Genomic DNA, 143,161 nt, shown 5'->3' with positions numbered 1-143,161 from the left:
ATCCTAGAGACATATTTGTCATCCAAAGGCACTATGCAGAGACCTGAAATCAGACTGGTCGTTTAGTACCCAGGGAGGCATCTCTTGGGTGGTTTCTTCACCCCAGAGGTCACCCTATGCAATGTGCTCTTAAGGGACAAAGGAGATGGGCTGGATTAGCCAAGCAGGGCTGGAGCAGTGTGGTCTCCAGTCATATTTACAAGTAGCTTTATGAGAGTCCCAGCTAACAAGACCAAAGGAGCTGAAACATGAGTAGGAGCTGAAAGTTTGGAGCTTTTTTTTCTGGCATGGCAGATTTGCTGCACGGCTTTAGCCAAATTTCTCCCAGCTTCAGTCTCTTGGCATTTAAAATAGAGGAAATACTTTACTCCCATGATGACTGCAAAACTCATTGAGGAGCCATCAGCGGAGAGTTCCTTAGATCAGCACATGGAAGGGTTTGTGTGGTATTCATTATTTGCATCGCAGACCTCCCTTTTTGTCCAATCAAGGTTTTTTTTTTTTTTTGCCTGGGTGTCTTGTTGGAACTGCCACCGGCAGCCTAGTTCTGGGCATGCAGCGCACATTTTACCTGCTCTCTGAACATTGATCAAAGCTGCTGGGAGGAGAAGCCAGCAACATACTAAATACATGTCAGTTCAGTTGTTTTCACACGCAGAGCTTTGCTTAGCCTGCTAAAGCTCATTGTCTGCAAGCCAAGTAATTGAAGGAGTTGAGGCCCTGTTTAACCTTTCGGGAAGAGCAGATGATCTGACATCCACAAAGAACTTCTTTGTTTGAGGAGTTAAAGGATCCTCGCAAGGTTAGGCTCAGACACTACAGCCCTGCACATGGTCACTAGCTGTAGTAGGTAAGGTGGTGGCTGGGGCTGGGATGTGGGAGACCTTGGGGTTGACAGAGTCCTCTGCCGAGGGAATTTGAAACTGCACCTCCCACCCATGAGGACGTTGCCCAAGCCACCAGCTCTGAATTAGTGTGCTTGTAAGGGAGACAGAGAAAGACACTACAAGCACCCTCAACCCTCATATTGGAATTTCTGCTTTCTCTATGGTAACTTGAATCATGATTAATCCACAGGAGAAAAAAAACAACAGCAAACAAAACAAAACACAATTCTGGCCCTTGACTGACTAGGAGACAGGGAAATTTGGGCTCTGGTTCCTGCTCCTGTGAATATGAGAGAGACTGCATTTACACTATGGTACCTTAGAGTTTGTTTTGTGATGGCAGTCCCCCAGTTATAAGCTCTGTGATGAATGAGGCAGAATGGATTTGATCTGGGAATGTCTTATTGACAAGAGTCAGAGCAATGTGAATTTCACCCCACAGCCACCCAACATTCAGTGCAGCTATTGATTTATATGCCATTTTGCATTCTGCTGTGAAAATGTCTATAATGAATTCACCAGTGGTGCCTTTTTCTTTCTTTCACTTGTCACTCATACTGTTTTCTGTGTTTCTGCCTGTACTGGAAGAGAATTTGGACCAACACGCTGAAGAACTGTCATTCCTTATCTAGTAACAATCATACTCAGCAACTCTTTTCAAAGCAACATAGGTAATAGGAGGAAAATTTAATTGCACCATCGTTATTCTGTTTTCTTTATTTCCTTTGGGATTGATACCTTGGCATGTGCAGTTGCAGATGCCCTCTTTTAACCCGTGTCACCCTCTGATTGATCACCGTCGTTCTGCACCCTGGAAAAGCACGGCTCTGCCTCACCGCAAGCTGGAGCAGGCACCACGTGAGGCATTTCTCCAGTGTCATGCCTGGTATTAGCTAGCTATGTGCAAGCTACTTTGGCATCTTCACCCCTATAAATCTGTCCAGTGTAATGAGGCTCGTGGGTCATTTGAGGTGGAGAGCCGTTGGCTGGAGTGCCAAAGACCTGTCTTTCATCCACATCCTCGTGTAAGCAATTCCACATGTTTGCTGTCCGTGAGGGTGCCACAAGAAGAGAGGAATCTTGAGAGAGCAATTAATTACCTTACATTACCTCAGAAACCCGTTCGATTTGCCAAATTCTGCAACAGTTTAAATTTAAAATGAGCAACGGACTCATCCAGGTCCCACATAGTGTAATGAATATCTTGATTGCAGTTAATTAATAACATGCTCCCTTTTATTCCAGAACATGCCCAGAAAGCCAAGTGTATCATTAGCACCTACTGAGGGAGTAACAATTAATTAGGTTTACTGTTTATGTCCAGAAGAAAACCAATAACTGTTTTGGGATGTGGAGGGACCTTAATGTATCCTCACACTCTTATAGCTTTTTTTTTTTTTTTTAATTTTTATTTATTTATTTATTCATTTTGTGCTGAGAGGGGTGATTCTTGCTCTTCAAGACCTGGAATAAGCCATGCAAGTCTAAAAACAGCTGGGCCAGTGCTTTTCAATTGTACTTAACTCATCCCCTGTTGGTGCCTTGGCAATGAGCCTAGTGTGATGTGAGGCACTACCTCGTGACCCTGCAATCCATAGACTGAGAATACTTAAAAGACTCTGGTCAACAACTGAAGAAATATTTTCAGGAGCAGACTTCCCTAAAATCCAATTACTAGAAGTAACTGCACTTTTCCTGCAGGGCCTTTAGACTTGCACTTATTCCTGCTTGTCCCAGAAGAGCACTTGGTGGAAGATCCCTTCACAAGCATTTTAGAGTGGGCTATTATCTTTTGAACCCACAAAGAGGCACCTTCATCTTTCTCCAAAGCCTACATATCCACAAACCAAAGTGCTTGGCACATCAGAAAACCCTCCACTAGACACCTGAGCCTGGCTCTTTGAGGATAGAGTTTGTGGGTTTTTTGTTTGTTTATTTGTTTATTTATTTTCCTGAAGATCTTAGTCTGAGGGAATTTCGGTCTTTTTTAGATTGATATGACATGGAGAAGCTCTCCTGCCACCATCCAAACCAACCTCTAAGTGGAAGTCAAGCCATGGCAGTCTTGACTGAATATTTTTGACAAATATTTTTGTGACAAAATTCTTGACAATTCTTGACAAATATTCTTGACAAAATACCCTTGACTGACTATCTTGACAAAATATTCCAGCACAGTATGCTGGAGCTTTCTGCAGCTGCATAGCTTTGGCTGCACCTGGTCTTTAATCGATCCACATGAAGCAGGAACAAAAATCACTCATGCTTGATGTGAAAGGCTGTGTGGAAATGCCCCACGTACTGTCTGACATGAAACAGGAAGGCTCAGAAACACATTCTCTTCCTCAAAGGGCCAGATGAAATAGCCTTTGAAGAATGGGACTATTAAACAAGCCGTCGCAAGTCCTGGGACATCTACTAGGAGTAAGCTTTTAGTTCTTGTGCCACATAATTTCCTGGCCTTTTTTTCTGGTTGCACTTCTTTCTCTGGTGCCCCTTGTTTGCAGGGTGGTTGTGGCTATGGCAGAGCTAAAAGTGCAAGCTATCAGGGAGCTCAGCTCCAAACTTCCACCTTCCCCCTGTCTGGCATCTTGCCTCTCTGGGGTGGATGATGCAGCCCCGAAAATCATTCCGTGACACATCATGCAGACGTAGGCAAGCGGTGCAAACTGTGGCAATCAGATGATAATCCCCTATGAAGGAGCACAAATTAGAGAGGAAATGCTCATTTTCAGTAAATGGTTTTCAAATAAAACAACCATGACAGGACAGTTTAAAAAGCTTTTTAATTAGTCAATTTTCCTACCACCGCTTAGTACCTTATGACGGGTAAGCTTTTTATTGCTTTACATTTCTGTGCCAGCTTGTATGGTAACTCAGTAGCCTACATCAGGCTCCGGTAGCAACAGAAGTTGCACCAAAAGCAGCTGACAGATTGTTGAAAGCAGCCTTAGGCTTTATGGCCCAAAGGTGCAATGACTTCTGACAAAAGGATAATCGGGTAGAGCATCATTTCTTTTCCCGTCCTCTCTTTTGCCAACCACAGCAAGAGGAATGGCGAGGCAGGCTCCATCTCAGGAAGGCAGTGCTGGAGGAGCACGGTGCTAAAGCCCAGTCCTACACAGCTGTGCTGCTCATGGGAACGACCTCATTTTATTCTGCATTATGCAAGTGAAGGGGAGATGACTTCCCTGGGTCCCTCTGTGGCTTCTGCTGCCCGTGGCTGTGTTATGGTGAGGGCTGCAGCTCTTGGCGCTGCACATTTCCCTGAGGTGCACTAGGCCGCTCGCAGGGCTGTTATTTATGTGCAGGGGCTGAGGGTGTCCAACTCATTGTTCAGTTCTAATTAGTCTTCCCTAGGGACTCTCACACTGATGCTGTAGGCACTACTCTGTCCTTCTGAGCTGTGTTTGGTTGGGAGCGATGCAGCAAGCAGGAGGGCTTAGGTGGAGGCCACCCGGAGCCAGCCACAGTGAAGCCCTGGGTGCAGGAGCATTTGGGCCTCTCTTTGAGTGTAGGCACTGACACGGGACTGGGTGTCATTTCATCTCCTGGTGACACGGGACTGGGTGTCATTTCATTTCATCTCCTGGGGTTTCTCAAAAAGCTCTTTTGGGCAGAAAGTCTTCAGGCCTGTGTGTTTGGATGCACCGTGGTGGACCTTTCTTCTCTTCCATTTCCCTTCTTCCAAGAAGGCTGTGACACAATCCTTTTCTTCCCCCACTTAACACCCCTGTTAAGCACCAGATTTCTTACTCCCTCCAACCTTTTCCTAGAAGTGGGACTAGCTCCTCTGGGCCTGTAACAGCCCCAGTCCCGGAGTTAGATTTCACATGCTCAGGGACAAGTGAAAAAGCCATAATGGATGTTGTAAACACCGTAAGAAGACAATCAGTGTTTAATGAGCTAGCATGGAAAAATCAGTCAGAACATGTGTGTGTGTGTGTGCCCACGTGTGGCTCCATGTTCAGTTTCTCCTTGGATATTCACTGGGTGAAGGGCAGTGTCCCCTGCCTCACAAAATCCTTCTTCTAGGACAGACTGCATTGATGTAGCTGGTCTGCTGCTGCGATATTGTGACCTGCCCCTGCTGGGCCTCCCTGCTCCTTCTGAGGTCTCCTGCACCCTCCTGAGACCTGCAGATTTTAAAAAGCAGAACTAATCCAATTGCTTTGTCCTTCTCTGTTGGGATTGCTTGCCAACCCTCGTTCTTCTGTAGAAATATCAGGAAGAAAACTTTTGATCTATCATTTTATTTTTATTTAGATATGTGTTTTTTTTTTTTTCAAAAATAATATTTAATTTTGGCTTTAATTTTTAAAGATTCCCTTCAGTCTAGGTGACACAGCCGTGTCATGGATGCTAAGACACCCAGTGATACTGCAGTTTCATGTTACCAGCCTGAGTTCATGACTTGTACATGGAGAGATCCCCTGTGTAATCCCAGCAAGTCCACCAGGTCACAATTTATAATGTTGGACTATTTATAGGTACCACTCTCAGATAGATATGCTTTTGTCCAAAGCTTGGTTTCAGTTCAGTGTCCTCTCATAAAAATCGTGGAGTAGACAAAATATTCTGGACAGAAATCTGCTGAGCAGGAGAAATCTTTAGTTGGAAAGTACCCTTTCTGCAATCTCACCCAACCCAAAACACTGGCTTACAAGTTAGAAGTTGTATCACTTTTTAATTAAGTACGGACTGATGTTACCTTTAGAATCACGGGCTGGAGACACCGGCTTCTAATGATTAAATATCTTGATCCCTATTCCATAATCCTAATGTTCTGCCAGTTAGCTATCAAAGTATGTCCGGAGCAGAGCAAGCATTTGGCAATTTAGCAGCCTTCAGTGATTTAAGAACAACCCCAAATGACTCTGTAGTATATACTCCTATTTTAATCTATAAGTGATATCTACAGCTGCTGAAGAAATACTTTTCAGCATTTTCTGTGTCTTCATAAGCTTTGAGGAACACTCATAATGAACTCTTTTCCCCAGCTATGAAGTGCTTGGTAGTTTAATAACTAACTGTACTTTGGACAGGAAGGCCAATTCTTCTCCAGGGAGTGACTTTAGGATTCAACACAATAAAAAGGCCTTCGTCACAGCCTTGTGTACATGGCTGCAAATGCACACTCATAATAGCATTGTCTTTGAGGGATGTTGTTGAGTGGGCACAGCTGGAAAATCCTTTGCCACGGTCCATCTCCTTCGATGATAGATTGCTTAAGAATTTGTCTTGAATTCTGTCCTGTAGCTTCCTGAGCTTGTTTGCTTGTGTGGTATTTAAATTCATTCAGAAGTCTGCGAAGTATTTGGATAAAAAACTGAGCCGTGTTTCTCAGAGGAAGTTACCTGGTATTGCCACAGTGCCAAATCTGGCCAGAGGGCAGTCACACAGCCAGCAGATGACATCAAGGCAGTCCCTCCTCTGACAGACAAGTTTTTATGGCATCATAACTAGCAAAACAAAACTGGGCAGGGTAGGTGGTCCTCCCTAGCAGGAGCTCATCCACCTCTGGCTGAATGTGCTGTGAGATTGAGCAAACTGAAGATGGGAGTCCACCTGTAGGGGTGGCTTCATTTTTTGTGCTGAATCCCTCTTTTGTAGGTTTTCCAGAGGTGGATAACCTCTCCACTTACTTCAGTGGCTGGTGTTTCTACCTCTCTCTTTCCTTCGGTTTGGTTTAAGAAGGCTACCACCCCTGATGCAGCTATTCTCATTATTTGATTTTGGCTTAATCGTAGATACTTTAAGTGTTGCTTTTACCAACTACAGACTCTTTCTGAATATCCTACAGTAGGGTGGCCAAAGTTTCCAAAAAGGATTCATTAATTGCCTGAATTTAGCTCACTTTTCAAGCAAATGTAACACAGAATCACTGGATCACAGAGCAGTTGAAGTTGGCAGGGAGCTCTGGAAGCATCTGCTCCATCCCCAGCTCAATCAGGGCCACCCAGAGCAGGGTGCCCAGCACCACGTCCAGGCGGCTTTTGGATATCTCCAAGGAGACCCCACCGCCTCTCTGGGCAGCTTCTTCTGTTGCTCCAGCACTTTCTGAAATGGGAATCTGTTTAAGATGCCACAGATAGCATACAAGAAGAAGAGGCTACTCCAGCTGCTAGTCTTTTTTTGAGAACTTGGTCATAACCCTGTTACAGGTGTGCTGTAACTTATATCTATTTCACTCCGTCCGACCCACTAAATATATTTTGCTTGGGCTATTTCTTCCTGAAGTTTTTTGAGCTGGGGGTGAGGTCAAAGCATGATGTCTCTGTCCTGTGACCGTTTCCCTTTGGTGGCTAAAGGGACTCTCCCACAGCGATGCTGAATCCTCCCATCATCTTCTTGCCCGGGTTTTTCAAGTCCCTTTGGGTTGTCCCCATATCTCTTGGGAGGGAGGAGAAAGTTAATCAACTCCAAGGAGTGAAACTCAGTGATGTTCACAGTTCTGAAAAGTGAAAACTGGTTCATGCTGAAAACTGTGTGAAAAACAAGTTTTTCCACATGATTTCATTTGCTTCATTTGCCAATATATATATATATAAATCAGTGAGAAAATGTCCATTTCACTTTGGAGGTCGAGTCTTATTGCTGTTATCACACTGAGGCTGGCGCTGGCAATCACACCCCAGCTATTAATGAGGTACTTAACATGCATCTCATTACTGAACCAACATTTCTGCTCTGGTGTTTCCCAGGCACCATTATCTGATCTTCTAATTATCACAACTTAATTCTTGTGTGGGTAATTAGCAGATGTATCAGGGTTCTCTGTGTGAGATGCTGTGCTTGTCATTAACCTCAGAGCTTATTTAAGACTGCGTATAGAAGGTCCTGTGACAGTGACCGTGACTGCCTGGTTTGAGGTTTGGTGGTGGCTGAGCTGGTGACTGGCATGATTTGTGGGGTGCTTCGGGAGGCTGCTGCCCTCCGTTGGCCGCAGGTCACCATCCTCAGCCACATTTTATGGAGCAGGGATTGATGCCAGCTTAAATCTAAGGTACCTGGCTGCAAGCTCTGTTGGTTGAAGACTCAATGTGCTTTGGCTGGAGTAGCAAGGAACAGTAACGTCTGGTAGGAAATAGCAGATGGCATGAATTTCCTGTATTAGCCCATCAGAGCTCAAGAAACATTTGGATAATGCTCTCAGACACATGGTGTGATTTTTTTGGGTGGTCCTTTAGGGACCAAGGAGTTGGACTCAATGATCCTTGTGGGTCCCTACAAACTTGGGATATTTTGTGATTTGTGGGAGCACCCACCCTCATTTCTTCTATGTTTTCTATAAGCCATCTCCATACCAGAATCTAGTGAGCCTGCATTACCACTAGCCCAAAACAGGAGAAGCAATGACCTCCTCCATCAGTGAGGGCAGCGCGAGGGGAGGAGGTGCCCAGGCAGCAGGCAGAGCAGGGGGACAGAGCAGTCAGCTGGAACAGCAATCCTGGATTCCTCACCAAGTCTGGAGCCCTTTTGGCTGGATTTTTAGGGCCAAACCTCCAAAAAATTTCTACATGATGGCATTGCACTGCCTTGAAGAGAGTGTGTCTCTGTAGAAGCAGAAAATGGAGCAGAAATTTAATATCGGGGAAGGGATTGTAAGTGTAAAGTGCAAGATCAACTATGGAGGGGACAGCAAAGTGCTCTGGTATCATCATACCAAACTGGGGAGAGTGCAGGAGAGACTAAAATGAGATCGTATAAATGGGGAAAGCTGTAAACCAAAGCCTGTGCATGACTCTGTGTGTGTTACACCATACAGGCTGTGGTCCTCAGTAGGCAGCATGCCTTACAGGGAACAATTGTGCTGTCCTGTGAGGGCACAGGGGTTGTCCCGCTCTCCTTGGCTGGCTCAAAGGATCTTGAAAGGAGTCAGTGGGGAGGGGTGGTGGTTCCAGCAGTGCTTCTGCTCCCTGGAATACAGCCACGAGGGCCTAGGGACATCCACATCTCTGTGTCCCCCAGAAACAGCCTCTGAAAACCCTCAGTGATGATGGTCCTGTCCCCATGTCCACATCCTCTGCACCCTCGATGCTGCCCCTGGGCACTGAAACAATGTGCATTTTGCAAACCCCTGCAAGCATTCATTCCTCTTCTGTTATATTAATTTCTATAGGAAAGAAAAAAATGCATCTCTGTCCATTGAGCCTCTACCCATCACCTCTTCCAGCATCCTAGGCAGTGACACTCATTTTCCCCCTCCGTGCTGTCAACAAGCACCCCTGCTGTTTCCATTTGTAGGCCGTGGCTTTGCCATTGCTGGTCCCAGAGCAGCTCATCTCCTTGAGAGGAGCTGCAGATCCCTGGATGGCTTGTGGAGCTCATCCTGCCCGGTCCCATGGTGCGGGACTCACCATCGGGGCTGTCTCGGTCTGCGTCACTCCTCCGCTGAGCACTTCCCCATGCGGGCTGCACCTCCCCGGCCGTGACACTAGAAAGCAGATGTTTGTGACTTCTCTCCCAAAAAAAAGCTGCAGTCGAATCCTGGAACGTGTTTACATTCCCAGTAGATATGCAATGTGGAAATGTCGTGAAATAGGAAATAGTGTCCCAGCTGAATGAGTAAAAGGCATGGGATGTAAAAAAAGAAAACACCGCTATCATCATTTCCGAGAGACTTGCCAAATTCTTCATTTCTGTGCTGATTTGCACATCCTGCAGATGTGTCTGCTCAAATTTCCCTTCTGGTATTTCCCGCTGACATGGTACGTCAAGCACAGGCACACATTTACCTGGATGAAGAGCGAGTGCAGCTCATGGTAAGTGAAATAACTATTGGCCGTGGAACAGCGTGAGGAAGGGGATGTGACTCTGTGCGCCCACGTACGCCGCAGACCGCATGCCATGTGTTGTTCCTCGCTTTCTAAGCAACTGCAAATGGTTCCCTGCTGCGAGCCCAGAGCTTTTGCAAGGGAGAAATGGTATTCACGCAGCCCCGAGAGCTGCTGCATGTCTCCTGACAGCTCCTCACATTTGTGCCTGATGTTAGAACAGAGCCTGCTGAGACACGGGGACCAGCCTGCAGAAGATTTCCGAGTTGATTTCCAAATCTTGTTTAAACAGAAATCGCTCTTTTTGTTGGTCTTTCCAAGGGTACCAGCTGCATGTTGAGTTGCAGGTACTGTTGGGAAACATTGCACGGGAAGTGAGGCTAGGAGGGCTCAGGCGTTGCATAAATATTGACTGGTTTAAAGGTTTTGATGATTACTTTTTTGTAATAACCTAGGCCCCAGAGATGTTGTTGTGAGCTTCTATTATGGCAGCTTCTACAAAACACAACTTCTACCTCCACCAGGCCAGAGTCTGACCCAAGTCAGATGTGACTCCCAATTGTCTCCTCTGCTTTACCCAGGTTGAGGTCAGAGCAGGGGAGAGCTCAGCGCTCACCTCGAGCAACACCCCAACCTCATTTTTATACATCCAGAGCCATCTGCCTAATCAAAAGATTAAAGGGATAGAGCTGTGAAGGCTCAGCTCTCAGGTGAAGGCTGGCTCAGGGGTGTGAGCTCCTGGTACGCAGAGGATGAAGAGGATCTGGCCAGAGTGAACATCTGTAGGGACACTAACACAGTCCTTGCATGGCATGGCTGGGACCTTCTCATTTGTGCACAATATGACGTGCACAAGCAGTTGAAGTGGATGACCGCAAAGGACAGAGCTGCCCAAGGCGGCAGGACCACCCTGGGGCCACCTTCACACCAGCAGGCCTTGCTGGGCAGCACAGCATCGGTGACCGTAACAGGCCCGATGGTGAGTGGGATTCCCCACATTTCTCTTAAAATTGTACTTTCAGGGCCCCTCAAATAGAGGAGATACAATCTGACAGAGCGGCGGTGTGATGTGGTGTACTGAGTGCCGGGATGCTGGAGAAGGGGGATCTTCGTCAAAACCACCGTAGGTATAACGACAAACAAATCACTGAGCAGCACGGGGGAGATAATATCAAGGGAAGAAGATAAATTAAGGAGATGCGTTTTGAATGTTAAATTTGAGTCTTGCAGGCTGGAAATGTCGAAACAGAGGTAGCCTCAGGGGACTGGAGCGCCAGTCCTGTGCCAAGCACAAGTGGAAATGAATTTGCGGGGTAGTTTTCTGCTCGTCCCTAGGAATCCTTGTACCTGACTGTGATTAGTGCTCAGGGCTGCCAGGAGGCCCGGGCCAGGAGGAACAATAGCGAGGAGAGATGAAACGCAGAGATTATGGTCTTGTCTATACAAGAAGGGTTGTATCGCTTTATCTAGGTGGATTTGGAGTGATGTAGTTAAACTGGAGAGAAACCTCAAGCGCAGGGGCACTCCAGCTCCCGCTGCAGTGGGTTTAACCCGAGCTGCAGCACGGCACCGCCTCGGCACCTTTGAAGGGCTGGGGCCAGATGCCTATCTCGACGTCTAAGTGCTCCCGAAAATACCTTCGCCTCCGTGCTGCGGAGCGGGACAGCGGCGGTCAGAGGTGGTGTGAGGACAGGCAGCGGTGCAACCTGGTCTGGTGGCTCCAGGCCTACCCTGGTGTGGGGACATGTGGGGACAGGGGGATCTTTGGGGTGTTTGCAGGACATCCACCTCCAGCTGGAGGATGTTGGGGCACGTGGTGAAGCACGGCCAGTGTGGGCAGCAGTGCTGGGACATGGGGGAATACCACAGCAAGTGCTCCCATGCCACCCAGGCTGGCTGCCAGGCCGTGTCCTCCTCCTGTGGCCATGGAGGAAAAAGCCACCAGAACAGGCTCTGCACCTTCCTCGAGCTGAGATTGCCCTGCTCAGCAAAGCTTCTTCACATCTGTGCAGGCCTTGCTTCTTGCCCTGTGTGGCTAATCCACCAAAGATGATTAGGATTTTATTTTGTTTTCCAGGCTACCTAACGAATGGGTTATCCTCTTAAATTCTGTCAAACGGAGAAGTAATTTTTCCTTCTGAAAATCATGCACCAGCCATAAATTCCCAGCAGTCGAGTCCAGATGTGCAGTTATATTGTCTACATGCAATGTGAAATCTGCTGCAGAAAAAGAGGGTAGCACCAGCCACTGCTCCCTCATGATAGCTGTATGAAAGCAAATAGCGATTTTTCTCAGTATGTTATATATTTATTTATTTATTTATTTATTTATTTATTTTTACTATTTTTGATGGGCTTGATCCTGTCAGACACTGAGCACACGTTTGTCTGCACCTCTGCTGACATTAACACGAATGTGATATTGGTGAGAAAGGTGTTTTGTTGGTAAATCACCAAGCTTTGCTGGTAAATCACCAAGCAGCAGTTGGCTCTGTGCAGAACCCAGCACCCTCTCCCCTTACATGCACATACAGAGCTTGCATAACTCCTTCACAGTGAAAGCAAATGCTATTATTAGTTTATAAAGCAAGTTTTTTGTTGAATTTGGCAGACAGCGTGCATGTGTAAATTCCCCCAAATTAATTAAAACGTTTAGAGCGATGGTGGAGATAGCAGTGCTGCTCATCTAATAGATAGTTTTAACAGGTTCACAAATGCTTTTATGTAATTAATTAATGCTTGGCTACCTCAGGTGAAATAATCTGGGCATGCATGTTTCCTTAAATCAGAGCAAAGGTAGAGGGGCAAATTCATGCTCTGTTTAAGCAGCTTCCATCTAGGTTGGTCTGAAGCCCATTGCGGGTTCTAATTTATCTCTGGAAGACAAAATGTGATCTGAACTGACTGTATGAGCAGAAGAAAGAAAATGCATGAAATAATAAATAAGGCCCTGGCGCTTGCCAGGAACCGCTGCCAGAATATTCTTCCTGCCCGAATTAGCTTCTCTCCTTTTGTAGTCATGGAGCAAAACCAGACTTGGACCTGGCGAACGGTGGCTTGTGCCGACCCCGTCACTCTGGCAGTGGCAATGCCATTTGGACAGTGTGGCAGGGCGCCAGCCACCTTGCCTGGCTTGCCTCCTGCAAGGAAAAGCAGGGATGGCTTGGTGAGTGAGCTAACAGCACTAATTTGCCTGAATTTAACGGGATATATTAAGGGTGCTTCAGCCAAGCAGGGACAGCTGATGGTATTACTGTGAGTGTGTTTGGGAACACTTCAAAAACGATGTGTCTCAAATGTAGCTCCTCTGCCTCCTACCAAGTTCCCAGGCTCAGGACTTTAAATCTGGGCTCAGTCCTCCCCCTGCCTGGTGCACGGGGCCACAGGTACACACAGAGCTTGAAATGCTGCACAGCTACAAATGAAAACCTTGCGGAGAAAGCCCACAGCTGGAGCTGAAGCAGATTTTCTGAAATGACCAGGCAATCCCAGTGTGACTGCAAAAGTGGCTGAGGAATATAGTCATTTCTTAAAATCAGACCCCATGTGTGCTGAGGCTGCTATCCGCTGATCGCCGCAGCATATAAATACACACTTAGTCACTCTCTGTTAATGTTCACCAAGGAGGATTGCCCGTGTTTTCATGGGTAGAAAGCTGTATTTTAGCTCTTTACTGCATCATCTGAGTAATTCTTTGATAAATGGCTGTCTGTTTTCCCTGGGCAAAATCAGGCAGAATTAATGACTACAGTGTAAAACAACCAACCTGGCTCCCAGATTAAGGTGAGGGAGAACCTCTTCCTCATCTTCCTTTGCAAGCTGGGCATATCTGATCTGAGTCACAGAGGGAATCAGCTTAGAGACCTACCGTCCCACTTTCACCTCCTTGCTTTTCAGAACAGCATCACACTTTGAAACTCTGCCTAACACTCAGCCCATGCAGGTACCTGAAATGCAAAGCTGTGCTACCTGCAGACAGGACGGAGGCACCCGGCTGGTTCATATTCAGCTCCATCCTGTAAGCCTGGACACAGCTCAGAAGCACATCCAGCTTTCTATAAAATGTGTTTCCAAGTCAGTGTGATCAGTCTCTGGACACAGCTCGGTCTGTCTCAGTCCCCTGATGACAAGGCTGCTTCTCACCTGGTCACCTTCTGACATGATAAATCTTGCAGTCCAGGCTGCACATAGCCTTGCTTTGAGTAGGATTTTCTTGAGCACACCTGCCAACTCAGACCCATAATACATTTTAGGGGATTCTAGTGCCTAAATCTGAGACCGTTTCAGTCTTTTCCACATCTGTGTCCAGACCAGGACATTTAGAGCATCCTCTTAGGAATTTCCAAGTTATCACTTACATTCCTAGTGAATGGTCTGCAGGACTGTGTGCCACTGCAGAGCAGCTTCAGAAGGTTCTGCATTTTACCCTGATTAGTTTGTTATGAACATTAAGGAGACCCCTGCAGGGAGGTTGATAGCATTTTCACTGGATGGTTGTAGCTGGAGCTCATCTAGTTTTCATGCAGGTAGTCACCTAGGGATATCTGCTCCAGTGAACTTTGGTGTGGAATGGACATTAAATTAGAAAGCCAGCATTGTTGCTTCCTGCATCACGTTCAGTAGTTTCTTTCCATGACTCTGATGCCTAACAAGTGAGCTCCCACCCTGGAAAAAAAAGGCTTGTAAAGTAGATATCCTGCACAGCTGTATGCGAGGGTATTTCCTATTTATTGTTTAAAGAAAATCTCTGGAGTAAATTGTGGAAGAAAAACACGGGAATAAATGTGGGTTAGGTTACTCCCTTGTAAAAGACACAGCACTTCAAAGAGTGTGAGGCAGAGTGCTCACATTCCTCCTTTGTTTCTTCCTTGCTTCCTTTGACAGATTCCTCTTCTTGGAAACACAAATCCTAATCCATCGCGCAGCAGATTTTATCTCTGCCACAGGTACAATTCTGGAGTAACTCTACTGGCTCCAACAAAGTTGTTCCAGATCTAGGGCTGAGCAAGAGAGAGCAACAGCAGTCAAGTCTCTGCTCTCCAGGACCACTTCTGGGTGCTGCTGTAACACCTTGCAGATTTACACCTACGTCAGGGCCCTGCAGTGTACAGTGCTGCTCCCTCCTCCGACGAGGGAGCATCCTGGTCACACGGGATGTATGATCCAAGACAGGTTTACAACTTCAGCTACTCCATGGCTTTGCTGTCTGTCTCATAACGTTCTTTCTTTTGCCTCTTTCTTGATTTCCCCTATGTTATTTTCCTTCTTTTATTTTGTTTATTTATACAGGTAAGCGTGTTTGTGCATACATACGTATGTGCACACATGGAGGTACACTCTTTCTGGCCTCTCATGAACAAACCTCATTCTAGACAAACACGTATGCATGTATATACTATTATAAATATATGTCTATTCATATAAATGTATACGTAAATATTTTCACAACACCATTCTGGCCATGGAAACTGGATCTCTGACGTGTGTTGGCATTGGTTGACTTGCATTTCAAGACTTCAGTCAAGAAACAAGTAAACACCATCTCAGTGTGAATGAACTGAATGCAGCCTTGCAACGATCCTCTAAACATGCTCATGAGGATCCACCTGTTCTCACCCTGAAGGCACCTTCATCTGTAGACACAATCTCTGCTGCTGGCCATCTGTTCAGCAGAGTTCAGAGGGCCTCAGCACTTCCTTCCCCAGGGAGAAGGGCAGGTCTGGGACATTCAGCGTGGTGGAGCATCGTGCAGTGGAAAGGTCTGACCATGAGCTCAATGGCTACGCACCATCAGTAAGCCAAGGTGACCAGAGCTACCAAGTGGGTTTATTGAGTTTTGGTGGCTGGGTGTCACTTGTGCCACAGCTGGGAATTGTCGGCTGATGGCCAAGCCTGGTATGTTTGCTACTCAAAACCCACCAGTCTGGCTGTATGTAGAGGGATGCAAATTGCACCATCTTTTTATAGAGACATCGGAATGAAAGAGATGTTTTTAAAGGTCTTTTTAAAATTCCTCATCCTCATCTGCGGTTTTGGTCTTTGTCATTCAAAAAGTCACTCTCAGAACAGCCCGTGTTTCCTTAATGGGCTAAGGAAAGAGCCTGTGCTACTTTTGGATTCTCTTCTCTGCAACAACAATTGAATTTGGCCTGGAAGTACGGTAGTCTGCAATTAATGGAGGAAGCAGATCGTCAGGTTTCTTTTTCTTGGCTTTATGAATGGGCCTGAACAGTGTCGCTCAGACACCGATACCATCCAGGCAAGGTGAACACTACACAAAAGGCTGATTTTTAACCAGTCTGGAGAAGCAGCTATTTTACTGTTCACCAAAAGCCTTTCAGAAAAGAGACCGTGGCCGTGTCCTGGAGGGAGACCTTACTTTTGTTCTTTCTTGTTGTGTTCCTTCGTATAAACATATCCAAGACTGAAAGTATTTGGCTGTTCTTCCCGTCTGGAAACATAACAAGAGTCATGATGATTAGGTAAGTTAGCTGTGGGGGTGATGCATCTCGCTTTGTCTTAGCCACATGGCAATTAGGCGTCTTGGCTCCGCGAGGCACCTTGGCTCCGGGAGCTGGTGGAGGGGAAAGAGGCACCTTTGTGGGCAGTTCAGCCCCTGCCTTCAGCACCTGTCTTGGGACGGGATGGCTGGCTCCCCAGAGGTGTTTGTCTCTGCCATACCTGTTGAGGAAACATGTGCAATTAGATCAGATCACGTTTGGCACTGAGAAGAGTGAAGCCATCCCTCTATTCCTAGTCTTAGCCTCCTGCATCTACTCTTTATTTGTCTTTTCTTTCTTTCTTCTCACAGCCGGCCAGCGAGTCTCCGAATTTCCACTGTCGTGCCTCGGTGCTGTGTCCCTGCTGTCCTGTGAACGCTGCTGTTCCATGTAAAAATTCAGACTTTCTGGTTTCCAAAAGGCTGCTAAAATGAAATGTCTAAACTAACAGGGACACACTTTTCAGGCAAAACTTCCTCACCTCCTAGACTGCACAGACTTGTGTGTCTCTCTCTCTCTTTTTAAAAAGCAATAAGAATTCTTTATGCAAGGAGTCTAAAAAGACATCAAACAAGTGAGAAGATCACTTTGAGCTGTGTCCTCATGTCTCTGTGTCAAACCATGCCCATATGCAGTTTTATCAGCTGTTTCAGAGCTGTTATTTTATATCTAACGTTGTTATGCTTTGGGACAAAGATACTGTGATGCCTCCTGGATGAGTCTTTTTCTGCTATGAAAAACAGACCCCCTTTCTCCTTCCCTAAAAAGCAGCTCCATTAGAAGTCTCTTTAAAAAAAAAAAAACAGATAATTTGCTGTCTACTTCTGGTTAATGCTTGATTTACACTGTTGTTACTGGGCCCTATAGAAAAGGGCTGCTCCTATCACAACATTTCTAGATACATAAACAGTCAAGACCAGCCATTTGAAAGTTCCCTCTTCTCTAACCCAATATTATTTAGCTTTTGCTTTGATCTCACGCCTGGAAAAAATCTTTTCCTTGAAACACTGCAAGTTTTCACAGTTCTAATAACGCATCAAAGCCGATACCGTATGCAGTCCAGCTAGTCTCCAGCATTAGCTCACTTTGTGAACCCAAATACGTCTCTTTCTCCCTTCTTTCAGTTTTAATTTTATGCTTTCTTTGCAGAGGTTCTGGGGAGTAGCGTGCTGCCAGTGCGTGGGGAAGCGAGAGGGTGAGGGTGCTGGCTACGGCCAGGCACAGCGCCGTCAGATGCTTCCTCCCAAAGGACTGCCAATGCCCTGAGCACCTCTAGACGTCTCGTGAGCACAGACTGCTGCTCCTGCCAAATTGCATGGCGGTTTTGGGGATGGAGACGAATATCCATTGAGTATTTACTTGATGCTATCAAACTCGTTTGTCTCGTAACCAAACTCTGAGTCCCTAGAGGTGAAATTCAGTGCATCAATCCGCCGCTCCATCTACCCATCTTTAAAAGGAACATCATTAACATGCCTTGCACATGAACAAATGTGGCTTTGTTCCATGTTACTTCATTACTGCATTATTTGGGGCTGATAGGTCTGAAAGCCAGGAGGCACCTTTATGATCACCTAGTCTGATCTCATGAGTACCACGAGCTAGTAATCTAGGCAGTAACCTGTGGTTGATCTGTATCACGTATTTTAGAAAAATAGCCAGTTTCCCATGGCAGTTTGGACCGATCTCCCTAGATGTGCTGATTTCCAGCAAGTTGTATGCCAAAGGGGGGAGCGGAGAGCACAATAGCAGAGCTGGTATTTGCTGTGCAGATCTGGAAGAGGAGTTTCACCCTAGGAAGCCAGACAGGCCCAAATACAAACAAAGATGGAAAGAGCACCACTCTGTAGATCTGAATTTAGATCTAACCTCTGGCTGAGGGCCTGTTTCCCATTTTAAGTCAAAGTGGGAAGCAGTCTGCTAAAGGAAGAGAATTTGCTACCGGGATACCATGGATGAGCTCTGAAAAAAATACATCCATCTGGACTTGGTGTGGGGTGAAGAGACCTGTTCTGGAGGGATAGAAACACCCTTAGAAAAGTTCATAGTTTTATGTTTTCCTTTTCAATTGAGAAGTCCGTTCTTGGTGTTGACTGCATGGTCAGAAAAGACTGACCTGTGGAAATGTGTTAGCTTTGGTGAAGGACTGATGAAACAGACTCTAGCCCAGGAACCTGCCCAAGATTTTTTTTTGCCTGCTCACTTTGTGGGCTTTCAAGATCCAGTCAAGGTAACTAGCCAGGTTCCCTTCTACAGAACCAGTATAGGACTAGTGCTTTAATGAGGTATCAGCTCCAAACCTTTGGTCCCAGGAACCCCTCACTCTCAGGATCTCCCTGAAATGAGATTAGCTTTGCCCTACAGATTTATTCCTGAGTGTGTCACCTTGGGCCAAGAGGAACAGCTGCTAAACCCAGAGGATTTGGCCATCCAGGGAAACCAAGCACCCCATGGATGTGGACCCCCTTACAAGTTTGCTGCATCAGAGAAGCAGCAGCTGTCAACACATTCTCCATAAATTAGAGGAAAATGGGAAAGAGGAAGGACAAAGTTATCTTGGGCATGCTTCGAAACCTATGCTCTATGATTTCACCCTCGGAGCTGGACATCGGAGCACATCATCCACCTGGTCACAGCTCTGGCCTTGCAAACCCGCCTGGGGGACAGAGACGAGCTGACTGCTATGCAAGTGGGCTTTAAATGTGAAATGCTGGGGTAGGGGCTGAGCAGCAGCACCCTACAAAGGGGTGCTCTGTCTAATCTGCGTCCGAGAGCAACGCAGCCACTACACATCCCATCAACGCTCCAGGCAAGCGCTGGAACAAAAGGCAGAGGCAGTAAGGGGGGCTGTGGTGATTAAGTTCTGGGAAGATTATTGATTTATTGAACGAAGGTCAAAACTACTCAGCAAAAAGGCAGGAAATCTTAGCACAAAGAGGCTCAATGTGGAAACAAGGAGCCTTAGCGTCGAGCAGGAAAAAACAGCGCACACGAGTGTAAATGAAGCATTTAGGAAAGCTAAATAAGGAAGGTCAAGGCCTTTCCATGACACAGATCGGTGGGTGCAGCGCAGCAACAAGCAAACAGATCTCAGCAGGCATGACTGGCAGCGTTGGCCCCTGTGTGATGGATGGATGGCCGGCAGAAGCAGAGTGATGGGTGATGAATTAGCTCCAGGGCCAAGGGAGGATGGAGCTCCTAAGCCAAATCTCCTCAAAAAACACTAAAAAGGCCAAGGCCTGGCCTCTACCAGTGGATCTGGCTGGCATGGCCCTACCACAGCCTCCCTGCTAGGTTCCCTTTAGCTTCCAAACCACAGTGGCCACATCCTAACCACCTGTCAGGAAGGATCTCAATGCAAACTCCTAGACCATGCCCAAGAAGAGCTTGGGAAAACGCTGTCTGGCCTTTGTCAAAACACACCAGGGATTTCGTGGATGGCTCTGACTGGTTCTTAATCTAGACACAGGGGACACGGGAATCTGGTGTAGCCTTTCTGTCTGAAGCATCATTGGAGGCATCACCAGAACTGCTGCTCTCCTACATAACTCATGAAATTTTCCTTATTGCCCGGTGTGGTTGTGTGGTTTGTAAACCAGGAGGGCGAATCCACTGAGGAGCCAGCCAGGAGAGCATGAAGCGGATTCCCCAGCCCTCAGTGCTTACAACCAGCAGAAGCTGCAGGTGCCCAAACCCTCATGCCTCCTTCCTCCCTCCATCAGACCTCAGTTTCCCCAGCTGTGGCTTTTCCAAGGCGAAGGTGTGGGGCTGCTGTGGGAAAGAGGCTGCTGAGGGTGGCGCGGGAGGGCAGCAGCAAGGGCTGGGTTAGGTGAGAGCAGGCAGCCTGCCGCAGTGTTTTGGCACGCGTCTCCCCGCTCACGTCTCCTCTCTTCTCCGGGAGCAAAGGCAGACGGTGTTAAAACCTCCGTGGCTGCTCCCCCGAGCAGTTCTTGAGACGGGAGCTCACGGCTCCTGCCGTCTCCCTGCGGCGTGTAGGCTTCTGCTCCACCCCACCCTGCCTTCCCCTGGGCTGTCTGATTATGAGTGTGGCTTACCTGGCCACGAGCGTGTCTGTGTATATGCAATCACTCATTTGTTTGTGTACGCTCGCGAAAAGACAACAAAGAAGCCAGTGCTGGCAAACACGGCTCCTGCTGGCTTCGGAGAAAAGCTGTGTGCATTTATTTGCTTGCGAACAAAGTCATACCAGTGGGGCTGAGCTGAGCGTGGAGCAGCTCACCTGAAGATCCCTGCTGCAAGACAAGAAGGAGCAAAGCTCTAGAGGAATTTTTCTTTGCAGGGCTTTTTACTGGAGCTAGCATTCATTAAAACGGTGCTTTGTGGAGAGCAAAGCACCTCATAGGAAAGTACAAACTGCCTTTGGCTGTCAGGCCTGAGAGCTACATGCGACTGCTCAGGTAAGGAGTTTAGGGTCAGGAGCACGTATATGGGACATCTCAGTTACTAGTCAGTGGCTTAGGGACTGCTCGGGTGTCTGAGACGATTGACCCAGTAGAATAGGTGGATCCATCCCCCATGAATTTGTCTCAGCCACTTAGGAACTGCAAATTTTAAATCCCTGCTTTGAACCTTTGGGCTCCCCAGTAGCGTGTGGCAATGGATTCCACAACTCCTCGTACAAGTCACTTGGGGTTGGATGATTTTTCACCAAATCTCTCGGCGTGCCTGGCACAGCTGCCTGGAAGGGCGGGGTGAAGCTGATGATGTGCACCTAACAGGTGAGGACACAGAGCAGAGGAGGCCACGGTACCACTCTTTGGAAGAGCAAAATACGGGCCTGGGTGAGCAGGGGAGCAGGAGCTGGTTGTGTGGTGGCTCTCAGCCATGAGTGTGGCAGGTCTGTTTGCTCCTCTGGCTCTAGGTGCTGTCTCCTGCTGGCTGGTGTGCTGAGGTTGCCCACAGCCAGGCTTTCCTTCCCATCTGCAAGGCTTTTCCAAAGTCTGTGTGCAGGTAGCAGTGCTGGGAAAGTGCAGAAAGGGCCACGGGGCTTAACCAAAGTAAGGGAAGGCTCCTGGCCAGGGGATGGCTGAATGGACTGGGAAGAGAAACGAGTGGAAGAGAACATGGTATGAGTCCACACAATCATGAACGGCAGGGAGAAAGCACGTAGGAGATCAGTGTGATCTCCAGTAAGAGAGCTGGGAACCACCAAATGAAACTCCCAAGCAGCAAGGTCAGCTCAGAGGAAAGGAGACGGTTGTGCTCCCAGGGAGGAGGTGAAGGTGGTAGGTGCCGAATATTTACATGAGCTCAAATTCACAGAAGAAATATCTATTGATAGTTATTAAATGCAAAACCGCAACCTCTCCTCCAGGATATCCACGGAGTCAGGAAGAACGTCCCGGAGCAGCAGTATTACTGGTCTCTCCTCTTATACTCTTCCCTGGCATCTCCTTTTTGCCAGGAAGGGAAAAGATCCTGAGATAGATGGATCCTTGATCTGGCACACTTGGGCTTTCTTAGGAATGCAGGTGTGTTCTCCATGTGAAGGTAAAAGACATCTCTTTTGGCACTTTGGACAATTTGATCCCACTGATCTTACCTAGCCAGTGAAATGAGGTTAAGGTTAAGATGAGTGCTTAGGATACCAGTGCACAAATGGCATCTCCCCTCTGCAGATCTTGGCCCAAAATGGCTTCTGACTTGCCCGTGTGTCATCCAGGTCCAGCAAAGAGGAGTAACTCTTCTGTTTGAGGGAAAGAGTGCCCTGCAGCCAGAAAAACTGGTAGAGTTTGCCTAAGGTAGCTGGACATGTTGGATGGTCGTGGATGCTGGTGTCCTCTGCTCAGCGTTCGGGCTGGTCTAGCTGCGTGAGATCATTCAGCCTAACAAACCACCACGTGTCACCTAGCGCCAGCAGTCAAATCACAGCCTTCTACTTCAATTTGTCTTTCCAAATGTGTGTATCTGGGAGGTACAGCAACAGAGTGTGCGTTCAGTGATGCGGGATGCAACAGCACCTTTTCCACATTGGGCTTTTCTTTGGAAAGGGGCACTGCATGAAGTGACATCGCCTTTATGGGTGCTGAGATCCCTGGTGTGTGTGAACCCATTTGGGTGCAGTTCGCACAAAAAGCGAGGTCACCCAGAGATGTGGGCCACCCAGCCTGAGAGCTTGGCTCAGCCACGCAGGAGTCATTTCCTCAGCCTGCCAAAGCATGAAGCCGGGGTTAGCATATGCTCGTGTATGTCATGCTGTTCATCTGATAACACTGCCTGATGATTAATCACTGTAATTAATTGCACGTTAATGTAGCTCACTGCAGCATATTGAAACAGCAATGGAGATTCCCTCCTCAGCAAAGCAAAGGAGTCCTGTGGCTTGTAATAGGACAGGTAGAAAAAGAACTTTGTTTTAAATGTCTGTGATGCAACGTGGTGAATCCAGGTGTCCTCTGTGTTGTCCTATCTGTCCTTCCCATTCTCCCCTCCCTTTTACCTCCTCGTTTGCAGGACTTGCTCATTACCCGTCTGGCAACCTTGGACATGGAGAGATAGTGGTTATCTTGGACAACCTCTTGCTCAAAGTACAGGACCAAAGAGCTGTGCCAAGCCTCGTCTGCCACCCTGGGCAGAAGCCCTGCATTTTTGTGGGGAGAGGCGTATCATGGAGCTGCCACAGGGTGGGATGCTGCCCTGGCAGTGTGCAGATAAGGGAGGGTGCTGGGCAGCATGAAGGAGCCATGAGGCTGCTCTGGGGGTGTGTGTCCCACCCCTCCCATGGCTCTGTACAAGCTTCCCCGGGAGACTAACCCACAGTTCAGTCATTTCTACCCCTTGAGCTCTCGGGGTGGCAGGCAGTTCTCCACTCTGGGGTGTGATAGGACCGCCTCTGGTCTGGAAAAAAAAAGCTAAATCCTTCCTAGGCTATACCTATTTCATCTACAAACGAGGCAGTGAATGTCAGGCTGGGAGAAAGGAGATTTCCTTCCTGCAGGTGACTCACCTGTGCCTCGGAGGCAGAGTCACAACACTCTTGGACAAGAGTGTTCGTGATGGAAATGGATGGACACAGCAAGGACCAGGTCTGTGATGAAATCAGTCGTGGTACAATGGCTGGATGACAACAATCCCATGAAAAGGTCATGGGAATGCAACATGTGTGAGGAGAGTCAGATGCAACCATGAGCAGGTCCTGCTCTGCTTCTTAGCCTGAATTTGGCCCAAAATGTAAATTCTGCAGAATTCTTGGCTCTGGGTTATTTCTGGAAAGAAGGAACCAAGACAGAAAAATAGGAAATCTAAAACACATCTCTAGAAACAGAGAAAAGTTAACCCATGCTTGGTTGTGTGTAGTCAAGCTGTAGGTGCCAGCAGAAGGAAAGCAGTCAAGAAGCACCCACATTTCTGGCAACAACTGCTGCTGCAGCACTGGATTGTAGTTTTCCTTGTGACGGATGGGAGCATGCTATTGGTGATTCTCATCTGGCAGAGGACTGCTGAGAGAGGTGCAGGACAACACATGGAAATGGAGCTCATGAGCAACAGGGCATTAAACAGAGCAAGAGGACGACACCTGAGAGCTTGTAGTTGACCTGAGCTCATGGCTACTGAGTGGTTGGCAGAGATATTGCCACGCTCACCCTGTCCCCAGGGAGGTGCCCGATGCCCAGGGCTGGGACAGGCCCTGGTGCCAGGCCCTGCTCCTGGCTGGGGCACTGGGACAGGCCCTGGGGACAGGCCCTGCCCTCACAGCCCCATGGAGACACCCCCAGCCCGCAGCCCACCTGGTGCACTGACACTGGGCTGGGTCAGAGGAACCAAATCCCCCTAAAAATAATGTGACAGGAGTGAGATGGACAAAGTCTCCTCCTGGCCCTTGCCACATGAACCCCTAATGAAGGAAGTGGAGTCTGCTAAGCAGTGGGCACCGTCAAACCCAGATGGAAGACCATAGAGTACAGACTGTGCTGACACGTGGGGCCCTGAGTGCTACTGAGATGAATCTTGCTTGTAGTTCTGTGCCTCTATTCTGAATTTAAAGTGGAGGTTCTCCAAACTAGGTGACATTTTATGTAAAGGCACCCAAGATGGAGGTTTCTTGCATCATTGTGAAAGGCTTTGAGCTAAAAACTAACTAAATAAATAATAATAAAAAATAAAAGTCATGTAAGGGTAGAAAAGGCCTCAGATGTTTTACCCTAACCCTGAAAGAACAGTAAATGGAAGTGCTGAGGGAAGTTCCCAGTGTCAAACACACAGCCCAGTGGAGTGACAGGGCCCACGTTAGAGATGCAAGATGAGAGACTCCCCAAAACGAGGTAGATACAGAGACTTCTGTCCTTTGATTAAAGAGGCACTTAACCAGGTAATCCTGCATATCAAATCTATTTTTACAAACTAGTATCTGCTGTTTAAGCACATTGCTGTGAAATGCAGGCTTTGACACGAACCTGGTAAGCACAATTATCCCCAACCCAACGAGCTGGTGGAAAACCTATCAAACTCAGGGGAAGCAGCTGGAGCAAGATGAGGAGGAGTGATCGGAAGGCAGTCAAATGGAGGATAAATGGGAAAAAGCTCAAAAAGTAGGAAATGGACGTTGTCATTTTAGAATAAAACATGAGTATGTTGTATAATAGCTAAACTTTGTCTGAAACAGACTTGATCATGTGGTGAAAGGGTTGGAGAACTACTAGGATTTTATAGAAATTTATTTTGTGAGGGAATAGATGATATATTTTAGAGAAAAATACATTGAGAAGTCCAATCTAGGTCTGGGAATTCAAATCACGAGTAGTTACATCCCAGAGGGACAAGTGTAAGAAGCTGCTCTCTGAACACTTATTTCTCACTCGTGAGCAGTTGCTATGAGTAGCAATGAGTGTTTTACCTTCCTGATAAAAAAAAAAAAATTAATTAAAAATCTGTTGCTCCAAACGGAGGACCTTCTTTCAGTAGTCATCTACATGTTTTGCACAACTGAAACTGGGAACAAGAGTGCCTGGCTTGCCAGAAGCCCAGAGCAGGGCCACTGCACACAGAGCCAAGACAAAAGAAGCTTCAGGAGAGCTGGGGTCCGTGTGACTGCTGCTTCTCTGTGGGAAAGATGCTGCATTTTCGGGTGGTACAAAACAATTGCCACAAGCAGCTGTGGGGGTCCTTGGATGGGTGAGGTTATCCCAAAGGACGCATGGGAAATAGGCAGCATCTCCTCCAAACCCAGAACAGAGAGCCCTAAGCTGGCTGCTTTGCCCAAGAAAACCTCAGACGAGCACCAGCCACAGCAGGCTGGGACAGCTGAGCCCCAGGGCATGGCACAGCCAGAACCAGTGGCCTTCTGGTGCTTTGTAACGCTGGTGCTGATGTCTCACTGGAGACACCCTAAACAAGAGCTCAGTGTACGTCCAAGCTACGCATGCACACACGCTCTGCTCTCTCCTGTCCGGATGAGCCTTCTGCGTGGCACATTGGCCACTAACAGAGGTCATCCCTTATGTAAGCTGCTGTTCCAGCAAAATGTTTCAAAAGATGAGGTTGTTCAAAGACGAGCTTGGAGTGGGTGGTGGTTTCTTTCAGAATTCGGTCACCAGAAGAAAGGAAGAGGCTGCGAGCCCTTCTGGTTTAATTATTGAGCCTCTCTAAGATACAGTATGATTCATTTAACTGCTCTGCCCCTGCTACCCCCCTGTGGAAAATAGAGACAGTGAATTCTTGATGCCAGGCAGCTTTATTTAGAGTGTAGATAATTTATACAGACCATAAACGCAATGTCAGTGTTGTGGAACTGTCTTTCTCCCAGCGTGGACACCAGCTCCGAGTAACTAATGTTTTGGAGACTTCTCTAAATCCCCCAATTCACATGGGACTAGGGGACAGGAATGCTAATTGTTGAGCCACCAGCAGCTCAGCTGGGCAAAGCACTGAACTACTTTTCTTCAGTTTCTCCATCTGTGGGACTGGGATGTCTGTCTGTTTTACAGTCACGTAGTGAGGATTGATTTATTGTTTAATGTGTGTAAAGAATTAAAGAAGTACTAAGTATTATTATTATCAAGCCAGAAGGGTGAGTCAATGACCCATTTCCTATCTGAGCTTGCCTTCAAGGTGTTGATGTTTCTGGCAGATTACAGGAATTGAATATCTGCCATAGGTTGTATTCATATAGAGATGCAAATAAAGCACTTTTTGTGGGCATTATGTTGCTTCAGGGCCTGTGATTACAGAAGGAAGATGCATAGATTAAAACTGCTTTTAGATCCACAGCATCTCCACAGGCTATGCCGTTTAACCTCTCTGGGAATCACAGCAGTAGGTACCTCCACATGCAGAGATGGCTCCACGGGGCAGACAGGGAGAGTGGATAGGACGTTGGTTCAACTGCGGCTCTACTGCAGGTTTCCTGTCAGTGTTTGGCAGATCAGTCTGGAAAATCCTCAGAGATGTGCTGTAGGCAAGCACAGATGTAATCCATCTGCTACAGCTCTTAAGGTACAACGGGTAACTGCTGCTTACCCGTGTGTCATTCAGGCACACAGTGCTGATTTCTTATCCCTTGACCGTGACACCAAACAGAGAGCTCATTCATCCTTTTTCCTTGCCTTTGAGCTGCTGGATACAGTGTACTGCCAAGACCATTTATAAAAGTTAGTCATTATTTATTGAGAAGCATTAGTGTTCCGAAGTCTATCATTAAATTTGCTGAAACTGATGGGATGTTTTCTTCAAGTATATGAACACACATGCCCTCCTGAACCCACCCCAAAGAGCTCGTGTAGTCAAAGTTTGCATTAATTGCTTGGCTATTCACTGGCCTTTCCCATACCCCCTTCTCCCGTTCTCCCCTGTCCCATGGGGGCATGTCCATTCTGGTGAAAGTGATGGCTGACAGCACAGTCTTGTCTTCATTAAAAACAATAAGGTCTTTGCCACTTGGAAGTAAATGTGGGTCTGTCCTAAAGGCCATGTTACAGAGGGGAGTTCATCTGGATCAAGGTAGATTGTGACATTTTAAAGTAAATAGCCTCTTTCCACAAGAAAAGTGCACAGTCTGGGTACTTGTCTCCAGAAGCAGCTAAGCAAAAATGTTTAATTTTGTTTTATTGTTTGGGAATGGGACCTCTCAGAAGCTTTTTAGCAGACTTTCTTGGGATTTTATTTCAAATCCAGACAACTTCTTAGTTGTAAACTGAAGAAATCTGAAGCATTTTTTTTTCTAATTGTCAGTGCCTAAAGTGAACCATGAAGCCATTTCCTAGTATTTAGGTAATGAAAAAAAAAAAAAAAAAAAAAAAAGGTTGTTGAGTACTGTCATTTTCTAACAGCATACTGAAGACAAGTTACTGCATTTAAAACTCCTATTAATTGTCCACTTACACCTTTCAGCACTAAAATATACGTGCAAAGCCAGCCCAGAATTCCCAAGGACCATGGGTTAAGTTGAAGCAGACAGACCACAAAAACCATGGTCCTATAGCTTTTTTAAGATCTTTTTATGCATCCTTGGTGCTGGGAGCAATTGATTTCATCAACATACCCAGGGTCCACTGAGAAAGTATGAAACCAGCTGTTTCAGAACTGAGTCTTTGTTCTGTTTTATTTCAAGGCTGAATTTAAGCTGTCAGTCAAATACCAAATTCTGGGGCAACTATCAATCCTTGTCAATGGGATTGGCACTGGCACATGATCTTGCCTGATCCTGTTTCCTCACACTCACCTGTTCCCTGTAACCACTCCCTTGGCTTTGTGTCTCGCTGCTGACTTGGCACCATCACCCACACTCGCCTTTTTTTCCTAGAACAGCCTCCCACTTAAGCCTGTCAAGTGCCCACCCCTCTTCCATCAAAAATGCCTTTATCACAGATGAAACACCTTTGCTCCAGTCTTCCCTCAGTGTCTTGAGGTGTGCCTGTTGCCTTAGCAAGGTGGTGTCTGTCTCAGTAATAAGCTGATATATTATCTGTGCTCTCAAGTCATGAGGAGGTCAGCAGGGCTGATGCTTATACTACCAAATTTTGTCTTAGGTGGATCTGTAATGGCCTCGCACTCATAAAGACATGATGCTAAATCAGTATAGCCAACAGTCTGTAAGGAAAGGCAATTATTTGCCAGAATTTTTAGAGGTTCCCATTCATATTCTTGTTCTCTTTTTTTCTGTTGGACCCTTTATTATTGGGAAGAACTGATGGCCACCACAGAGAGTCTTAAAAGTAATCCTAGAATGACAGAAAATGATGAAAATTGTGAAGTAGAGAACATGCTATTGGTATATTATGCTTAAATGGGCAAAAACTGTTTAGCCACTAGTGCTGCCTGATAAAGATAATGGAAGAGAAGGCCCAAGGATATTTTAGATCTTGGAGACAAGGACAGGACTGGGACAACAATCTGAAGATGTGATTTTCATCTTCATTGTCTTGTCTCCTTGGTCCCTTTCTAAATCTACTTCAACAGTTGTCACTCGTACTCAACCAAATCTCAAGACAGCTCTTTCCATGTGGTGGTGTTGCATCTCTCCTTGTCCAGGTCCATCTGTTTGGCATGTACTTGTAAAGGCAAGGAAGGGAAAGACAGTAAAAGCAGTAAAAGAGTGAGAGCTGAGGAAAACCAGGTAACAACATCACAACAGAGAGAAAGAAATTGTGGAGATAGTGAGTGGCCTGCTGGCAGGAGGAAGAACAAGGAGACAAGAAGATACCCAAAAACTATGCCTTAGGCAAAACCGAGGTCTATCCAACTGGGCATTGCTAACCAAGAAGAAATGCTATTCTCTTTGTCCTCATGTTTTCAGAGAACAGCAAAGCACACTGGCCTGCCACATACACTGTTCTGGGCCTCATTTTTGACAGCCAGTTTTAACAGGTGGCCAGAGTAAATCACACACCTGTCAAGTGTAATGCGAGCCTAGATGAGATGCATGGCATTAGAAATCAGCAGTAAGCCTACAAAGCATGGCAGAATGCAAGGAAACTGGTGTCTGGAGAACTACCAAAATCAAACTGATTTCAGCGTTGTAAATAGGATTGAAACCAGCAGCAGACAACTTCACTCTATAAATAAAAAGAGAACAAGGAAGAGGAAGTGGTTCTGCTTCGCAGTGAAAAGCGGTAGAGATAAAAGATAATATCATTTTGGCTCCAAAACTAAATGAGTACCTTGCTTGAGTTTCTTAGTAGGACACTGGCATAGAACCCGTGGGCAAGCACAACTTGTTTAATGAGAGGGTCTCTGTCTCGGTGGAGTCATGGTATAAGCAAAATCTAAAGGGTTTGCTGTGTACAAACCAAAGGGAACTGGCAATATTAAAGAGCTGCTACATGAAATTGCAGTTCCAACGAGAAGGAGGCATGCTACCAAATCCAACTTGGTATGCTCTGGCTGGAGAGTTGCAATCATCGTACTTATTTTGAAGGGTGGCCCAAAAGCCATCTGGGAAGCTTGAGTCAGTCTGACCACAGAAGTACATAGGCTGTAGGAAAAAAAAGTGTGACAGTAAGACTAATTAAAGACATGTGGGTAAATGCAAATGAAAAAGTGCTATGGGGATCTATCTAAAGATGGACAGTGTAGAAATAACATGCTGAGTTTTTAGAAAAATGATACCTTAGGGAAATGCAACGGATCTGCCCTACTTGGATTTTGCTAAGGTCTTTGTTATTGGACCAGATAAGATAGCATGGACTGTAACAGGGTGAAAAGACCTTGTGAAAAAGGGGATGGCAGCCAGGTACTTCACACAGGGAGCTGATGGGCTGGAGGGAGAAATCCCTCCATAGAGGGTGAGAATCCATCTGGGAAATACTCGATAACATTATAAATGACTGTGGCAGGAATGACAAAAGAACAGAGTGCGTTAGTGAAATGCGATGATGTCCATCATCGGTGTAGACAAGGACACTCGAATACCAAGTAAATTTTGCCTGTTCGCAAGTATGATAAGGCAGCTTTTTTCCTTTAGCCATTTATGCAGACTTGTTAGAGCACTGGGAAATTGGATCACGCTCCCATTTTTAATGTTTCTGTCTTCATCTCCACTGACAAAGGGATAAGTTATTCTGCAGGAGGTATATGTCAGGAGGTAATTCAGCTTACTGTGGCTTGGCTAGGTTGGCTTTGCCACATTACCCTGAGGAACAGCAAAGTAAACATTTATTTTGGCCTGTGCGTGGCACTTGCAGGGCAGATCTGATGAGCACAATGATGTCACGCTCGGTTTTCTGATCTCAGCCTGGGCATAAAGGTAAGAGTTACATAAACAGCTCTTGGGTAGGTCTGCTGCTCTCTGCGTGAGATGGTGGAAATGAAGGAAAGCAAGAAGAAACGAGGGAGAAACTTGCAGTCTGGAGTCCATGGAGATTTCCTCCGTCATAGGAATAGTCACGCAGTGGGGTGGATGGAAGTGTTTAAGGCCAGGCTGCTCTGGGGCTGGCAGAATTGGGCAGTAGGCTGCAGGGAAGTTGCATCTGAACAGTTGTGGTTCCCCTTGGCTTGTGTCCCCGTGGGCGTCCTCAGGAGCCAGCCAGCCAGGAGGGATGCCTGAGCTCTGTGGCTCTCCTTGGCCTGGATCATTGCGGTGGCAGGAGCAGCCAAGTCCCGAGACTTCATCCATGGGCACACAGAGTTCAGCTTTGCCTCTGCTCACAAAGAGCCTTGAATTAGCTCCAGTCTGGAGAAATCTGAGGTGAACGTGCTGTTATGCCAAGTTATGGGACTGCCACCAGACTCGGGCCTGCTTAGTGCCGCTGCCAACGCTGAGCAGGCTTGATGAAGGATGGATCGGAGGAGCCAGCAGCAGCACATGGCAGAACAGGCTAAATCAACACAAGGCACTGCCCAAAGCACCAGCCTGCATGGTCCAGAAAGCTCAGCAGCTGCTGTAGGCACAAGCTGCCTACAGATACCAGTGCTGAGCCCCGCAGCTGGTGGGATTCACCAGCAGCAGGTGCTGCAGGCAGGCAGCCGGGGCTGGTGGAGCAGGAGCCTCTCGGACCACGGTGCTCTGGGGATGCAGTGCTTACGGGCTGGCATCCCTTCTGCTGTGCTCAAGGGGAGGATGCTTGATAAACATCTTCAGAACTGCACCAAGCACTTCCCAAACCCGTGTTATTTACCTGCCTTCCTGCTGGAGCCGTTTGTTCCACGTCTGGTCGCCTTCCCGTGGCGATCAGGTGCAGTTCCTTAAGCTCTTGCTGGCACTCCAAGCTGAGCGGCTGGCAGGCAGCACTACCAGGGCATGTCAAAGGATGAATCACCGTCAAGCCGCGAGAGACAAAAAGATTGATTACGGAAGAGCTGAGAAATAGGCAGCGATAGTGACTCACCACATCCCACCCTTTCTGCATTCACACACCTGCCAGCTGATTCATATTTTTCATTCTGCCTTGTTTTCTCCTCCCTGTCAAGGTGATCAATCAAATAGGGGTCGATCAATTAGAATTTCCTCCTGAAGGAGGGAGGTTGTGTGTAAGGCATACAGCCCTTTTTCCATCCCCACCTGCTCAGCCCCTTTCTCTGCCCATCGTGTAGGGCCCATCATTTTGGGGAAAGGAGGTGATGGAGAGCCACCACGTAGGGTACTTGGTGAAAACCAAGGGATGGAGAGATGGACGTGTCCTACTGAGTGCCAGTTTCTCATCAGGTGAGATCCGCTGTGTTCCCTGTCATTGCCATTCTCCTGGCACCCAAAGGAGGTTTTCAGCAGGGTTTATCTTTGGGCTAACAGTTGTCACTGAAGCTGCTGCTGTCCCCGATGGTGCCCTCACAGCCACATCTGGCAGCCCTGGCACTCCCATTCTGTCTGTTCACGGCACAGCCCCCCGCCAGGGGCATCCTGCTGTCCCCGCTGGCGCTGTCCCCGCTGGCACTGTCCCGAGAAGTCCCCCGGTGTCTGCTGGTGGCACAGAGGGCTGGCATTTGTGGAAGCTCTTCAGAGAGGTCCTCATCTACTGTGGTTGGCCAAAATCTGCTTGCCAAATGGTAGGCAAAATGCCAAATCGCTGCCAGAGGGACGTAGTGGGGAAGCCAGGAGATGCCAGGGTGGGGAGGGTTGGAGACTGGAGGACGGGGAAGCCAGGGGAGCCTCTACCATTGACGGCTGTTTTGCCCAGAGCCTGGCACAGGCTCAAGGGAAGGGCTGCATTGCAATTCCTCTGGTAGAAATGCAGTGGAAGGGAAAGAAGAACAAGCATGGCTTTGAGCATCTGTTGGCTTCCAAAACAGGGGAGACATGAGGAATCACGAGCAGGGGACAAAAAGTTTGTCCCTACAAGTGGATGTCATCATCTGCAAGTTAACAGACAGTATGGAGAGCCTCTGAAAATCCCACCCTGCATTTCTAATATTTTCCAGGGCACCTAGAACCCAGGACAGACATCTCCTAAGATCAAAAGGGAAAAAAAAATGAATCAAATGTATTTTATTTTGCAAGGCGTAGCCTTTTTGATCCTTTGCCTACTTGCCTGAAGACTGTCAGGAAAAAAAAAAAAAAAAAAAGTGAATTGGAATTGTCTTAGGGAAGGGTAAATACATGTCTATAACGAGAGCCAGTCAAACTCACAGCTCTTATCTAGGATACAGCTCTAAAAATAGCGCTGTAGGGTTTCAGGAGTGTTCAGGCTCAAAAGGTCTCAGTGACTTCACCGGTCTGCTTGCTTGGGTTTACATTTACGAGTGGTGTCATCTGCTAGCACCTTTCCAGCACGCTTGGCTTAGCTCCCCAAAACTCGACGGGGTTCTCCCTGCCAAAGGCATCGTCACCAGCAGCACAAGATCCGTGGGGCAGATTCTGCCATCCGGGACCTGACTCAGTGCTGGGGGGCTCCTGCAGCTGGGGGGCTCCTCCTGTGTCGGGGAGGAAAGGAGCTGTTCCTGGAGCTGGGATGAAGTCAGCAATTAAACTTTCACTGACTGAGATTTAATGATGGAGTCCTGAGTGTTTTCAGCCTCTTCTCACTGTTTGGTTGAGCAGGACAAGGAAGGAAAAGCCAAAGGAGGCTTTTCCTCTGAAGAGGCTTTCAGCTGTGTGACTCCTAAACCACGAGGAGCCCAGAGCCTCTCCATGTCCCAGAACTGTAAGCTACAGCCTCGTATGAATACAAAGGTCTGTGGGTGTTTTTAGCAGGTGTATTTACATGCACTATGCACTCATTCATGTATACTTACATGATAACACGCTGCTAACGCCCTCAGATTTCTGCATTTGTAAGCTGTGCTCTCCGTTTTCCCTGTGGGTCTCCCACTTTCCTCTCTTCTCAAGCTGTGATTTCAAGATATTTCTGGGCTGGGAGCAGCCACCCTCAAACACTTCCCTCTTTCCCTGGCCAAGAAAAAAATAATAATAATAAATAAAAAGGAAGGGTCTTTCACCTGCTTATTTTTAAAATATGAAGCATTTGTAGTGCTGCAGTCAAAGGGATGGGCCAGGAGAAGACCCCGCAAGCTGGTGCTGGTGGGAAGGGATGTAGGTGAAGTTGCAGTTTACATTTCTTGCAGGGGACCTGGCTACCAGCAGCATGTCTCGCTATAAGCACCGTTGCCTTGTGCTCTCCTTCCCTCCCCATGACCATTTGGTGCTCTTCCAGCACCGGGTGTGACTCCTTCTCTTGTGTTCATATCACAGAAGGTTGGAGAAGACCTCCAATATCACCTGGTCCAACCATCCCCCTACCACCAATGTCACCACTCAACCATGTCCCTAAGCACCACGTCCAACCTCTCCTTGAGCACCCCAAGAATGGTGACTCCACCACCTCCCTGGGCAACCCGTCCCAATGCCTACATGGCACTGAGTGTGGGGGATCCCTTACCCTTGAAACCAGGGCAGATGAGGGGTTTGAGGTGCCATGCTGCTCAGGGGAGGTGTCACCCTTTCCAGACCCCTCCACTGACAGAAAGCTTGGGGAGAAAATGCATTCAGGAGCTTCTCAGTTAGAGGATCACAGGAACCACAGGCTGGATCCTGGCACTGTCTGTGCTGCTCTGCCCAAACACCCCCACCACATAATCCACATGGTTACAAGAAGGTGCTCACATCTGTCCCAGGGAACTCTCAGGGGGTAAAACCTTCAAAGATGAGGGCAAAACATCCTCCTGCGGCACGGGGTGAGTGGGCACTCATTGGTCCCGTGCACGGCACCCCAAATTTCCATCCTTATTACTTAATACTTCATTTGCACTTAACGATGTGTTGCCGTTTTCTTGTGTGCCGTTTGCCTTTATGACTGTTCTCCCGGGTGGATTAATCTGTCATTAGTGCATCATGTTTTAAAGGCTTTTCTTTTCCCCTGTTAAACAGCTTAATGGGCTCAGCAGGCACCCGTGGGTGTGTGCTCTGCCCTCTGCGTGCGCGCGGCCGGGGTGCGGCCGGGCACCCTGCACGCACCCAGCGGGTGCCTGGGGGGCCCCCGGGACACCTCTTGGTCCCACACATCCCCACCGGGGTCATGGTGGGACCTGGGGCTGCTCAGAGTCAGAGAAGACCCGTCGGGAGCTTCAGGAGCTGTGTGACAAACCCTGGCTCCTGAAACGTCCCCGGCTTGTATGGGCTAATGAATAAATAAGTATAGATTCAAAAAGACTTATTTATAGCCCATGGCAAGGAACACAAGTGAACTGTCCTTGGTCGAGTTGTATAGAATAGCAGAATTAGGAATAAGCAGTAGGACTTCAACCCGGTGACTTCATTTGCCTTTACCTACAGCCATCCGTGTACGATGATAGACCAGATGTATGCTTCCTTTATAAGGAATATGAAAAAAAATATCCACAGTTGTCAGATTTACACAATAAGGGGTTTACATAATAGACACGCTGTGATTATTTAATGTCTTATGAGATCAGCTTTGCCCCTGGTCTTTTCAGAGAATTATAGGGCTGGAGGAACCTCAGAAGATCACCCAGTCCATTCCCCTTTCATTGCTTCTGCCCAGCAGAATGATTTGTTGGGGCTGACAACATGCACATACAAAAAAAAATAATCTATTTTCTTATCCACCTAAATTAACAAGAACGCGAGTGCAAAGCTTACGACAATAAATACGCCTTTACACTCGCCTTAAATCCATGCGTACATAGAGGAGGGTGAGACCCACGCCTGCCAAGGGGTAATTCATACATCTGCAAACGTGAGCATCCACAGAAGTGCTGACACGCGCAGAACACGAGCGCTGCCGCATGAGCTCATTCCAAGGCAATCATTTCCTCCTGGTGAGTGCATCGCTCTCAGCCGTGCGGTGGGAGCAGGGCATGGGCCTCCAAGCGATACCACACAGAACCTGATCCTAATCTCCCCTGCACTGCAAGGGCCCCGATCCTGCTGATGTGCGAGTCGGGAACAGAACTCCCCGATGATGAGGTCCCTGCACCACAGGGGTTGCCGGCTACGTCCCCAACCTGTGTGTGCAGTCGTGCTCCAGCAGCTCCCCAGACGTGCGATGGGGCGTGCAGAGACCTCCCCTGCACCTCTGCTGCAAGACCGAGGGGAATTCTACGTCTGATGCAAAGGAAAGGTCTTGGGTGGCAACAGGGAAGAGGTGGAAAGAAGGCGGTGTTGATGTTTCCAGACATCCACTTTGGGAACACCACCTGCATGTGGCTCCCCTGTATGATCAGCTCCGGTGGATTTGGTCCTTTCTTGCAAGGGACTGAAGGCTTCAAAGCTTGTGGCGATGGTCGTGAACGTAGCAGTCTCCAGTGCTCACATCCAAAGGCCCCAGTTCAGACCAGCATGTGGAAGCCTAGAGAAGCAACGCAGCTTACAGGGCTTGAGCTCGAGGTCAACGTCAACACGTGCTGAATGCTCTTCTGCACCAAGACTATGGCTTCATAGGTGGCTGTCCAAATTTAAGACCGAAGAAACTCCTCTTTGAATGAAGTCTATATCTTAATATTCATGGTGAAGCTCCCAATGATTGTGCCTGCATGGCTGGTAAATGGGGCAATAGATCGGCATCAGGGGACACAGTTATCCCTCCAGTCCCATGCAGGGAGGTCTGCAGTCACGCAGGTACTGGCACTGATTGGTTTCTGACCATGCTCATTGCCTATGGTAGAAATTTTCTGTCTCTTCTTGTTTCAAAGCAACTTTCTTTGAAGCAAATGTAGACAACAGAAGGGACTTTTATTATTTATTTATTTATTTATTTATTTATTTATTTATTTATTTATTTATTTATTTATTTAGAGGTGCTGTGCAGTTAATTTTATTCCTTTCTTGAAAGCAGCATCTTCACTTCTGCTTGTGACCCTGGACATCTCTGAACCCATCTGAATTAGGCCAGTAAGTTAATGGCAAAGGCCAATCAGTAGCCCATCATCACGCATGGGCTGATGAGCAGCAGCTCCAGCTGAGAGCATCGTTTTGTTCCTCCTGTCTGTGGGAAGTGGTGGTGTTGGAGCTCCTCTGCCACCGGGAGAGGCAGAAAGATGGAGGGCACCATAAACAGAGCTCCACAGCCCTCTGGCACTGAAACCCTTGGAGGGAAACCTCCAGATATAGCAAAGACCTGAGATCTGGGACCCGGGGTCGTTAAAGATTCCCTCTGCCTCTGGTGTATAAACCACACAATATAGACAAACCCTGGTTCAGATAAATCCCCTTGCTGCTACCTGGTGCCCCTGCTGCTCAGGCTGGGTGTGAAGCTCCTCATTTCTCCCCTGATGCTGTTATCCTTGTTAGCTCTGAGCACTCACTACTGTGATTACTCCGATTGTAGGGTCCAGGAGATGTAGTCATCAACCATGAGCTCATCTGACTATGGAAACAGAAACAGAGGAGAAAGGTTTCTTCAAAACATTGTAAAGCAAGAGATAAGAGAAGGAGAAATAGTTAGAGAAAATGAAGCAGGAGCAGTCAGGATGGCAGACCACAGGCGATTTTAACACATTTTAGCATAACTGTGGTACATATATTTTGCCTGCACATTGGCAGAGGATAATTGAGTTTGAGGGAAAATGAGAGAATGAGTGCAGTTCGGTGTTATTCTGCAAGGTTTTGTGATTTTAAAGCTTACTCAGGAAATACCTAGCCTGAGTCATCCCTGGATCATGCCTTTCTTTTTTTCACAGCCACCCCCAGCTAACAATCCTCCTAGCATGGCACTTCCCTCAGTAAATTTGCAGATGACACGAAACCGGGAGGCATGGCTGAGTCACCAGAGGGCCGTGCCACCGTCCCGGGGGACCTCGATGGGCTGGAGAGGGGGGAACAAAGATCTTGTGAGGTTCAGCAAGGAGAATTGCAAAGTCCTGCACCTGGGGAAGAACAACGCCAGGCACCAGGACATGCTGGGGCACCCAGTCTGAAGGGATGGACACGGGGCTCCTGGTGGACACCAAGCTGAACATGGCCAGCAACACGAGCCTTCACCTCTACTGGCACCAGCAACCTCTCCAGGCTCATACTTCCACCATACTTCCACTGGGAGTTTCTTCATCCACTTACCTGTTTCTGCTCAAAGAAAGGTCCTGGAGAAGGGCCGAGTTCCCCAGCGCAGGCGGAGGTGCTGTGCCGCGGGCAGAAGCATCTGCAGAGGAGAAATTCCTTCCTCCGTGCTCCTCCGTGCTGCATTTCCACTTGCCTCCAGTTCAGGGAGTGGAGAGGGTGACAGTGTGACATCCTCAGAAAGTCTGGTGGTGAAGTGTCTGTCTGGCAAACCTTCAGAAAGTTTCATCCCAAAATCTCTGCCGCCTCTTTCAAAGCCTCCCTGTGGCTGGAGATGGGCCCCTGCATATAAATTCGAACCTAGGTTAGGTTTAGGCTAGGATTCAGCAATGAGGCTAGGGCATAAATCAAAGTTTTGGTTTGGGTTTTGATGGCATGCATTTTCATGAGAGCTTTTCTTGCAAAATTTAACCTCAAAACCCTCTCTGCTACTTTCTGGCAGCGAGATAACTGATTGCCAAGTAGCAGCAAGCCCGTTATATGTATTTTAAGCCTCACATTTAGTTCATCCCGTGGTCTGCCTCGGTCTCCTATTTCCCAAGAACAAGTTTCTGCCAAATGGTCATGGAGGATTACATCCTTCCCTGTAGCATCTGCATTTTGTCACGCCTTCCTTTCAACCACAAAATTGGTGGCGACGCACAACACTGAGCCTCATCAGTGGAGTAGATTTGGTTATGCCAAGGCTCTCTGTATAACCTAATCCAGCCCAGCTAAACTTGCTTTCAGAAAGGAAGGCATGAAGATAGCTAATAAAAAACTGTTTGAAAAGGACCAAAAAAATGGAAGAACCAATCTGTGAGTGGCCACGGACCAAAATGTTGTGACTCTGCTCTCCTGCTTCCACAGGGAACTGGAGAGCAGATAACTCAACCCGTGCATTTTCTCTACAGCCTGCAAAAGTTCTGTATATATTGAATTTGGTAGAGCTTTGCTTTTACTAGCAAGAGGCATCTGCTGATTTATTATTATTATTATTATTTATTATTTTTTCCTGTAGGAAATACAGAGGAAAAGATGCAGGCCAAGCTGTCGCTTTGCCAAATACCACAACCAAGCATTCTCCGCTGATCGTGCTTTTCATTATTTTTATTACGGCCGCATTTCATGTGGATTGCAAAACGTTGTAGAAACGTCATCGCCCTCTTTAACCAAAGGTATATAACAGTAATAATTGCCTCTTACAAGTTTATTTTTTTTGCATCTGTGGATGTCAGAAGCTCTTTAAAAAAAATCAGCATCATTATCCTTATTTTATGACTGTGAAAAAAAAAAAGAAGAAAAAAGACAAAGGCCGAGCTGTTACCTCTAGCTTCAGGCATCCTTCTAGCATCGGTGAAGACAGAGAGTGACGCAGTTATTTGCCAGGAGATCTGGATGGCTTTGTGGAAGGGACACATGCTCCCTGTGGCTCCCACAGGGGTGTCCCCCCAGGGCGATGGCACCGTGTTTCTAGCATTACCAGCAGAGCCAGCCTCGTGTGGCTCCGTGCACAGACAGGACTTCATGCTTGGGTTGTGGCACCACGATTTTTGCCAGCCAGTACATGATGGTATAAGAGGTAAATCATAGAAACAGGAGTGTATGGAGTGCACTCTACAGCCCTGCTTTCCCAAATACCCAAACCCTATGTTTTACCTCTGCTGGGGAACCTGGTCTTCCAGGTCCTCGTAAAAATGATGCCATCACCACCGTGATTCCCTAATCTCCCTTTCTCTTTCACGGTGGCAACATTGTTGGCAGTGATTCATTCACTGCTTGGGCTGACCCGAAGTGATGGCCTTCCCCAGGTGCTTCTGGTATGACGTTCCCTCCTGCAGGTGCTTTACACGGCAGTTCTCCTAGGAAACGTTTTCACAAATATCTTCTAAATACCACGACTGCCAAGTAGGAGGTGTTTAAGGAATTTGATGCTTAAAGTAGAGAAAATAATGAAGTTATTCACCTAATTCTAGATACAATTATACTAACTTTAATGTAAATACAACTGTCAATGTAGGCATGTGTGAAACAGAGCAAGGAGTCTCGCTACCCACCTGCAGAGAGGACGCTGGCTCCGCTTTGCATTAATGCACTGTGAATGGCTTCCGACCCACTGAAATGCCCTGTGGGACATCATATTAATCTCCCGCACATTTTGCTTATGATGGTAATTGGTGAGTGATCTCCCTGTCCTTATCTCAACCCGTGAACTTCTGCAGCGTGGTGGGGCTGAGCTCCCTGCTGGTGTGTGGCCACCACACTGTGCCACCAGGCACGAGAGCAGGGAAAGGAAGACTGAGAAAGCCTTTCTCCGGCCTTGTGATTAGGGCATTCATCTCCCGGCTTGGGGACAGGGAAGCCGAAGCACCCAGCAGAAGGGTCTGACCCCATAGCTGACCCTGGCTGGAGCAGGATTTTGGTCTGGGTGAGCTCCTGAGATCACTCCCAATCTGAGTTACCCTACGGTCCTATAATGCCTGCTCCTGAAACTCAGGAGACCATCGGGTCCAACTCCCCTGCCAAAGCAGGTTCCCCAGAGCAGGCTGCCCAGGCAGGCGTCCAGATGGGCCATGAATATCTCCAGAGAAGGTAGCTGTGCCCTGCAGCCACCAGGCTCAGGGGCTGAAGGAGTAGCCAAAGGTAAATCCCAGGCTTTGTCATGCCACAGAAATCAACCTGAGGTGTGTCGCTGTCACACGTGGAAGGACTCGGGGAAATAACAGCAAGCAGATAACTGCTGGTGTGGTTTAACAGCACAAGCAAAGCTTCTTACACTGAGTAATCCTCTTCTGCTGCTTGCTTCAGTAGGTTGGTCCTCACGGACCAAAGCTCGAAGCATTTCTCCTGCTGTTTCATCCTGAAGTTGAGGCTGTGTTCAAAGCACTCGCCTGGAGAAGAGTCTGCAGGGAAGACCAGTGTGGTAGGTGCAGGTCCCTTCCAGATGTAAGCAGCATCTGCAGAGTATCCCTACACTGACCACGAGTGTTAGTAGAGAAAAATCCTCGTGTTTGATTTTTATTGTGGATTTTTTTATATTTTTTTTGGTCTACTTTTGTATGAAAGAACCCATGCATGTGAAATGTCAAGCGTCTGCTGAAGCACATGTTTGAAGTTCAGAAAGACCCACTAGCGATGCTCTCCCTGATTATCTTCTCATCCTGCTGTAACCAGCTGGAGTAAGGTACAATTTGACGTGGGCAAGAGCAGAGGAATCAAGGTCGTCATTCCTCGGGAGCCTGAAAAATACTTGGGTCTTCTGCTCTCCCATGATAACAGCACTGCAACAACGCTGATTGCAGCACTCGGGGAGGTGACAAAGGGGCAGGGGGGTGGCTGCCCATCACCTCCACTGCCTATATCCAAAGGATATGTGCTGGGAGCAGGATCCCCTGGCCCTCTGCTGGGGATGAAATCCCTTCCCTTCACCAGTCGGTTCCCGCTGGATCCCCCAGATGACTCTGCACGCACGGCACACAGCACTGCCCACACAGCACGCGCTATATGCTGCACATCCCAACCACCCTTGAAAACCTCTCCGATGACCAGCTCACAAACGGATATATTACAAAACCTCCGTGAGTCATTTTCAGGCTTTGCTTTACTTATTTATTTATATTTTTTTAAGCGTGGTTTTAAGCGAGTGACCCAAACCCAGTGCTGCCTAGCCAGGCAGCGGCGCATGGGGGGACGAAGGTTGGTGCTGCATCGCTGACAGACAGCTGCCTGCTGCCCCTGCTTGTCGTCACAACAACCCTCGTCCAGGCTCTGAGTCATCTCCTGGAGTCCAGAGGCTGCCCAAAAGCTCGCTGATGACAAGCAGAGCAAGGCTGACCCGCACAGCCTGTGCCGTACACCCCATTTCTGCTGCGGGGGTTGTGCGCCGGTCGGGGCTGAGCCCAGGGCATGGGCTCCACCAGCTCGCTAAGAGTCCCTGGAGGCTGTACCACCCTAAAGACACCTGAGTCATAATCCCTTGTCCTCCTCCTTCCTCCTGGGAGTGGCAGCAATTTGCTCTTGGCATAGACCTGCAGGAACAGACTCCTAGCCCTGCCGTGCGGCCAGCGGACAAGCCTCTGCCCCGCTGCCCACCTACACCCTGCCCACCTATGGCAGGAGGACGGGAAGAGGGAAAAAAAAAAACCCTGCTGGCTCCTCCACGCCCGGGCCCCAGGTCTGGGTAGCTCTGAGGAGTCAGAGGTGGTTTTTCCTGGACTGGTTTTCTTTTCTTTTCTATTATTTTTTTTTTTTTTTTGACAGGGATTTTTCTTGCGGAAGAATTCGTTCTTGCTCTCCATCCCTGACGCGGGAGTGCTGCCAGGCTCTGGTTTTCTCTGGCAGCCTCTCCTTGAAGGTGATCTTCCACCCGAGACGCTGGCCTCTTCCCAAGGCGGCCCCCTTTTAAGAAGGGGCTGCGTGGAGGAGGCAAGATGTGGCTCTCAGCGATTTCCTCTTCGGAGCCAGGGCTAAACGCAGCTCCTGGAGAAGGACCCTTCTGTTTGGAAAAGCAGGTCACCTCCTGCTCTCCTCTGGCTCCCTGATTTAATAACTGGTGTCACGGATGATGAATAACCACTTACCACCTTGGAATCTCCGTGCTGGCAAGTTACGGAGAAGCAAGTGTCTACCCCCAATTCTGCATTTCCTTCCCCTCTGGACTACTGGAGCATGTGCATTAGTTCATTCAGGGATATATTCCTGGTCTCCCCATTTAACCTACTTATCTTAAACTATCTTATCCCATTTGCCCCAGAATTTCTAAAAAGATCCTACCCACGGACAAGATCATGCTTGTGAAATTTTTGTGTGTATTGGTTTAGTTTTGGCAAAGTTAGGAGGTAGTTAAAATGAGACTTATAATGGAAAGCTAGCTGCTAGCGTCTCTCCATAATACATGTCTACCTCGCAGGAGAGTTGTGAGGATTAATTAATTTGTGTTTGTTAAGCACTTTGAGATCCTAAGATCAAAGGTTCTATAGAAATGCAAATTGTTATTATAATGATAAATTCTTTATATGAGCTCATGTGTTTTGCCTTAGAGGCACAGTCTCACCCTGAGTTGCGTAGTTATACACGTAAATCTTCAAACATTATGATGAAAATATACCTCTGAGGGCCTGATCCTTCCCTGTGCTCCAACGCTTCGTGCACAGAGCTCCTTTTGACTTCAGGCAGGTCCTGTGCATGGGACAACTGCAAGGCCGAGGGTGTTTGCCAAACAAAAAGCCCTCTGCGTGCCTCCGGGCACCACATTGAGACAAATTCCTATTCTCACGCCCTGAAGCTGCTGCCAATAGTTACGTCCATCTCGCTAATGAAAGGACTGAGCAGAGCACCAAGTTCAGATCCGAGGTCTGACTCTCCAAAAGCTGAGTTTGTCAGGTTCCTTCAACCTGGGAGAGGAGGTGGAGGCTACGTCCAGCTCAGCCACAACCTGTTGCCATCTGCAGTGGACATAGGACTTCATTGGCACCACCAAACATGCTTCGTGATGCACCAGATTTACTCTCTTGGTCCTTCTGCTGGGTGCTTTTGCAGGAGAATGAGGAACACAGGCTCTCAGGCACTTATTGCACAAGTTGCCCGAGGACAGATGGGTGCACCCCCCTCCCAAACAGAGCTCTCTGATCTTCCTTCCCCCTAGCACAGGCTCAGAGAACCACGCTGCCTGTCCCCAGGCTGTGAGGGCATCCGTCTGTCCTGCTCACCACGTCTGTCTGAAGGAGAGCCAGGAGAAGGGCTGCTGGGCTCTGCAACAGGCACCTTCCATCCCTTCGTGCCCTCCTGGCCTGGCCCCAACACACAGGCACTTCTCTACTCGCACCTTTAATGGATCAAACCATACTTGGTTTAATCTCCGGGTATGGACATCACACCCCTCTCAGTACCTGCCTCAGGACTGCGCTACCCTCCAGGAGAAGTTTCTCCTGATGTCCAACCCGATCTTCCAATGTCACAACCTATAGCCATTGCTCCTCTCTATACTGCCTGGCAATGCCCAGAAGCATTTTGCACCATCTTTGTAGCTACCCCTAAGCTATCCACCTCTGAAATTGCTCTTCCCTAGGTTAAACTAATCCTGAGTTCAACTGCAATCATAATCCAAAACGTGGGGCTTCCAGCTGTGACATGTTGCTTCACGGCCGTTTGCAGCTGATGACACCGGACCAGATGTGCAGTGGCTCTGTGGGTATTGCGTAGGTGAAACTGCAACACTTCCATCTCCCAGAAGATGAACGAAAAGCAAGAAGCCAACACGCTTTCTGTTAAAATTCATTTAACATTTGATCTGTAGTCTCACAGTACTTCTGTTGCATGAAATCCTTTCCAGAAGTGAAATGTCTGCTCCAAATGCTGCACTACTCCCTTCCCCTGACATGGAAAACTTTGGAAGATCTCAGTCTGTGCAGCCTTTGGCTACATGTATACACCTAGCATTAGCACAGACAAGAGTGAACATTTCTCATGTTTAACACATCCAGACTTTACAATCTTCCATATTTTACCCTCGTGCCTCGTTTCTTCCAAAGGGTCTGACGCAGATTTGATGCATCATCCAGGCTATTCACATCTAGCCTCCACGCTATCGATTCCTCCTGGTGGAGATGATCACTCAAGCCTAATGTCATAAACCCAGGGAAGACTTCTGATAAGCTTTTTTGTTTTGCATTATGGTAAGGAGCAAGATGTCCTTTGCATTCCTGTCACTTGTCTACCTGAAGACAGCAAAAGCCAGCGGAGGAGAAGGCCGTGGTGAAAACAGGGACACCGAGGATGACTCCCAGTCATCCTCACCTGTACCACAAAGCACAAAACACGTGCTGAGAGCTCTGTGTTCAGACACATTAACCAGAAGCCAAGCCTTTGTGAGCAAACATCAGTGGGCACCATGTGCACACACAGCGCCCTGCGGGGCCGGGGGATGCACACAGGGGCTTTTCCCTCCCTGACCCCATGGTGCAGGCTGACCTCTGTTTTTCAAGCTAGCTCCTGGGGAATTTTGACATTGTCTTCAGTGCCAGCAAGGCGAGATGACTCTATCTAAGCCTGTTTGACCATTACGTGTTGCCTATAGAAGGGATATAGAGCCCTTGTATTACATATAGCGAATAAAAACCTCACAGCCTGCCTCAGCTATGAGGGCTGAGCTCACGCAGAGGCCGACAGCTCGCAGTATCAGGTCTATTTAGGGATGTGCCTGAGAGCACTGGCTTTTTTTTCGGTTTCTTTTTGGTCTCAGATCCCAAAACGTGAAGGAGTGGAGCCGCCCCAGCTGTGGGGTCAGAGCAGGGCGCTTTGTCTCATGGCGCATGCCTGTGGACGGCTCCTTTTGGGTACACGGGGGCTGCTTCCCCCAGCAAAGGCAAATTAGGAAACAGAGTTAGGAAACTGAGCCGTGTGGTGAGGGTTTACGGTAACTTCATGAGGTTTTTGGCCGCCCGCTGCGAGGAGCTGTACGCTCTGTAACCTTGCTGTGGCGAGGGGCTATTTCGGTTTGCTGATAAAAGCATGTAATACCGTGTTTGCAGCACAAAGAAGCTGCGTGTTTGGAAAACGTGTGGTGAAAGATGTCCGGGATGTGTTTTGGGTACAAATTGTGTACTCTTGGGACTGTTTTTGCACGGCAGGGGCAATGTGTAGGAGGAACTGTGCATGAACAGGGGTGGCGTAGGGCTGCTTGTGCAACGGCAGGGACAACGTACAGCTGTTGGCGCACCGAAACGCCATCTCTTATTTAGAAACTGCGAGAAAAGAAGGAAAAAATCGGGGAAACAGGCACAGAGACACACACACCGGGGCCCCCTGTGAGGGCAGAGCCCCGACCCGCTCAGCGCACCTCAGGGGAGGGGCGGGCGGGCTTCAGCGCGGGGGGCGGGGCTTAGGGTTGGTGGGCGGGGTCTGAGCCAATGGGCGTGGCCTGAGGAGCGGTGTGTTCCTCCACGGGGCGTGTCCCTCCGCGGGTGCGGTTTGAGAGCGGTGTAGGGGCGTGTCCCTCCCCGGCGCGTGCTCCGCGCCGCCGACGTCACAATAGCGGCCGCTCGCGGCCCCGGCCCGGCCGCAGCCGCTCGGGGCTGGTTTGAGCTGGTGCGTTGCCATGGCAACGCCGCCGGCCTATAAATAGGGGCGCCGCGCCGCCGGCACCGCTTTGTCAGACGCGGCCGCGCCGCCGCCGCACCTCCGCCTCCCGCCGCTCCGCGCCGCCCCGCGCCGCCGGGGAGCCGGGCCCCGGCCGCAGGCCTGCCTGAGGTGAGGCCGCGTGGCTGCCGCAGGGCCCCCGGGGATGGGTCGGGGCGCGGGCAGGGGCTGTGGGGAACGGGGAGGGGACGGAGAGGCCGCGCGGGGGGGACGGGAAGGTTCTGGAGGGAGCGGGGCGCTTCTCCTCAGGGGGGGCTCTGAGAGGGATCTGTGGAGAATTAAGCGCCAAGGGTATCCGTGAGCGCAGCGGCTGGGTGTAATTACGGTGTAAATGGGAAATAACGGGGAGGTGGGGCCGTGCGGGAGCCTGCAGCCCGCTGTGCGGCACAGCCCGCGCCGGGCTGCGAGGGGAAACGTGGCTCGTGCGCTGCCCCACGCGGGGAGGGGGCTGTGAACGCCCTCATTAAGAGTTTAATTGATTAAAAACCCCGGGCTGCGTGGCGCGGAGCTGCAGCATCGCGCTGAAGGCGCCCCGCGACAAGGTGCAGGCTGTCTGTAGGAACAAGTGCCCGAGCAGCTTCCCCAGAAGCCTTTAACTTGCTGGCTTCTGAAAGCCGCTTGGGAAGAGCCTTAAGGGCTGACTTTAATCCAGCTTCTGGGAGAATTAACGCCGCATGCGGGGGGGAGGATGAGGATTGCTAGGTTTCATTTCGTTAGAGCTTAGTCGAGTTTGAATCTCAGATCTAGTTTGCGTGGTAAGTGAGAAATTATATTTAAAAAAAAAAAAAAAAAATTGGAAATGTCCTTGACAAGTAACCCTTGGCAGTGGCAGTTCAGGTGCCATATGTTTCTGAAGGCTGGGATGAAGTTTTATAATCTCTTGCCCAAGTCATTACGTGGTTGAAGTATAATGGGTTTTAGTGTGCACACTGAATGAAATGAATGATTCTAGCGGACTTTGAACCTTGTTAATCAAAAAAATCTATCAAATGTAACTTAGGTTATCTTGCATGTGTAATAAGTGCCCTTTTTCACAAGAGGGCAAGCAGTGATGTAACTCAAGATTACTGAATACTTTACAACTGACATAATCCTCAATCCTAATCTGTACGGCTAGATTATGTAGAAAAAGTGCTGAGAGGAGGCAGAGGGCTGGACACAGTTACATGAAACCATATCTTCCCCATGAGTCACTGGCAGCCTTGCGCTGCTGAGCTCTTTACAAAGCAGCACACACTCTGCTTGAGCTAACAGTTGAAGCAGGATGCCGTGCTATATTTGGAGTGCTCGGGAAAAGTGACCGAGGTAACTTGCTGGGGACTTGATAGTCTCTGGGTGGCAGAAGAATGTGCTTTTTGCTCTTTAGTTCTGGGTTTCAGGGGGTGGCTTGCTGCTTGGTTTGTTAACCATATGGATTTACTACAGCCTGCTGTAAAATCTTGTTAAAAAGTGTTACTTGGAATTGCTGTCCAGGCTTTATGTATGTATGCCTGTGCACCACAATTAGGAACCACTGTTCTCGGATGTATCTGCCACTCCTGACAGCTGAAGTTTTCTTTTAATGTAGCGTGGAGGTTGTGGATAGAAGAACAGGGGAGCTCCAAGCACTGACAGAGCAACTTCAAGGCTCTGCTAGGTGCAGTCAGAACTGCAGTGAGAGTCCAGATGCTTAGTTTGCATTGACCTAGTGAGACTTGTTACTGCTCGGTTCAGTAACATGCTCTAATTCTGTCTCTAATAAGTAGTAAACCCTTTCCCCAGAAACTGGTGAGCTACTGTAGTGCTTAAGAGATATTAGAAAAGTGCTGAGTATGTTGACACAGGCACTAGCCACAACATGAGCAGAAACTCCAGTGTGGAGGTCAAGGAAAATACGCTGGAAGCTTCCAGGGACGGACTAAAAATATTCAGTAGCATTTGATATTTTTAATAGGGTTCAGAACATCATACAGTCTATGAATAGAAGATAACTCGTCTTCAATCTGAGAAGGCTGTTTTGTGGAGTGTCTCTTTGGTTCTGATTAAATCTGATGTCATCTGTTTAATGCTGTTAGTGATCTCTATAGAAATCAGTGGTCAGGTAATTGACAATTATAAGTAGTGATCATATAGCAACCATGGATTTGAAATCTTGAATGAATGACTTCAATGAATTAATGCCTTATTTTTGTGTCGTGTTTTTTTTTTGTTTCTGTATCAGCAATTTGTACCCAAGTCCTTCTGCATAAACCCAAAAACTCAGAAATCATGAATAACTTCAGCAATGAAGAATTTGAATTCACCTTCCTTGATGAAGGCTTTACTGCCAAGGATATCCTTGACCAAAAAATAAATGAAGTGTCATCTTCTGTAAGTATGATAGCAAAATGACTGCATTTCACGGTGCTCTCCTCAAATGCTGACCTCCAAGCTTATCTTGTTACCCATCGGTTGTAACTTTGTGTATTTGCTCTAGGATGATAAAGATGCCTTCTACGTTGCTGACCTCGGGGATATTATAAAGAAGCACATACGGTGGCACAAAGCCCTTCCTCGAGTAACCCCATTCTATGCTGTCAAATGTAATGACAGCAAAGCTGTAGTGAAGACTCTTGCTGCTCTTGGTGCAGGATTTGATTGTGCCAGTAAGGTAAGATCTGGACCGTGTTCTGATCTGTGGTAGTGGTGTATGTTCAGCCTCGGGGTGGGTTTGTATCCAGTAAAGCATAACCAAGCACCCTCACTTTAGTTTTATTGATAAATTTGCTTATTCATCTAGAAGTAAAGAGAATCTTTTATGAGTGTAATCTGTTCTTTCTTCAGACGGAAATCCAGCTGGTACAGAGCATCGGTGTCTCCCCGGAGCGAATAATATATGCAAATCCCTGCAAACAAATATCTCAGATCAAGCATGCTGCTAGCAGCGGTGTACAGATGATGACGTTTGATAGTGAAGTAGAGCTAATGAAAGTTGCAAGGGCCCATCCAAAAGCCAAGTAAGTTTATTCTGTAGTTGTTTTATAATTATTGATTGAATTCTTAGGCTAATTAGGCTGTTATCAGCAACTTCTTCTTTAGTTAAAAAGTAATGCAAAATTATGAGAAAGTAGGTCTAATTTCAGCCACTGAAGTCTATAAGTCTGTAGAACTTTCTGACACTAGGAGGAGACAGACAGGAAAGCTTGCATGCTTAAGCTCAGCCTTATTCTAAAGTTAAAAGTGCCTGATAATGATGTATTGTATAGTAGAACTTAAGCATTTGTTTTTTTCCTGTTTCTAGATTAGTCTTGCGCATCACAACTGATGACTCCAAAGCTGTTTGTCGTCTGAGTGTCAAATTTGGAGCTACACTGAAGACAAGCAGGCTGCTTCTGGAGCGTGCAAGGGAACTGGACCTTGCCATTGTTGGTGTTAGGTGCGTTGATAACTGCAAAATGCAGGCATATTCAATAAGACTCCTTTAAGTGATCCCTTTAAGATTTCTTTAATCTACCTGACAATAAAGATGCCTTTGCATGTTGTGATTTGAGTTTTCTATAAACTTACTGACTAATTTATAAAACAGCAACTAATATTTTTCTCTTTGTAGTTTCCATGTTGGCAGTGGATGTACAGACCCAGAGACATTTGTTCAAGCCATTTCTGATGCCCGCTGCGTGTTCGATATGGGAGTAAGTTTGATTCTACTTCATCTGGAACTACGACTGTTTTGGCAGAACTGAATCAACTGTAAAACCGATTACAGGGTTAAAAGCCTGTTAAGTAACTAATTTCATGCTGGAGTTCTTGAGGTCTTGGCTGACTGACAGTTCTGCAAAAACTCACCTACAGGTGCAGTAAAATCAGCTCAAATGGCTGTTACTTGAACCCAGTGAGCTAGTTCTGTTGCTATATCTTAATAGAATGACTTCACATTGATTTGAAGCTGAAAAACTAAACTTTTCTTAACACTGTTCTGCTTAATTTCATTTTAGGCTGAACTTGGCTTCAACATGTATCTGCTTGACATTGGTGGTGGCTTCCCTGGCTCTGAAGATGTCAAGCTTAAGTTTGAAGAGGTACAGCTTTGCTAAGCACTTCTTGGGTTGTGGGATCTTATTGAATATCATTCTGCATTAAACAAAATACTGTTCTTCTGTTACATTTTTTCATGGCAGTAGAATTTGTGTGGTCAGAAATAGAGTTTTAGAAGAGAGGGGAATGTATCTGACAACTGAACGTTAGATTGGCTCATAAGGTATTGCTGAATGACTACATGAACAAGCAGAGGCATCAAACCTGTAAAGCAAGCTTTAATTGTGGACTTGACAGTCAGCTGAAAGAAGTTTATGCCAGTGAAGATCTTCTTCAGACATTCTAGATTGGTTAAACTTCCAGCTGGGAAGGTAGTCCTGAACCCATATGGTTCTGAGTGGCATGAGCATTGTTGCAGCCAACAGGTCAGTGTCTGATCTGTTTTGATCAAAAAGCACATCCAAATCCTGGTTATAATTGTGTAGTTTGCTTTCACACAAATACTTCTGGTTTTAGGAGAGGCAAGGTAGCTGGATATTAACAGGGCTAACTTAAAGCAGCATTGTCAGAACACCTGCCAGTCTGAAGTGGTGTTAAATGACTTACACCAGGAGAGAGCAAATAAATTCCACAAAGTGAATTTTCTGCTAATAACGTGGGCTAATGTCACCTCACTTGTTACACCTCTTAATGCAAGTTGCCTTCTAGTGTAGTGTTGGCTTATGGAAAGCAACAAGAGCAAGTGCTGTTGTCACTGGGCTCCATGGTGTAATGCAGTTGTGCAGCGGATGGAGACTGGTAACTTCACTGGTAACTTCAGATCTTGGCAGTAACAGTGCTCATGAAGGCAATGTGATTTCAAAGGTGATGACAAAGATTTCTATAGTCTTAAAATCCCATGAGATGACTTCTTGAGGATGTGGTAAACTGTGGATGTTGTGTGATTAGCAGAACCAGAAGTGGACTGGAAATTAAAGTTGAAAGGCAGTGACTTGCGGGTCACTGATGCTGGTTTAATGAGTCTAGGAGGGATGACTTCACTTAAGCAGCCAAACTCTGTGTGTGTGGTTTTTTAATCTGCAAGTGTCTGCTTTTGTTTTCTTAAATTTTGAAAATGGAATAAAGCAAAGGCAATCAATATAGTTAGCTACTTGCGTATTTTAATCCATGTTTGACTAGCATATTATCCTGAGCAAGAAAGAATGACTTCATCCCAGACTTAAAACAGTATCTGAGTAGCTGCTGAAACAGTAATATGTGCAACTGGTTACTCCCTAGATCACAAGTGTAATCAACCCAGCACTGGATAAATACTTCCCTTTGGATTCCGGAATAAAGATTATTGCAGAGCCAGGAAGATACTATGTTGCATCAGCATTCACACTGGCAGTCAACATCATTGCCAAAAAAATTGTGTTAAAGGAGCAAACAGGTTCTGATGGTATGTAAACTTAGACTTAATCTTACTTCCAGTCCAACTGTATGTGTCTTTTCAAGCACTCTTACGGGTGGCTCTGCTTCTTCCAGATGAAGACGATGCGAACGACAAAACGCTTATGTACTATGTGAACGACGGAGTCTATGGGTCGTTCAACTGCATCTTGTATGACCACGCACATGTTAAGCCAGTTCTGCAAAAGGTACGGTAATCCAGAAGTATCTCATGCTTGTAGCTTGGCTGTCGGAAATCCTCTTCGCTGGAGGTGCTTCTGTTCACTGCTCCCTTCACGCAGACAGAATTTGGCAGTAAACTTCTGAAGCATGCAGTGGAAGTAATTTGGAGCCAAGGGTGTAGAAGGAACTGCAATCAGCTCTTCCTCCTCTTAGAGGAGAAATTGAATGCTGTGCATGTATCAGTTACGATATTACTTCTGGAAGCTCTGTTTTGGCTGTCAAACTAATTATCCTCTTTCCTTTAGCGGCCTAAACCAGATGACAGCTGCTATTCCTGCAGCATATGGGGACCAACGTGCGACGGCCTCGATCGTATTGTTGAGCGCTTCAACATGCCAGAGCTGCAAGTTGGTGACTGGATCCTGTTTGAAAACATGGGTGCCTACACTGTTGCAGCAGCTTCTACTTTCAATGGATTCCAGAGGCCAACAATACATTATGTGATGTCAAGGCCAGCATGGTTAGTAACTGAAATGTGTGGGAATAACTTGATCCATCAAGTGCTTTTGGTACAGAAACCACAGTTTGAGTCAGTTGGCAGTTCCTTAACAAAGCTGTGGTGCTGGAGTCCTTGAAAAACTTGATTTTGGTGTGGAGGGCAATGCCTTGGAAGGCTTTTGCAACATTAGCAGAGCAATCAGTGCTACCAGTTGTTTTTTCTCTGTACTTTTGTCTAGATGCCCTTTTAAAGGGACAGTGCTTGGAGTTTTTTCATTAACTTGGGTTTCTAGTTTCACTTTGTTTGGTATAACCCAGTGATTACAGATTCTGTAGCCAGTTTTTCTGCCCAGCAGTCAGTCACCACTCTGCTATTACGCTGTCTTCTAAACTGACAGCTTGCTAAATCCTGACTGTAAGGAACAGGAATATAAAACCAGTTCTTATCTGTGTAGCCTCACAGTGTGTTCTGTTTGAGAGCTGTTTGTTGACTTAGGTTGGGCTCTGGCTCACTGCCCAATGCAGTGTGTTAAATTTCAACAGGAAGTTACTGCTCAGGTAAGTGAGGAAAGCAGGATTACCTCTGGAGTACCAGCACACTGTGAAATTGCACTTTTATAGGGAGTAGCTGAAAGCAACCTGGATACTCTTCGGTGTGAGACAAGTTAATGGATTGAGTCTTCTATAAAAGTGTCTTTTCATAAGAGGAAGTCCTTACCTCTGTACTGAAGTTTGCTTGTTAAAGTGATGGAAAGCATTTGGGCAGCAGTATTACCCAAAAGCATGATTAACTTCTTCCCAGATTTTTTGAAAGAACTTCAATCTGGAGGAGTTCTGATGATAAAAGTAAGAGGAAGTTTCCTCCGTTCTTCTGTTAGCCTTGCCTTCTGTATAAGCAAGAGTTGTATTGTCTTTTTTTTTTTTCCGCTTTAATGATACCTTCAGTCAACTGGAGCATTCCCTAAGCCACACAAAGCTTTAGGCTTCCTGTAAGAGCCCAAACTTGTCTGGCTGAACTACAGCTGGCTCTGCAGAAGAGTAATTGGCTTGTTCACTGTAGCACTGTGTGTCTGTTAAGATGTAATATTTGTGCTTGGGGCATATTGAACTTGAATAAGCCAACATAACTGTTGTCCACGGCTGTGGCCTTCTTTCTACCCTCATATTTCTACCCTCATATATGACCTCTTAGGTTTTATTTTTTGCCAAATAAGACCACTAGTATAAACTGCCCCTTAATTGTAGGGAGTGTATTAGTGAGATTTATGCTGCAGACCTCTTTAGCACAGACAAAAGCTTTTTGCTATGCATTTATGTATATGTGTACAGCAAAGTTCATGGCTTTTAACTGGAAGGTGTAAAGGACAAGCTGTTTGCATGGGTTGAAGTAAAAGGTCAGAGCGTGTACCACATGGGCAGCTGGATGGTGAACACAGCTTCACCTTGCACGTACTGTAAGATTACAAAGTCAAAGTTCTGTAGTTGTTAGTAACCAAAATGTTTTATTACATGTTGTAGTGAAATAGCCTTTTGACTTCTGTTTTTCCTTTCCAGGCAACTAATGCAGCAGATCAAGGAGCAAGGGTTCCTAGCTGAAGTGGAGGAGCAGGATGTTGCTAGTCTGCCACTCTCTTGTGCCTGGGAAAGCGGGATCGAATATCCAGCGACTTGTGCTTCAGCTAGTATTAATGTATAGATAATATTTAGTAACTAACTGCAAGTTTAGTCAATTTAGGGCATTTGGGGGACCATTAACTTAATTCTTGCTAGAATTTTTAAGTGTTTTTTTTTTTTTAAAGTTTAGGTTTGGCATAAATGCAACAAAAATGACTAGGAGATGGGTCACATTTATCTGTGTTCCTATGGAAACTATTTGAATATTGTTTTATATGGATTTTTATTCACTTTTCATGTATGCTACTAAAGACTGACCCTCAACTGTCAAACAAGTATTTGTAGCTTGTGTATGGCAGAATGGGCTAAGCTTAGTGTTTTGTGACCTACCTGTTTTAAAATAAAGTATATTGAAATAACTGGCCATGATTGGTTAATCTGCAGCAAATTTCTCTTAGGTGGCTCTTGCCATGTAAGTGAAGAGAAAAAACATGATGGGTAGGGAAGTGAACTTGTTTCTTTTCCTATATGTGACCTCAGAAGCTTGGCTAACAGCATAATACTGTGTAAGTTCCCATGGGATCACACCTGTCTTTAGCTATTGAGCATGGGGTTAACAGTAGTGTATAGCAAGTAAAATGTGCAGGTTTTATTCATATTGCTCTGCGATTGGTATAAACTGCTTTGGCCAGGCATAATGACTAGATCATATCTAGTAAGCAATGAGAGAATACAGCACAGGCTCCGTGGTTGCCATTGACAAATTGCTTGTTACATATGGAAGGATCAAAATACACAGTTTCAGCCTCTCTTCCCACTGTGTGGCTGACTACAGTACAATCTTACTTGTGTTTGACACTTGTTCAGGGTTTCAGTATGAAATAGTTAAGGGGTGAGACTACATCCTTTGTGCATGCAATAGAATTAGAAGTTATTTAATAGCAATACAATTAAAGATACTTAATTTATTATTAATGGAAATATATAAGCTTCAGTTCCTAGAGTTAGATGTGATAAGTAGTAACCCGTAAGAGCCATTAGAGGGTATATCTGCTTACTGGAATAGAGTATTCTGATTTATACCTAACTTGATGCTAGTTTACTGCCACTTTTTTTGGCTAAAATAGTAAAAGTATTTTCAGCATATGCTCTGCAGGTCCCCAGTCTGTTCTGTTGGCCATAAAGCCCTGGGCTGCTGGCATACCTTAGCAAATGCTTCCTGTAGTGTAAAGGAAAACCTTAACCAAATCAGTATGTAAATCCTTAACACTTTAACTTAAATTTAAAAGGTCAGCTGAGGGGTTGCATTGCTGATAAACAGGGGATCTAGCAAGATAAGAAATACAAAGCTGTGAAAGCTAATGTTCAATCTTCCTCCTGTGCTTTCAGCAGAGCCTCAGCTCTCCTCTCACTGAATGAGCTGGGTAAACAGGAGCAAGTTACTCATTCCTGCTTCTCTGGAAGCAGCTGAGCTGAAGTCATGCTTTGTTTTTTGAAGTTGCTTCACTCCTAGCTTCAAACTTGTGACTGGAATAGCACTTGCCTGAATTCTCACACATACAGGAGCCAGCTGTTTGGCTACTGACATACCCTTCTGCAAACTGCAGTATGTACGTACAGGAGATACATACAGCCTGTGTCTGCCAACGAAACTCCCTGCAACCAAACCAGGGGTTTTCATTTTGGCTTCTACAGATTCACAGAAACTTGATGATTCTTAGTGTGAAAGCAGAAGTAATGAATGGTAACCAAAAGTCGGTACTGTAACAATTTCACATCTAAATCTTGCTCTGTAAGAGCTAAGTGTGCTTGAACTGGGGAGAAAAAACAGCACATACATAGTAAAAGTACTCCTGGAAGGTCTGCAGGTGTCTGAGGGAACTGTTGGTAAGCCTGTCTGTGGGAATGGGGACGGAAGAGCCAGCTGTAGGGCTGTTGTGAGACCCTAGGTGATAACATCTGCACCATCAGCCAGTGCCAGCACCGATTCTCCTGCCCCGATGGGCAGCCAGCACAATCTGGCTTCCTCCACTCTCAGCCAGTGGAGACTGTTCCCAGCAGGTAGTTTGAACACAATAGGGTGTGGAAGCTAATTAGTAAGCTGCCTGAGAGGAATTTGTCAGGCTGCCAATTAGTTTCTTGATCTGCACTTAACTTGATTAGTTGTTTTAGCTGTTTCAATGTCTTTTGTCTCAAAATTCCATCTGCTTCTCTCTGCTGGAGGCTGGAACAGTGGCAACACGCTAAGCATTTTGATGAGCTCGGTGATGTTCCCTAGAAGAGATGTAGCTGGCCTCAGCTTGCCACCTTCTACAACAGGTACATCGTAGCTTCAGCTGCAGCTCTGTAAGACGCGAGTAAGGAGAAGAATATCGAGTGCTTAAGAAGAATGTTGGTTTTCTTGTGCATCTTGTATGTAAAAATCAATGGGTTTTACTAGATTATTGCTAGTACTTGTAGGAATAATAAATCTTCACAGTAACAGTGGTGTGGTTTTAAGCAGGACACAACTTTGTCATCCTAATTTGGATTGTGTTGAGCAGATGTTCTAGAACGTCAGGTGTTGACTGTATAAACCTGATCTCACAGCAGCCATAGCCCGACTTCCATAGGATCTTAGTGCTCCATTTCCACTTTTTTTTATGGACATTTTATGGACAGAATACCTGAAGTGACAGCAATCTGTTGCATGCTAAATCAGACTGTCCTGACTGTGGGGATTACCTGTGTACCATCCACACTGGGAATATGTTTATTACAGCAAACTGAAGCACTGTGTAGTACAGCAAAGCTGTAACCAAATCAGCAGCCAACTGCTGTGGTTTATTTTTCTTTCCTTTCCCCAAGTCCTGGGCCATCAGAGCCTTTGCTCTGGTCAACACAGCTCTCCTGCTCCTAACGTTTCTGGTGGTCACTGCTCTCATTAACATCAGTAGTAACATTTGGGGTCACTCTTTGAAAGAAGGGGGCAATACCTCAATGAAATACAAACCCATCGCCCTGAGATCAGGCTGTGGCTTCTCAGCTCCCCGTTCCTCACTGAGCGGTGAAGCTGCCTGAGGTCTGAAACAAATCTGAGACTCCTTCCATAAACCCACCTGTGGCTCTGCCTGGCCTGTACTGGAGTCAGCCACCATTCTTTGGTGCAAAAGTGGTTTCATATAAAAAAAAAAGAAAAATAGTTGACAAACACTGATCCTCTAAAACTGCATCCTCCATCCTGGCAGCTGGAAAAGCAATGGTGGGAGCGTGTCAGCGAGGGTGGAGAGTACCGCAGCTGAGGGAGCAGACGGGGAGCAGGCTGTAAGAGACAAGCAGGTAGTGTGCTGTGGAGCAGACTTCCCTCATGCTATTGCACAAGCACTTAACTCACAATTAAGCTGCTAATTTGTGGGCTGCACATCAAAACCCTGGCCTTACAGACAAGCAGTGGGTGAGTGCAAGTCACCCTAGGCCTGCAGAGCTGCTCTGGGCACAGCTCCTGCAGGCTCCAGGACCAAAGCTGGGGCACAGCTCACCTCACAGACCTCCCCACCAGTGAACGTTACCATTTAAACTGGTCTTTCGTGGCTAAACACAGCATCAATTTGCAGTGAGACTGAAAGGGAAAGATTTTCCCTACCAGATCAAAGCCCACCCTCTCCCCCATCCCCAATAAAATAAAATCATTACTCAAAAGTATTGTGTGAAGATCTTAGGTTAATACGTTATTTGACTGTCAAAAAGGAAAAGGACATCAGTAATTGCAATGGTAATAATTATTAATTTTCTCTTGAAATAAGCACTGGCTGGTGCCAGAAGAAGAAAGAGTGATTTGCTTAACAGAAGTGTCCCTGCTTTGGCCATGCCTCCTCACCTGGTATTGAAGGCAATTGGTGTCCTGTTGGCTCTGCTGTGGTTTCAGTACCATCATGGTTTTGGCTGGGACAGAGTTGATTTTCTCCATAGAGGCTTGCGTGGTGCTGTGCTTTGGGTTTAGGGTAAGAATGATGCTGCACACGGGTGGCTGAGCTGTGGCAGAGCAGTGCTCACACTGCCCAGGGCTGTTCTGCTCCTCACTGCCCTGCCAGTGAGTACCTGGGGGGGCACACGGCCAGGACAGGTGGCCCAGGCTGGCCAAAGGGGTGTCCCACACCACAGGGCACGATGCTCAGCAACAGAACTGGGGTTTTGTCTTCCCCCGAAACCTTTCCACGCACTGAGCCCCGCTGGCCAGGCAGTGGCTGACACCTGCCTGCCGAGGGGAAGCAGCGAACGGGTTCCCTGGTTTGTTGGCTTGCACAGGCAGCTTCTGCTTGCCCTAGTAAGCTGTCTGTGTCTCAACCCATGAGTTCTCCCACTTTAACCTCTCCGATTCTCTCCCCATGGCACCTGGAGAGAATGAGCAAGAAGCTGGGTGGCGCTGAGCTGCCTGCTGAGGCCAACCCAGAAGTACCCACATCACAAATGCCTTCAGTATAAATTCATCCTTAGCTATTTAAAACACAGCATTTGGCTATACTGGAAACAGACTAAGAACAGAGAGCACATTTGGGGCTGGCACTTATATTTGGGCAAGTTTTGCTACTGGTTTTCAGCTGACTTTGTGGTCCTCTGTGCTGAAGCCAACCCTCCTCTTCCTTTCCCTCATTTCAGGGAGCTGTTCCCACAGTATTCCACAAGAAAATAAAATTAAAAAAAATGCTTCCCTTCATGGTTATAGCATTCAATTCACACTCAAGGGTATCATTTTATTACCACACGGTGGCCAGCTTCAGGAACAGAGCTGGATATGGGCACTTGGTGGGCTTCAGCATCACCCGTCTCTTTGGCTCCCAAGCTCGGAGTCTGGGGAGCAGCTTTGTGGTGGCAACAAGGTATTGGCCCTATGCTGGCACTCTTGCAGCAAATGGGGTAAATGGTTTGCCACAATAGTGTGGATGCAGTTTTCAATAAGGTAGTGGAGGTGCTGCTGCCTTTTCTGAGGACAAGAAGGAAAAAAAAAAAGACATATATGATGTGGTTAAATAAAAAAATTCCTGCTTAGAAACTCCTCTTCCTCACTGTTAATTATAGTTCATAAGCACTTCACTGTCCCATCCCAGTAACTATTTCTCAGCAATGACTCTTCCTTCCAGCTGAAACCCACATTAAACCATTCGAGCATCCGACCAAAGTGAAAAGCAGAAGAAAAACCCAAGTTGCCACCGAGACCTGCTGATTCTGGGGAGGGAAATTCCTCACTCAGCCTCCCAGGCTGGCTGGGGCCCGTGTGCCTGTGCCACGGGTGTTTTGTGCCCCCGCGGGGCAATGATGCCCAATAGAGAGCAAAGGAGAGGAATCTCTCCCTGAGATTTGGGAGATCCGCCCCGAGATAAGGCCGGGCTGAGGAATTTACCAAGCAAAAGCCCGCAAGATGGAGCTCGGCTCCAAAGGCATCAGAAAGTTTGTCTGATAGAGGCAGGGGAATGTGGAAAGCTTTCAGCCGACTCCCACACTCCCAATGCAAGACTGCACCATGAGCAAGAAGCATTAGAGGGAACAAACACAAATGAGAAAGTGCAAGGGAAAAGTGCACACAAAGGAGTCATTAAGCTAAAGTCATGACTAAAAAGCAAAAACCCACGCAAAAATTCCCCATCTTTTAACAGAAATGGGAAACAGAGGGTTTGGGGACTTTTACTATCGGGACACTTCAGAAGTGGTGACTTTTATTTGTTTAAGGCTGTTACCTCAAATATCCCCTCATTTTCCAGCTTTCTGCTTGGAGTCCAGCCCAAGGCTTGGCTCTCCCAGTAGTTATTTCAGCGATGTTTTAATTTGCCTCTATTGCTCCTGGGCTTAATTTAGGCTCTCTGCTGTCAGGGTTTTTTGCTGGGGTAAGTACTGACTCATGCCATCTTCCTTAATGCAGCTTTGGGGAAACTGCTGATTTAACCAAGAGGCAGAAGACACAAGCTGGGACCATGGTGGTTAGGCTGGGTGGCAGAAGTCTCCACCACGAGGACACAAGGCTCAAGACAGTTCCTCACCCAGGAGCCTTGACCCTCACAAGGTGGAGATGAGCCCCCCTGAAGCACTTTCCATGGGGCTCTCCCCTGTCCCCAGCTGAATGTGCCACTCGTGAGATGTGGGAGCACCATTCCCACTCCCTCCTGGGCCAGACAGTGGCTACAGATGCTTCAGGGAGCAAAAGGCTTCAAAAGCAGAGACCCGACCTGAGCCTCAGGTTTAGGATGCTCGTGAGGTGCTGGGTGGAGGGATGCAGCTCAGCAAGCACAGCCCCAAAATTCTGGCTAGATCTGAGCCCATGGCCATGGGGAATGGGGGAAGAAGTGAATTCTCCTGCTCTGGTTTGCTGGCTGAGCACCCTGGTACATTCACCATGAAACAGAACTGGAAGGGGGATGCCCAGAGGCACTTGAAGATTTAGGAAGCAGCCCATGAGCAGCATCTTCAGGACACCCCCTTTGAGGAGCTAAGCTAGGGAAACTCAAGCTCACAAGTTTAGCTTGTAATGGAGAGCTGGATCCAGGCACGTCACTACCTCATCCCTCTCCTCCTGCAAGGTAGCATCCATGGGAGCTTCTCTTAATGAGCATTTAAGATGACGACGTCCTGGCCCTAAGTACTGCAGCAAGCAAGGCAGCATCCTCAGAAAAGGAGGTGAAGAGAAAAAAAATTAGACCTTAATTATTTTCTTTCGGTGGCTGGGAAGAGGAAAGTTGCAGAAAACTGGCAATATGAAGGGGAAAAGCAGCAGCAGGTGTGGGTGCGAGGGCTAGGTGGCAGCAGCAGCTCATGGGACCGCCTGCCTCGCCTCCCTGCTCACCAAATCCCGGGCAGCCCCAGCACAGGGAGGGAGTTTGGTGCTATCAGCACTGACCTCCTCTGCTCCTTACCTCTCCAGCTTTGGTGGTGGTGGGGAGGGAGGAGGAAGGCAGGGAGCACCAGGAGAGCTGGTACCCAAAAAGTGGCCTGGGAGAGGCTGGGCGCTTCCCCATTGCTGTCTGAGGGGGTGATGCCAGAAGGCCTGCAGCAAGGCTGAGCACATCTCCACCAACCTGGCTCTCCAGCACCATCCCCCAAAATGCCCAGGGGCACAGAAGCACCCTTTGCCACCCCCTACACTCCCCAAACCCCTCCATGAGCCTCCTGACGCTGGGGCTCCTGTGCCTGAGCAGCAAGTGCCAGCAGGAAGCAGGAAGGGATAAAAATCTTCCTTGACCCTGCTATTTCTGACCTAGAGTTTAAAGTGGTACATTGCTAGTGCCTAGGGAGATGTTTTGTGCTGAGAAATGGTGGCGTGTTTATCTGTGGGAGAGGTGGAGCAGCCAAGGCGGTGTGGGCTGAAGAGAAAGGAGCCCTCACACACCACCAGCGGGTGTTCGGCGCCCTCAGGCCAAAGGTGCACAAATTCCCCAACTGGTGCCATCTGAAGGGGCAGATGGGCTGACCGAAATGTCCCCTGCCAGCGTGGAGCAGCTGGGAAGCTCTTTGGCACGGGCCTGACACGACATGGCCATGGGTACCAGCTGCCGAGGCCTGGAGGCTCCGGGCCCAGGACACTGCCATGGGGGCAGGCCCGGCAGCCCCGGCTCTGCCCCAGCAGCTGAAGGAGGTTTCGGAGGCCACTGTAGCCCTGTGTGATGCTCGGTTCACAATTCAGTAATATCCCAAACCCAAAGGCTCCCCAAAAGCCCAAAGCATGGTATAGATTGTAAGGGGCCTACAGGAAAGCTGGGGATTGACTCTTTGTCATGGGGTGTAGTGATAGGACAAGGACTATTGGCTTTAAACTACAAGAGGGTAGGTTTAGATTCGGTACTAGGAAGAAATTCTTCACTCAGAGGGTGGTGAGGCACTGGCACAGGCTGCCCAGAGAAGCTGTGGATGCCCCCATCATCCCTGGAGGTGTTCAAGGCCAGGCTGGAAGGCCTGTGGTTCTGTGACTGAGAATTTAGCTGATACTTTCAGATCTACCCAAAGTGATCCCAACATCATGCTTATTTGGCCTTCTTTATTGTTTCTGAACAGTTAGGACTTTCCTTTGTTTCTGACTACTTTTTTTTTTTTTTTTTTCTAGTCAATACTAGGCAATATAAGTTATATTTTCACTGTCCAGTCAGCAGCACCGAGAAGCACCAAGCTTTCCACCAGCTCTGGTTTTATCCCAGACAATTCTGTATCACTGGAAAACTTTATCCCACTGCCTCTCTCCATCCCTTTCCAGATCATTTAACGATGCCTTACTGTAAAGACCGGTAACAGATTAATGAGGCAAGACCTTCATTTGTAAAAGCCCATTTTGTCTCTTCCCTAATAAATCAAATTTATCCCACGATCTGCAATGTCTGCACTTGGCTGCAGTTTCCACCAGCTTTTTCTGGTTCAGACATCAAGCTTAATGCTCTGGAGTTTCTGTGACTGTCCCTGGAGTCATTTTAAAAAATATATATAATAATCTGGTATCGTATTTGCCAAAAGCTGATAAAAATGAGAGGTTACACTTATCTTCCTGCACTTGTAGTGCACTCAGGTGGATACCACCTGATCCCAGCAATTTGCTGCAGTTCCTTTTAACGGGCTGCTGTAAAACCTTTCCTGTGGCATTTCAGGTTGGCACCGCTGCTCTGACATCCACAGTTGGGGGAAATCGTTGTTTCCACCTGGACGCCTGGTTAAAGAAATAATGAGTTTTTGCAACTCGGCTTCTCACTTCTACGCTGACTTCCTGAGGTGGCTCCTCACGTGCACTGCAGCAGGATTTGGTCCCTGCTGGAGGCGGGGGGCTACAAAGTCATCCAAAACGGAAAGTAAGGTTTTTCTGCAAGAGAGTGGAGAAGAAAGAATACCCTTTGGTCCTTTTTGGGTGTTGCCATGGCAACTGAGGCTGCCCCAGCCTGTGCTGCCTGGAGAGCATCACCTGGGTGCCAGGCGGTGGGCGCAGGAGGGGCCGTGCAGAGGCACAGAGTGGGCAGCAGCTCCCTTACAGGTATCACGGGAAGGCACCTCACTCCGATGAAATCAATTACAAAACCACACTTTTTCTGCTTTTCTTTCTGCTTTTCTTTTTCACTTTTTTTTCCATCACTCCTGCAGCTTTCAGTGGTGCAGCCTGTGATGCCTCGGCCCCAAGTGATATTGGGATTTCGGCAGGGGAGCGGGTGACCTGCTCAGGTCGTGGGGGGACACTGGGCTCGTGGCAGTGTGACTGCTGGCCGGCTGGTATCACCCGAACCTCAGGGAGGGATGGCTCTGAAATCTCCTTCCCCAGGTCCCCCAGCAGGCACCAGCCCTGCTTGCTGGCAAATATCAATAATTCAGAAGGGCAGCAAGCAGCACAGGAATACCCATGGCTGCGCAACACTAACATCTGAATTATCCGAGTTTATTTTATTTTCTCCAAGGAAAGAGTGTGCAGTGTTTGTGTTTTGTTCCTGGTTATTAATGGCAGATTAATGCAGCTGCGTTGCGCTCACCTTTCCCCAAGGAGCGAGCTGCCAGCGCTGCGCCTGCTGCCAGCCACAGCCACTTGGATGTGGAATCGGTGATTTACCCCAAAACGGGTCCAGGGAAGTAGTGAAAAAAAGGAATAAAGAGAAGGAAGGAAACCTAAAGGTTTGGCAGCAACCTGGCTCGTGGCTGAGCGGGGCCAGGTGGGAGGAAGGCATCCTGCGGGGAGAAGTTCCCAGCACGGGGTCCTGCCGAGGTGACATGTTTGCACTTTGAAAGAAAAGAGCAGGGGAGGTTTAGCTCGGACATCAGGATGAATTTATTCATGGAGAGGGTGGTGAAGCATTAAAAGGGGCTGTGCAAGGAAGTGGTGGAGTCCCCATGCCCGGAGGTATTCACTTCTCATCTTCAGAGAAGAGACTGCTCCCTCCAGCTACATCCCAACCAACAAAGACTTCATTTAGGATAAACCACTTCTCCATCAGGATGAGCCCGACTGCTGTCCGTCTGTCCAAACACCCCACATGCTGTCTGTGGACTTACCCCTTCCGAGCCTCTGGGACAGCTCCTCGCCTCCTCCTTGGGGCTGGTGGCTCCTGCCTTGTCCCCACACTTGGCAGGAACCCAGGGACCCCCAGGCTGGGACCTCCAGGAGAGCCTCTGTGGGTGCTAACTTCATTCGGGAGGCGATGGCATGATTTAGGATTAGCCTAACGGGGCCTGCGATTCCTACAGAAGAGCCTGAATTGATGTGGTAATTAGCCAGAGCTTTTGGAGGCAGTGCTGGGTATCTCCATGGTGAGAGAATAATTACGCAGCTTATTAAAGCGAGGTAAAAATTGACCTGTTGATGGGGTTTTATTTATTTATTTTGAGCCAAATTCCACTTTTGCTAAGTTAAACTCACGGCCTCGGAGGGGCTCGTCCCAGCAGAGCCGAGATGTTCGAAGTCAGCTAGCGGCCGTGGGTGCCCAGCTCCAGCATCTGGAGCAGGTCTGGTTAAAGGCTGGGAATGCGGTGGAAAAAGCAAGAAACAACCTAATAAAAAAAGAAACATGGGACCAGAACCTGCTTTGGCTGATCAGACACCTCCAGATGTCCCTTCCGACCTCAGCCCTGCTGTGATCCCGTGGTTCTGTGAGAGGCAGAAGAAGTTGGGCTGGGGGAGATGTTGGGGAGCATCACCATGTATGCTGTGGAGAGATGTGCAGGCAGATGGACCCAGCTGTAGGGCACGGTCCCATCTGCACGTGGTGGCCGTCAACAAGCCTTCCCTCCTGGACATCTCAGCACATTTTAATACAAAAATTGCAAAGCCAATGAAATAGGATTTTTTTTTCTCATCACTAGAAGTCAGCTTTCGTTTGTTTCCCCCCAAACACATAAAATGGGCTTTTTGTAAGATTTTTTTTTTTTTTTGAATGAGAACAGTTTGGGTTTTGTCAGTTACTCAATCTTGCTATTCACCAAAGACAGAGGCGGAAACCAGGACAGATGTCAGAAAAACCTGAAAAAAGGACCTCCCAGACTCAGACAAATGACGAGAAAAAAGACCTGATGCGTTTCCGAACGCTACATCGAGGCAACTCTTACCATCCTCGCTACCCAAAACAAGGGGACATGGTGCAGCACCCGAACAAAAACACGCCTGACTCATTTTAGGATCCCGCAGACCTGCCGCGATTCAAATGCTGCGGTCCCCTCGGGGGCACGGTCCTGCAGCAGGCACAGGGACGGTTCCACACGCTCGCCCAAGTGTGGCTGCATGGCTGAGCCCGGGGTGGCCGCTGCACCTCTGCCGCAACACCCTGTGGTCCCCTCGGGACCTCCATCCCCCAGCCACCCGTCCCTTGCGAGAAGAGCCTCTCGTGGAAGCTCATCTGTGGTGAATTCAGTGCTTTAGCACTTCCCTGCATGAGCAGCGAGGCTGCCAACGGGCTGCAAGCAACCACCAGACTTCTTGTGTTGTTTTTTTTTTCCCCCAATACCTTTTTTTTAATTTTTCCTTGGCTTGCAGATTCCCAAATAGCTTCGGTTTCAGGGCTGCGTCCATCCACAGGGCGTTGCAGGTGGAAGGCAGGTTGGTTTCACGGCTCAGCTCGGAATTTCTGCGGAAACAAAGTGATGAAGGCGCTCCTCAGCACTGACATGAGGCTGTATTTTGTGCTGTACTGACCTAACGGTGCATTTCTATTTGGATTTAGTACAAACACAACTTTTGTATTTATTTAATAGTGAAAGTCAAAGCAGCCAAAACGTGTCCCGGACAGGGCAGGGACGGGGAGCCACCTTCCACCAAATAGGTGACGACACAGATTTGCTGTGGGGGTGAAAAGAAGACAGCTATGGACAAGAAAAGTAGTCTTTTATTTCAATTGATATTTCTTGGCATTAGGCAGATATTAAATAACACTGGAATGCACGAGACTAGTAACGTATCGACAGCGAGAGGGAGGAGGAGGAGGTGCAGCGAGGTCGGGAAGAGCGGTGCGAGTCACATCACCTCATGTCACTCAGAAGCCATTTCACGCAGCGACCACCATAAAGTAGGACTCCACTGAGAAATACAAAACGAGGATTGCTCCTTTCGGGGCTGCCGCTAGGACAGCAAGGCCGGAACAACCGACAGCGAGAACGAACGAAGATTGGCATTCAGTAATTAAACAGAGTGAGATATCCACGAACTGCGAGTCATGCATCTCTTCTGGAACGGCGGCGGGCTAATGCATAAATACCACGAGAAAACAATCATCTCCAAGAGCGGAATAAATCACAGACAACTAGAAGAAACAAAGCTTGAAGTCTATTGTATGCCTTAAATAGATGACCTAAATATTTAAAATTTTACTTCACCATATATATATAATTTATATATATATTAAAAGAAAGTAAAGACCATTAGATAAGTGCAAGCAATTTTCCTCAAAAAGAAAATTGGAACCATGCCCAGGAAAGCTGCGTTTTTGTTGTTTTATTTTTTTTTTCCTTTTTTTTTTTTTTTTAAACTTTCTACTCCGTTCAGTCCACCTTTTTTTTTTTTCTTTTTTCTTTTTTTTTTTTTTTTTTTCAACATAGTCATTTCCGAAGCAAAATAAATTACCTGCCATCTGCTACGTCGGGTCAAAGTCCTACCTAGCGTCTTCCTGGGACGAGGGGAACAACCATCTTCCTTCCAGCAGGCTAAGCGAAGTGGTATCTGACGGGAGATCGGAACCCTTTGGATCTGCATGTAAACATACCTTCAATTTACCCTTAACACGTGCAGAGTGAACCAAAACATTACGGGAAAGCAGAAATGGAGCTGCCGAAGGAGAGCTGCACTGGTGTTAGTGAGGGGCGCGAGGGCTGTTTTCACTCAGACACACACAATCTGGCAATGGTATCTTATCCGCTAACTGTTGAGGAATGATTGAGAAGGCATCCATTTGCGAGCAAAGCTTGAAGGACAAGCCGAGATTCTGGTTGCAAACTGTCCGCTTTGTATCAGAATTGACTCGCGCTGCTGGGGTCGCACTGTAACAACCGCACGATGGAGGGATCGCTCTTGGCACCTTTGATGAACTCCTCCAGGGACAGTTTACCTTCAAAGGAGGACAGGCAAAACAGAAGAGAGGAAAAAAAAAGTCATTCGTTGCTGCCACTCACTGTAGATTAAAAAAAACCCTGCACAGAAGCAATGCACGTATATTTAATCTATTGCAAATGCATCTCGGGGAATTTAGTGCAATGCACGGCAGCCAAATCCTGCTCAAGCCCTTAAGCCTGGATGCATTTTTCTTCTGCAAAACAATCTAGCGTAAAAACCTGTCATTTCTCATTTAAAAAGACAGCGCCGAATTAAAAATGAAATAAAAAATACAACTGTTGTAGTATCAGCAGCTTTCTGTCCCAGCACTGGGCCGTACAAATGGCACAAAACATGAACAGGAGGTGTGGTACCTGCCTGTGTGTGCGCTTTGCACGCAATGCTCCCAGTGCTGTGCTGTGTTCAACCTAACTGTGCCAAATCTCTCTGCTTTCACCGCTCAGTGTGGGCAGTGGCCGCCCCTGCTGCCCCTCCAAGCCCCTTGCTGCCTCCCTCCTGCTCCAAGAGTTCAAGGTTCAATCCTAGTTTCTGGCTAATGTCTCCAAAAAAATTGTTTTCTTCACTTTTTGTAGTCTGAAAAAGAGCGCTCCTAACGATCAGGCAGCTTATTAGCATTTCCCTTTCCTTGCAGTGCTGAAAAGCAGCACACAAAGAAGCTTTTAGCCGTGTCCCACGGCCGAGTGGGGCAGAAGGAACATTTCAAGCCACCGAGAGGTGCAGCAGATCCATCCCTGGCTCCCCGGCAGGGAGCGAGCATTGCTAACGTGGGAGCCTGCACCAGCCTCTCTCCGTTACCTTTCCCCCCTGCAGATTTTGTTGTTTGGCAGCGCGTGGCTCACGGGGCGATATTTTACCAGGAACAAGCTGCCTTTATCTCAGCGACAAGGTGCAGCAGATGGAGGATGCATAGAGCAGCTTTCGCTGTACATTTTGTCATGAAATGCTCTAAAATCAGACACAGCCTTTCTAGATATAAAGCCGTATCGCTACAGGTCTCTGTGTCAGCACGAGAACCACATCCTCGCCCCGCTGAGCATCTCCCCCCTCGAGCAGGACGAGGCTGAGGCCGTACCGTCATTGTTTGTGTCCATCTGTCTGAAGATCTTGTCTGTCCGCTTCTCTGGAGTGGATTCGTCTTCTGGCATTTTCATTACCGATGAAACCATTTTGTAGATTGCCTGAGTATTAAAAAAAGAAAAAAAAAGGACATAGGAAAAACATGACCCGAACTACAAAGCATCAGGACTGAGAAAAATAATTTAAGCTTGCAGCAATAAAAAAAGGGCAGCTGACCCAGCAGGCAGCTGCGGGACTTTATAAACCAAAACAAATACGAATTTCTGACTGCGGGGTTTTTTATTTTTCTTTCCTGTGTTCAGTCGCACTTCAAAGAAGCACCCACGCTGCCGGGTCAGTTTAAGAGAAAGTCAGGGTTCGGGCTAACGTGCAAGTGGGTCTGAGCCAAAATACGGGAGCAAAGCACCAGTGCACAGCTCTGCTCTTGGAGATGAGACCTCTTTTATCCTCCTGGAATGCACTGGGGACTCCAAGCTGGTTTGGACCCACCTCAGCTAGGGGCTGGACCACAGGGTGATGGTGGCTGTGGTGGGAAGGGACCTCTGGAGGGATCTGGTCCTACCTCTGCCCAAGCAGGAACACCTGCAGCAGGTTGCCCAGGACCATGCTTTAGTGTTGGGACTCGGCAGGTCAGGTTGGTGGTTGGATCTGATGACCCTGAAGATCTTTTCCAACCTAGACGATTCTGTGATTCTATGCCCAAGAAGCTTCTGAGTATCTCCTGAGGAGGGAGACCCCAACACGTCTCTGGGAACCTGCTCCAGTGCTCGGCCACCTGCACAGAAGTGGCCCCTGGTGTTCAGAGGTACTCCGGTGTATCAGGATGGAGAGCATCCCGCTGCCAGGATGGATGCCACCAGCCCCAGAGCCAGCCGTAGGGCCATGCTCCCAGCCTTCAGGGGATGAGGGCATGATACAGTCCTCAATTTTGAGCTCACGTTGACTCCGATTTGATGTTTCAGAGCCTGTAGTATCGATTTTGAGGTTAACCAGGTGAGCAGAATCTGCATTTAGGTCTTTATGGCCCCACCAAAACCCCACCAAGGACTCCTCAGGGAGAGCCACAAGAGTTAGGCCTCAGGGTGGTTGCATGAAGCCTTGCTTGTCTCCCAGGACCATTTGCACCTCCTAGGTCCCACCGTGGCCCCAAAGTGCCCCTTGGGGACACGGCAGGGACCCATCCCCACACACCAAACACCGCCAGCCCCAAAGGTCTCGAGCTAAGCCCATCAGATCGGAGACAGAGCCTCCTCACCTGCACGATTTCCAGCATCTCCCCGCGGCTGATGTACCCGTTGCCGTCCAGGTCGTACATGCTGAAGGCCCACTTGAGCTTCTGCTCCAGCTTGCCCCGCGAGGTGACACTCAGGGCGATGATGAATTCCCTGAAGTCGATGGTCCCGTCGCCGTTGGTGTCGAAGGTGCGGAACACGTGCTCGGCGAACTTGGAGGCGTCGCCGTAGGGGAAGAAGTTGGCGTAGATTTTTTTGAACTCCTCCACAGTCAAATGGCCCGTCGGGCAATCTTTTAGGAAGCCCTTGTACCACTCCTGCAGCTCGTGGTCCGTGAACTCGGTGTTCTCCCGCAGGTCCTGCAGCACCTCGGGGCGCAGCTTGCTGTTCTGCTTCCCCATCCTCGCCCGGAGCCCGGCTCAGCTGCTGCCAAGCGAGAGAGCACCCGTGTCAGCTCCAGCCCCGCGTGAGCCTGCCTGCCTGCTGCACAGCCTGTACGGGGCAAGGGGACAAGGGCAGAAGGAGCATGAGAGCACAGAAGGACAGGATTGGAGGGTGGAAGGGACCGCCAGGCACCATCGGGCCCAACCCCCCTGCCAAAGCAGGTTCCCTAGAGCAGGCTGCCCAGGCAGGCGTCCAGACGGGCCTTGAATATCTCCAGAGAAGGAGACCCCACAGCCTCCCTGGGCAGCCTGTCCCAGTGCTCCGTCACCCTCACCGTGAAGAAGTTCTTCCGCATGTTGGTGCGGAACTGCCTGGGCTCCATTTTGTGGCCATTGCCCCTTGTCCTGTCCCCACAGACCACTGAGAAGAGGTTGGCCAAGTCCCTCTGTCTCCCACCCCTCAGGTATTTGTAAATCTCGATAAGATCCCCTCTCAGTCTTCTCTTCTCCAGGCTGAACAGCCCCAGGTCTCTCTGCCTCTCCTCACAGGGAAGATGCTCCAGGCCCCGTATCATCTCTGTGGCCCTCCGCTGGGCTTTCCAGATGCTGGATTTGCCTGTCCCACTAGGAAAGCACCCTATTTTGTTTAACCCCCTCAGTTAATGCGATCTGGGACCATCTCCTCCCTCCCCATTCCTCCTTGAAGCAGTGTCACAGGACCCCAGTGAGACTGGGTTGGCACAGCAGCTCCTTCCACCTTTACTGGGGCTGCTGCACCTCTGTAAGTTTGTTCGGTAAGTTCAGTAGTCCACAGCACGGGCAAAAGAAGAACATCACACTTTTATTAGGGTTTTTAGGAGCGGGGAGGATTGTCCCCTGCTGTGACAGTGCCCGTGACGTGCGGGTGGCCTGCACAGGCCTAGCGACAAGCAAGAGCCTTCGACACAGCAAAAGACAGTCAGGGGGGACTTAGGAGAGGAAATAAAATGGATATCCCGATGGATTTTTGGATCTTATCCCTTCCAGCATAAGGCCTGGAAGGATAAGGCCTGGGAGGCCCTTTTTGTGGCCTCCCAGGCTGAGCAGTGCTGCCACCTCTCCGCAGATCCACAGAGAGGTTGAGGAGCATCTCCCACCCTGATCCCAAAACGCGCAGCACGACGGGACCGCAGCCTGGGAGAGCCCCACTGGAGCAGCAAAACACGCAGAAACCAGCACCAGGGAAAAACATAACGGGGCTGAGCGCTTCCCAAAGAGCAAAACATCCCAGGCATGCGTAAGAACCTAAAAAAATGTTAAAGGTCAGCACAAAATAAGTCGCAGTGCAGCGGAGGGCTTGTCACCAGCTGCGTTTAACCTCATTTTATCTGCATCCCACTTGTGCTCTCTGTTGCCTCGGCAATGGGGAAAATCCCTGTCCTGCCCCGTGGCTTGATGCTCGGAGACAAAAACCAGCCAGCTGCTCATTAGTGCAACGCGTCGGGCGTCGCAGAAACCTCTGTTATCATCAGTGCTGCTGCTTTCTAGAAAGCTGCAGCTATTTCAGCTCCCAAGCTTTATTTCTGCTCCTTTCAGGGCAGTTTTCTGCAGGTCCCATACCTCTGCGTGTGGGGAAGCTGCGGCTCCTGGTCTCTGCCAGCATCCCCTGCAGGAATGCCCGGGGCCGTTCCCCTTTTTCCTAAAATACTTTTATTATTCCATTCCCTTAAAAAGAGAGGCAAGAAGTTAACCTCATTTATCAGGCTTCAATACTCTTAATCACAGGAAGATGCATCCCGATATTTGGATGGATGCTTATTTAATATCAGCCTCGAAAGCTTTATACCCCAGCAGTCTTTGCATTCAACAAGTGACGCTTTATTTCCACCCTCCCTCCTCTTTTGGGTAACGTTATATCAGAAAAGTGATGTGCAACGACCTAAACACCTTTTTTTTTTTGCATACGAGTTTTCTGAAAGGCTCGATAATGCGCTCCACCCAACTCCAACCCCGCCGTTGATGCCAGCAATTTGCTAGGAATAATTAAACAACCAGCGTTAACGTTAATTTATTAAAGCACGCCTAAAAAAACCACCTTCGACGTGGATCGAGCTTCAGGTAGCTGCTACAAAGCGAAACAGCCCATTAATGATGACAGCCGCTGGCCCCCAGCTGGCATTTCACTCGATTGCTGTGAAATGCTTTCATCAAATCACTTCCCAGAGGCTCGGCGGCTGCTTTAGCCGCGAGACCACTCGGAGGAGGGCTGCTGATGGAAACGGCAGGCAGCGGGCTCGGGACGCTGGGCTCAGCGCCGTGATGAGGGCTGCGGGTCGGCGTGGTGCTGGGTTCTTGTTCCTGTCAGGAGCAAGAGGTGTTCGGGGCTTCCAGCGCCGTTGTGCTGGCTGGATTGCCCAGAGGAGCAAAAAGAAGTAGAGAAATGCCCCTGAGTCCTACCTGAGCATGAATATCTTCTTCTTTCTGGGCTCACAGCAAAATCCCAGCGATGAGCAGGTCACCGAGGCCAAGCCAGAGAGCTCGGTGCTGCCCCTTTGCCACAAGCCCTATACCTACCACCAGTTACGGCCAGAAGTGATGTTCCTGGCGCACATCACCCAAAAAAAGCAGAGAGCAATGCAGATTTTTCACTGCAAACCTGCTGAAGGCACACCCCTGTGAGCAGTGCTCCTGAGGGGATGCTCTCAGAGCATCAGTGATGGCTGCAAGAGGAGGAACAACTCCCCAGAGATGCCCTGCCTGGTCCAAACCTCCTCGGGAATGAACTTGGTGTTAATAAACAGCCCCAGCACCCCACCGAGGGTACGCCGGCAAAAACCCCAAATTGCTGCAAAATGAATTAAAAACGGGCTCTGGGCTGAAAGGGAGACCTGCGCTAGGACCAGCAAATCTGGCAGCTCCTCGGGGAGCTCTCTGTAACGTTTTCCAGCTCAGAAAGGAGAGCTTATTACTGTAAAGGGCAACTATTCCCCAACGCAAGAAGAAAAGCCCAGAAATATTTCGAGCAAATGAGGAAATTAGGTTAATTTGGGTGGGAGCAGTTCGGGCAGGGACACAGCTTGTTACTTGAGACAGGAAAAGAAAACCGTGAGTGGATTTTCCTCATCTCCTCCCTTTGCCCTTCTTTTTTTTTTTCTTTTTACTGACACCAAGGGCGAAGCAGGCAGCCTCCTTCTGTCTTTAGGTGCTGTGCGAAGTTGCCAAGGCTTAAAAAAAAAACGAACAGTTTGTTTGCACAGGATTACATGGCGAGGAAAACGTGTCAGCACAGCGCCTGAGCGTACAAGGTCTGCTTCTTCTGAGCAGGTTGGGCTGCGCGGGGAAAAACCCAGGTCACGGTAAGGCAGGGAACAGTTGTGATAGCTGAAAGAAACCTCCGGGGGAGCAGGCTTGTAGGAGAGGTGCCTGCCCCGAACCAGGAAACCAGGGCAATGTTGCAATTGCAATGTTCCCAATGTTCCCAAAGGTCAGGGAGGGAGGAAAAGTGGCAAAAACCTGCAGAGGGCAGGGCTGACGGAGAGATAAAATCCCAACCACGGACTTGGCATGGCTGGGCAGGCTGGTCGCTGGGTTTTAGACGTTTCACGCGAGGTGTTTGTTTAATTAATTAAGCTAAAGCACATCCTGCTCCGGTGCTGGCCACCAAGGATCAAATTCCTCCTTCTGCACCACCTGAATGAGCCGAAACGTGGCCGCGCCAAGTGTCTGAGCACCTGAGCAAAGCCCATCACATCGGAGAGGAGATGAAGAGGTTGGGGACAGTGACACTTGCAAAAGAGATGGTGACAGGCGATAATCAGCCCTCAGAGATCATCATCACTGCTAATGATGCTTAAATGGAAAGTGAGATCTGACATCCTTCCTCTCCCTGGCCGCAGGTACCGTGCTGAGACAGTGGGCTCTGAGGAGCCCGGGGGGTCTCGGGGTAGCTGATCGGGGTTGTCTTCTTTCAAAGACTGGAAAGAAACTCTTATTTTTATTATTTTTTTTTAAATCCTTCCTTTATCTGACATCAGAGTTTTGCTTACTAAGATGACGATGAAAACTGTGGTTTTGGAGGCACGCCAACCGGCTACCTCGAACAACAATTCAGCTGACATTTGTTTAGATGCCTAATTAAAAACACCGAACCACTGGGGGGAAAAAAAAAAAAAGAGAGAAATCCTGCTTGTCACTGAGGTTTTCCTTGACCAAGTAACACGGTTATTGCTGACAATTTCGACTACTCAGTGTTTGCTTCCCCAAACCTCCGATCTAATAACACCGCAGCAGTTTCTTTTATCCATCTGGCTTTCTAAACAAACTTGCTCTCCACTGCCATTTTTTTGGTGGTGCTGGGGTGTTTTTTGGGGGTTTTGTTTTTAATCCCCATTTGAATAGAGGACAAAAGCCGCTGGTTAACTTGCTTGCAAGGTGAACAAATCCTGGCAGCCTGCAGGACAGGGAGAGCTCCAAACCAGAGGGATCGGCTGGAGACCCCCTTGTCCAGGCCCCTTCTGACATTTTTAGGGGGACAAAGAACACCCAGGTGAAAATCCCCTCTCTTCTCTGGCATTTCTGTGCAGAGTTCAATGGGGCTCATAAAGGAGTTACCCTCTAAGATCTCCCTTTCAGATAGCACTATCTTTGTTGTACCATAGATAATTAACGTGTGTGGTTAGGTTTTACTGCATCAGGCCCTGGACGGCCAAGCTCTTCTGGGCCTGCCCCCTGCTGGTTTGGGATCCTCCCTTTATTATTCTGGCCTCTGCCGAGCCCCTGGGCTGTGCCTGATGTCAGCTCCGCTTCTCACCCTGCCAAACCCAACCTTTTACCCACTTCTCCACTACCTTCCACATCCCTAGCCAGCGGGATGGCATTTTTTGGGAATCCCCCTTTTCCCAAGGGCGACATTTGTGTTTCCCTGGAAATCTGCAGCGACTTTTCTCCTGGGTGAGGAGCCGTGCCAACCAGGCCCTTCCGCGAGCGCCCCGTTTGCGCAACATCAACGCGATCGTTTCTCATCTATTTTTTCCTCTTCGGAGAAACAGGAAAAAAGTGTTTAAAGGATGTGGCGGTGGTTGAAAGGAGGGGAAAGCTGGTGCAGGGTCGGGTACTGACTGGAAGTTTCTGAAGCCGTGCGCTCTCCCAGCCTCTGCAGACATCTCCTTTCAGCACACGCGAGTGAGGCTCCTTCCCTCAGCCTTGAAGCCTGCGAAGAGCTCTTTGCTTGTAGGATGCACGCTAAAAAGGCAAGGCCAGTGAATATCCAACCTCTGGGGCCAGGAAAGTCAGCTGCAGTTTGATAGAAATATTTGGGGATGTGTAAGAACAGGCCATAATTTGAGAGCATTTTGGGTACTCATTCCCTCGTGGTCAATATTTTCTATTTTTCAGCTTCTTGACCCCGAGAAGACAGATCAGGGCTTGCCGAGTGTATCCGGAGACCTCCCTGTCCCCCCTCAAACATTCAGAGCTCCCACAAAGGGAAGGAGACAGCTCTCAGGACGGCCGGGGCGAACAATAGGGCGCTGCCCCGGCGCGCGGGGCTCTGGAGCGGCTCCAGGCAGGGTGGGGACTGCACGGAAGCAGACAAAAGCGTCTGCGGGGTTGGGAGAGAGATCTGCGTGGAGGAAGCGCTTCCTCCGTCCTGCAGCCCGCAGAGAGGGCGAGAGCTTTAAATAGCCCTCCTCCAGGGCGCTGCTGAAGGGTTGTCATCGAAAGAAAGTCCCATCTGGTGGCGGGCTGGCAACCCAAAGGTCCAGAGCCCCAAGAACATCCTCTGTAGGACAAGGATAACCAGGGAATTGGGGCAGAAGCTGGAAAAAGCCCTATAGTTACCCTCAGCGATGCCATCCCAGCATCACACTGTTCCTCAGCCCCGTTTATCCGAAGGCATGGATGCATCCCCTGCTCTACCTGTCCCTCTCAGAGCTCCTCACCACCCGTGGATCCATCAGCCTGGGGCACAGCAGACACAGGGACTGGTGCTGAGCAAAAACCCACCCCTTCCCTGATGAATATCCATGGAATATTTGCTTTTTTGGGGCACAACGGGATCACAGAGCGCAGAAACGTGGATTTGCAGACCAGCCAGGTCTTTTCTCTGTATGTTATAGCACCGGGTATCGGAGCTGACCTGAAGCTGGAGGAGGTTTCCTCTGAATATCTGGGAGCTGGGTGGGTGATGGAGCCCTGGCACGGGGCTCTCAGTGCGTGTGCTTGGTTGTAGCACTGCTCGCATGCCCTATTCTCCATCCAGAGCATCAGCTTATAGGAAGGGAGCCTGGTTTGCTGGTTTCCAGCACATTTAGTGTCCCAAAGCACACTCGCTGCCTGTTAGCCCAATAGGGGAGGGCTTGAGCTGTGCCCAAGTTGTTAAAATCGACTTCGCCGGCGCCTTGAGTGGGCTGCAAGATGTAATAATGGAAAACGAGGGAGAAAGAGGAAGGAAACCAACGGTTTGGAAAACATCGGGCTAGACAGATTGAGGAGCAATGTGGGAAAAATCCAGTCCAAAATCTATTCAAGAAACAAAAACAAAGCTAGAGGCGTGTCAGAAGGAGCAGAGCTGCGCACGCAGCCCTGCCTGGCTCCCTGGGAAGGAAGGAACGAGGCTGCTCCGAAACGGGACTGAGCAAACAGCCGGCGGCTTCCCGGAGGAAAAAATGAGTTCGTGAATGGCTTTGCACAGAGCAATTACCCACCGGCGTGGAACAGACGGCTGTGGTTTCAACCTGCCGAGATAGCCATCGAAGCTGCGCTCGTGCCAAAAGCGGGGGAGATGGCTTATCTGCTCCTCCCCGCTTTTACAAGGGAGAGAAGGAGCCGAGCTATTTGTCACAGCAGTTACCTGCCCGGATCTGGGTTCACGGGACGGCAAAGTGCGCTCTGTAGAAGTGCAGAAGTTGTAAAACTCTCAGGTTATCTCCGGTAATTCGTATTAGTGTGAGCACTCGGCCGAGGAGGCAGCTTTGTAGTGCTGAAATTGGGCAAAGCGCAGCAAGGAACAGCCCGGGGCAACACCAAATTCATGGCCTGAGCGCCAAGGGCTAACACACAGTCACCCCAGTCAGGCTTTCATGGGATCTGATCCCTCCAACAGCTCCAAATCACCTCCTAACACCCAGCCCAAAGGCACCCACTGCTTGTGGAAGGCTCCTCACCCCTTCCCAGGATGGTATTTTCCTCTCTACGTGTCCCCGGCCACCAAGACGGCACAGACTGCCCCCAAATTCTGTGCATCCTCTGACCTAGGGTCACCCACCTCTCTCAAAACATCCCGACCTTTTGTGTTGATGGCAACTCCGTGGCAGCAGACAGTGCAGCTACACTGATCCTCTGATAAGGTCTAAGGGAAGAGATGGGGAGCTCAGTGGAAAAAGAGCGTAAGAAATAACATCCCGGCTGGCTGCTGGAACATCTCCACGTGCAGCACGAGTTGCACAAGGAGTTTCCAGTCCCTTCTCCAGCTCCAAGTGTCCCGCGACCAGGGAGGACCCCACTTGCCACCGCGAGGGCAGGCAATAGTGGCGCATTTGTTTAAAATAAATAATAAAAAAAAAAGCCAACACCCGGGCTTGTAGGAAAACAAACAAACAAATCTAACCACAGCTTTCACTCCAGGAGACCACAATCGCTCTCTGTTTGCTGTTTGCTTGGATCTGTGGACTGGAAAACATCCTCAGCAAGTGCAGCTCCTCACACCCACGTATTTCTATTTTATACATAATCCAGCTGTTGTTGTGGTTGTGTTTTTTTTTATTTCTTAAGTGGGAGATTCGGGCCTGACCTACCGGAGGAACAGCTGTAATGAGCGGAGAGGCCATCAGGCAGTTTGCTTGGGACATGAAAACGGCCCTTTGCTAGAGCAGCGAGCACCAGAAGAGGTGCCAAGGACAGCTGGGGAGCACCCCAGGGAGGTGCTCGATGCCTGGTGCCATCAGCAGCCCTCAGCAAGCTGCAGGTCCCCTCCATATCCAGCCCGGGTGTCCCAGGAGAGGAGCCAGGGACAAAGAGGAGGTGCCTGAGAAAGAGCAGCATGTGGTAAGGCTAAACAACACCGTGCCTGCTTGCTCTGCCTCAAAAGGTTGCAGAAAATCGCCTCCCAGCCCATAAAACACCACCCAGTCTGTCCAGACTGAACACACTAGATGCCTTATGTCTGTAACTCGACACTTTTCCCCCTGTGGACACAGGAATTCTGCTTACCTTCATCACGCAGCAGCGCCAGAAGTTGTTCGAGTGCACCACAAAGAGCAGCTAAGAAACATCACCGCCTTTGGCAACAAGCAAATGCAGATTTTTGGCACCGGGCCTCCCAGGAACGAGCTGAAGCACAGCACAGCAACCCACGAGGAGAAGCTGGTGACCTCCCGTGCTTCTCCAAGGACCGCAGCAGGCTGTACGCAGGCATGGTGAGGCCGACGCCTGATTTCTAGAAAATCACCTTCCCTGCTTTATTTTTATTTGACAAATTGAAACCCTAAGTGTCGATCTTCAGGCTCAGTCACAACTCTCCCGCGAACCAAATTGGCTGCTCGGATCATTAGTGCACTTGAGGCCAACTTCACATCCTTCTGTTTATGCTCTGCTAATCTCTGCATTTCTCTCGGTCTGATAAAAATGTAAAAAAAAAATAAATAAATCCATTCCACTTTCAGTTTTTGGCTGGAGAAAGTTTCGAGAGTTCAAAAGCTACGGGGACTTTTTTAATTAGAAATGTTACTCTCCATCTATTTTTGGTAAATAATTCCACTGGGGTTAGGCAATTAAATAGATTGAAAAATTCAACGTGCAACAATTTAGAGCTACTATCTCTGCTTCTACCCGCTCCCAGCCTCGCCTAAGGAGCAGAACTGCAGGGAAAGTTGTTACCAGAAGAAACGCAGGGCCCGAGTGATGCCGAGGTGCTAAAGACACAGCAAGGAGAGCAGGGGAGGTAATGCCTAAGTCAGTTATGTAAGCGGGGAGGCGCGGGGTGAAAGGACAGGAGGACGCTGCGGGCCGGCCGGCCGAAAGCTGATAAAGAGCTTTGGCAGGAAGCAGCCATCCCGCCGGAGCAGGCCCCAAAACGGCCATCGACGCTTTCCCTGCGCTCTGTTTTTTTCGTGCTGATGTATTTTTGTTTTCTTAGTTTGCTGCCGAAGTGCCCACGGACGGACAATGATGCCATTAAGCTCTTATTATAGCACGGGATTAGGCTGGGTTTCAGTTTCTGCTGAGCCAGCTCAGTTCCTTCTACATTCGTGGACAGAACAGATGCTAAAACACAAATGGGCAGTCATCATCAGAGCATAAAAAAGATTTCTTCATGTACCAGCAGTTAACATTTTTCTTTTTCAGTTTCAGCCACAACTGCTCAATAGCCTGCTCCACGTCTAATTACAGTGCATGAAAGAGGTGCGGAGCGATTGCGTAGACTTTCCTTTAATAACAAAAACACACAACACACCCCAAAATATCAAAAAAACACCAACGAAACTGGCCCAACCAGACAGATGAGAAGCCTCCAGAGAAGCCAAATGGAAAAATGACCTTATCCCCCTGCCATCCTGTAAGTGTGACTGCGGCGCTGGCTTCGCATGCCAAATTGGATTGCAATTAGCCACAGAAGTTCAGCACGAGTTAAAACCACTGGATGGACCTGAGAGCATCTCCCCCCCACCGGGGTTTGTCCCAAATGTCCCCCACCAAGCCACCGAGGGAGCGTCTCCCCCCAGCACGCTGGCACCCGGTGCTGGTGGATGCACCCCTGCGAAGCACAGGGCCCGGCAGCACACGCAGCCACTTCTCAGGCTTTTTTGGGGGAAAACACGACAGAAGCTGGCGAGCTGTGAAGTAGAAACACACAATGTAAATATACAGCTGATATATATGCCAGCAGGAACCGAGTTATGCTGAGAAATCGTTGATAAAACTTAGAAGGGGGTTCCGAGCAATCTTTCCAAATCATTGGCTTCTGGATTTGAGGGAAGCAAGGCAGAGCAATGCGCAGAGTAAAATTCATTTATCTCCCACGGATAAGAAAGAAAGGGTCCCTGCTGGCAGCTTGGACAGAGCCCTGTGCTGCCTGCATTTCTCTGTAACATCTCAGTGACCACAGGCACTGACTAAGCAAGGGAAGTTTCGATCCTGCGCGTACGGGGCAGCCAAAACGATGCAACTTCCTATTGCATTCATCAGCCTATTCGTAAGCACTCGATTATTACAAACGTTTTCAAGCGCGTGTGTCCACTGTGATATTATTTCCTTAAAAAAAAATGAAGAAATAGATAAATAAATGAAGCAACAGGTTAGGGGCTGGTGCGGTGTCACAACTGAAAGCGAAGCTCCTGGCATTCCCCACTGCATCACCTCTCACTTCCCTCCGGCAGTGGTTTCAAAGCCTCCGAGCTCTTGGGGTCAGCACACCCAGCTGCATGGGATCCCCTGCCACAAGGCCACGGTAGCACCGCAGGCTGCCGGCTCTTTGATTTTGGGTTCATTTCGGTGGATTTCCGATCGCAGCGCCGTTGCTGTGTTACTGACCTGCTCTGCTGGCCCCTCGCCTGTCCCCTCGGTGTCCCCGGGTCAGGAGGGGGCTTCTCGAGGCGGACGCAGGCGGCCCATGGCTCCGGCTGCCCCAGCCGCCACAGCCCTGCGCTCACCAGGAAGTGCAGGCTTGTGGGGAGCCTATTTTTAGCTTCTTCTTCTTTTTTTTTTTTTTTTTTTTTCTAATGTACAAAGCCACTTGTTCGTTCTCACTCCGCCCAGCGACGGGTTTCACATTTTCCTTTCTTACACTAGTCAGAATTTGGAAGGAACCGTAAGATCCCATATACCTACATCAGCACCTTTAGAAGCCCCATTGCCACCCAGGCAAAAGAGGAGCCTCTAAAGACCAAGATAAGTCTTCCGTGAGGAAATGTAGAGAATACTGCATGCTGTGGTGCTGTGGAAACCTACCTCCTGGCTCCCACCTAGGACAAGACACAAAGCAAGGCCCAAGGAGGAACCCCAAACGTTTATTTCCAAGGTGCAGGATGAAGATTCCTGAGGTGACTGAGGACTTTGCTGCTGGCTGCTGCAATATGCTGAGTTGGAAGGGACCCACAAGGATCACTGAATCCAACTCTTGGCTCCTCACAGGACCACCCCACGATCAGACCATGTGTCTGAGAGCGTTGTACAAACACTTCTTGAACACTGCCGGTCTCAGTGCTGTGCCCACTGCCCTGGGGAGCCTGTCCCAGTGCCCAACCACCCTTTCAGTGCATAACCTTTCCCTAACACCATCCTGACCCTCCCCTGTCCCAGCTCCATGCCATCCCCTCGGGTCCTGTCGCTGTCCCCAGAGAGCAGAGCTCAGCGCCTGCCCCTCCGCTCCCCTCTGAGGGAGCTGCAGGCCGCCATGAGGCCTCCCCTCAGCCTGCCCTGCTCTGGGCTGAACAAACCCAGGGAGCTCAGCTGCTACCTACATCAGCAAGATGTCCGCATTAAAGAGAGCAAAACCCTCAAGGAAAAATATACTTACTCAATTTGTGCCCATGGACTGACGTGGCTACACTACCAGGCTGTAACCGCAAAATCACCCATTTTACAGACAGCTTCAGCTTCACCTCAAAGAGAAGCCCCATGCCAGAAGCAGGCCACTTAGACAGTGACATTATAAAAGAGGAATGACTGTTTCAGAGCTCTGAAAGCCCCAGTAAATCAAGGCACTGTTTCTAAGACCAATGATTAACAAATGCTGTACTGGTTCCTCTACAGTTTGCCCTGATGTGCAGCACCAGCAACACACCCTCTGCTTGGTGGGCACGTGCTGCTTGGACAGCACTTGTCAGACAGCATTTGGATGACAATGAACTTGAAACATAAAACTGAGTCACTTAAAATTGCAAGAAGGTGTCTGCTTTGGTTTTAGTATCTCACTATTGTGTGTTTGTTTTTTTTTAACCTCCAAGACAAGAGAAATTCAGTAGCTGTCACTGTACCAGTGCTCTGGGAAGGACAGGGCACCTTCAAGTATACCAAGCGGCTGCCAGACACATAGGCATTGCTTCCAGAACCTTAACAATAGTAACGTGTTGAATTATGAATATCAATGAATATAAAATTAATGGATGCCTCTATTTAGTAATATAAATGTATGAATTTATATTCCTATTAAAAAGGGTGGAATCTAAGACAGTTGGGCCACTCCAGCCATTCAATGGTCCCCCACACTAGGACAAAACGTAGACTCACTGAAGCCATTTACATGTATGTAACTTTAATAGTTCAGGAATCATAGAGAATCTTCTGTTAAAGCTGGCAAATATTTCTGTGCATTTGAAGCAGCAGAGCTGACTCATGAGTATCTTTTCGCAGCCCAGTCCAACAAATACATGGTGATACCCAGCATTTTATTTTATTTTATTCATTTAATATTTATTTTGATTTATTAATTTAAAAGTGTTATTTTATTGTAATTAAGAAAAAAAAAAAGAGGATAGTGTCTAGAATGGCCCTGGGCTTTTGCTGTACTGAAGACATTTCACACAAATATCACAACAAGGCTGAAGGTGTCATTTAGTCACCTTGCCAGTATTTTATCAGCTTCTGCACACAGCCCATTCAACACCCCCTGGAAATGCAACAAGGCATCCCGTACCAAGGTCAGTCAAGAAGTTATATATCACCTTGCCTCAAAAAAATAATGTTATTTGATTTAGGGCAATGGGTGGCATATTTGCTGGCCAAAGGGGAAGCCTCATGCTGTGCCCCCGTGCTCCCTGCCCCTTGAATGCCCATGCGTTCAAGTGCTCTGGCATTCAAGCATCAAGCCCTGTCCTTTCCCACTTCCAACAAAGCCTACAGCCTTCTCCAGCAGCAGCCTAATGGACTGTGTTTATTGCTGCATCCTTCACTTTATAGGTCAACATATACCAGAGAGCTAGCAATTCTAAGCTAATCAGATTTCCGTGCAGACTGACAAATGGCTCCCAATAAGAATATAAAAAAAAGCCATAAAATAAACAATCCCTGTAATCAAGTAGCTCAGGGTAATGCAGTAAGTGTGCAGAAAGCTCTCACGCTTTATTAACGCATTTGTTTGCACTTTGCGGTAGCATCCTGGGGGCTGGTGGTGCTGGAGGGACCCCAATTTGAGCACAAGATGTCTGTCCATATTCTTGCTGGTCACTGCTCTCTGTGCTCCAGCAACAGTGTGATATTTTAAAACAGCATTAGTGACAGTTCTTTGACATACCATTAGCTCACTCACACAGTGCCAAAGCCTGAACTAAAAACAGTGTGAAGATGCTTGCAAAGGAGGTCTTTGCAGCTCTGCTACATTTCGTCCCTTTGAACTCCAGATCCTACGCACACAATCATACACCTTACTCCTAAACAACCTTCCTAGGGATGTGGTAGAAGCCCTATCACCAGAGGTCCTCAGGATGCAATTGGACAAGGTGCTCGATAATTTCATCCAGGTTCCCTTTTCTCACGAAAGGTTGGACCTGATGATCTTTCAAGGTCCCTTCCAACATGGGCTGTTCTGTGTTCTGTGTTTCAGAAAGACCATTCATCACTTAAGAAGTTTAATGAGATCACTTCCATATATCCCATCTCTTCATCTCACCTCGGGAGCACTTGTGGTGGCTGTGGACACTGCACACTCCAAGAGCCAAACTGCTGAGCCCAGTGAGTAAGTGAGCCAGGAGAGGAGGAGATGCTGGACAAAGAGGCAGGTAGAAAATCATGAGTCCCTGCTCCATGATGGCCCTCGGGTGGCTTTAAAGGATGACCAGGACTTCCAGCTAAAACACCAGTGTTCCTGGAGGTCTGACACCTGAACTGCTGCACAGGTAAAGGGGATGGCAGATTTCTGCCAAGGTCCCAGATTAGGAGTGAAAGAAAAGCCCTGTGTACACAATACTCTTAATGCAGCTATAAATACACCCCTCTGAACCAAAGTTTTATACGCTGCATTGACACTACTGCCTTAATAGGATTTGCTGGGTAGCCTGAACCAGTTCTGCCTGTGCAGGGCAGCCTTGTGGAGCACTGCAGCAGCATCTTCGCAACTCATGCACGTGGGCACAATCGCACATTTTTGGTGTCCCATTCACATTAAAGCAGGAGAATGCTGTGAGAAACTCCTGAAAGGGTCTTTGGGACCTTGCAGGTGGAGAAAACTTTCAAAGTAAGAAGCTTACCTCATGGGTAAGCGACAGATTGGTCCATTTCTAACACAAATCCTATTTCTTTCTGCTTTCTAGTTACCCTTTTCTATAATGGCAGAACAAGAAGGAAAACAAAAAAATATGCATTATAGAACCCTTTATATCATTTCAAGTAACTTAAAATACTAGATTGCTTCCCTGCTCTAGTTGATTATGTCATCTCGCTGCCTGTTAAGCAAACAAAACCAATTCTCCCCCTAATGAGTCATTATGTTGTCCAAACAACTGTGTAAGATAAGAATTCAAACCTCTCTTACATTCCTTGTACTCCCGATACAGAAATCCTCCCGTTTGGGTTCCCGCCTGTTAACCTGAGTACCGGTAACCAAACAAATCATCTTTTACTCCGTATCACGCCTAGCACACCGCCTTTGAGCCTGAGGTGTTTCACAGCTGCTGGGGGTGCTGAGAACCATGCCCAGGTCTTGCCTTGACCCTTGGAGCACCTACAAGATGTACCCACCATCCCTGGGCCCGACGCTGAGCTGCGTGCCTTCCTGCACAGGACCGCAGCAATATTGGACATGGGCAGACCACGAAGATGTTTTCTGGTACCTCATCACGCTGTCAATCGCAAATATCCATCCAGACATGTGCCACGGGCTCAGGACGAGCTCTCCAGCAAGCCTGTTGCTCCGAGCGTGCTGTGTCTCCCAGGCTTAGGGATGCTGCCCCTCCATGCAGCTCCTCCGTGCTTTTCTGGGATGAGGTTTGGCTACGGGGAGCACTGGGAATTTGTAACACAGAAGAAGCAATAATAAAGCTGACCTCAAGCCGGTTGGGTACATTCATTCTGAAACTGAAGTAGCAAAGACGTGACGCATCATTTTTTCCTACCACAGCCTCAACAGTTATGGAAAATGCATTAGTGAAGAAAGGGGCCGGCTCACGAGCTAACCTCACCTGTCTGCCCTGCTGCTTCAGCATGCACTGCACGGCACTCAAATCGTGTATCCAGTGTTTGCACGGATATTTAGAAACCCCAGGCAGAAGTGATTGTCAAAGAGACATGTAGTTTAAAATTTCATTAAAGAAATGACTATAATAAAATCACAAGTCACTCAATTCACTGGAGGCTGAGTGTTGCCAAGGAAAATTATGAGCCTCCCCCTGAAAATCTCCTTACCTACCCGCAGCAGCAGCTGGACATCTTTATTCAGCACATGCACTAGGCCAGAATAAGGTGATCGCTGAACAGCTTAAAACAAAGAGCCTGGCAACATTCAAGAAGCCTCAATAAAGCAAGTGAAACAGTGCTAACGGGCTCCCACAGCTACACCTCGTGCCTGGTCCTCTTCTCAGGAAACTTTCTGGAGGAGATGGACGGGCAATCTGCTCCCCAAGAGCTCCAGTCCGGATGGATGACAGACAGGTGGCTCCTTCTGCAAAACCCCTTTCCTTTATTCTTTATTATTTATTCTTTATTATTATTTATTTATTTATGCACAAGTGGCAATTCAGCGCAGGGGGAGGGGAAAACAAAGCAGATTGGGAGGTAAGGAAAATGCTTGAACGTTAGATTAGGCAAAGTACTCGGCCAGAAAATCTAGATTAAATTAAGCATTCCTGCGAATTTGTAATAGAGGAACAAATGGCTTCCATCTGGAAGCTCAGCAAATTAACTTGGATCCTGGTTAAGAAAACAGCACCAGAGCCCGCTTCCAGAAACGTAAATATCCAGCGTGCATTTGCAATCCAATCACAGGCTAAAAATACGAGACAACGCGGAGTGGAAATCTGATTTTGTGTCTACCCTCTTAATGGGAAATAAAACAAGCGCTCTCTGTAGACACAGCAATCTGGCCCCACTCTTCCTGCTCGGCGACAAGCTGCAGGATGGGTTTGCACCAAGGAAGTCCTTCAGCTGCTCTGGATTGCAGAGCTCACGTGCTGGGGCTGACTTTCCTCCCTCGTACCCTGCTCCTCCATCTCCTTTTCCATCTCGTGCCCCTGGCTCCTCCACGGCACCGTTCTCAGCTCTCTGTTTATTTTCACCACTTTATCTGGTCCTTGTTATTGGAGTATTCAATCTCCTCCTTCTCCTAGAGGATCACTTTTGGCCCTCTGGCAGAATATGAAGTGCTCCTGCCCTCAGCATGCAGATGGAGAGCTCAGCCACGGGCTTAAAAATGGGGACACCCTCTGTGCCAGCGGGGAGGAGCAGACCAGGAGGGCAATCTGGAGCAGGAACCCGGCTGAGAAGCTCCCCAGAGGTGCCCACCTCCCTCCAGGCTGCAGGGGATGCCCGGGGAGACCGGGCTTGGCCTCCGAGCAGCATCCCCAGGGGCCTTCTCTCGCCCGTGCCAAAGGAAGGAAGAGCCATTATAAGCTAATGTCATCCATATGGTTCAAGAACTGATACTGCAAAGGAAGTTTTAGGATGTTCGTAATGCCCAGAAGGCATTCATGGAAAAAAGGACGTCTTGCAGCGGAGGAGATACGGCCGTCTGTGATCACAGCAGGCACAGCTGAGAGTTTTAAACTGACGGAGAAAAAAAAAAAAGCCTCCAGAGAGAGGATAATCAGGAAAATCAGTTAATTTCCACATCTGGTTTTAATAATCAGGAGGATTGGTAAATGTGGACAGACAAAAAAAGGCACACAGTGTCATCTGAACGTCGGAGAACAAAGGACGTATTAACATGGGCAGCGACGGGCAGACAGGGTGGCGGATAATCGGCCAGAAATTCACAGATGATGAGTAAGAAAGGAGAGCAAGTGTTAACACATGGATCCTGGGAGCCAGGGCAACACAGCGGAAGAGCCAGAAATGGAGAAGCCAGGAGGCAGGAGGAGATGGTGGAAGGAGAAGAAAGCCCGGAGAGGGAAGCAGGGGGGGCACCGGTGCGGGGTGGCAGCTTCGGGGCAGCACCACAGAGCTGAAGGTTCACAGAGGGGCAAAGACGCTGGCAGGGGTCCTCTTACTGGGACTGGAACTGCCCAAAATATTAAACCAGAGAACCTAAGAGTAAGAACTGGCCGTGGATATTCTTGGAAGCAGCGGGGAGTGGATTTAATCCTCCAGCTGCTGAAGCAGAAAAGGGTGATGCGAACTTAAGACACTGTCAGTGCTCACAGAAAGAAACCCTGGAGATGATCACAAGCACGGAGTGATGGTTTAAGTAGAAGAATACTCTGAAATGTACCACAGAAGTTGGCATTTTCAGTTTTCCATAAGCTTTCAGGAATCAAAGGAACTCGGTATGGAAGTCAACTGGGCAGGAAGGGCTCAAGGACAAACTTGTAGGAAGCGGAGTGTCTCTTTTTGGCAAAGATGTTAAAAAAAAAAGAAAACAGCTGGTACTTCCAGCCCCAAGCAAAGTGGGGGTGACTGGCTGGGACTGATTCCCAATCTGACTGGCTCGAAAAAAAAAAATCACCCAAAAAGGGCTAGTGGGACTCAGCAGAGTGCCTACAAGGAGTGGAATGAAAGGGCTGCTCAGCAGAGGCAGCTGCGTCGCGGAGGTCAGGAAGCAAAGGGGTAAAGAGAAATGGCCAAAGTCGAGCTGAATTAGATCACCCAAATAAAAATAAAGAGCAAAGTCCAAAATGTTCCTCAGCGACACACATGAAAAAAATAAAAGCGAGCAAGTAAGGAAAGTGGCAGTGCAGCAGAACAAGGCCGGTGCCTCTTAAAATGGAAGCAGAAGAAGGGAGAGGAGTTTGGGCTGGAAAAAAAAAAAAACACAACACAATGCTGACCAAAAAAAACCACCAAACTTATTAGAATTGCCTGTAAGTTACACTGAAAGTGGGGCAGTTTCTGATCAGGGAGGGAGGTGAAGGGTGGTGAAAAAGCCTCACGGGGCGTGGAGAAAAGCATCTTATTTATAAGATGAACTGAGGCTGATTGCCACCTGTGGCTCCATCGCTCCGCACCCCCAGTTGAGCCTGCTGGCAGCGCACGGGGGCTCCACAGCGGGAGGGCTGGAGCAGGGCAGGGTGTTTATTTAGGACCAGCGATAATCCCATCCCTTTTGGGACGGGCTTGCAAGCAGGACCACAACAATCCCGGCTGTTGCTGGGTGGGGGCAGTCCGGCTTGTGGTTACTTACCAAACTTTGGCAGCAAATATGGCAAGGCTGCAACAGCCCTAATGTCACGCAGCTGTTCATCCCTGAGCTGCTGCGTCCCCAGCAGCAGCAAAATGCATCATTTATAAGCACCGTCAGGGCTCTTCTCCGCATGAAATTAAGAAAAAAGGTGATTCGTTTACCTGAGAGCTCTTTCTTCTCGGGATTAACACAAAAAGTGCAGGATGAAATGGTTTTTAAACCGCCTCTCTCTCCAGCACACGTGTCACCATCAGAGCACGGGGCTGCTTTTAGGGCCAGAGAAGATATTCCCGGCAAGGAGACGCAGAGCCACGCACGCAGTCACTGGCTCCGTGTCTGCAGCCCAGGGAGAGTTAAAGCCTGAGCAGCAAAATTCCCACCCCACAAGTCAGCACGGCAACCCTATGATTGTCCAGCTTACCAGGAAAAAAATAAAACAGAGACGGGTGTTGCTGGAACAATTGCAACCAGAATAACTTAAGGAAAGGGTAAAAGCGATGAGTAACTCCGTGTGTCATGCCCAGCCCCGCCACCTCCAACAAGGCACACAGCCCAACGTCACTGCTGCCCGAAGGACCGAGCCACGGCTTGGCCTCCAACCTGCAGAAATCCTCGGGGGACATCTCCCCGAACGAGACGAGGATTCAAAGCAGAACCATCCCACACGCACGTCCCCGGCGCGGCTGGTTTTTCCGTGCCAGGCGTCCCGAGGCAACGCCGTACGTAGCGCGGTGACTTGCAGCTGCAAAAATGTGAGAAATGGCCAAGTTTCCAGCTTCCCAAACCAGCCCAAAGCCTCCTCTGCAGCCTTTCGGTCCTGCCTTGCCTTTTCTCTCACAGATCGTTGCATTTTAGTGCGTTTAGTCATCTTCCTAAATTCGGCTGCGGATCGGACCGCTCTTAACTACGCGCTGGGAAGTTCTCCCCCTGCACCACGCAGGCACACTTCAGAAAGGAAAAGCAGGCCATAAGCAGGTATTCCCCTTATGAGGGCGATTCCAGGCCCTAAAATGACGATCAGTGAGTATTTTCACATGCTCTGCATGATGCCACCAGCTAACAACGAAGGGCACTTGTGACCTCAGATCAACAAAAGCTCTCAGAGCATCTTTTTTTTTTTGACTCAGATGAAGCACGGCATGAATAAATCCAGCCAACCCCGCGATCATTTAAGCATACGTCTAAAATGAAACACAGGATTGAACGTTCTTCTGGCTCAGGGCATACTTTAAACCCCTTTCATTATATGCTTTCCAGGGCAACACAGAACCATAACACCACAAAAAGCGGAGTAGACTGGAAGAGCACCAGGCTACAAATCACAATTTATGTCGTTGTCAGCGTCTTATCTTTAAACCATTCTTGCAGGGAAAGAGCAGCAGGGAAGAGGCTCAAAAATTATTTCCAAGGCACTACTGCACTGGCTGCCTGCTAGCAGATTAATCATTCGCTGCCCGCTTAACATAAATGTAATTGTTTTGGAATATTGCAAAATTAGGAGAGCACACGGTGACTCCAGTCGAATCTGGCTCTTCATTTTACATCTGTTTTAGCCTTGTTATCTCTGCTGCAGGAAGAACCAACTTCAAGGAAAAAAAATGTCACGCAGCTGAAAGTTTATTGATTACCCAGACAACAGCTCCAGCCCAGCCACTTCGGATCTCTCCACGGGATGGAATTCACAGGAACGGCTTCTAATGAGGAAACCTTAAGGCAAGAAAGGCAAACCTGAGGGCAGCGAGCATCAATTTTTATGGATTACAAACAACTGCTTGCCCTTTTGCTTGTGTAATTGTGTTTCCCTTTATAACTGCGGTCCCTGCACTCCACCTTCTTCCACAAACACCCACGGCGAGGCTGTGGTAGCCAATTCTGGCTGCATGGCAGTAACTACGTGCAAAACACTTCAGCTTTGCACATGGTTACTCAGCTGGCTGTACCCAGGGCAGCCTAAAGTTTAGCAGCTCTGGAAAAACCTTGCAAAGGAGGGATGCTTCCTTCTCCCCCTGTGATTTGAACAGCTTTGCACAGTGCTCAAACTGCCCCCTGCACATCTTACCCTTCCTTTAGGCTCTCTTCAACACAACTGTGCCGTGCCAAGGGTGCTGAAAGCTTAACCACTTGGGGGATCCTTTTTTCCCTTTTGCTTTTTGATGGGCTGGTGCTACGCACGCCTTACAAACCATTTCTGGTTTTCTATTCATTTCTATTTTTCAGCAGACATGCGGCCCTGACCTAAACCCCTCCCCAGAGCACAGAAAACCTCCCACAGCCTGAAATAATCTGCTCTGACCGCTGATTTGCAGCTTTTTGGGGAGCGGTGGGACGGAGAAAACGCTCGCTTTGTGGCACTTCTCTCTGGGCACTGAGGGCCCGCTTGTGCAGCTCGCTGCAAGATTAGTTGGCTGGCTCAGGCAGACAAGGGTAGACCCTTAAGACGGTTAAGTGATTTGGGGCAGGATGATCAGCCATCTCCTCCCTGGCCACAATTAACCATTCCCTGCCCCTCGCCTGGGCTGGGGCTGAGCTCTCAGGAGCATCCGAGCGGGAGCATCCCTCCTCCTGCAGGAGCCAGGGCTTTGGTGCCACTGATGCTCCTGCAATGCACACCAAAAAAAAAAAAAAAAAAAGAAAGCCACTTCTCCCTTTTGCTCATTCCCCACAAAGTTCAACCAGCAGGGAAATGAGGCGACAAAGCCTGGCGGTGGGCTAATAAATCGTATCGCACTCTGTCGGCTGCAAAGAGCCTGTCAAACTTTAAGCAGCCTGCAGATTGCTAAAACGGAACGGAGCTCGGTGCTGTAAAGGTCAGCCAGCTGCTCAAATGCTCATGCTACGGTTAATTTAACCTTTCTTCTTCCTCTCCTGCCTTGAACTTATTTCATGGGACGTGGAAAGGATCGCCCAAGCCACAGCAGCTGGCTCTCCTCTTCCACGAGGAGCTACCCCCCCAGAAGACACCTTTTTGGCTAGGGCAGGCTACAGAAGCCAAAAAAGATGAGGTGGTGGGAAGAAGCAGTATGTCACCCAGCCAAAACCCACGGGGAGCTGGGACTGCAGGTGACATCTGGGAACAAACCCATCAGGGGCTGGAAGCTGCACCCAGCGTCCTCCAGAGGACCTCCAGCATGCTTCCTGCTCGTCCTTCTCGACCTCTGCTTGGTCCTGCAGGGCTCCTGGAAAAACTAGGGGCTGTTACGATGTCCCACTCCAAAAGGTCATCTCCCAGCACGGAGAGCTTCCACGTGGAACACAGCTGGTCTCACTCACATGTGTTTCTAATCAAATGGTTTGCTTAAAGATATATATAAATATATAAATAAATACATGTATTTATGTCTTTCAAAGTAAAAATATCTGGAGTTGCTCAAGAAGCATGGCCAACCCAAGGCTTACATGGAGACAGCTGGGCTTGAGCTGTGCAGCATATGAAGAGAGCTGACACAAAACAACCAACTTCTGCTGTTGTCATCCCTTCACAGCCCGTATTATTGTGTCTTCTCCTCTACTCCTTGTAATAGAATATAGATATATATATAAAAGATGATTTTTGATCAAACTGAAGAACAAAGGGACGGGGAGACAGAGCCAAGACACGTTATTTTCAGGAAGGGACCAAGCCTGGGTAGGGGAAGGTGGTGAAAGCAGATGGCTGATAAGGGCTTGGCCTCCTGCAACCACCAAATGCTCCTGAGATGCCTCCTAAAGGAATTGGCCAAAATGCTTCAGAGCATGGGGAGCGCCACCCAGCAGGTCCTGTCCGGCACCAGGGAGGAGGCAATCCGTGCGTCCTAAACGCAGCCGAGTTCGGATGGAGAAAATTGCCCCCCCACGGGCTTGAAAACCCAGCCAAGAACATGTGTGAATATTTGGTACTGCAGGTGGCTTCACGTGGGGGAAGGATGATGAATGAACTACCTAGAAATATCGACATCCATCATCTCCTAACACCTCCAGCTTAAAACCTAGCGAAAGCTCGGCGGCCTGACCTTTGGGATGAATGTAAAAGCACTGCTACAGCGCCAAAACAAAATATTTCCCTGGTTCTGAAAGTCAACAGGACCTGTATAATTTGAAGAATGGTAGCCAGGGGGAATTGGTTTCACTGCAAAACTGTTTAGGCAGCTGCCATTAGTTTAAAAGCCCATTTTTGTTTAATGACTGCAGTTTCACATGCTCCCACTGCCATGCATCATAACTGCTGTACCTAAACTGTGGATTTATGAAAGCATCTAGCGGCATCATTGTACTCAGGAGCCTGCTGACATCCCCATTATTAAACCACTTCTTGCAGGTTTTCACTTGCATTTAGGCGTAACAAACCCAGGATCCTGCCACGGAGGAGGATGCCCCCCTGTTCCCACCACACCATGGGGGGCCGGGGCTCCAGGCAGAGCCATCCCCACCCCGAGCACCTCGCAGAGCACGGGAGGCTGCAGGGAGAAGGGTGCTGGAGAGGCAGTGAGAAATAAAATCAGAATTTACCTTTGTTTAGCCAGAAACAGAACGGCTCCCTCGCTAGGGAGGGAGTTTGGGAAGGATGGAGAACACGACCAAGCCCTCTGTCCTGTTCGGTCAGGGTGCAGAGAAAGCATTTGGCTGGAGGGGAATGCAACCACGGGGTTTGGAGCTGCCTGGAAAGAAGCGAAGAGCCAGCCAGCCTGGAAAATCAAACCCTTCCCCTTAGAGAGCCTGCCTGTGATCTTTAAAAGCCCGCTGACTCAAGAGGACAATCTGCAGTCATTTTGGAGGTACTCTGCGAAATTCAGCGTTTAGTGCCTGCCTCGAAACATCTCCTGTACACGCTATCATCCCTCGATCCTCTGTGTAGCTGTCATTCTGCAGGTGAATTCATCTCCCGCTGCCTCTGGAGTGGAGCACGGGGAGCGCTCAATCCTCTTACCTGGCTGGCGGAGCGAGGAGCAGAGGCTGTCAAACACAGCTGGCCAAACTTCAAACAAAACCAACCCAAACCCAAACCCACGCAGAACAAAAAGGAAAAAGCTCTGTTCCTCGGATTCAACATCCTTAGGAAACACTCGGTGAAGGTCTCCTAGCGTCTTCTGCTCAAGGCTTTGAATTCTGAAGTTTCCATTTTCATACTCCTGTATTCCTGTATCTATTGTGCTCCTTGATAGGGAGTTAAAATACTTCACTGTAATACAGAGAGAAGGGATTTTAACCTTGAAGGAGGCTTCAGAACAAACCTCCTTAGTGATTCAAGTATCAGTGATCAGGACTAGCTAATTACCTGTTGTGGTGCACGGGCAGTACTGGTACATAACAATGAACCGTGATGCACACCACTTAACATGTGCCTTAATACTGACATGGCATGAAATAACCTGATGATGGCAAATCCCTAATGTGAAATTTCCCCGACAAATGACAAAAAAATGATTATTTTTTTCCCTAAATGAATCTTCTGGCCTTTCACAAGAAAATGCCAAGTCATATTCCTCCCCCTGCGAATTCAAGAATGACCAAATTCTTTTTTTTTTTTTTTTTGTGTGTGTGTGAAATGAGAATGTCCCAGCCCTTTTGCAGGATCGGAGGCACCATCCGGGACCCACAGGCCAGTCCCCTTCCAGCTCTCTGCCCCGATGCTTCATCCCAGACCACAACACATCCCGCCAAGGGGCCAGCAAGTGCTGTTGTTTTCCCTGGCACTCACACCCCGCCTGGAGCCCCACCTTGGAAAGGGCACGGCAATCCTCCAGCTGAAATACCCACGGCCAGGAAACTTGCAAAAATAGGTTGGTATTTTGATTGCTCAGAGACAATTAGAGGGAGGAGGAAACACCATCCCACTTCGCTCGTGCAAAGTCATACGGACTGCAGCGTGGCACCCGACTGGAGCTGGAGCTTCCCCAGGGCATCGTGCAGGGCAGCAGAGATGTCCCGACCCCACAGCAGTCAGTTTTGTTTTTAGAGAGGGAGAAAAAAAAGCCCAGAGCATGCATTTTGTAAAGCGACGGAGGCCAAGCCCCTGGCTGCAGCGGGAATGCAGCAATGAGGCTGCAGCAAAACGCTGAGCCCCGTGGGTCTGAGTGTGGTTAGCCAGCTAACTGGTTCACTTTGCTACTGAAAGCCTTAAATACAGCTGAAATATATACTAAAGGCGAAAGGGGTGCAAGGAACAGGGCGGGCGTTGTTTGTTTTGAAGAGATAAATACATCAGATAGATCAAAACCTCTCAATATAGGACGGGTTTTTCAGCCTTGGCTTCAAAAAAACCTTTCAATGAGTGCTAAGAAACTTCTCCCCACCTTCCAGCTTCGCTCTTCTCAAACCCAGGTGAAGGCTTGCAGGAGACAGAAACGCTTGGAGAACGTGGCACGAAGGGACAAGGTTTAGTGATGGGGCTCAGGAGGTCAGGCTGATGGTCAGAAGTGATGACCCTGAAGGTCTTCTCCAGCCTGGCATCTTGGCAATCGATGCCTTTCCCAGCAAGGGCCATGAGCCAGGAGAGCCTCATGTTTTATTCAGCTTGGTGGAGGCCACAGGAAAATTAAAAATGTAACGACGCACCGTAAAGGAAGAAATAACCATAATAATAAAAAGCAAGATGTGCTGAACTCATGCCTAATCTTTGCAGCTCTTGGTACGGGCAGGATTTGTCCGGCCATGTTGATTTTTTATAAAAATAGTAAATCGTATTACCCCCCTGCTGCAAGACCAAAGATTCGCAATGATACCTTAATACAGATTAAATAAAAATAGCACCACCTGAGTCAATCTGAGGATGATAATGCTTCGTAATCCCGCGCTGTTAGAGGATGAACATTTGTATAGTAGTGAATCAACAGGAGATACTTGCATCAGGAGACACTCGCTCTCCCTGGCTGCACAGCACCACTTCTACCAAGTGCAGAAGGCAGGTGGTGGTCGTAGGAGGCGCAGCACACGGCGGGGAAAGCAGCGCTATTATAGGATAACCCAAGCCCTGCACCCCGCTATCTTCCCGTTCTGAAATCCCGGCTGGTGACTCACGTTCTTAAAAGCAGGCCTGCTTTTCCATTTCCCCCATCGCTGCAAAGAATTGCCTCAAAAGTTTCCTTTTCAGCACTTCTCGCAGACTGGGCAGCCAGGAAGCCTGCGTGCACGCAGACAGCAGATTCATTCATAAAAGCGAAGGCAGACGAACAGCAGTGCTGCACATTCATTCTGTTGTTTTGTGTTGTGTTTTTTTTTTTTAATATCCCTGAATGAGCAAACAGCATATATGGTACGCAAACAGGCAACACAGCGCTGAAATGCCTCAGCAGTGAAAATGCCCATAAAACCACTCTGTAATAAAAATGTATAAGACAAAAAAGCCTCAAATACCAGTTTTTAAAGCTGGTTACGGGAAAAGGAGAGAAATGTAAGCTTTGATTAGTGACATGTTTTAAACCGTAATAAATTCTTCTCAATTGCTTTGTTACATAAGCGACGCAGACAAGGCACTTCACTTGCTATTGTGCTCCCCATTTGTGCTTTTTTAAGGCAGGTTTTCCAGTTCATTGCCCTTTTTTTTTCCTTCCCCTGCTGCAGCATATTGGTGTGTACAATAGACACCTTGCAGCCTCCCCCAGAGGGTTTTATCAGACTGTGGGGAAAGGTAAAAAAACAAGGTAACACCACTGAAAGATCTCCCTTTCCCCAACGGGATTTGAGTCCTCAGACCGGGGAGCTTTTCAAGGCTGTAACACAGAGGATGCCCAGAAGAAGTGGAAAACAGCCATGATTTCCTCCTCACCTGCCCTGGTGCTCCAGCATGCGGACATCCAGGTGATGGAGGAGGTCCTGGTGATGGAGGAGGTCCCGGTGAGGGAGATCTCACATGCCAACAGGAGAAGTGTCAGCCCAGCCAGGACGTGGGGAGGTACCCATGGTCCTGCTCTCCTGTATGTGCAGTATTCCCAAAACCACCCGGGCACCAACCATGAGAGTACTCACTGATTTCCATGACCAGCCACAGGTAATCACAGGCCCTCAATGCTCCATGCGACATCCCGCTTGATGGGAGCCACCTTCCCTTGGAAACAAACCTTGCACAGGCTTCAGCTCAAGTTTCCAGTTTAAAATACAATATTTCTCAAAGCCAGCTCCACAGCACAGATCTTTGGCTGCAACAGCTTTCCATTCCCTACTCTAGGATCCAAGTCCTGACGTCCCAGCAGTATGTGCTGATGCTGGACAAGAGCAAGGAACCTCGATTTGGCCCCATGCCCGTGCAAGCAACAGGCAGCTTTGTCTGCTCCTCACCCCATCCCACACACATCCCTGCTCCCCTTTTGCAGCCACCCCATAGAAAAGCATGTGGCTTTAGCCACCAAGTCCATGCCCTGTCCAGGGAAGGAGACACCCACACAGAGGCCACCCAGTGGCACCACCACACTCCCACCCAGGACCAGAGCTGCTCTCACTGCATCACCACACCTTCAGCCTCCCGCCACAGCCACCAGGGCCATGAGGGTGCCAATTCTGCCGTCCTGCCCACGGTGGCCCCAATTCGGGCACAATGTCCCATCACATGAGGTCTCCACCAGCGTGCCTGTGCCCGGAGCTGCTTATCTGCTTACAGGCAGCACTACAGCTAAGTAGCTTGCTCCATCAGGAGAGCACCGAAGCATGTGTTGTCCCCATCCTGGATGAGGCCACCAGATTCAAGCACCCAGCTGAAGATGAGGACCTCCCTGAACTTGAAAAGGCAAGGACAAAGACCACCAAAGCAGCAAAACCACGATGCACGAACACCCGACACCTCCACGCCCTGTTTGCACAACTCCACGTTTCACCACAAGACCTTGGGGCCTTCATGCCTTTGAGAGCACTGCCAAAGGGACTACACAGGAGAAAAACCATTCACTCTGGTAAGTCTGTTTCAGAGTATTAGCAAGTTTTTTTTTTTTTTTACTTACAACCTATTTAAGTGCTACCTGAAACGACAACAAAAGAAAATCCAATTGCAAGTGCAATTTAAACCGACAGCTGGAAATTACCTGGCCTTTAAACGCACAGGGTTACAGCCACCAGCCCCATGCTCCCCTCTGCCCTCGGGAAGAGAGTTTGATTCATCTCTCAACATCTCAGAAAGATCAGCTGATGATTCAGGTCCCAATATAGCAATTATTAGTACAAATAGCGTGCAGGTTTCTAATAAAGATTCACGGCAGCTGCAGCGGTGGGGGAAGAGGAGAGGTTCATGAGCTATTACTCACATGAACATTTGCAAAAGGCGCATGGGATTCACAACTTGGCCCTCACAGACTCCTGCTGTATGGATACACGCCTTAGTAGGACTGTCTGGGGGTTAACGGAGCTCTCATTATATAGAAAACGTGGATAACACCATTTATTAGGTAAGGAATATGTTCGTTGATGAAAGATATAATTGATAGCGAATACACTGGAGGGAGAATTTAACTAAAGTAAGCATTTTCTGGCCAAAATGAAGACATACTTAGGTTGGACACACACTCAGGACAGTGTACCACTCCCCAGCACCCTCCCCTGCCACATTTCAGCCATAAGCTCTATGGACACTTCAAATTAACCTGGGATCATCTGTTCTGAAAGGCACCTTATCCATGGGAAATAGATTTATTTAAAAGATGGAGGAGTCCATTAAAGGCTTTGGGCACTCAGCTGTGGTTCATTAGTCAGTCTGAAGGCACAAGAGCTCTAATAGCTTGTATCCTGCGCACCAGGGAAATGCAACTAAAGAATAAACTTCCTGAGCAATTAATGTCTAATGATATAATTTTGTTAATCTCATTGGAAAGAAATCTAGGATCGAAAGAGGAAACAGAGTGTGTATTTCTCCAGAAGCAACAACAACAGCCTGCGAAGGGTGCTGCGGCCTGGCGGGCAGCGCCCAGAAGAGGCCGGCCCTGTGAGGCGCAGAGCCCGAGCTGATCGAGGCGGGTCGCTGGCTGCAGTGCCACAACACCAGTGTTTCTGAGCAATCCTATGCTCCTGCAGCCCCTGCCTGATTGAATGTTTCATTTCCTTACAAATAAGAAAGTAATGAAGTGCACACAAACACGAGCCTTGGGTACAGGCCAGCGCAGAACCCGCCACACGCAGCAGGGCCGAGCCCGAGTTACGCAGCTCAGCTCAACCTCTGGGAACCACATTCCTCTGGATTAACGCAGATGGTCAGAACAAAAGGAGAAAAAAAAACTAAGCAGGTTGTTCTCTCGGATGGAAAACACTGCCCCACTGGGCCGTGTGGGCTTTCAGTACAAAATACAGCGTCATTACTACGGGTTTTCCCTCCTGAAGTCAACTACATTTTATATTTTTTTTAAGCATTTGACTAATCAACTCTCAGGAAGTCCATTCTGGCACAAAGGTGAAGCTTCACATGTGTATGGCGACCCCACACACTCGGGGATCAGCCTGCCAGCTCTAACGGGCAGCACAGGCTCAGATAATGCAAACCCCTGCACCAGCTGCCCAGCAAAGGGCAACACTTCATATTTTCTGTCATTCCCATTCAATGCGTGCCTTGAAAGAAGCAGGGTCTGGAAAGTACTCACCACCTATCTTGGAACCTCTTCAGGGAAAGTCCACAGGGCTCAAGTGCCTGAAAGGAGAAAACACAAAGCAAACGTTATACATTACGTTAGTTTTCTTCTAAAACAGCCTTCCCATCTCTTACCCTATTCTCTACAGACCAATTTTCCCTGCTGAAAAATAAATCAGAATTTGTCTACATGCAAAAGCTCTGGTTCAATTCTTGCTCTAAACCAAGCAGCAACTGCAACTTTACCACCTGCATTTGCATTTTAATATTCGTCCTCAAAAATGCATGGATTTCACTCAAATTTGGACAGCAAATTCTTCTGGCATTCAAAAATCTGCCAAAACCATCCTGCCTGCCTAACACTTTTTTGTAAAACTCCTCCTTCAAAATAGGCAAGAATCACCTCCAGATGATATCAAAATGCCGCAGTGGAAAGGTTTGCTTGGCTTGTACCTCAAAATACTATCGTGCCAAGATGTGAGAACAGGAGAAAAAGAACTGAAACACGAGGAGGCCCGGTTCAGGATTTCCAGAGCCATTAAGCACTGCTCTAAAAGGGCAGGAATCAATTCTCTATCAGTTGAGTATGCTTCTCCCAAAAGCAGAGTAGTATCATTTGCATCCCTTCAGCATCTGCCAGCTACGAATGCTGTGGTTCATCAGCACTTAGCAAGTCACAGAGAAGAGCACCACAAGTGAGCTCACCCCCTCCTGCGATTTGTAATCTCCCCAAGTCTGTGGATCAGGCAACCAAAAACCGCTTCAAATCCCATAGAGACATCCACGATTTCCCCCACTACTCCTCCAGCCTGATGCCTCCAGCCCCACCACCTCTGGTGTTTCCTGTGAGACCCTTGTCTGACCCAGCAGCCCCACAACTTCTGCCAAAAAACCCCACTGGGCTTGGGACCCTACTTCTGGCTGCTCCCTCCACCCCTAAGCAACACATTCGGTCTTCCCAACGCAAAACCCCAGCCACAGAGACCCGAAAAATCAACCAAGCCTCCTTCTTCAACAATGTGCCATCCCTACAAGTAGGAATTCCTTCCTTTTGTGGTACCACTACAGCCATGGGGCACTTCTTTGCACCAACCACAAGGCAAAAGGTTCACCAAAATTTCCCTCCCGTAGCTTCCTCCTGAGAATATCAGAGCAGTGGCAAAAACCCAGCTAGGATCAAAGCACATCACATCATCTGCTCTCCTGCTCTCCACACGAGCGGTTACCCTGCTGGAGAAGGCAATTAGCATGTCTGACATGATTTGTTCCAGACTAATCCATGCTGACTGTTACTCAGAAGCACCCAGAAGATGCTTAGGTAGGAAATAATTTATTAACTTCCAGGAAAATCCTGTAATAAAAATCGGGCTGTACTGTAATTCCATCTCTGCCTTTTTAGACATTGTAGCTCTGTGTTTTTGCTGTCTCGTACTTATGGGAACCTCACAAATTCTTTTCAGGTCTTCAGAAATAGTCACCACGAAGAAACTGAAATGCACCGAAGCCAGCTGAAATCAGGCTCCTTCCACAAACCATGAGAAAGAGACAATTGGCATGGCCACAAAGTCGGAGCATCCTGCAGGACCGGGGGCCACCAGCCACCTTTTGGATGCGCCCTCTGGCCCCATCACTGCTGGTGCTGGTTGCCCAGCTTCTGCTGAAGATCCCAACCCTCCCACACGTCCTCGCAGCAGCTGGAGGATCCTATTATAAAAATCCTTCCCTAAGGGCCAGAAAAGCTGGAACGAAAAATAATAATAATAATAAACCTTATGAGAGTGCTCCTTAAATGGTTCTTTTCCTATTTTATGCCCATATCTTCCTCCTTTCCGTGCAGATGCTAACTCCATCAGTCTTCTGTTCACAGGAAGGAAGAGCAGGACTTCACAAAAGTGTCCATTGCTCTTGAGATGGCCAGAAGGCACTCACAGAGCATTTAAACCAAGAGTTTTAGCTTCAGCGTCTCAGGAGGAAAACCTATTACCCTCATTTTTTACAGGAATGGATGTTAAAATCACCACAAGCTGCTGACCCTATGAAACCCACAACAGGCCTCATGGAATAGTGCATCAAGATTATTTGTCTGCATTTATATGTTCAAAAAAAATACCATTCCCCAGTCCTTACCTACATTTTTGCAGTCCTAAAGACTTTGGGGAAAAATAATAATAAAAAATACGCTGCATATAATCACCCCAAACCTTTGTTCCTGCCGGGTGGAGTAGAGGCTAAGTGCCCACCACACGTTAATCTCTGTGTTAACAGCACAAGAAGTCTTTAAACCCACTGCCAATTAAAAGTAAGGTATAATTGAATTAGCAGAAGCAACTTATGGCAGAAATTCAATTACGAAGCAGAATTAAAGGAAGAGATGTCAGTAACTTTTGGAGGCTGGGCAGGAAGAGGCGAGTGCATCCATCTACTATTTTCAGAGCTGTCAGGAGAAAGCTTAAGGAGGAGGAGATGCAGAATCAGAGCGGTTTGGGTTGGAAGGGGCCTTAAAGGCCACCTAACTCCAACCCCTGCCATGGGCAGGGACACCTCCCACCAGCCCAGGTTGCCCAAAGCCCCATCCAGCCCTGCAGTGTGCTTGGACCTGCCTCAGCCTGCACCAACATGGCTGTACACATCTTTTTTTTTTCCTTTTGGCCTCGTTTTCCAAGCTGAATGTAACCTTTTTCCATTCCTTCACTTCTCAGGCATTATATCCGGAGCAGGTTTCTTTCCACACAAGGGAGAAGCCTCAAGTGTTGCAGGTCCTTCTCCTCCTCTCACCCCGCCACCCTCTCGCCCTGCTGGGTTCGAATTCCCCTTCATTTCCCCCTGTCCGATGCTGTTCTTGCTTAACCTCAGTGCCGATCGCTGGCGATGCCCGCCCACACCTCCAAAGTTCAGCTTTCGTAACTGCATTAATCAAAATCAACACTGACAGCAACGTTGCTGCGTTTGTGAGCGGTGTCACCCGCCTGCAAGCAGGCATGGAAATAACCCCCAGCACCGTGCTGTGCTCCCGGACTTACGATTTCTTTTTTCAACCAGAATCTGCTGTTTTATTAAAACGCGTTGTGTTTTTTTTCCTCTTTTTACAGCGTGAGGAAACTCTCGGAGGGCTCTCTCCTCCAGGTTGCTTTGTTTTCTTTGACGCCTGTAGATCAAATAAAGAGGAGCCTGTCGCTTCCCCCTGTCTGTCGGAGGATTTTCACTCCCCAGGCTCATTTCCAACCCACCTCAATCCCGGGGATCACTCACACTGCTCGTAGTACTCACAGCTGGCCTGCTGCAGGCTGGCTCTCCTTGGCTCCTGGGCAGGTTTCGCAGCCTGTAGCAAGCTCCAGGCTGCTACGGCTACAGCTTTAGGCTCATTTGGAAGCTAATTCAGGAGTTCTCCTCAATATCCTGCCCTGACTGCGGCACGGATATACCTCAGTCTGCATGTCCCCAGAGGGCTGGCACTGCTCAGAGGAATTTCCGTCGTGTTGCAGCAGCCTGGAGTGCTGTCCCTCCTTGCTCTGCTTCGGATGCTGCTGCTGGCACCTCTCCCAGCACCGTGTGCCTGCAATGGGCCCACACGAGCCTTGCAATGGGATAACTGATGTATGGAGACCCAGCAGCATCCCCTGGCACGCTGCAGGAGCGTGTGGTTAAGTTGGAGGTGGAATTTCATGCACATTGGGCAAGCCAACAAGCCCTGAGAGCGGGGCAGAATCCACCTGCCTGCTTAGATGCCAGCTCTCCAGGTGAGGCCGAGACCCACCTCTCTGTCTGGAAGACCTTGCCTGCAGCTCGTGCTCCAACCCCACTGCAAAACGCTGCAGCTGGGAGCACAGCAGCCACAGAAGTCCTGTGAGGCAACCCCATCCATCTCCTTCACTCTAAGTGTGAAGTTTTAACAGCCCGAGCCACCCCACCACGCTCCACTGCACGCCTGCTGTGCTGGAGCACTCTTCACAGCGCGGGCACAAAAAGCTTGCACCTAAATTGGTAGAAAATGAGGTCCGGAGTGAGTTACTGCTGTCCCACCTCCAAAAAGCCATGCTCTGAGCATCCCCAAGGTTTATTTATTGAACACAGCTGCACTGGAGTGGTTCAAGCACGGAGTGAGGAACAGCCTGAAGTGTGCGCTACCTTATCTCGGGCCGATGCTATCGCAACACAAACACGTGTCCGTGCCAGGCTCGGGAGGACGACGGGGGAACCCAGGAGAACAGAAAGCCCGTGCAAAGGGAAAACCTGCCCTGCTGACAACCAGACTGCACTCATCTCACTGCAGGTGGCTGTGATTCCCCTGTCTCGGAGGAGTTTTGCTCACTTTAACCAGAAGGTGAAGACTGCATTTAATGTTACACATCGTATTTGGCTCGCTTACGTCCTGCCAAGGCAACACTCACAACGCTGGCCACCAAGGATGACTGCACGCACTCCACAGAGCGAGGATGCTACACAGCCACCTCTCCAAGTCATCAAGCAATCGGTATTTGCAGCCCTCAGCCCGGTTTCACGCCAGAAAAACTACTCAGCTCATTAAACATGTCCCAAAAAAGCCCAGGGGCATACAGAAGCTTTCCAAATTCAGAGGCAAGGAAGGCTTTTTCAGGGCAGCAGCAGTGCTGAGACTGGCAGCCAGGCTGGGTACGTTGATGTTACCCTGTACTGGATCCCCAAAGTAAGCTGGGTGAGTTCACAAACTGCACTCAATTCCCAGAGAAGCTGCGTGGACGTAAAAGGAGGGAAGTCAGGTAAGGAAATGCTAATACTCCACTGCGACTGAACACATGAAACTTTATTAAATCTAATTTGAAGTGTCAGAACAAGATGAATTGTTTGCAATTAAATATTTTTCTCTTTCTGAACTGCAGAGTTTCTTTCCTTTATGTTTTTTTTTCCCCAAAAAAAACACCACTGACAGATGCCACGTACTGCCTGGTCGTGCTTGGACACAAGAGCCCAGCCGATAACTACAAAGGATACGGGCAGCTGGGGACAGAACAGTGCCAATAACCCAATTATTGACCCTATTTCCTCTTCTCAACTTTTTCCCCATGCAGTTAACAGAATTATGTCACCGCGCATTCATTGCCCAGGAAGTTTATCTCTGTCTTCCCCTTCCAGTCTTGCTTTTCATTTGCATTTCCCCTCTTCGCAGGATGCTCTAAACTAAACATTACATGCGAGTTACACTACACAGGCTCGGGAGGAACGGAGCACATAGGGGAGGTCACGGGAAGGGAGGTAGCTGCTGAGCAAATCTGATTTTAGCAGACGCATGGGGCATGGTGTCAACTGAGTTTTATTAAAGGAGATGGCAAATTTGCATCAGCTAAGATATTGGGTGAGGAGATGCAACCCAGCAGTGGTTGAAAGAGTAACGAAGTTTCCAAGGACTGAACAAAGCATGAATTTATTCAAAAAAACAAATTAGAGTGATCGATGCCGTTATGGTACAGGTGTGGTGCTGCATATAACCCTAATGGCCTCTGCATCCTCGGGTTGTTTTATGCTACATAAAAATGCAGATTCCCTGCTCTCCAGTTGTGGGATACGCCGCTGAGTTTAAATTGAGTTCATCACAAGCTAGTGCTCCTGGACAGATCATGTGTTCTTTTTAAAAATTACTCCTTCTTGCCTTTATAATTACAAGGGGAAAACCGCCTTGAAAGCAAAGCAAAAAGCAGAGGCACTGGTGGCTTGCTAACCCTCCAGAGAGGATGCAAAGCAGCATTAAGAACAAAACTCCCTGTACGCCTCCATCATCACCTTACAGCCTGTAAAATACCAGCGGGAGGATGAGGACAAAGGGTTTCCCTGCTTGCCTGCTGCCCTCGCCCCACGGCACACCTCGGCACAGTTTGTCCCACCTCCAGGTGCCTTGTTTGGGGACGTGGAGATGGGGCTCACCCAGCGGGGTGACACCTTCCCAGGAGCCACGGGGACACGCAGGTGACAGCACTGGAAGTGACAGTGGAGGAGAGCACTGGCAGGGCACAGGGCGATGGGAGGACTTGCTCCTTCTCCAGCAGCTACGGCAGCAGCTCCTCCACAAAGGGCACTGGGGCTCCAGGCAGCTGGTGTGGGATAAATAGCATGAAGTGGTGGCAGATGGGTGCCTCAGCCCTTCACATCCTGCATCACAGAGTCACAGAACTATCCGTGTTAGAAAAGACCTTTAATTTCATCAAGTCCAACCAGCAACCTGACCTACCGAGTCCCATCGCTGTCCCGTGGTGCCACATCCACACGTCTCTGGAATACCTCCAGGCATGGGGACTCCACCACTTCCTCACGCAGCCCGTTCCAAGGCTTCACCACCCTCTCCATGAAGAAATTCTTCCTGATATCCAAACTAAACACCCCCTGGTGCAACTGGAGACCACCTCGGCTGATGCTTTGTGTTTCCATCTCACGGCTGTTACACCAGCCCACGCTCTACTCAAAGCCCCCTGAGCAGCCCTAGCAAATAGCCCAGCCTACGTGCATACAGCTCAAGCTGCAGGAGAACAAGAACAGAACTTTTTGTAATGTTTCATGAACCCCTTGAGCAGGTAACAGGGAGCACTTTTGCCAGAAACGTGCCTCCCTACCCTTTTGTCAGGAGAGTCCCCACCCCATCAATTCTTGAGGGCCCAACAGCAGCCTTTGGCGACGGGCAGTGTCCTCCTGCAAAGTCTCCTCTGCTCATCCTCTCGGAAACTCTTGAAACTGGAAACAGCTGGAATGAAACCCAATTTCCATTTCAAAATAAGTAAGTAAAACCCCTCTGAGCCACCTCCTGACAACCACGGAGTGCCCCGGCCTGGTGCCGAGGAGCGTGGCCTTCCTTCCCCATGGGCCACCAAAGCCCTTGCCCGTGCCCGGCTCTCCGGGGCCACCAAAGGCCTGAAGTCACCATTTCCAACCCCTTTTTGTATTTTGTCTGAGTGCTTTTTTAAAGATAAACTCCTACACGGAGGATCACTGGCTTTCCGGAAAGCTCTTCAGCATCCCTCAGAAGCAAACCTGACATCTATTAGCTCGAGAGCGACAAAACAGCCCAGCAGAAATCAAAGCAGCGGCTAATCACCGAGAGAGAGCCTTTTATGCTGATTCCACTTCCTTCATCCCTCTCCTCCGTGCAGCAACCGCAGCCACCTCTCCACAAGAGCATTACAAGGGCAGGTGCCAGGGAGAGGAAACTCAAACCAGGCGGTGGCACAAACCATTTCAGAAGACGCTCAAACTGGGATAAAGCCTTTTCCAGCGTCTTCTAATATATTTAGCAGATGTTGCTTGCAGGCCCTTTCCAAAGCACCGTGAAGTGTGCTGACTCCCTGCTTGCCTTCTTGTGAGCTTCTTCGAGCTCGCATTTAATAACCGAGCTCCGTGCAGCTGGCTGTGCGTGCACAGCGTCCTCCCCGCTGACTCCCACTCCCCTCTCGCACGCACGCAGCTCCTGCAATCAGCCCCAAACTGCTCCCCGGCCTCCAAGCTGGAGTTTGCTTCGCTCCCCCAGGATACGCTTTCTTCTGCGACACACAAAATGAGACCTTTCGAGAAATGCCATTTACCTGCTGATTAAAAACAAATGCCTGGATAAAGGGAAAAAGCAAAGGATGCCCTGCCAGCGAGAAGCGCTCCGACGGCGGCTAGCCGCAGCGCCACCAGCAGCAGCAGCAAGCTCTCTCCCTTCGCACAACGGGAGCGCTGCCAAGAAGAGAGAATCCTGCTCACAATGCCCTTTAGGAAAAAAAAAAAATAGGGAAAAAAAAAAGCCTGCTACCTCGGAGCAATGAGAAGCATCCATTCTGCACAGACACGCTGGGCTGTGTGGAGCAGAGGTGAATGAGAGGCACGGCTCGCAGCACCCCCGTGCCGCCCGCTCCTGGCCCCCAGTTTTTTTTTCCTCACCCTCCTCCCACCTCTGCCACCCCCGCCTATGCTCAAATGCCTCTGCAGGAGCCACGTGCTGACTTCCAAGCATCGGCGAGACGTATTTCCTCAGCCCATGCCCGAGCTACGCCATCCATCACAGTCAGCAGCACCGCTCCTAATTCCTGCAGACCACGAGGGTTTGGCGTTTGCACAAGGGCGCACACGGACTCGCTCCCTCTCCCCCGGCGTTCACGACGAAATGTTTCCTGCACTTCCACTTGTGGAATTATGTTCCCGCTGCTGGCATGGCTGGGGACTCAAAAACAAACACCTTTGCCACTCCGACTAGCACACGGGTCAGATAAACACGTTGTCTGAAACAAAAACACCCTCAAATTGCAAAAGCAGCTGCCCGTGTTCGGCCGTGGCTCCTGGCACAGCCGCCAGGATCTCGCTACGCCTCATTTCCAGCACACATCTCTGAAGGTGCAAACCACGCTGCTGATACTCAGCCTCCCACCCTCTAAGTCTCCAGATGTCCCTGTCACCAAAACCAGTGTTCTCCAACCCGGACAGAGTTTTGAATCGTTGCCATCAGCCTCAAACACCTTTCTCAAGAGGTTAAGGCTACAGCAACCAAAATACAGGCAGGAGTCCATTGATCTGGCTGCGCCGCTTCCCATTCGGCCAGCCTCATCTCCGGTGGAAAGACCGGGCAGAAAAGAGGGCCTCCTAAAACTGTGGTTGTAGAAATCACCCCCCAAAAAATCAAAGCTCTCAAAAGATGGTGCACTGACTGCATTGATTGAATTCCTTGCTTCTTTTTTTTTTTTTGACTTTAAAAAGAAACACCCCTACCAGGCGTGTGGATTGAATAGCCCCAAAGCACCATTTGCCATCTCTTCCACCACAGTTATCCCGCATACCTACAAACCCACCACGCTAGTTACGAGCACCATTTCTTACTGCTAACAGCTTATTTCATGCCATGCAGTCCAGGAGAAGTGCAATATTTCTCAGGTTACGAGCTGGATCCGGCATCTCGGCTCCTGCCTTCTAATTCCAGCGCGGACAAGGCAAGGGAATGCATAATTCATCGCGCGGTGGATCCTACAGGTCTCCAAGTCACAGACACTGAACTTCCAGAAAGCTAATGTTTCCGGGAGATTCAGCTGAAGAATTTAGCCTAATTTTAGCCACTGCTAAAAGAAGCAGGAGCTCCTTGGTGGAGTGTTTGGCCCCATTGTTTAAAGATTCAGGGTGGCTTTGCCACTGGAGCGTGACAACGGGCAGATATTTATCTGGGAAAGTCAAGAAATGCAGAAATCAATGAGTTAATTAGGAGGTTAGCACAACACAACCGACCCATAAAGGCTTTTATTCACCAAAAAGCTGATAAGGTGAAGATAATTGTTTGCATTCGTTGTACTCTCGGGGTTGGCAGAGGGTTATTGGAACGACGGAAATTTCAGACATTGATTTAAAACATTTTCTGCTCATTAAAGCTAAAACCCAACAATTTCGCAAGAAACGCATGGCGTAGGATCCCACCCAACACAGTCAACATGAGCTGCGATAAATCACCTCTTGCCAACAGAAATTAACTTCGGGTTGAATTAAGCCCCACAAAGATCCTCAAGTTGGGCACTGCAAGTATTTTCTAACATGGGCAATGAACAAAGAAACGGGTCCCACACACAAACGCTACAGGAAGCATAGTAGGAACAAGAGAAAAAAAAGCATATTAAGAAAAAAAAAAAAAGTCTGTTTTTCTTAAATTCACTGGAAAACACATTGCATTTGTTACTGGTTCTGACCTAAGAGTCATGTCTGAAGGGAAGCCCAGGTGTGAGCGATCCTCTTCCCGTGAGTATCAGCGCATCTCGCACGCACAGACAGCACAACCTCATTCCTTACAGCCTCGTGTCACTACAGGCAAGAGAAGCAGCCTATCATATAGAATTTTAAATCAGATCGCCCACTTGGTCTACCAGCATTCCCGTCTCACTCGAGGCAGGGCAATCAGCACTGAAAAGAGTATTGTCTCGCTTGGGAAACACGATAAATCATGATCATGCAGCGCGAACACTTCTCATCGCAACCATTTCTAAGCACAGATTGCATGCTTTTTTTTTTTTTTTTCCCTTTTTGCCCCTGAATTTGGGCAGCAGCAGCTGCCTGCCCTGCCAGCCCGAGCAGAGATGTTCCTCTAGGCTGACAAGTTAGGAGCATCCCCCCGCTGCAGCTGGGCGAACTCTTCCCAGCGCTGCCTCCATCGCCTCCCCGAGCAGACCGCGCCGTGCCAACAAAAAGCACTTTTTTGGCTGGCACAGCTGACACCAGAGCAGGGCTGCTGCCAGCATTGCGACACCCGTCCTGTCGTGGCACACCCCCCCCAGGTTTCCTACAGTTCTACGCAGAGCCCAACGTTGCATTTAGGGCAAAAACAAAGAGGAGAAGAAAACAGGTGGCGAAAAGAGGCAGCAGGCTGGCCGCTCTCTCTCCATCTAACCTCAGCGGAGCAGTGGACGGATCACCTCCCTTTTTTCCGAGCCTCACAGCACAGGGGGGGATGAAAGGCAGGCAGCTGCTGTCAGACCTGATCCTCTGATGGGGTCCTGAGGAGGAGCGAGGTGCGATGCCATCCCCGACCCCACTGCGGGATGCACGGCACCGTGCTAGGCTCCCCACCCAGTGCAGGGCTTTCGGGGCAACCAACACGTCCCCAAGGCGAGAGGAGCTCAGGAACCCAGCAAACGGCTCCGAGTGGGAAAACTGCAGAATATTTTGGGGAAGGAACAACCGCTTCCTCCTCCGTTTTCCCCGCAGAGAGCACTCCACGTCCCTACCGCGCTTGCATTTGTGAATGGGACTACGGCATCGCGCTCGGCTCCGGCGCTCACCTCTACGTATTGCTGCAGAAAAATAATCATAAAAAAAAAAAAGGATTTTGCCGTAAAGGAGCAGATTATCCAGCTGCCAGCAGGAGACACGGAGCAGCCAGCTGCTCCCCCCAGCAGCCCTTTCACTTTGGGGTGCTGCGTTTCGCCTCCTTTTCCCCAAAAAACCCTACAGAAAGTTCTCCGGGCGCCAAGTCGCTCGCAAATCCTTGGGGTGCAGAGCCCGTCCAGGGCAAGGGGGGGCCCCGGGGTGCCCCCAGCCTCCCTCCAGCACCCAGGGGAGCAGGCAGGGAGCACCGCAGCCTCTTCCCAAGGGCTGCCGAGCTTTTATTTTCCGGAGGGGCCGCCCAAGGAGGAGGCACATAGGAAGGGCGGCTTTCGGGGAGCTGGCTCCAAAGGGGCGAGAGCAAAGCGGGACCCAAACCCCAAATCCACCCCCACCCCAAAAAAATAAAATAAACAAAACCCAAACCCACCCCACTGCCTTACCCGGGGGTCCCCCTCGGCGGCTGCCGGCCGGCTCCTCCCGGGCGAAAGAGGAAATGAGCGGGAGGCGCTCGGCGGGGAGGGACGGCGGCGGCGGAGGAGGAGGAGGAGGAGGAGGAGGAGGAGGGACGGGGAGGAAGGAGCCGCCGAGGGGCCGCGGGGAGCCAGCCGCGGGGCTCCGCTTCCCCGCCGGGGCAGCGGCTCCTCAGCGCCGGGGCGGGGCGCGAGGGGCCCCTCGGGGCCGCCCGTCCGCGGCCGCCGCCATTTGGGGCCGGGCCCGGCCGCCGCCCGCCCCCCCCCCCAGCCCCAGCCCCGGGCAGGAAGCGCGGGGGGTGCGGGGGGCACGGCCGGGAGAAAGTTTGGGGGGCTCGACCCCTTCTTGCTCCGTGCTGCTTCTCGCCTTCATCATTTTTTTTCCCTTTTCTGTACCTCTTCTGTCCTTCTTCTTTCGTTTTTTTTTTTTTTTTCTTTCGTTTTCTTTCCTTTTTTCCCCTTCCTTTTCCCCTCCCTTTTTCTTTTTCTTTTTCTTTTTCTTTTTCTTTTTCTTTTTCTTTTTCTTTTTCTTTTTCTTTTTCTTTTTCTTTTTCTTTTTCTTTTTCTTTTCCTTTCTTTTCCTTTCTTTTCTCTTTTCACCTTTTCCCCTCCCTTTCCTTTCCTTTCCTTTCCTTTCCTTTCCTTTCCTTTCCTTTCCTTTCCTTTCCTTTCCTTTCCTTTCCTTTCCTTTCCTTTCCTTTCCTTTCCTTTCCTTTCCTTTCCTTTCCTTTCCTTTCCTTTCCTTTCCTTTCCTTTCCTCCCCTTTCCTCCCCTTTCCTCCCCTTTCCTCCCCTTTCCTCCCCTTTCCTCCCCTTTCCTCCCCTTTCCTCCCCTTTCCTCCCCTTTCCTCCCCTTTCCTTCCTCCCTTTTCCTTTCCCCTTTTTACCCCTTCCCTTCCCTTCCCTTCCCTTCCCTTCCCTTCCCTTCCCTTCCCTTCCCTTCCCTTCCCTTCCCTTCCCTTCCCTTCCCTTCCCTTCCCTTCCCTTCCCTTCCCTTCCCTTCCCTTCCCTTCCCTTCCCTTCCCCTTCCCTTCCCCTTCCTCTTCCCTTTCCCGTTTTCCTTCCCTTCCCTTCCCATCCCATCCCCTATTTTCAACCCCCAAACAAACAAACAGCCACCCCACCATGTCACCATCTCTCACTAGGCCCTACACTCCCCACCACCAAATTTTCTGGAGTGGAGGAAGGCGAGGGCTGCAGCCCCACACCACACACCTCACCACCAAGCAGGCGATGCCGGCATGCACCCATACCCCTCAAAGTGTCCCCAGTGTCCCAGCCGTGCCCCCAAAAGGCTGGTGGCCCTGCAGGTGAATTCCGTACAGGTGCCAGCAGAGGCAGTGAATGGGGACTCTGCCACCTGGCCAGAGGCAGGTGCTGAGCTCTCAGCAGACCCCATGGCAAAATGGAGAGGATTTAGGGACTGATGCTAATCTGCTTCCCAAGAGAGGTGACTGCTCAGAAATAAGGCCTGCTGAGCAGACAAAGGAATGAATCCTCCTTTTTGGATTTTTTTATTTTCTCCCCAGCTCCTGCCCAGCGCATTTTCAAGTCAGAAATGTATGGAGAATGTAACGCAGTTGCCAGTGTGCCTTATCAGTAGCTCTCACTCTGCCTCCCTGTACGGGAGACTAAGTGAGCACGTTCGGTGCAGTCGCAAGATAAGAACCAAACAGAGCTGAAATCAAGGCCACACCAGGAAAAAAAAAAAAAAAAAAAAAAAAAGATATTTAGAGATTTTAGCAACAATCCTTGTGAGGCAAGTGGGGGAACAAAGAGAAAAAGCCCGCCACCACCAAACCAGCAGGTTTTCAAAGCTTATCTCTGCACGAAATCCAGCAGATACTTTTTTAAGGACAGGAAAAAATGAAAACACCTTTCACACGTACTGCAAAGCTGGGATACATTGAAATTATTGATGCAAAGCTGAAAATGTTACTAAACAATGACTGTTTTCTCCACCCCCTTTAAGAATAGTTCAACCGTTTTGCCAGATTAAAATAAATAAATAAATAAGAGCAATAAAAGTCAGCCCAAGGCAAAAAAACAAGCTCGGAAACTGAAGAATGTGCATGGTTAAACCAGAATGGGAAGGCAGAGTGGAAAACTGTACGCAAGCACTGCCGCTGCCAACCTCACGTGCTCTAAGCCCTCTTCTCCTGGCGGGAGATGATTTGGGGTGAGCGACCCTCTCGATTTCCCCGCCAGCCCATGGGTGACACAGGTGACAGCAGCAGCCTCTGCCCAGCCCTCGGTGGCAACCAAGCAAGTACCTGCTTGAGAGATTTACAGCTCCCAGGGCCCCGTGCCTGTGCTGGGAGAATTGGGGACATTTTATAGTCAGTGGGTAATTACTTCGAGAAATACCCAGGCTGCTCAGCCCAATACAAAACTCATCTCTTCAAGCTGTCCAGCATTCAGCATCCTATCCTGTCATTAGTCACAGAAATATTTTAAATAATTTTGGATTCAGCTATTCCACGCAACAAGAACCAAACAAGACATTACACCCAGCTTCTGCTTTCAAGAAGTGCACCCTGCCAGTTGTGACCTGAAACAAGATGCCAGTCAAATCACTGCCACCAAGATTTCAGGTGATTTTCACAGAATCACGGAATCACCTAGGTTGGAAGAGACCTCCAAGATCACCGAATCCAACCTCTGACCTAACACTTACAAGTTCTTCACTAAACCATATCAGTAAACTCTACATCTAAATGTCTTTTAAAGACCTCCAGGGATGGTGACTCCACCACTTCCCTGGGCAGCCCATTCCAATGCCTCACAACCCTCTCAGTTCTTCTTAACATCCAACCTAAACCTCCCCTGGTGCAACTTAAGCCCATTCCCCCTCATCCTGTCACCAGGCACGTGGGAGAACAGACCAACCCCCACCTCGCTACAGCCTCCTTTAAGGTCGAGAGCGATAAGGTCGCCCCTGAGCCTCCTCTTCTCCAGGCTGAACAAGCCCAGCTCCCTCAGCCGCTCCTCATAGGACTTGTTCTCCAGACCCCTCACCAGCTTTGTCGCCCTTCTCTGGACTCTCTTGAGCACCTCGATATCCTTCTTGTAGCGAGGGGCCCAAAACTGAACACAGTACTCGAGGTGCGGCCTCACCAGAGCCGAGTACAGGGGGACTTCTGCTCAGGTTCATTCCTTCTTGGTTCTTCACCGCACTGCATGGCTGTCCTCACACACCAAGAGGCCTGCCTTGCTCTCCTGGTCTCCTTCCTGCCACACGAGCTGGCAGTCAGAGGGCCGAGATGCTCAGCGAGTGGTGGGCCAGCCGCAGGGGCCCTGTTTTATAGGGCCTGGGGCAGTGGTGGCCACTGTGACCTCAAAAAGGCTCTGTGATGGAGCGGCCCATGTGTGGCCAACAGCAGCTGTGTTGGGAGTGGTCTGGGAGATGCCCTCACGTGGACAAGGAGGAGGGTTGGGGGGGCTGAGGGACCCTTTTATGGGGCTGTCTGTCCCAGGCTGTTTGGCTTGCCAGAGAGAAAGGCTGTCCCTCGAGCATGGGGACTGCCCTGCACCTCCCATCCTGTGCCCTGGGTTTATTTTTAACATGGGTTTTTAGGTAATTTTATTCTATCCTTTATGGAAAAGAACAGAAGCAAGGTGCATCTTCAGCCCTAATTCCCACGTGCGCTTTGTGCTCCAAGTGAACAATTTCTTCCTCACGTCACATCTGAACTAAATTTCCCCTCCATTTGTACAAAGCCATTATTCCTGGTTCCATGGCTACACTCCCCGATAGAGTCCCTCTCCAGCTTTCTTCTAGGCCACTTTTATGGCTAAGGTCAGGTGGCAAAAATGCAGCCTAGCAAATCGCAGCCTCATCTACCTTGTTCCACACATTCCACATGACGTGTTCCAGCTCAGGCTCTAGCCTCTCATCAGTGTAACAAAGAATCATCAAGGTTGGAAAAGACCTCCAAGATCATCTGGTCCAACCATCACCCTGCTATCAGTGTCACCCACTAAACCATGTCCCTAAGCACCACGTCCAGCCTCTCCTTGAACACCCCCAGGCACAGTGACACCACCACCTCCCTGTGCAACCCGTTCCAATACCTGACAGCTCTTTCTGAAAAGAAATGTCTCCTACTTGTTTTAGTTGTTGGAGAGCAGTGCTTACACTGAGTCAAGGACTTTTCTGCTTCTCACACTGCCCTGCCAGCGAGGAGGCTGGAAGGAGCAATCCCTGACTTAGAGCAATCTCCTGGAGAACAACTCGGAAAGCAGGAGACCCTTCCAAAGCTGTGGGATGCTCCCAAACTGCCCATGGGATGAGGAGCACCCCTTAATGCAAGAACTTAATGGCCAGAAATTGGTTTGTTTGCAAGATGGGGCCCATTGCATGAATCTGGATTATGTGAGGTTCTTCTTTTAATGTCCTATGCCCATTAAGCCTATCTAATGATCCTTTGCTGATCTGGTGTGGCCCTTCACCAACTGCATTGCCACAGTTGCTTTGGCATCCCACCTCTCGTCTGATTTTCTTTCTGCTTCTCATTTCGTTTCCACAGTCGGCAAAGAGGAACAAAGAGGGATTAAATTAGATTCATCTGGATCACTCCAGCTCTGCTGAATCTGAAAATACCACGTGAAATTCCTTCTGCTGGCTGGGGCTTAATCACCAAGGGATTAGATGGAAACAAAAGTAGTTGAGATGTGTGGCACACAGCTATTCCTTAAATATCTGCCATTATAACGTGAGCTTTAGTGGCAGTATGAGGCCTATTGCTAATCTTGAATTATTACCTGCCTTCCTGGGGCTTGGCGTGATTGACTCTGGGGAGACATTAGAGCAATATTTACCTTTTTTCAGCAGTTCATCAGCCTGACCTGGAGCACTGTGTGCTGCCGGGGATTCCAGTTCCTGTTACCTCTACCAAAAAAGCACCAGAGGAAACTGTTGGCAAGGATTAAAAGCTCACACTGTTCCTTCCCTCTTGATCTCCTAACACTTGTGATGGTTGTGGGGATCCAAGGCTCCCTCCTTGAAGACAGACGATTGTTCCAGCTGCTTTCAGGCCAGATTGGAGATCCCAGAGCCTGGATTTGCCTCTGCTGCAGACACTGAGAGCAAAAGCAAGCCTTTGGGCTCTGAACTGGGGCCACATTCACCCTGGGAGAGCCTGGTCCTTCCCCCTGTGCTGCCTTATTTTCTGTGCTAAGTCAAGTCTTCCAGTACTGAAAGCCTTGATGCCTTTCTATAAGGCCTCACGATTTTTGCTACCAGCTGCTGGGGCTCAAATCCGTGCCTGCATCAGCCTAACCCTCCTTTGCACTCCCAGCTAGGACTCCTCGTGCAAACAAACATGCTTGGGAAATGCCAGCTGCACACCTTGCTCTCACCCGCAGCACGGGCAGGAGCATCGCTCCTGAGCCTGTATTTGATGTACTACCAAAGCAAATAGAAGGGGGTTCGCCAGTCCTTCGGATCCCAGAAACCGGGGGTGGAAAAGAGCGAGTAGGTTTTTATGGCGTGTTTGCCTGCTGAAGCAGGCTTGTTCCCTGCACTGTCTTCTACTGTGTTTTCCTGCCCTGTTTTAAATGACCTTGGAGGGTGGGGAGAGCTGGGAAGGTGGAATCTGCCCGTACCCTAGAGAGCTTGTGTCTGGTTTGAATAATGTAACATGGAGCTAGCGGAAATTCAGAGAACGTCGTTACAACACAATATTTAATGCCATTTTCGCATGCTTTTTCCTCTGCAACCTGCTTGCTATGCCTGCTGTGCCAGTAACATCAGATAGATGTTTTAAAAAAATAGAAAGAGGTAACAAAAATAGTGGCAATACTCCATCGTTGCGTGATTGCTCTTCTTTCTCTTAGCAGGAGATTTTCTTGGGTGCTTTCTTCCCCTCTGAGGAAAAATGAATAGTGAGAGCTGTGATGATTGGCAGCAAGGCTGGGAACAGCAGATGTGAGCCTGCACAGCTGGACAAAGACAAAAATGCACTTTGCTACCTACCTTTGTATTAAGGTTGCCCCAGGGATACCACAGTGCCTACATGTGACTTAGCATATGAACGGCGAAAACATCGGGTACATTTACATATATAGGAACACTTGGTGTCCTTTTCAAAGTCAGAGAGAACAATGATTAAACGACATGAAGGAAATTTGGCTGCCTGGCTTTACTCTCAAATAATAGAATGACTGAGCGAGGAAATACAGAAAAAAAAATAGGACTGGCAGAGGTGAAAAATTTATGAATTAAAACCAGCACATTTTCATTTCATTTACTGTTGTCTACCAGTTTATTACACGGGAATCTAAAAGGGACTTGATTTTGCCTCCAAGGCTGCAGTTGCTATGCTAGACACTAAAGTTAGATGTTTTAGATAAGATTTTAATATTAAATCTTCTTGCACCGAAAGGGAAAAGCCCTGCTAAATAGGGAAAATTAAAAAGCCTCGTTTCTCTCCATGGTGCTTCACTGTAGTTTTGTGCTGCAGTGCTTGGCCACAGTGGGATGTGCCAGCAAACAAAGCATGGGGAGGTGGGAGGTGGGTGTGTGTGTATGGGGGTGGTGGTGTTTTAACTATAACTACTGAAAAAAAAATCATAATTTCCTCTCCTCCATCACCTGCATGTGCTTATTTCCAGCTGCAGCTGTCCAGAGCACTGGCCCATGCACAAGTGTTCCCATATCAGAACAGAGCACCAAATCCTACATGTCCATGAGATGTAACCCACGAGATGTAACAGAATCAACTCAGTGTTTGTGGTCCAAAACATCAGAAACTTTGCTGAGAGAGGTGGGATGGATTAAGCAAAGTCGAGTGTTTCCACACTGCAGAAAATATCTTACTCGTTTCTATTCTGAACCACAAAAGGGAAATGAACAAAACCAGAAATTAAGCATGAAAACTACCGGTGTGTCTAAATGAAAATCAATGTTTTAGCCTGGCATTACAAAAGCTTTAAAAAGCAAAACAGAACAAAGAGCTTTGGTTCAATCAGGGCAATAAATAATAATATAGCAAAACCGATGTTTCCCCGCTGCAACTTTTCAGTTTTCCTGAGACCGCGTTTTTTCCTGTGGCTGAACAAGGAGAGAAGAAGGAAACCCGGCAGCGCTTTCTGGGATGTTTGAGCCAACAAGATGCTATTTTAGTGCTGTGCCACGCTGCGTGCTCCGGGATGCTGTCCAGAGCCAGCACGGCGGCGTCAGGATGCTGGGGCTGCAGCCCTCGACCAGCGCTCACAGCGAGCTGCTGGATTTGGAAACCTGCCTGCCAGCTGCACAAACCCACCCTGAAATCAGAGGGTCCTGGCATCATTTCTCATGGGGTCAGGGTCTCCGTATTCAAAGGCAAAACCATGTGGATCATTCAGAGCAATGTAGAGGAAGCCAGGTTAATTTTGGCATAGGCAATGGAGTGCTCTTGTATTGCTCCTGTTGGTAATTAAGAGAAAGCAAATCACAGGGGAGGACAATAAAAGTATTAATTAACAACTTTTTAAATAAGAAGAAAGTAATTTTTCTTAAAAAGGAGGTTTATGCCTGGAGAAAATACTTTAATAGGGTAATCACATTGTTGGGCATTTGACAAAAGCACACTAATAATTAAATGAGGGGGGGGGTATTGACTGCACATTTAGATAATCATCAGTTCCCCCATGCTATTGCATGGACGTCCCAATTCTGCAGTCTCGAGCCTTGATTTAAAGCAGTGAAAGCCACGCTTCATTTCAAGCATGTTTCAGCCACATTTCACTAGCTGGCCTCAGCTTGAGAAACATCCCTGTGGGCCCTGGGGAAGCCTCTGGGGTTGGCTGTGATGGGGAGCAACGTAGGGTCCGTGCCCTCGCCACCTGCCCATGCAGATGCTGCTCCATTTTTCGTAGGATCACAATTAGCAGGCGCCCTGTTCATATTCAGTGATATCTAGGCAGGTTGGAAAAGTCTGGTTGCTGGTCCCACGCCGGGGTATCCGAACCACGTTAGCTCTGGTAGACTTCTGGAGACATCTTTTCTGCTCCTTCATGCTGGCAGATTAAGAAATAAAACCCTTTTTACCAGATGAGATCCTAAGAAGCGCTGGACAGGGACACCTTTTGCATCGAGCAGTGGCATCGCAGCGCTGCCTAATTAACTCGGTTTGGCCTCAGCCCGCATCTGCCCTTGCAGCTGTGACCTCTCACCAGCAACACAAACAAACGCCGCTTTGCTCTGGGCTCCTGTCGAGAACTGCCAGCCCCTAACAGCGTGCAAGGCTCGGTTTTCGGTCGAAGGTAAAGAGTAACCAAGCCGCGCCGGCTGGGAGGGGACAAACCCGAGCAAAACACTGGACTGAGGTGGGGGATCTGGTTTCTGAAATTGCACGGAGCCAAACAGGCAGGGCCTGAACCAGTGACATGCTGCTGCTTCCTCTGACTCATAACTGGTTTTTCAGCGAGGTTTTCAGGGAAATTTCTTCAGCGATTCCTCTGTTGTTGCCTGACTCATAGTGAAACACCGAAGTCATTATTAAAGTGAAATCATAGCAAAAGGGGCTGTGAATGGTTGGTATTTACCCATCTAAACCACACCATAGCCATATTGCACCGTGCAGCACCCTTTACCCAATATTTAAGTATTATTTATTTACAACAGTAAATTGAAATTCTGTCATTTGGGAGCACAGGATGTTAAACAACAGGTTTGTAATGGAAGGTTAACCCGTTGATTGGAAGGTTCACCAAGGCATGGGGGAGAGGAGTGGGGCTCTGTTGAAGTCTCCACCCCCGAGGAAAGACCCCAAACCTACCGGGATTGCCTTGCAACTTGCTGACAGCGGGGACGTGTGGGCATCCATCGCCCTCCCCCTGCAACAGCTCCTTTACTTTTTGAATTAAAACCCAAACCATCGCTGCAGAAGGGACTGAAAGAAAAAAATAATAATCCCTCAAGTCTGGGAGCTCATATTTGCCTTCTCACCAGCTCTGCAGATACTTAATTTGAACGTTGCTTCATCTCCTGTCTCCCTCATGTATCATCGCTAATTAAAGTACACACTCCCTGCACTTACCCGAGCGAGGATGTGGGAGGCAGGAGAGGCTCAGCCTCATTTGCCGCTGCTGGATTGCCTCTGCGAGGGCAGCGGGGTGCTGCTCAGAGCCCCCAGCCACCCAAATGGCACCGCTGACTTCTCCCCAGCTCCTGCAGCCTCCCCTCTGCATCCCTGCCCTGCTTTATTCCCATCCCTGGGATGTTAGAGCATGTGAATACAGCCCACAGCAGGCTCAGAGACCATCAGTGCCTCCCGAAGATTCAAGGAGACGCCGTCAGAGGAGAAAACACCAAATGCAGTGGGTTGGACGTTTGGCCAAAGCCATTCCCTCGTCCCAGCCTCATGTGTCCAAAAACGCCTGGGCAAAGCGCTGCCGAGAACTTCCACGGCTCTGAATAATTAACTCCCAGGGCTATAAAAAGCTACGGGGGAATGGAATTTAGAAAAATCTAGTTTTAGGATAATTATAGCACAAATCGGGAGAACACTTGGACCCAAGACAGATGTATTAGTAGGGCAGCTGAGCGCAGTGGGTCAAATTCATGCTCAGCAGCACTGCAGAGCCTTCTGCAGAGCTCCTCCGAGACAGACTCAGCCTGGGGAGCCGAAGCAGACCCTGCACTTGGGTAGACAAAGTGAGTAGAAATCTAAAATACCACTTCTTAATATAGAAAACATTGAAACAAAGGAAATTATTTCAGGTTAGCATTCATGCCCCGGGTGTAAATGTGGAGCGATATTTTCCAAAATGTTTTGTTATGACACTGCTTTAAGCGCCCCAGCCCGTATTACCACACCTACCGTGTTACAACTGGCCCTATAAAATCTCAGTTTGTTTGCAGACCTTGTCACTTCAGGGCTGTCTGGACTCCAGGTGCTGGGACTCACATGCTGCTGGAGAAAGCAGACCTTCACTTTTCATAGCAGTTATGTCTCCGGTCTGTATTTCGCCTGGGAAGTTTGAAAACACCGAGCACTGAGTCACCAGCAAGCAAATGCACGGCTTTTCTTCCAGATTTCCAGTTTTTGAGCAAGTCATTGCTTTGTAGAGTGTCCAATTCGAGGTGCTGGGTCCTTTACCTCCTGGTCAAAGGAACGTGCAGAGTGGCAGAGGGCCCTGCCTGACCCCAAAGAGCACCCAGATGGTGCAGAAAACCCATTACAGGGGAGCACTGGTGTGTTAGTAGCCTCGTGTAATAAATCCAGCACATTGAGGAAGGACTTGATGTGCCAGTTCGTGCTCTCCAAAGCAGTTCCTGAGTACACAGCTCGTGCTGCACAACAAACCCAGGTAACTGGGCATTTCTGGCAGAGACAGAGATGTGATCATGCTGCTGCACTTGTCAGGCTGCGCCTGGAGTGCTGCGCCCAGTTCTGGTCCCCGTAATTCAAAAGGGCATGGATAGATCAGAGAGGTCCAAAGAGGGCCATGAAGATGACCAGAGGGCTGGAGAACCGTGAATAAAAATTGAAGGAATTGGTTATTTTCACCCAGGAGAAGAGAAGGCTCAAGGGAGACCTCATCACATATTCCAGTGCTTACAGGGCAGCTACAAAAAGGATGGAGGCTCTCTCTTCTCAAGGGGAGATGACAAGGGACAACGGGTACAACCTGCATCAGGAGAGGTTTCATCTTGATAGAAGAAAGAAATTTTTGACAGTGAGAGCACTCACTCACCAGAACAACCTCCCCAGGGACATGATTAAATCCCGGTCACTGGAGGTTTTTAAGATGGGTGCGAGGCAATCTCACCCAGGCTCCGTTTTCCCATTAAAGCTTGGACCTGATGACCTTTCCAGGTCCCTCCCAACTTGGGCTGCCGTATGGTTCTGGGATTTTATGAGTTACATCCATAAAAAGACCATTACCTTCCTGCCTGGCTGATCTGCAGGTTGTTTTTAGGTTGCATGGATTGACAAGGTGAGAAACTGTTGAGGCAAATGGGAATCACCTGTGTTAATTAAAGATCCCACAACAGTCTTATGATGGTCGGTGTTCATTAACCTTCCCGTCCTGTGTTAGCTCACATTTCCATGACCTCTCTGTTACAGCATTATTCATCCCCGTATTATTGGGCACAGTCACAGCAAGTGCTCAGCAAGTGCTGTTTCCATAGTGGTGAGCAATAACTTCCTATACATTTTGTTTATTAAGAGCACAGGCATCTTTCAAGGTAAAGGGCTCTTCCGTAAGCTCATGTCACTCCTTGAACTGAAAAAGTGCCGAAGTGAAGGCACGTGGTGTGAGCAGCTATTGTCTCCATCACTTCCAAGCATGGCTGCTGTTTGTCACGACACGCAGCAACTGAAGGGAGGAAGCAAGGAGGAAGCAAGGATTGGGGTGCCAGCCAGAAACCCATCCTGCTCTGCCCCATTAGGGTCAAAAAGAAGAGCATGGGGTCAGGGTACAGATGGGTACAGATGATGGAGATGGAGCCTATCCTTACTACATGACAGGCGGCACAAAGCAAGTGGGAGCACAAGGGAGGGCTCAATGACAACCAAAAGCAAGACCTCCAAGTTGGGGAAAAGGCCTGGAGAGAAGGGAGAAGCTCCGTGAGGATGCGTGCGAGGCAGACAGGGACGAGCAGCTGTGCAAACACAGACCAGGTTCAGCTGCAGCAGGTCTGCCAAAAAAAAAAAAGGTCTGAGAGGGCGGCTGTGGATCGCACACGGAGCATGAATCAACAGTGTCACTGTTGCTGTGGAAATGCCAGATGTTTCAGGGCAGATAAAGGAGGAGCAAGAGCCTATAAAACGTGAAATTACCCTTCCACACCAGCCAGAGGGTTAAACTGGAGCTCGTGGAGTGGCACTTGCACTGAGCCTGGCTGCAGGGTTGGAGCAGGGGCTGGCAGCCTCAGGATGCAAAACCTGGAGGGAAACATCATCCTCCAGCTGTGTAATGGGTTGTCTTAAGCAGAGCGGGATGCCTGTGGTGTGTGGGAAAAAAATATTGACAGGTAAGGGCAGCAAACAGCCAGACTGGGTGGCTGGAGGGGGACTGAAATTTCCATCTCGCTACCAACAGGTCAGACAAGTGGTGGTTAGAGATGATAAAGCGGCACAACCTGCCTCGAGGCTGGAGAAAAGATTAAATGAGCCCCTTCGAATCTTTCCAGCTTTGTTTTTTCTATGATTTATCAGAGGATTCACAGCTAGAGTTTCCCACATTCAGGGTTTAAAACGCAGCTCAGTCAGCCAGCCCCGCAGTGGAGATGCTGGGAGAAAACGGAGACAACTCCTGCCAGGGGACACCCAGGGGGAGCAAAACCCACACCAAGTCCCCAGCACGCTGTGCTCCAGTCTCCTTGGGAGCTGAGAAGGCAACACACATAAAATATCAGCAAAAAATTATGGACAGGTCAAAATCAGAGTAGTATTTCAGTTCGGCTTTGTTGTTGTGCATCTAGGTTTCTTCATCTGGGTTTTCTTTTCACACAGGTGCACAAGAAGAGGATGAGGGACAGAGGTCACAGATGCAGCAAAGGAAATTCTGAATAGAAACTAGGGAAATATCTCCATCACAAGGGTCAAGCACTAGAAAATGTTGCCAAGAGAAGCTGCAGTATCTCCATCCTGGAGTTTCAAACCTTACTGGCACTGACCCTGGGCAACCTCACCTAGCTTTGAGGTCAGTTGTGCTGGGATTGGGGTGGCTCTAAGACCCCAGAGGACCCTTCTACAATGCAAACAGAGGTAAAACAGGAGTTTCCCAGCAACAGCAGAATTTCCCATATTTCTTAATGCCTAAAAAACACAGTTTCCCTCAGAAAAATGTGCAACAGCTGGCATTTATCCCCAGGATGCCCCAGTCCTACCCAGTGCCCCCAAGCAGCCAGCCCAGGGCTTGCTGCTGAGTCTATCCCACACCACATCCCTGGCTCATCTCTGCTGCTGAGCTCCAGGCTGCTCGATAAGGACAAACAGCTTATTTACCTGCCTTGGTTCATTACAGTGGAATGCAAATAGGGTACATATACTGATGTGGTCATAGGAAAGAAAAAAAAAAAAAAGATAAATGAACATCCTTTCTTTCATTGCTGTCCCGCTGCAGCGTGGGAGAGGACAATTTATGCTAATTCCTTTCCCATTCTCATAGTGTTTATTGATTTCTCAGGGCCTTAGTAAATCCACCGAGTGGCAGCCAGAGAAGACACACCACTGCAGTAGTGGGTGTCATCAGCACAGCCCTAAAAGACATCTTACAAAGACTGCAAGACATCATCCCTACTTGAATAAAAGGGGGAAAACATGAAGACCAGCATCTTACTCAAATCACAGCGAGCTCCTTAAAGCCCTGAACACCACCCAGCCCATCAAGCCTTCCCTGTGTTTTAATGCAGGCTTTGCTCGCATCTGCACCAGGCCATTTTTCCTTCTCTCTGCCTGCTGAATGCCCAGCAGTGGCAGGGCAGAAACCATTTTGACACCCAGAGCCAGGGTGACGTGGCAAAACAGGGCTATTAGATGATGACTGTCTTGTAACCGAGCCAAGTTAGCACAACTCCGGGAGCCCTGTGCTGATGCAACCATGACAGCATGTGCAAGGAGACTGTCCTGTCTCCTTACAACACTTTTCTGCCTATTAGCTAGAAAATAAATTAGTAGGAGCATCCTATTTCTTTTCATGGAGGTCAGATAACCAGAGCCCAGATAATGTTTAAAAACAGCATGGAAATCTCTTGGTCAAAACATTTAAAACCCGAACGTACCTTAATATCCATGGTTATAAAGGGATACACGGGGCTGACGGGGCTGTCATTGCCTCCGTGGTGTGGCTCTCTGATAAGCGGGGTGCTTTGTCGGAGGTGGTGCCCAAACAGCCTTTCCGGGTGCTGGCACAGGGAAAGGATAGACGAGGCAATCGATCCACTTGAATTTAAAAAGACAGATTTATGAAGAATAATTGCCTTCTAACTTGGCAGGGAATGTGTGCTGCCTTCAAGGGATTCACAGCTGTGTCCTGTTCTGGGGGAGTTAACCGGGCTTAGAAAAAAACATTTGATCTATTCTTCCTTCCTTAATTCAACAGAGCTGCAAGTCTCCCAGGATATTTCTATTAGGATTGCAGCAGGCTTTCCATTTCGATGTGTTGGCAGAGGAGATCTGTCACACTGATGGAATTTGCTACATGGGAAGTATCCGCAGCACTCACAGCAGACAGCAGCATATACATCACCCCAACAGCTGGCTGCGTGTGTCGCAGGGGCAGCGAGATGGGATGCCTTTCCCTCCGACTACAAATGCAGGTTGCCTCGAGCAATGTGAATTTCACAGCCGGATTGCCACGTTTTGCATGTTTCTGTGCTAGACTGGCAGTGCTGGCATTCAGCTTCACTCAAAGCTAAGCCACAATTAAGCGCAAAACAAATAGATCGAGTTGCAGAAGCATTTGTGTTTGCAGCAAGCTTCCCAACTTCGTCCATCACGTCCTGCAGCTCTTTGCACAGATGCCTGGCTCTCACCTTTTAAAAAGATGGATTTTTTTTTTAAAGTTCATATTTGCACAGCATTTGAGCACAGCTGGAAACTCCTGGTATAACCATCCTCCCAGGAGGAGGGGGAGACAAAACATCCCACGGGAGCTCCTGAGTGGTGACCTGAGAATTAAACGAGATAAAAAAATAATGAGCCTAAAAGAAAAGGAAAACCAAATTCAGCTCCAAGTTCCTGCTTTTGTTTTTAATTGTGGATACAGAGTGTTGCTGTGATGGGAGTATATGATGTTGGCAGCATCAGCAATCGAACCAGCCTTCATAGAAATGTGGTGCAGCCACCACTGGAACGGGTTTGCAGACCCTCTCAGACACCACCAGCCGGCACTGACTCACTCTGAAGCTCGTAATTTATCTTTTGTTACATACACAAAGAACTTGAGTAGAGTTATAGAGTCATATTTCCAAGGTAAATCATTAGCACTGACTGAAAAGGCTGTCCCATTAAAAATGTGTTTCCAGGAGATTTTGCACATGCAGCTGAAGATCCCCATGTGTTCTAAGCACGTCCTTTCTCTGCTGCAAGTGTCTCAAGGCTAACTTCTATTATGTGGACTTTTGCAAAGCAAGAAAAAGCCTGCTGTGATGCATGCGATGCCTGATGAGCTCTGATGTAGAGGAACCCAAGCACTATTCAGGTCCATGGATCAGGGTAGGGGCCAACTCTTCCCTTTGGTGAATCAAGGCTGCAGGTGACTGGACCACAGACCTGTCCCTCATTTTGGACTCAAAGTGTGGATGAAGCAGCCCTCAAAATGAAATGTATGCTAATATATTACTTACATTATATTGTTAAATGATATTCTTCTACTAAATTCAATATTTGAGAGTTTTTAAGTCTACTTTGCTTTAAAAGTAAGACTCTGAAACATTTTATCATGTTGATATGCTGGTCAAAATAGCCATTTAAGCCATCTCTCTGCCTGAAAAGCAATGCCCCAGAGAAGTAGTTTTTCAGTCTTGTTTTAAATATCCCCACATTTCCCCGAGAGGCTGTCCAAAGGTCTGTTTCATGACCTGCATAGAGAGTTTCTCCTAGCACTTACAGTATATGCATATGTTAAAAGTGTGCAGAAGTCAAAAAAGGCTTCAGAAAAATTTTCCAAATGAGTGAATTCAATTATTTGAGTTTACTCTTGCCAATCTGTTACTATTTTCCAGCAGCTCTACAAATGTGACAGCTGTGGGACCATTGGCATGGCAGCCCATCACGGTGGCTGAACTCTGGGCACAGAGGCAGGTCCCCCATGGGTATTGGTGTCACAGCAGCACTCAGACAGCTCTGAGAGCCACAGCCCCTCGTGCTGCTCCTCAGGGGCTCTGCCCAGGCTGCCGGGTGCTCTCACAACCCCACGCCCCATAAGGGTGCACCCTTGGGCTCTCTGTAAGGCAAGACCTCCCAAGACCACTAACCTCACATTGGAAACATAAGACCTTAACTTAGCAAGTAAGTGGATGGGTTCACCTTGTGATGGTGAACCCTTCAGGCTGGTCTTTGAAGCAGAAGTCTTTGAAGCTCACCGTTTTCTGCATCTGGTGTTGATGCAGAAGTTATTGAGCTCAGTATCTCTTCCCTCCCACACCTTTCTCTCGTGAAGTATCATGCATGCTGCGGTGTGATGTGCTCTGGCAGTCTGTCCCAGTTGTGATGGTGAAGCCTGGCAAAGCCATTCAGTCCTCGGCTGCTATTATATAAGATATTAGAGTGCTCTTAAACAAACCTGCCAGCAATTTGATAGTGTTGCTTAAACACTGTCACTGGAGACTTGTCTGCCTAATGCCGCAGCCACGTTCCTCCGAGGTGGCCTTGTCCACTAGCAGTGGCCAAGGAGGCTTTCCTCTGAAATGTCTCAAAGCTTTTCTGCTTCCCTCTGAGGTGCTGGCCTGTCATCATGTGTGTTTGTGGGGTACCGCAGGTGCATTTCATTAGTAGTTACACAAAGTGGACTCTTTTGATCTGTGGATCCCTTCAAATTAACCTGGTGGAGCAGTGACGGCAGACTCTTACCTTCCATGCGGAAAGATATCCATGCTTTGCTTGTTATTTCCAGTCCATTTGTTCAGGAGGATGCTAAAGAAACCCATTCCCCCTGAAATGGATCTTGGAATTATGTCCCAATGGTTACAGACCCACCTGCCTGCCCACCACCTTCTCGTGGCCCAAGTCCCAGGTCTTTCCTATGCTTTTTCTCTGCCCCTGTTCCTACCAGCCAGACCACCCCTGTCTATCTTTACATCTGTTCCCCACTCACTAGTCTGCCTCGTCTTTGTCTGCTCTTCACAGCTCTTCCTCATGCATCCATATGCTTCTGCTGCAAGCATAGAATTTCTTTGCTCTTGGCTTCACTGCTCAGTCACAGAGGAAGAACTCCCAAGATTAAGCTGGGCTGGAGCTTTGGGTTTGGAGACGAAATCATCCAAGAACTTACCCACTCCACCAGACATCTAAAGGGTACATGAAGCAGCGTGTTTTTCAGAGGTTTGTATCTTTGCCAGACTTAGGTGAGAGGGAAAACTGCTAACTGATCCAGTCTTGAATCAGATCCTCCTCCTGAGCTTCAAATCCTGCTCAAAAATGAGGCACTGCAGTCTGGGCGCAAGAGCTCCAAGAATTCTGACTTAAGGAAATTAAACTTGTTTGTGTCAGACTTTTTCCAAATTTGCTAGATCAGATTTGCTGAAGCTTGCAAATCAACCAGCTCTGAGAACAGGCAATGTAATACGTAATCCACTTGGATCCAATCTCCTTTGACAAGGCACAAGCAGCTGAAAGCCAAACTTGAGAATGGAAATTATTGAGTAACTCCAAGTCTACACGGCTGCGGTACTTTAAATGCCCTTCTCCTTTAAGAATCTGGAGGCACAGAGAAAATACAAACCTTGATGAAATACAGGTTATCTCTAATAGTTTACATATTCGGTAACATAAAATTAAAGACTATACAAGCTTTATCTATATTAAGTGCTAGAAATATGTCAAGTTTTGTTACCAGTGAACGTTTTGAGTGCCTCCTAAATTCTCAGTTCAAACTTCTAAAAGACAAAAAAAATGCAAGATTGAGTTACAAGATGAAAGAAGACCTTTCATGACTGTACATTATAACTCATGAATCCCTTTCTCAATTACCCCAAAAGTAGGTCTCTATGTTACCCTGAACCAGGCTTCAGTACGTGACATTTCCAAGCAATTTGGGCCTGTCAAAGGTTTTAGTTTACCCTTAATTAGAAAGGGGTTCTCACCTCAAAACAAAGCTGACATTTGCTCTCATTTGCTCATGGCAATTATGTGTTTACCTAGCACTCAACACAGCAGAGCCCCAAGCTTTGCCCTTTGAGTGTAACAGCATTACGAAGCAACAGCTCTACATCTCTATTACCAGCACAGCTTTCCCACCAGCCATTCTTCTACCTCCACACCTCCTCTTTCCCACATGCAGACATAGATATTCACCACTAAACAAGGGGAGCATCTGCGGATCCTTTTTGGAGGAGCCTCTGGCACTAGTTAATCTGGCCTTGGGGATCTGCTCTCCCTATGGTAAGAGAGGAAAAAATGGTACCTCTGGTTTGGGGGTGTTTTACATCTTCACGTGAACCTTTCTCCTTGCAGATATCAAGGTCCGGATCAACCCCAAATGCACATGATCAAGTGGACTCTGAACCTATCTAGACAAGCCAGCTGCCAGGCAAGACTTCTTCATCCCACCATCCTCATCCCCAGCCACACGCCCTTTCTACAGTTACTGTCACAGGCTCGGTGGAGGACTGGCTATTTCCTCTTCCAGACCTTCACGGAGATAGAAACCTTGCACAGAGTGACTGTAATAACTATTCTTCATATTGTCCAGATCTTCCACTGCACAAAATGTTAACACATGGAGCCAAATAGCATCATTAGTCATTTACCAGAAAGAATGACACAAACTTCAAAAAGAAAATAGAGCAACTCTCCTCAATAACTCAGAAGAAGCTATGCTCTTTCAAGACTCCATAAATATGTCTTTGCCCATTATGTAAAATTAATTTCCGTATCAGACTGAGCTAAAGAATTATTAGGAATATCAGAACAAGATGAAAGGTTGCTTAAAATGGTCTGTGTTACTGATTGTATCAGTTACTACTTACAGCTTTAAAAAAGTCAATGCCATCTAATAGCATCCATATTTTATCTGTTGAGAAATCTAATACTCTCAGAAAAGAAGCAATATCAGACTGCATGGTCAGTCTTATTTGGTAGAGAAAATAGAATTCTAAGAAATTTAATCTTGGACAATAAGAGAGAAAATAGTGAAACCCTGCTGATATGTTGCATATGCACATGGAAGGGGAGAAGAAATTAAATTATTGTGATGAATAAGGAAAACATCTTATAAATAATGAAGATGCCGGCATAATGTATTCTTTGTTTCTGATGTTGATAAGGAAAGATAAGAAGATTGCTGCAATATCACACTATCACTCCAAATGCATTGTACTTAACATATAAATTAAAATTCTGCCAATAATCCCAGGTACAGAGTGGCGTGCCTATGAAGATGTTCATTTCTGAAATTCAGGACTGTAATGGTCAACGTCACATAATCATATTGACATCTCTTTCTCCCGTAGCTGATGTAACGAACCTGTGTGTTGTTGTTTACCCTATGGTAGCACCCAGATGCCCTCACCTGGGGTCCCAGGGTGTGAGAAGCTGCAGATTTAGCTGGCAAAGGTTGGGGCTGCTCGCCCTGGACACCAGCAATGAGTGGAGGACAGGGAAGAGCACGGCAGTAAGTGGATCCTGGGAATGGAGCACTGCTTTTTCTCCTCCTCTCCTCATGTTTTGAAGGACCAATTTTGTTAGCAGTCTGTTTATGCTGCCCCAGGAGCACAGCACTAGCTTATAGTGCCATGCTACCAATATAAGATTTGTTTTGGCACTAATAACCCTATTGCAGGCACTTGGTTCAGACAAGTTTAGTATGTATTTTAGCATCTGACATCCTCCCTTTCCAACATTTCTTCTTTGCAAAAAAGCAATTTATTTATTTATTTATTTGTTTATTTATTTATTTATTTATTTGCTACATTTTTTTGGTCTGCTTTTAGACTAGCTCTGTCTCCTTGATCTTGTCCATCCACAAAAATACTGCAGTCAAAAGAAATCTGCCTGATTGTAGCAGACCACTGATTTGGAGTGAGAGTGCCTACTCTAAAACTCTGCCTCAAATCAGCATCTGAGATGCTCTTCCCCCGATCAGGATGACTTTTGCAGTTAGCTTTAAAAAGCTACACATGATAAAAGCCAGTCAGCTGGCTCCCAAAAACTTTTAAATGTCATTATCCACATGTGCATTTTAAGATTGAATCTAATGTGTGTGTGTTATCTAAATGCTTACTGCAGTGGTTTGTTACCCCAGCTTAAACCTAGTGAGGAGTGTTATTCACCACTGTTATTTTAAGAGGAGCCCACTCCTGAATTACCCTCATGATCAGGACTCCTTTTCAGTGAGTGAATTTCATGGTCCTGCAGAATTAGGCCTTACATTATTACAATTATGTGCAGAAATTACATGACCTTGTTTTGTATTTCCTTGACATAAAATTGTGTGTTTCTCATTAATTTCTGATTTTTTGTCTGATAGCGCAGTGATAATTTCTTCCTGAACACGGAGCGTAATGTGCTCAGCTATTACTGTCTCCAAAAAGAAGCAATTATTTTGCTTACAATGCTTTGTGAATCAAGTTCACCAAGGGCTAGACAGAGGTGTCAGCTATTCTCTGCACAATCTGATATTTGCATGTTAATTGAATCGTCCTTTGAGAGGGCCACCCTGTTTAGCTCATCAGAGAAGAAGGAAGGCAGCTAATTCATGCCTTGGAGGGGGCAGGTGAAGGAGGGAGGCCATTATCAACAGGATCAGTTACTACATTTCCTTTATATCAGAGTTAAAAGACATGTGTGTGCATAAACAAGACCAAGGCCGTGGCTGCTCCTTTGAAGCCACTGGACTACACAAATTTGCCCTGTCCAAGACTCTGATCAAATTGACCTGGCCAAGACTGAAGTACGCATACAGCAAAAATTCTCCTAAAGAGCTGACTGACCACTTGCAGTTTTCACAATTTCAACTAGTTCTGCCAACTGCAGATAGAAACAAATAAATTTCAATCATACTTTGCATATTTTACTTAAACTTAAAAAAAATAATAATAATACTATTATCTCTCACCCATGATGATACAACATTTTGCAACTTAATAAAAGATGTAGATACACATGGTACTTTCTGAGGATTGGAGGATAGACTGCATTTGGACATCCAGATTGTCAGTTTTTTTCTGTAGTTCATAATTTCCTATCATAAAGCGTAAATTAAAGATTTTCTATTCGCTTGTGACTTTTTTTTCTAGGCAAATTGGGTCAAGCAGTATTTGGCTAAAAATAGCTACAAAGCACAAAGCAACATGTAAAAAGTGATTGATTTGTATATTATTTAAATATGAAAAGATTTAAATCTTAAATAGCAATTGCTGTTAAAAAGTGACTCACCTATTAACATACGTATGTTTCTAAGGTGAGAGAATTGAGCTGAATAGAAACCATTGGACTGAATAGAAGCCTTTCTATAATTCCACAAACTGGCCTGGCCACAAGGTTGTTTAAGACATTAAAGCCAGTTGAGGTAGTCTCCTAACATCTCACTTTTACTTCTGTGTTAGTGCAGAAAATCACACTTTGCTTCTCCTATTTCCAAACAGATTTTCAGCTTTCAATTAACTCGTCATTGAGTGAAACTAGATGAACGTGCTGAAACAAAAACTCCACTGAAATCCTGCTGAGACGAAATAGCTGTAAAACTGTCTTATTATTGTGACAAAAAACTTGTTTTAGATGTTTGTGTGATGACTCTTATGAGCTTAATGCTCTTTCTTTTTCAAACTTTGGAAATATGCAATGTCATTTTTAAATATTATGTTTTATTTATGTCTACTTAATTTTTCAGATATTATGGTCTCAATACACTTGTCATCATTTCATGTCTTAAAACAGATCATCAGTTTCGTTATTGTAGTTTAATTTTAAGGTTGTTTCTGAACAACATCTGCTTTAAATATCTTCTGTTTTTAAAGCAACATGATTTTCTATAATGAAAAATTAAATTCACTGTGAATAAATAAACATGAGAAGAACCGTTCTTGCTTTACTTCTGTTATAGTGGTTTCTGAACAAACCATTACCACTGAGGAAAAAAAAATCCTGAAAATATAATAAATGTAATGAGCTGTAAGGAGTTTGATTAATGGTGTGAAAAATGTTGCTGATGATATGGAGTTATTCAGAACAGAAAAATTGGAAGACAACAGAGGAGTTTGGGGAGGACCTCACAGCAGCACCTGAGCAGCAAGTTGGTAGTTAATTTATGGATAAATTTGAAATGACACACATGGAAAAAAATCCAAATCCTACAAAACAATGAATTTTAAATGATCATTTTCCATATGTTTAATAGATGGGAGTTTTTGAGAAACAATCGACACAACAGCTGTTACAAATAGAAACATAAAATTAAGGAGAGAAGAAAGGAACACAAAAAGAATTGTCTGGGCAGGACTGGAGCCATGCAGGAAATGTCTCCTGGCACACAGGTAAAGTGTCCTCCATCTCCAGCAGCCTAGATTGGAGCTGGGAGAGATGCAGAGGAGGACAATGAAGCAGGGAGCCACAAAGACTAAGTGGGATGGGGAAAGAAAAAGAGGTGATTGTTGAAGCTGGTTCCTAGCAAGTTTAATGCTCTCCAGCTGTTGTACTGGATGAAAAGGTGAGCACGCAGAAAATATCTGACTATGAAACATCTCTGGAGCTCCTTGCCACAGGTTACAGCGCAAGGAAGGTGGGAACGTGTTGCCCCATGCTCGCTGTTCCCTCGCTCTTCTACAGCTCCTCAAATCACTGTGTTTCTGGGAAAGGCTGTATCATCATAAAGGCAGGGATATGCACCCGAACAATCACATAGATACTGGTAACATCTCAGAAATTAAATAGGAAATGTTTCTCATGGAGAAGCAAGCAAGATTTACATTTTTGTTTGAGATATTTAATTCTGGTGTTGTGAGTAACACAACCTGAGCTTGGACATTTGGAATTGCCAACTGATATTGGAAAGCAATCCAAAAACTCAATCTATTAGCCTGATTACGAGAATAGCAATGGAAGACTCATTTATCAAATAAGTCATAAAAGATTCAAGTGTGCTTGACCACTGGCTGACTCCATCTCACAAAACACATTTCAGCAGCTCTGAGGCCCAGACTTCAACCCTGACACTTAGCATTCAGATGGCACCTCTACAGCTCGACTGGAAATACACCCACATACCTTATTTAAATCTCCAATTTCACAGAAACTTCGAAAGAATATACAACAACAGCAACACAACACTGCCTTTCATCTCGCCAGGCATTCACTGTACCTGAAGAGCCCCTTGGGAATGACGCACCCCCAGCAGACACTTGTTACAGGATGTGGCTGGGTGTGAGGGAGGGCCATGATGAGCAGAGCAAGCTCAGGATGGCAAGTAGAGGGTAAGGGACAAGGAATGACTAGGTCTCTCATTTTTTCTGGCTTAACATCTCATTTATTGCAGAATCACACAGAATGACAGAATTGTAGGTATTGGAAGGGACCTCTAGAGACCATCGGGTCCAACCCCCCTGCCAAAGCAGGTTCCCTAGAGCAGGCTGCCCAGGCAGGCGTCCAGACGGGCCTTGAATATCTCCAGAGAAGGAGACCCCACAGCCTCCCTGGGCAGCCTGTCCCAGTGCTCCGTCACCCTCACCGTGAAGAAGTTCTTCCGCATGTTGGTGCGGAACTGCCTGGGCTCCATTTTGTGGCCATTGCCCCTTGTCCTGTCCCCACAAACCACTGAGAAGAGGTTGGCCAAGTCCCTCTGTCTCCCACACCTCAGGTATTTATACACATTGAGGAGATCCCCTCTCACTCTTCTCTTCTCCAGGCTGAACAGACCCAGGTCTCTCAGTCTTTCCTCACAGGGAAGATGCTCCAGGCCCCGAATCATCTTTGTGGCCCTCCGCTGGACTCTTTGCAGGAGATCCCTGTCCTTTTTGTACCGGGGTTCCCAGAACTGGACACAGTACTCCAGGTGAGGCCTGGCCAGGGCAGAGTAGAGGGGGAGGATCGCCTCCCTTGACCTGCTGGCCACGCTCCTTTCAATGCACACCAGGAGCATTTATAACACTAACAGCAGCACCGGGTTCCTATTTAGCCCTTGTTTTCATTAGCTCTCAAGCATTTTGCAAGGAGAGGCAGTCACCTCTCCTCCAGCCCTTTTTGGGACTGCGTTGCCCAGTGCATTGCCCTGCACCACCCCTGCACTCACTCACAGCCCAACATGCATCTCGTTTTCTTTAAGGGCAGTGCTAAGGACATCTGCCAGGAGCACAAACAGTGTTTATCCACAAGGCTCCAAGAGCCAAAAGGTTCCTGAATTAGATCTCCCCGACTGTTCCCCTCCCCACAAAATAAGTGTTTTGCTGTCATGGAGACAGACAGCACTGATCTCTGCCCTTTGTTCTGAAAAACAAGAGACGCTCGCCTGAAACCAATTCGGATGAACAAGACTGTCCACCATCGGAAATAGTTCAGCTGTTAATAATTTGGTGGTTGACAGAATGGAGACATAAGAAATGAAAACATTTCCTCCTCCTGCTTTGCCACAACCTTGCTTTCCTGGTGGTTTGGGAGTTTCTTTCTAAAGTGTAACCTCTATTTTTTTCCTACAAATTTAAGCTCCTCATCCCATCCACCAAGAACTGATTCCTCCTTTCTTTTCCACCTCCCCCAGCAGCCTCATGCCAGGGGTCTCCCTCAGCCTGTGCCTCTGCCAGCCCTCCCCTGATGCAAGGCTGCCACCCACACTCAGGGTCCTCAACTTCCCCCATCCTTGCTGTCCTTGACTCACCTCCTATGGATTTAGTATGTTGTTGTGTGTGTTTTATTTTTTCTTTTCTTTAAGGTTATTCTGAACTCTCACCCTTTCCCCTGAAGTACTTTCAGCTAATACTGCTTGTGTCTTGTCTGCAAATTAACAAGCTCAGACCGCCTTGCTCCTGTCATCCAGGCGGTCACTGAACACACAGCAAAACCTTGTCCAGAATGGGTGCAGTAACGCCCAAGAAAAAACTTCATTTCATTTTGAAGTGAACCCTTACTGTTCCCCTTACACTGCTATCTATTAACCTCATAGTAGGTTCAGCCCTTCCTGGTCAGACACAGCACTCAAAAACTTGGGGACACTATTTCTGATGCCTATTTTTTTTCCCCGTGGGTGCATTGGCTTTTACCTGACCATAAAAGAAAGTACATGAGAGTTTTTAAGAACAGAATGTATCTGCTGCTACCTGCCTCCTGCAGCCCTTCCAGGTGCTTTCCAGCAGTCTGTTGTTCCCCTGGCACTTGGGTGGGGGGAAGGTACCTTCAGCTGACTCATCTGTAAGCCATTTCCTTCACTTTCACTTTGGTAGGTCTGCAGGCCCCTGGGCTTCCTCATCCATCCCTCCTGGTCCTCTCATTGCTTTATCTTCAAAGGTGGTAGAAGAATGAACTCTTAGCTCCAGGAACTAGCCTCTATCCTGTTCTTTTCCTTTTCTGTGTTGAAACCCTCAGCTGGGGATAGGAATTATGCTCACAATGAAAGCACGAGCAGGAAGGCAGAGGGCCCTGGGACAGCACTGAAGTACAAAGCTGGAGCCTGTGGGCTCCCGAGGAGGGCAGGAGGCTGATGCTGCTGGTGTGCCCAGTACCAGAACTGAAGCCAAGCAGCTGAGGGATGCCTCTGAAAGATGTAGAGCAGTCAAAATGAGGAGGGATCTCTCGGGCAGCCCAGGATGGAGTGGTTCTGAGCAGCCTTGGCATTAAATGGCAGAACCATAACAGCTCTAGCAGCTGTGTCTGGATGACCCTACAGAACATCCCCACCTGTGGGACGTGCCCAGGCAGTAGACCTGAACACATGGACAGATAACTCTGGCCCTGGGAAACTGCTTTCTGACCCAAAAACAAGCCAATACCCTGCAATATCCTAATTAGGTGAAAGCTAAAGAGGATGGAAGAAACCAGCAAACCAAACAGGGTTACTTGACCCCAAGAATGTCATGCGCATATTATGAGTGAAAACAGATGGCATCTGGGTCATTATTAAAAACTGGTACGAAGCCTGAGGGGGGAAAAAAAAGAAAGAAAAAAAAAAAACGTATAAGAAAAAAATAAACATGCAGGCTGCAAGGCTACAGAAATATTACAGGTAGAAGCAATGTTTTTCCGAGGATCTTTTTGATTAAAATGCTGATGATGTTGCAGACACTGGTCCAGGAGCCTTCAGTGGTTCTCCTGTCACCAGTGAAACATTCCCACCTTGCAGAGAATTTCAAGCAGCCACGATCAGCCCCACCACCAGCTGTGGCTGAGAATGGATGTTTAGTAACTGGTCTCCAAACCTGGCTGAAAACCAGCATGGGCTGCAGCAGGGCCAGGGGATTTGACTCTTCTTCATCTTGCAGAATCGGACTCCCACTGGCAGCGTATTTGATAGATTGCCAACAAAAGTGGAGTCAGCCCACTAAATGATGCTCTCTGCATCTCATTTGAATTCCAAAAGGTCTGCTTTCTTCCCATTAATGACAGTCAGGAATAGCAGGGTAGCTCTGAAGTATCGAGTGATTACAAATAACATTCACAAAATATCTTTCATTCAAAAGGACCATTATAAACAAAATTATCAGGAGTTACAGTCTAGTCTATGCCACCCTATTCTTGCTCTGCTCCCCACTTTAAAATCCCAATGAAGCTGTATAAGCAGATGGGGATCCTCAACTCTTGTTTACTACTTCTGTGCCACAGTTTTACTAAAAATTAATAGTTTTATGACAGCTCATAACCTTGTCCCATTACACTACGTATTTAACGTACACAGTTACCTCTTTGGGGAGCAGACTTACCAGGCACAGCAAATAAAGGACAAAGGACCCACATTCCAGAAACAGAGATCTAAATCCAAGGGCTTAAGTCACACTGAAGTAAAACAGAAGTAAATAACATTCCAAGTGGAGTCAAGCTCCTAAAATTATACTTACTGGCATGGACCTACCTGAGCTGGAAATGAAAATCTATGGCAGATGAACTGATGCCTCTTTGATTTCAGTCTCTGGTCTTACGTACTCAGCAGCACAGGCCCACAGGGGTACCTGATGTTTATGTGGCCAGAAAAGCCCACCCTCTCCTTCAGAGCCCATGGTATAAGTTTAAGCATTAGCCCCTGATGTTTCCACCTGATGCAAGATAAACCAGGGGCTTTGATCATGGCATGGAAGCAGAGGGGATGTCCATGAACAAGCCCAGATGGACCATCAGCTCCAAAGGCAGCACTAGTGATCAAGCCAGCACACTCTGGCTTTCCAAACTGGGCACAGATTGGTTGCACCTTGCATGGATGGGGGGTACTACAAACAGAACTGTGATGGTTTCCAGTAGCAGAGACAGTCAGTGGATGAAACGCAGTGAGGAGAGCACAAAGTAGGGCCAAAATGCCATAAAACCATTGCCATTAACCATAGCTTTTGAAGTGATTGTGTCTCTTCTACATCACGAACAAGGAAATCTCAGCAGCTGGTATCGGGCCCTTACTCACTGCAAAGCATAAACCTGAAAGTTCCCATGCTTCTGGGGAATCCCCTTGTTGTGCATACACAGCCACTAACCCTTCCCCCCAAACTGTAAAAAAATGCTCACAGCTTGGTTTTACAGCAGAACAACAGCCAGCAATAAAAAACATCCTTTTCCTAAAGTGAAAAATGCTCAAGAGAGTTAGAGACTGAAATCGATATACTCAGAAATGCTAGTTTAAATTAATATACATGACGACTAATTGGACTGCAAGTTAATCTATTTGAGCACTTCTCTAATCCAAAAGCCAATATGTTTGCATTATTCAAAAGAACAAAAAGAATCCTTTGAATGCATATCTTCAGACCCATTACATTTCAGCTATTACTACCCACCCTCTGCTTTGCCATTTCGTTATTAGTGTCCCTGCCAATTTTGGTTTGATACGTGATTTCAGTGAGCCTGAGAAGAGCTGCGTTGCCTGCACAGGGAAGCTGCTGTTTACTCGGAGAAGAAGGTCATGAAAAGTATTTGACATGCTGCATCCCAGAGCTGAAGCCCAGCCTGAAAAAATGGGCTGGTGCCTTGCAGGGATGGAGAATAGGTCAAAGGGTCACCCTGGGATGACTTTGAAGGTCACCCCTTCGCTCCTTGCAGGAGAAGTCTGCAAACATGGACAAGCTGGGGTAGGGAGCAGGGCCAGCCCCAGGGAGGCACAGGGGCTGGGGAGCTTGGGGAAGGTCATCGGAGGGTTTTACTGGGGAGCAGCCTCACAGGGCCACCACTGAGGGACTCAAAGGGACAGGGGAAAAGCCACTGAAACTGCTGCTAGGAACAACAGATATGAACAGCACTGTGTAGATGGATAGCACTCTATATATGAATAAAAGTGCCCAGCACTTAATTATATTAGGGAGAACTGAGGTAGAATCTGGGTCACTTCCATTATTTTAAGGATCTATCTCTCATTATACAAATGCACATGGAATTAACCCGTTCACTCCAAATGCAATTTTCATCTCAATTTAAAAAAAAAAAAAAAAGGCCAAAAACTTTCCACAGATTGTTGTATGGGAATTCACCTATTTTATGATGCAGGTGTTATTTTGGCAAGTGCTTAAATCAAGAATTAGGCTGATGGGGGAACCAAAACCAGCTTAATCCTCCCCTCAGTCTGGGGATCTTTGATACAGCATGCCTACTATAAGCAGACTGTTGTTGTATTTTGCCTCTTGACTTAATTAAAATCTCTTTTGCGAGATGCTCTATTAGTAACTACTACTTTCCCCATCCTAAAATGAGCCATCTCGTCTAGTACAGTAATTACAACAACATCACTGAATCTGTATTCACAGCCTGTTTTTAAATAGTTCCCATTTCTAAGCAGAGACTGAAGATGTTTGTGGGTAGAAATGCTTATACTCTGTGTCCCGGGCTATATTCAGTCAGAAATGCATGGATCACACAGCAAACCCCTTAACAAGAAAATACTTAACTGGTAGTAAATGACACACCCAAACTTTGCAGTCACGGGTCATTGTCCTCAGCCCTGCAAGGCTGCCACCATCCCAAGAAGCACACCAGGATACAAACAGCATTTTTTTTCCAGATGGAAACGGGTTGAAAGCAGCCATTTCAAGCTAGGGAAGGGACTGAGCTGCCTTGGTTGGACCTTCTAGACCCAAGGACTGGTCCCAGATCTGCAGCTGACTGATAGCACAACCACGGGTGACCCCACTGTGCTGTACAAGAGTTTCCTCCCCAGTATTTTCCTTGCATTTCATTACATGAGGAAACCGAAGCCAACAGATCATAATTTTGGTAATGATTATGAAGTGCTTGGCACAAGCTACAGCCAAATTGCACGAGGAGGTTTTCCAGGTGATAGGGGATGACAGAGCCTGACAGTACTCCAAAACGTCAGCGGTTACGCAGGCTCCACGTTACACCCAAGCCAGCTGTCTTCACTTGATAGCATCACCTGCAATCCATGGCTCCTGCTTCTTCAAAGCACCTCTACATTCGCTCTGCTTTCGTTGTGACTTTAGGGAGAGGAGGAGGACGTGACTTTCTGGCTTTTGTAACTTGTTGCCACTCTGAGGAGCGCTGAGCAGAAGTGATGGCTGGCTCTCATCACGCCCAGCTCTGGAATCATGAGCAGCCGGGACATGCCTTTAGTGCTTGGCCTTGACCCATCACTGGGACACGTATTCCTCTTACCCCACAGCTCCCTGCCAGCTGCTCACACCACAGGCCAAAAAAGCTTTACCTATGATTAAAAAAGAGAACTTCAGGTACAAAAGGCAAAAAGCCACTGAAAATAGAAAAAAAAGGAAGGAAAAAGGAAAGTTCAGTGCCTGTGCCTGACATCTCAGAATAACAGCAAACTCATTAGGGTAAAGTGCAGAAAAAAAAAAAAAAAAAAGTGCACGGCAGACCATGCTTTTTCATAACAGCCTAACTCTCTTTGTTTTTTTTTTTGAAAGAAACTGAAATCCTTGTTAGTCATTGCAATCTGAACCCTGCTCACATAGCCTCCCTTGCATCCCTCCTAGCTCTGCTGTGGCTGATCACTAACACGATGCCAAAGTCTAATCTAGGCTTTTTCTGTATTCAAAGGCACTGCGATTGCTTGATAACTAACAGTGTATCTCCGTATATACACATATGTATGTGGTTTTTATATATACACAAAACTTTAATTCACTCCTCTGGTTCTTGGTCCCATTGCCCCCAGCCTCATCTCTTCTGTTGGCTCCTTTAATAAGCAATGATTTTTTCACATGAGAGACAGATGAGGATGCAATGAGACCACCATAATCACAAGAGATTAATTATCTGGGATTCAGATACCTGTTCCTAACAGATGACTCACACGAAGAACTCCAGAGAAAGGATGGAAAAGCTCAAATCCTGGGTTATCTGGGGTGTGGGGGAGCTTATTGCTCAGTGAATGCTCAATGATAAGTTTTTATCATGCATATTTGAAGTAAAATCTATAACATGCTAATCTCCTATATCATGGACAGAACTAAACCACATCATTTCAGCAGTCCATCAGTTTGGTCTTTGCATTTTTTCCCCTCTCTTTGCATCCCAATCCATTGCAAACTGTACAAATTATGTTTTGCAGCATCTCTCTTAATCCAAGTTACACGCAGAAGAAAGACAGACACCCCAAGCACAAACTGCCGTGGGATTGTGCCTGGAGGAAAACAAGAAAGCTGCTGGGTTTTTATTTATTTTATTTTTATGATTTTTTTTTTTTTTTGATGTGACATGGTTGTGTTACCACCGCATCCTGCTCTCCCTCAGCCCAGCCAGTTGCTCTCGGGGTTTATTAATCGCTCTGCAGCAACCAGCTACTGGGGGAAGTGAGCGTTTCTGCCTGGGCTGAGAGCAGCCGCTATCGCATCCTCCACGCTGTGCATTGCATCCGACTCCCTTCATCACCGACTTATCTTGGGAAGAATTTCCATTAAAAACAAAATAAAGAAAAAAATGAAAAAAGAAAACAAAACCAGAAAATCTTGACTTTGTAGTAGGGATGAACTAGAATTAGAACTGTAAATTCTGGCCTTTGTTAGTTCTCTTTGGCAAAGGGGCATCCAAATTAAATTCCTGAAGTATACAGGAAAAGATGAGGCTGTTTTCTGGCACCTTTTGAAGTAACAGTACTGTAAGAAACATGGATTGGGTAAGATTCCTGCATTGTCAAAAACTCAGCCTAAACCTCAAATACCTCGGTTTTTATAGAGAGCCTGTAACAATAGTGCCTGAGTTCCTGCCAAATATTCTGGGGACATTTTATGGACTGGAAATTGAGGGATGGAAACCAATTAATTTTTCCAAGCTTAAAAAAAGACTGTGACAGAGCCGAGCACTGATTTGAGATTGGAGTCTCAACATGCTGCCTAATTGCAAGCCTATCTTCCCCCCTCAGGCCCCAGCTTTCTATAGCTTTCTGCTATTTCCTCGCTAACCCACCTCTAAGATGCTTTTCTTCCCTCATTCCCATCAGATAATTTATGATGCTTTCAAATTTTTACTGCTCGAAGTCAGGGAACACCATCCCTGGACCTCACAAATTTAGTGCCTGAATTTGTTTCAGGAATAAGAATAACACAATGTTGTATACATTTGCAGAAGTAAGATATTTCTGCCATCTATTTCTTTGAAGCTTTTATTGCTCTTTCCCTCAAAAATTATTCACTGTGGCAGCAATGGAAGAAAATGCTTTCTCCTCATTCCACTTCATATAAGAAAGTGAGAAACGGAACAATTGCAGTGAGGTAAGCAGACCCTGAGATATGCTGGTCAAGCACCTACAATCTAACAAATACAGGAGCTAATTAAATCAGCCTTCATTTTCTAGGCTTATTCTGTACCTCTAGAAATGCTTCATTTGTTATGAAGGGAGAAAATGAAATGGAAATGGAAAGGAACAAGAAAACTCCCCACTACAGCAAGCTACAATTTCTTCTAAAAACAACAAAAAGTATTTATACCTTTTACATCCTGTTCTCATCTTCACAGAAGCAAAATTTGGGGGTTAAGAGAGCTTAAAGCTTCTGCAATGGTACCTTGAATCTTTCCATTGTTAAAATGTTAGAGAATTGTCATTTTCCTTTAAAATTGAGACAGCTGTTTGTGAAGAGCAGGGATTTCAGGGATTTATTCTTCATAGTTTGTTTGTTTGTGTGTTTGTTTTTGTTTTTGGTTTTGGTTTGTTTTGTTTTATGGATACAGAAGTATCCAGAGCTTCTTTCCACTGTCCTGGCTTTTAAAATCAATATTTTAAGTATTTTCTATTTTCTAGAGAAATCATTTCAGCAGCATTTTCAAATTTACAGTGCTGGTTTCCTATAGCCCAAAATTTCACTTACTGACCTTTGGCTTAGTTCTCCAAAAAGTGGAGGCCATGTGGTTTCTCCAAAACATTTGTTTTGTGGAGCAGAGAACATCTTGTTCCTGCCCTGTTTTAGCACGGACAACAGATTGTCAGCATGAGGTGGTCCTCGTAAATGCAGGAATTGTCGTTCATCCAGGTTTGCACTTTACTGAGTTATCATTCAGAGGTAATTCCAATGAGTGCATGTAAATGGCAAGGAAGTCTTATACAGTCCAAGCCCCTCCTTTCTGTTGAGTGTTTATTAAATTGGGTACAAGTCCAAAGCAGAGGAGGGTTACATAAAGGGATTTTCTAATAAAGTGGCAGGTCTACTGGTACAGTTAGGGGGACCTTGAGGTCCAAACTTTCTGCAGTATAAAATTCAGCCTCTACAGAAATGCTGGGCAACAGCAGGAGTCCCAGGGTTTCTGCATCAAAGGTGACCTCGTGCCTGGTTTTGCCTCTGACCCTGTCCCCTTCAATGACTGCCTTTGACCTGCTTTTGGAGTGCAAGCAACAGCAATGCCACGGCTCTGGGCACCCACAGAACCTGCTTATTTCTGATGGGTAGAAATAAAAACCAACCAGAGCAAGAGAGAGGCAAACCACTGATTCCTGAAGGGCTGGTTAGGAACTGACACTATTCAGAAAGTCAGTGTAGGCAAAGCTTTCCTAAATTGATTTATTTAGAAAGGATGTACAGTTGCAAAGCAACTTGTTCAGGTAACTAAGAGCATTCATTCGGTGAAGAGCATTATGGTGAACCCAAAGTATTAATATGGAGAGAAAAGAAAAAAAGAATTGTGAACTCTGTAAAACGTCTACATGTGTGTATACGTAATTTTGGAAGCACAGGAGAGAAGGGGAGAAAGCACATGTGTCAAAAGTGAAACAACCAAGCCTTGTGTAGAAAGGTGATTGGGTATAGTCTAGGGAAGATCTCACATCGGCCTACGTTATCATGGAAGGTGCACTTTACTGAATTCAACATATGTAATAATAAAGACATTTTCTGATGGAAGACAGGGAGCTAGTTTTCCAAAAACTGTGAGCTACACCCACAAACAACTGTTGATGTTTAAAAAAGCATTGTGCATATAAAATGCCGTTCTGAAAGCCTGAAGATTTCCATTCCAGTCTTTCAGAAGACATAACAAAGGGAAATAAGCTTAAAAAAAGCAGCTGCACATTTTAGGCCAAAATTTTGACCCCGTCCTCCTCCAAACACATTTAAATTGCTCATCTTCACCAGATCCTCAAATTCAGGTTTGTTACAAAAACAAGCAAACAAACAAACAAACTCAATTTCAAGGTGGCCAAGAGAATATAAGTTATGACACAGGTACTTCAATGTAAAGAAGAAATAATTGCCCTTAGCTTGTGTTACCCAAATAAGTGTGCAGCTACCAGATTCAAGTGACATGAAAGGAAAAAAAGATCAATGCTTAAGAAAGATGCCTAAAATATAAAACAAAACTCTCTGAAAACCGAACAGCTGAGGAGGAGAATGTATTCATTTTCTGAAAAGGCTGTTCTTAGCCTGCAGTTACTGAATCACAATCCAAGTATCCTGAATTATCTTTAATTGGCTCAGCATTATCAGGCCTTTACCAGAACGCTGACTCCTCACCCCTCAGCCACAACTCCACACACATATACAGAAGACCTTTTCATCATTTTGGGTGCGGCATTGCAATAAGAAGGTTAGAAATGGCTGGCATTTCAACCCTGCCAGATTGGATCATCACCAGGCTGCAACGCAGTCACAGTGAGAAAAAAAAAAAAAAAAGTCAAAAAAAGGAGTTTTACTGAGCAGGATGTGGTCCCAGAATGGTTTAGTAACTACTTGGAAGAGCTATTCAGCAAAAGCAATGGATTTAGCCCCAAATGGGGTGTTTCTTATGGGGATTTGGTCTGTTTTTTGCTTCTCTTTCTTCCTCAACCCCAAGACCCATGCTCAGGGAAGATGCTGCAC

At 47.8% G+C, this 143,161-nt stretch overlaps 2 protein-coding genes across 3 annotated transcripts; one reads left to right on the top strand and one right to left on the bottom strand.

Annotated features, from left to right (window-relative positions):
* Nucleotides 1-45,738: 45,738 nt before the first annotated feature.
* Nucleotides 45,739-53,822, top strand: ODC1 (ornithine decarboxylase 1). Its single transcript, XM_032185414.1, has 11 exons — nt 45,739-45,790; nt 47,880-48,028; nt 48,135-48,308; nt 48,482-48,654; nt 48,939-49,073; nt 49,248-49,329; nt 49,633-49,716; nt 50,951-51,113; nt 51,200-51,312; nt 51,592-51,806; nt 53,339-53,822. Exons 2-11 carry the CDS (start codon nt 47,927-47,929, stop codon nt 53,478-53,480), a joined length of 1,383 nt encoding a protein of 460 aa, XP_032041305.1. The 5' UTR covers nt 45,739-45,790; nt 47,880-47,926; the 3' UTR covers nt 53,481-53,822.
* Nucleotides 53,823-65,900: 12,078 nt separating this feature from the next.
* Nucleotides 65,901-109,180, bottom strand: HPCAL1 (hippocalcin like 1). 2 transcript variants are annotated; one of them, XM_032185108.1, is made up of 5 exons: nt 109,103-109,180; nt 97,882-97,928; nt 68,752-69,220; nt 67,492-67,597; nt 65,901-66,414 (listed from the first exon to the last, which is right to left on the bottom strand). In XM_032185108.1, exons 3-5 carry the CDS (start codon nt 69,127-69,129, stop codon nt 66,317-66,319), a joined length of 582 nt encoding a protein of 193 aa, XP_032040999.1. In that variant the 5' UTR covers nt 69,130-69,220; nt 97,882-97,928; nt 109,103-109,180; the 3' UTR covers nt 65,901-66,316. The 2 variants fall into 2 exon arrangements, with proteins under 2 accessions (XP_032040999.1, XP_032040998.1); XM_032185107.1 differs by having other exon boundaries at nt 68,752-69,154.
* Between the last annotated feature and the right edge of the window lie 33,981 nt (nt 109,181-143,161).

The sequence above is a fragment of the Aythya fuligula genome, chromosome 3, assembly GCF_009819795.1.
Source record: "Aythya fuligula isolate bAytFul2 chromosome 3, bAytFul2.pri, whole genome shotgun sequence".
Lineage (NCBI taxonomy): Eukaryota > Metazoa > Chordata > Aves > Anseriformes > Anatidae > Aythya > Aythya fuligula.
Note: the sequence above shows the minus strand (reverse complement) of the source record. Positions and strands in the feature narration are given on the sequence as shown.

Coding starts and splice junctions, on each gene's coding strand:
- ODC1 (XM_032185414.1), top strand. CDS start 47,927: ATGAATAACTTCAGCAATGAAGAATTTGAATTCACCTTCCTTGATGAA. Junction 49,717..50,950: donor TCAAGCTTAAGTTTGAAGAG/GTACAGCTTTGC, acceptor GTTACTCCCTAG/ATCACAAGTGTAATCAACCC. Junction 51,313..51,591: donor TTAAGCCAGTTCTGCAAAAG/GTACGGTAATCC, acceptor TCTTTCCTTTAG/CGGCCTAAACCAGATGACAG.
- HPCAL1 (XM_032185108.1), bottom strand. CDS start 69,129: ATGGGGAAGCAGAACAGCAAGCTGCGCCCCGAGGTGCTGCAGGACCTG. Junction 67,598..68,751: donor AGATGCTGGAAATCGTGCAG/GTGAGGAGGCTC, acceptor TTTAATACTCAG/GCAATCTACAAAATGGTTTC. Junction 66,415..67,491: donor GATGGACACAAACAATGACG/GTACGGCCTCAG, acceptor CCTCCTTTGAAG/GTAAACTGTCCCTGGAGGAG.